Below are 123937 nucleotides of genomic sequence, written 5' to 3'. Positions count from 1 at the left end.
CCCGCAGCGGCTGCATGTTCAAACCCTCTTGGGGCCTGTGTTGGAAAGAAACCACTGACATGGGGGAAACTCCTCTCCCACCCATCTCTGAGAAAACAGCATGGAGATGAAAGGATAAAATTAATCTCAAGGTTGGTTAATTCCAGCCAGGTGTGATGGAAACAGGGTTTGGGAAGAGATGGGGAATTGGAGACAAAGAGGAAAACTGACCTGGAATGAAAAAGGGATCTTGATCCTGCTTTAGATCAAAGAGCAAAAGGCACGTCAGGAAGAGCTTCCCTGCCGGGCACATGGTTTGGTGGTGGGGCAGGCGGAGGAGCTGGCAATCCTCCCCTGTACAAATAGCCCCAGAGGGGTGCCAGGAGGAACTGGGCCACAACCTTTCACTGTGGATTGCAGCACCTTGGAAAGTGAAGGGCTCTGGCTACTGCTGCTCAAAGGCCAACCCAAACTCCCTGCATCATTTGGGTGAAGTTCCCTATGTTTTTAGACCGATGGAGTTACCACCCGGAGCTAAAGGATTTTCCCCAACTGGGTTTGGTGAGGCTTCCCTCGTGGCCTCGGGCACAGGCAGTGCTCGGCTCGCTGCCTCTCCCCAGCAAATAACCACCGGCTTGTTCAAACCCCGCTGGCCTCCAGGTGCAGTGGATAAAGGTGAGGGATTTCGTAGGAATGAGGAATCCCAGCCCCAGCCCATGCCTGCCTCCAGCTGAGCCCTTTACCAGGCAAGCCTGTGCCTGGGGAGAGCTGCCAGCCTCCCCTGGTAGCTGCTCTGCAGCTCAGAGCATCGCCAGACCGCTTTGTTACGTATTTGTCTGATATGTACCGATTCCCACTGATAAAAAGCTGTAATATGGCTCATGTGAGCTAACAGCTCTGTGCAGAAGAAATGACCTTGCTGGCAGACCTCTCCGCTGGATGTCCCACACCAGCAGTGTGGTACAGCAGGACTCATTGCCCTGTGTGGGCTGAGCAGCATCTTTATTTCACGGTGTCTTGAAATACCCGTACTCTTTTTAGTGGACCGGCATCCCCCAGTGCCACAAGTGAGCAGGAGGAGCCTGTCCATGAAGGCAGCAGAGGGGAATGGGCAGCTTCTGCAGCTGGCAATGCACAAATACATCCCCTGTGTCCTGCTCTCTCTGGCGCCTGTCCTGGTCTCCCACTTTGAGACTGGAGAGCAGGGGAGCGATTGTATTAAATCAGAGCTGGCCCTTTGCACGGGAGTATAACCCACCACTCCCGCTGGCTGGTGTGCGGACAGCCTGGGCAAGAGAAATAGCACCAGAATGGGCATCCTGCAGCCCACCGGCCCCAGGCACCCGGCCACAATCCCACTCCCTCCCTTGTGCGGCTGGGTTGCTTCTCACCTCAGTCCCATAATGTGACAGTTTATCTTGTGGGAAAGCGTGAAGCTGGCCTGAGTGTCAACAGCCACCATAGAAACCCAGTTTACACTCCTGAGCCTTGCCAGACAGCGCTGCAGAGCAAGCAGCAGATATGAGAGTAAATATTGGTTTTCAAATGGGACCTAATTCCCATCTGCTTCATCAGCAGAATGGATCATATGTGGCATGTCAGATTGTTTTTCACGTGGTTATCTTAATCATAAAGCTGTGCTTTCCATTCAAACAGCACAGAAAAAAGCTGGCTGTGACATATCACCAAGATCTGGTTTTTGCCTTCCTGTGTGACTCTTTCTTTTCTGGTAAGAGAAATGACATCACAGGTCAGAAAACTACGATGGTTATTTCTGAGAGAAAACAGTACACATTACAGTGATAGAAAACCTGTTAACGGATATTATTTTCACTGGGATTGCAGCTTGAGGTTAAAATTAAACCTCTTCTTTAAAAAACAAGTCAGTGATAGACAGATATGGGACAATCACCTATTACACCATGTCTGTAAAAACACCCTGAAAGATGTTCAGAAGTGGATGTGATGTCATCTTTTAAAAACTTAGTCATACTAGTTGCTGGAGTTTGAGTCTATCCAAACACTCAATGCAAGAGAACAGTATTGCGATAAGGTAGTGGGCTTTGCAGATGAAACACAGTCTTCTGCTGGAAGGAAAAAAAAAAGTTTTATCTACATTTCATGGTCCCTAGGTTGCTAACCATCCCTAAAGGGTCCGCTAAGTTTGGGGGGTTCACAGGGAAGAGCAAGAAAGAGGCAACTTGATATAATTGTAACCATGGAGCACGTGTCTCCCATGTCTCCTGCTCCATGCATGGCTTCTCATACCCACCACAACCAACATGATCAAACCAAAGTGCAGACCCCACTACAGCAGCTCCTTCTCCTAAAGGCTAACGCTTTAGGAGAACAGTTCTGCTCACGAGAGTGGTTAATATACCCAAGCATACCTTTTTAAGCCATTGAGAATGAACAAATATTTTCTTTTCTTTCGCAAAACCACAGGGAATCTTGCCAGGGTCATCGTTTCCTGAGGGTAAATGTTTAGCATGATAAGGGACGTACGGAGCTATCTTTACTGAGGGGCTAACAAAACCAGACTGAACTGGAGCAGAAGAACATACCAAATCCCTCCACAGTCCATTGCTCAGACTGGTAAAGCCTTGGCAAATCAAGGTGACAGCAGCAGGTACAGCGGTAAGTAGATAACCTGATCCCAGTAGCTGTCACAGCACTACCAGGAAAAGCAAATTCCAATCAGTTGTGGAAAAACCTATTCATCCATCAGGCTGGCGTCAGTAGCTTTTGTGAAGATAAAACAATTAATTTCATCAATGTCACTGTTATCAGGGCTGTGGTAGGTAAAATCAAACACTGAGGGTCAGTCCCTGTCCTTTACCTCCTCATCTGTAAAGAACTGTAAAAGTTGGACATGGGAGAACAGCGAGAAACAACCCATGTCCACTCTTGCCACAAGGCAGGTCGACTCGCTCCAACCATCTTGGGCCGACATTGGCCTCACAGGGCCTTAGACATGTCTTTGGAAATTTCACAGCTACCCCAGACAGTCTCTTCTCATGTCTCACTAGCCTGGCAGCCAGTAAGTTTTCTCTAATGTCTAAATTAAACCTTTCTCTGCTAATATGTAAGCCAGCCTCCTCACCCTACCTGCCATGAGATTACTACAAGGTCTCCCCCCTTGAGAGCAAGGCGAGTGAGCCGTGGAGACCAGGTTGATGTGCTCCTTTACGAACTGACAGAGGAAAATTGGTGCTTGAGAGCACCTGAATGAGAGCATTGTATCTAGCTTGGTGATTGCAATAAAAGCCAGGCAAGACACTCAACCCTGCTCTGCCACAGCCTGCCTTCATATTACTGTGGATATCATTTGCCTTGTAATGCTGGTGTTTCCTTCTCCATTAAAGTGAAACACTCCTCTCTTCTAAAATATTCTGAGATCCTGTGATGAAGGGGTTTGTAATGGGAACTGAGTGTTGGCTAGGTGTTAATAGAGCACTGATGATTTTTAAGTGAACTTGTATCTGCCTACCGAGGGAAAACAGGACCGACAACCGTACACAGTGGCCGGTCCTTTGCGTCCAAGAGAAAGCAACACCTGCAAACCCACTGCACGCTCCAGCTCTGGAGATGGTGTATCTCAATAACCAACCTCACGGCAGACTAAGTCTCCCTGGGTGAAATGAATGTGCTTGGACTTGTTCTTAGGTGAGCAAAAACATCGGATTAATACTGAGTCCCCCCTGGAACCACTTTCCAGAAAAGCTGGAACTGCGTTTCACCTAATTCCTGAGGATTTAAGAAGAGGGAAGGCACTACCTGCATCAGTGAAAGCTGGAGAAACCGAAATACAGAGGATTTCTTCACCTGAACAACCTCCGTTCACTTGAGTACATTGTGCTGCTTTTCTCCTCGCATCCTGAAGCCTGGCCCTGGGCTTGGTTATCCGGTTCCCACTAGCAAAAGCTCTGCACCTCCGCAGATGATGCAACGTCTCAGCAATTCTTGCACCATGGCGCGGTGGGAGCCGGCTCAGGGCCCTTCTCTGCAGAGGAGCTGACATCTGGTGGGACACGAAAGCCATTACAAGTCTTACTACATTCCAGTCTGGGTTGCATCAGACTTAGAATTTGAATAATGGGGGGGAAAAACGGTTGTGTAAGTAAGGACAGGGGATTTTAAGGTATTTTTGGCTGCTTTGCTTTTATGAGCAATATGACCTTTCCTGTCCAGAACTCACTTCTTACCCCAGGCTTTCTGAGGTTTCCTTTTCTGAGTTTTCCTTTTACTCACTTCTTTTCTACCTGGTTCACCCAATTATTTATACTTTTCTTTAGAAACGACAAAGTGGATTCAAAGATACCTGGGGTGCTGTGAATGGGGCTGAGCCCCAAGTTGTGCACCTGGACCCAATCTCTACAAAACCCTGACCCCAGGATGAGGTGAGCCAGGGACCTGGGCAATGACGTTGGCATTTAAGAGGAGTGCCTCTGCATCACCTTGGTACATAAATGAGTGGAAAAATATCTAAACACGCTCATAAATAAAATGGCAGCAGAGCAAAACAAGCCTGATGACAGGTAAGGAAAAAGTTTCAGCTGGTATCAGCCAGACTCCATCCCCAATATTGTGAACCCTACTGCCTTACACAGTGAAGATTAAGCATCTCTAAAGAAGCTTAGGTAGCCTAATTAATGCTTCACTAGCCTAATTAATGAAGATCTGGGACAGATATAAAGGCAGTCTAAGATTTCTGCTTTCTCATCGCCGTTCTGGGAACTGGCACACTGACTCGAGCAGATTGATGGGGGCCAATGTCACAGAAAGACGTGACAATAGCTGGACAGAGATTTTCTGTGCAGCTGCTGGAGCATTTTCATCAGGAGGAGCTTCAAGGCTGGGCTGGTAAATACTGCCATGGCTCAGTGACACCGTGGACACCCTACACACTTGAAATACCACCGTCAAAGCCGCTCTGATGAAATAGCGGAGGCAAAGACCAGTCCCTGCAGCAATCCGTGATGTCTGAAAAAGGACAAGCAAAAGAAGGCAGTGACACGTGCAGAAGAATTTGGCTGCTCTAAGAGGAAGTTTGCAGAGGCTGACTTGAATAGCACAAAAACATTAGTTCCTCCAAGAGTCTCGTCCTCCTGTGCTTACTCATATATGCGTGCATGCACATGTCATTGTATTAAGTTAGCAAAACCTTTATTTGAAAAGAATTTCTGGATTCTGGTGCTTATCAGCATGGTGGTAAATTGGAAAGACATGTTCAGTAAACAGTGGGAGCGGACCTTTCTCACGTGGCAGCTGTTCATGGTGAACAGCTGAAATAATTTAGCAGTCTTGCTGCTGGCTGGAAGAGAAGGTGCGTGCCCCATGAACAGGCTCCCTCGGCAGTACAAGGCAATCAGCGTCTGCTCGTCACCCTTGTAGGCAGTTTCAGCTGTTTTACACAAATCAGAAAGTATATAATTCTCCCAGTACACAGCCACCCTTAAAGTGCTGATCAGCCTTATCACTCAGCTGGATATTTTGCTACCCTGAGAAAGCTCCTCTATTCTATCTCCAAGACTAGAACCGGTGCTTGTGCGAAATGACCTTGTTTTTAGACCTAGAGCTACCTCCCACAAATGAGCCTGGCGTGACGCTGAAGAATGAAACATTACAGCAGGAAATACATATTAATGCTTCCTGCTCTGTATCTACCACACTTCTCATCCTGGCACTTTGACTGTGAGTAAATTCATTAAAAATGAAGCAAGCACAGCCAGGTTGGGCAAGCTTCACACGTGCAGAAATATGGTGTGGAGGGGCTCAGTTTGATGTTAAAACCAAACTTACTATTTTAGGTATTAGCTGTTCATTTTAGTGCTTAGATGGAAGCATCTGCATTTAAAGCCTGAGCTCAGAGAGGGGAGAGGCATGCACATTTGCTCTGCATCACTGGTGGAGACATTCTTACTTGCTGTAGATCAGTGGTGGATTCAGGTGAGAATTTATTTTACCGTGTCTGTGGTTTTTTTTACCTGCACATGTTTTCTGTATGTTAACTGGAGCGGCCATTTTCATTATTACTGGTACTGATGTTAATAATTAGTGCTGTAACATCCTTATCTAGAATATGTAAGATTGCTGCACCATTATTAATGATCAGAAATGTGACTTTCTAAACCACTGTCCTGCTCTGTCTTGCCTTTTAATTCTTTCTCTGCAGTTTTCTTTTCAAAAACACAGAAAACCCAATGAAGTCCTAGTGGAATGGCAAAAGTAAGGGCTTTCACAGATTTGCTGAGAGTTTGTGGCTTCAAGTGTGACAATTTGCTGATGGATTTAGATTGATGTCCCTTGGGATCTGTATCTGAATAAAGCCACACTTTGTACTTCCCTCCAGGGAAGTCTCTGCCTTCCTCTGCTTCCTCTGTTTTCAAGATATTACAGCACCCATTTCAAAATGGAAAATTCAGGAAGCCAATTGAATGGCCATGAGATATTATCAGCTTCTGGTTATAAATGAGCCTGAATGGAGCAAAGTACCGTCCCTGACTCACAGCAGCTGCCTGCTTGGTCCGAATCCAGTTTCAGGTGCCACATGCGTAAGCAGGGGCCGAGGGGCCTCTGCTGGCCTGTGAGCATGGCCAGGATAAGGCCCCAGGCTTTCTGATATGAGGGACTTTTTCCAAAATGAGCCTTGGCTATGCATGTGCCCTTCCTTGACCCTCAGCTGTATTTGCCTTTGGAGATGAATGACTTTGAAATGCTGTCACCAGAGCCTGGGGGTCATATTTTTTGTGGTTTTCTCCTCCTTATTTTATATGTGCAGAGGAGGAAAATTGTAGCCTGAGCCGGGAGGAGGCCAAGGGACCTGTTCTTTGACTCGTTACGTGAAGCTTTCCTGCATGAGTTATACACCACACAGCAGTTAAAGAAAATAATTTTTCCTGTGCATCCTGACGCGTCCCAGGGCACACACAGCACTCGGAGCCCTGAGTCTGCTGATCTTCTCCAACATGCTGGTGTTCCCAGGTGTTATGCAGGCGTGATTTTGTGTTTCCCTACAGCGTTCTCCTCTTGCTCTGCAGGGCCTACACCAAAATCCCACTGAGGTGGATCCCAGCATGGTTGAAGCGGTCCCCACTCAGCAGCCCCACGGTCCCTCTCTGTTTACAGGGCTTATCTTCATTCTCATCTTTCTATAAAGAGAGTGTCAGTATACTCTAACACACCAGATCTTCCTACAATTGCAATGCATTTTTGGTTGATTTAGTTACTGTGCTGTCAGCATGTCCTCCCGCTTAATCTGTATCATTAATTCCTTCCTTGCTACTGGCTTCAGAAAGCATTAACAAGGGAAAAATAAATCAAGTGTTAGAGCACAAAGAAGACTTGTGGGAAAAAGCTTTTGAGTCTTTTCTGAAGCTTTCATGCCTGTTATTCTTTACTTTGCTGATACAGCTGGATTTACCATCCTGTTGAATGAGCATATTCCAGACTCTAAAAAATAACAAAGTAAAACCACGTGCTCTTTGTATAGGTCAGAACTGGAGATGGGCTGCCAGATATAACAGCATAGGACAACTTCATAGCAGTAGAACGAAATGTGCAAACACAGGCAAAGTCGAGCTTATGCTGTGTTCCTCAAAACAAAGCGGAAACAAAACCTGAGACATAACAGAAATGAGAGTGTGAGGACATCTGTGCGTGGGAGCATGTGTGTGTGCGCCTGAACTCGGCCATATTTGGGAGCTCACATCTGTCTGCCAGCTGGGCGAAGATGTTTGTGTGAACGTGTAGGAGTACATCCATGCGTGCCGTGTGGGAATGTGGAGCGGCCTTTCCCGTTCAGGGTGATGGGAAGCCTGTGAAAAGAGCTTACCTTAGTCAGTTTTGGAGTCTTAAATTCATATTTGGGAGCATTGGTGGTCTCATGGCACAATCTTTAGTCTCACCTCTACAGTCAAGGTGTCCATCGGATTCCTTCAAGGAAGACGCATCTCTTAACAGTTACCATCAGTGCTACAGCAGGATTTTTACACCGTGGTGGAGCAGGGGTATATTTATCCCTGAGAAGTTCATGCCCTGTTTCATGATTATATTGTGCTTTGTATTTTCAAAGTGCAGTGCAAAGTTTTCTTTGTCCTTTCATCCTCTTTTTTTTCACATAAACCATGAGAAACTAGACTATATAGTTCAAGAGATCAGAGAGCTCACACCAAGAATGTTCTACCCCACACAGTTCCCCAGGTGGTGGCTAGCTCCAAATGACCCTGAACATCTGAAACTACACTCAGAAATATGGAAAATAAAGTTTTGAGAATGTAATTTGAGCTCACAGAGCTGAGGATCTCTGCACACTCAGTTATGGAAATAACCACAAATGATGCAGCATCAAAAAGGCTGATGCAAATGGAGACAGGTGGAGCAGGGTGCGCAGGAGGTGAAAGACTCCTTGCTCCCCCAGTAAACCGATGCCTGGTGAAGACTTCAAGAGCGCGTTTCACAAAGATGCACCCCTTTTCATTTCAAAGTCCCCTAAAAAGAGTTAGAAGATCTGGTCCCAGAGGAATCAGTGACTAAACTCCCGTAGACATCAGGAGGGGATGCATTTTCACATGCTGGTGTCTTTTTGAGGTTAAAGACCAAGAAGCAGAAGAGACTTCCTAGCCTGTGTGTAGCGCCAGGGAACTCAGCCGAGCTCCTGGATCTTACGTCGGATGAGAAATTGCCCCATTCACTTGACCTGGTCTCTCCATAGCTTTCTGTTCCCTTCCTGTGCATAAACATTGACACACTGCAGCTTTAGTTGTAACCACAATGTTTTCAGAACCACCAAACAAAACACTGGCCAGGGTGTACGTTGTCTGCAACCTCAAAATATTTTCCCAGCTCTTCCCTTCATGCTTCAGGGCTGTGTTTCCAAGATCTGAGGTTCAAGTGTAGGCGGATGTTCAAAGCATAGGATCCATCCTGCAATTTCCACAGCATGGACTGGATGCTTGGGTTAACTTGGTGGGCATTGAGCTGTACCTTCAGTGGATATCCTCGCTGGTTTTGGGGTAGGCGGTGGGTTGGACAGTGATGAAAACCACCCTGGTTCCAGGCAATGTGGGTTTTTGTGGGAATTCAGTGAAAAATATAATGATTGTACTCCTTCCCTGGGAGTGCAAAACAATCACAAAAGCAATTTTGAAGCACAGGGGGATGAAAGGAAACTCACAGCTCAAAGATGTATTTGAACTCATATTTACAGTGTACACTCTGTGTTCAAAGTTGGCATTTTCCCAGAAATTCTACCTGAGCTCAGCATCTGTGTGAAATACCATGTACAGAGCCAAATCGTTGTTATTCCTTCCCCACCAAGAGAAAAAAGACACTGCCTGGCATCGCCTCACAGTGCCCGCCATTTCCTTCAGCTCTCTGATGCCTCAGGTCTCTTGAGAACAGCCTGGATAAACCTCATTTCCAAAACTTTGCCTCTGAAAATGAAAACACTTGTGCAGCCCCCTAGTCCCCAAGGCTTTCAACCCGCAGTTCATTTTTATTTCTGCACAGGGCCTCATCCCAGGCCTGGCTAACGCCTTCAGACAACCCCTAGGCCCTTCGCTTCCCTGGGAGGGGCCATTTTGTGTGAGGGGAGGGGGCCATTTTGTGGGTTCAACGGCCTCCTCAGGGCTGGAATAAATGGGAACATGAAGTCAAAAAGGGGTCTGGACGCCGAGGGCGGGTGATAGACGCTGTGTGAAGCCGCGTTAAGGCCTCTCCCCGGCCCGGCGGGGCTCACAGGGCCGGGCCAGAGCAGCCCCTGCTCGCAGCACTCCCTCAGCCCGGGCCCCGAGCTGGGGAGCCGCCGGAGGGAGGGAGGGAGGGCGGGCGGCGGGCCGGTGCCGGCCGCGCCGAGTACGCCGGGCCTGCAGAGGGCCCCCGCGGCCGCGCCGCTCGGGCAGGAGGCGGGCCGCGGCCTGGAAGCGCCGGGCCCAAGCGGGCGCCGTTGCCCGCCCCGCGGTGCGCCCGGGGCGGCCAGGGCGGCGCGGAGAGCGCGGTGCTCCTCGCGCGGCCTAGCCCGGCCTTTCAGCCATGGGGAAGAAGGGGAAGCGGGAGAAGAAGGGGAAGGGGGCCGAGAAGACGGCCGCGAAGATGGAGAGGAAGGTGTCCCGCAGAGCCAAGAAGGAGGAGGTGAGGGGCGGGAGCGGGGGGCTCCGGTAGCCCCGGCCCGCGAGGCCGGGGCCTCCCCTGGGGCGTTGCGGCGCTCCCTCGGGCCCTCCGCGGGCGTTTTGTAAAACGGGGCCTGAAGGGAAAACCGGCGGTGGAGGTGGAGGCACGGGAGGTCGGAGGAGTGGGTTGGTGGCAGGGGTATTTCAAGTTGAAAGCAAAGGAGTGTATCCAAACGCAAGCGGCTCTAACTTGGTTAAGTGTCTTAGGGGCCCGCAGGTCTTCAGCCAGGTACAAGATGGGCCGGCGGAGTGGTTCTGAGGTCAGTGCACAGCTCGTTAAACTTTTAGGGTTAGTGTTAGTGCGGTCCTGGTGAAGAAGCAGTGCTCACACACATGCCTGCAGGTCAGCGTGTGGCTAAGCACTCGGAAAAGGAGAAAAGAGGATAAGGGGTGAAATTAAAACCGCTACCAGGAAGATTTTCACCATATTGCTGACAAGCTGGGTGCAGTGTGTGACAGAAGATGTAAAAGGAGGACAAGAAAATGCAGTTTAAGGGTCCTTCTTGCCTTCCATCTTCCCCATCCTTTTCCTCTGGTCTTAAATGAAAACGTTTGTTTCTCTCGCTCCTAGAGTGGGTGCTTGTATTTAAGCCTCAAAACAGCTACCTTTCCCTGGTCAAGACGTGGTGTTGCCAGCATAATGCAAAACTTAAGACATGGAAGGTGCCAGCGTACATGTGTACTGGCTGCAGGGAGAGCTGATGCCATGCTGCAGAGGCAAAAACCCCAGATTTTGGAAATCTCTGCTTTGATCACACCTTCAGAAAGGTTAACCAAAGGGAGGTGGTGAGCAGTGGGGGTTGTAGGAGAGACCGTGGATCAGAAACTCCCCCCACGCTGCTTCTGCCCTTGCAACTCGGTGTATCTGCAGTTTTGGAGGCAGATTTTATTTTTAATTGACAGAAGTTGAAATGGAGTTAAAATATGTGCAGGTTTCTCTCCAGCTAAAGTATAAGCTGGGAACAGAAAAGAGTTTCCAATTCCATTTAGGCATTTTTCCATTGCAGACAAAGAAGAGGACTAGCTGGATTGTAGCGTATCATTGCTCATCACTTAAATGATTTGCATTTACTTGCTGATTTGTGTGGTGTTTCTGCTGCAGGAATAGCAGGCGTGCACTAACTGCACTTTGTGTACCATCGTTTTAGGACTCTTCTGAGCAACTTGTTAGTGTTTTAGGGGAGACCAGTCTTTAGAGCATGTGTGGAAGTACTTGGCATCCATTTCTTGTAGTTGAATGAAGGGAACCGAAGCAGACAATTTTTTTTAAAAAAAAAGGGAAATTGTGAGAGGGTGAGTGCTGGTTTCATGTGGTGTGCAGGTGGCTCTGTGCATGTCAGGGAACTCATGTCTGGCTTTTTATTTTCAGGAGGATCTTGAAGCCCTGATAGCAGAATTCCAGAGTTTAGATGCTAAAAAGACCCAAGTAATTGAGTCATCCTGCCCACCCCCCTCGCCCAGGTAAGAGATTTGTATCAGGCTTTGGCTATCACAGCGGTTGATGGTGCTTTTAACAAAATGTATTTATGTAAAGTTATTTCCCGAGAGTGGAAGGCATAATATCTGGCATGGCTGACATCTGGAGTTATAAAATGTCTCGTATATTGAATCCCTGATTAAAAAAGGGACCAAAAGCTTTTTTTTAGACTTAAAAATCTGCTTTTTAACCATCCCATCAGCAAAAAGGAGGCAGAGCAGGGTTAGATTACAGGGCTTTGAGGAAAAATAAAAGTTAAGAGGAAGTTTTGGATTTGGACTAGAAAGCTGAAAGGGCTTAAGATGCAAAAGGGTGTGTCATGAGATACAAGACACTTTATCAAGTGTAGCTTGGGGTCCACATATTTCTAGGTTCTGTATTTCTGTTTCCTGTGGCTTGTTAAATAAACGCCTTTCTCTGTGATACCTGTTTTTCTCTCTGCGTAGTGAGACAGGTCAGTATGCTACTGTTAATCTCACAGGGGTGTTACAGTGGTCAGTTAGTTCCTCCTTGGGAGTGGTAGAGATCTGTCTCTGCATGGTGCAGAACACTTTGGTGGTATGTAGATGAGCAATGACCAGTGGTGACTGTAGAATAATGACGCAGATAAGTTGATATGAGACAACTGAGTTCTACCCATAGTTATGTGCCCCCATAAAACTAATTTTTGTTCTTGACACACCAGCATTAAAATTCAAGAGCTCACGTCAAAAGACGTGTTAAATGACACTGTAACGTGTGCTCCTAAAATAGGAGAAGATTTCAGACAGTGTCAAATTAATCTTGCTGGAAGTTTTTAAGAAGTTAATTTCTTTGAGAAGTTTTTAGCCCTGGGGTGAATATCACAGCCTAGTAATTTGGCAGATGATGGAGAGACCTTTGTGGCTAGAGGGCAGAGGTGCTAGCACTGGCTGAGTTAAAGGCTGCGAGCTTCTGAGTTTTACAAGACTCTTACACATCTACTGTTTTGGCCATCCCTCTTTCTTTCGCAGGCTGAACGGCTCCCTCTCTGCTCACCCTGAGAAAGACGAATTGATCCTTTTTGGAGGTGAATATTTCAATGGCCAAAAAGTAATGTATACTTCAATTTTTTCTTCTTTATTCTACCCTCTCCCTGCCTTTTACTGTAATTTGCATGAGTCTCATTTGAAGTGAAATTCAAGGCAGCAGTCATAAAATATGTATTTGTCCCTGAATGAGAGCAAAATAGCCTTTTAATTCTGCCGTGATACTGTCTCATGCCTGAACAGTTGGCAGGAAGGAGACATGCTAGAACCCATTAAGGATCAGAGTGATTGTCTCAGCATCAATATTTCAGGGCTTCATAATTTCTCCAGACTTAATTGTAGCCATATCTTCCCCTCATTTTTGATAACTATTGAAGAATTTCTATCTTCCACCTTTCAAAACAAGATACTTCTGCAGTTTTGCTGCTGGCAAGGCGTTGCCTCCCTTGGAGATGCGTACAGTAGCAAGTATTTGCAAGTGGGCACTCTTGTTACTGAATTTGTGCAAGTTGCAAGTGTTTATTGTGCTCCTGGAGACAAACTGGTCTTTATAACCCTAAGAGGTTGTACATACTGTAGCTTGAAAACTCAAGCCTGCCAATGATATTTGGCCGCCTTAGGATCACCCAATGTGATGTGCTAAACTAATTCTGCTTGCTTCACTACCTTAAGCTGTTCCTGTCTCTGGAGTGGAGCTGCAGTTTGGGCAATTTTAACCTGCACATCTGTGTTAAGCTCCAACTTCTTAAGTTCACATACCTTGAGCTATCACAGGTTTAAGCAAGTGTTTGGGAAAGAACAGCCCAGTCCAGTGGATCACTCTGAAAAAGTTGCTGACTCCCAGTCTAGTAGAGGAAGTTGTTGTCCTCCTTCTCTGCCTGATGAGGCAGGTGAGCTGTTGCTTTGCAAAGCTGGTGCTGTGCTCCTTCTCCTCCAAACTCACAGATAACCCTCAAGTGCCTGTGCTTGGACAGACTGACCCTGTCCAATGGAGAGCTGTGGTGATGTGCATTTTCTCTTCCTCTCTAACAGACATACCTGTATAACGAACTGTATGTTTACAACATCCGGAAGAACAGCTGGTCTAAAGTAGAGATCCCCAACCCACCACCAAGAAGATGTGCTCACCAGGTAAAGTACTGGGTGCCAGAGCAGCAGTTGGAATTGTTCTAATGCTGCGCTAAAGATGGATGTGAGTTGATTTTTTTGTTTTTCCCCTAAAGGTTTTAGGCTTCTCTTCATTCTCCTTGTAACGGGCTGCCAATGGTGTCACTTCACCTCTTCTGCTGAGGGGGCCTGTACAAGCCTGTGCAAGGTGCTTGTGCTGTCTGGTCACTGGGTGGCCTCTGGAAATGTTAAGTGTGGAATGAAGATTTGGGGTTGTATCTGTTGGGTTGGCAGGACTCATGGGGGATGCTCTTCTTTTGAAGATGAACTCTCTGCTGCATTATATAGGGACCAGCTCAACCATCCATAATTCCAGGATGGCACTGAATTTTCAAAATGCTGGTCTATAACTTTGAGTTTGTGAAGTGCTGTGAATGGCGGAGTTGCTGTGCATGACTATTTCCTTAATGCCCACAGGCCTACATCTGTGGGCATTACAGGTACTGCCACTCCAGCAATGTGAAAGACCCATTTCTGTAGGGTATCCCTGCTGGCATGTAGCAGCTGGGCTTTGCCAAGTGTCCCAACTGTACAACGTGATGGACCGCTAGCACTGACTGTGTGTGTCCTGCCTTTGGGTTGTGATTTTTTTTTTCCCCCTTGGCAGATGGGCTGTTTTTCTTTTGTCTGCAAAGGCCATAGACAAAGTTGTCTAAATTTTCTCTGGGATATCATGACACTCCCCTAGAATTAACCTCTGTGGTGCCTGTGTCATTAAGGTCACTGGCTGTTTGTGGAGGATTTGGGTTTGTTTACTTTATGTGAACACCTGCACATTAGAAACTGGACCAAAGACTTGTATTTTTTGCAGGTCTTTGGCCCTCGCCAGCTGTCTGATAGATTATCTTACCTGTCGCAGCAAGTGGCTGGGTGACTGGTACGTTTCAAAAGCTGCCGTACGTTTCAAAAGCTGCCATTTCAAAAGCTGTGAATGTTATTTTCCTACCCATGGCTAAAGCTCTTTAGAGCTTCCTGGTAAGATCCAATACCTTGGTTAGGTTCATATACCCTTGTTATGCTACCCCTAAATGCCAGTCGTGCTCTGAGGTGTGTGTCCTTTCTTGAATTGAAAGGTTCTGACTTGAATTTTGGGCTACCTTGTGGTGCTTAAAATACAACTTGATTTCAGAGGCCAAATTCCTCAAGGAGACCATAAATTCAAACACTTGTTTTCCTAAGTGAAAAGGAGGTTGCTTTGTGGGTGTGGAGTTGAGAGGTGCTTGTTTGGGTGTTGGTAGCCAGCAGATGGCTGTCTCGCAGCTGAATCTGAACTGAGCAGGCAGGCTGTGCATCGGGGAGCGCTGGATTACAACAAAAATAAAATGAGAAACCTATCTGAGGAGTCCTGTTCCCACAATAAGTTTTCTGTCTGGTTATTAATTATAGTTGTGCAGGAGACAGTTCAGCCTCATTAGTTGACTGGCTTGTTGTCTTCCTTGTGACTTTATTTTTAATGCATATTCTGCATTAGTTCAAAGGTAAACAGAAGCCTGTCCGTGGGTTTGTATGTGCGTGTTTTCAGTTTTATTTGTCATCTCTGGTCTTTGACACGCAATCCTCTGTTTGAGTTACACTGGCTTCATTACATCAGTTCAAGAGAGCTGAGGTGAGAATAGCTATGGATGGGTGTTGACAGTTGTTTAAGGAAAAGGCTTGGCTATATAATGAATTTTGAGCCAGCTCTTCAAAAGGTTGTGAACAAGTATGAGCAGGCTGTTGCATATACCTTCCTCTAAAGCTTTTAAGCACTAGATACCCATGAAAATCAGGTATGTGTCCCCTTTGTTTAGGTAACTTCATGTTCCCACAAATCCTGCTTGTAAACATACCCCATATTTTCTCATGTGTTTAATCGTTGCATGTTTAGGCTGGTTTATGTCGGGGCATGGTCATGTGTCTGATGCTAAAAATCTTTGCTGTTTGCTGGGAAAGACAGGCAGGTAATGAAGCCCTTCTGAAGAAAGAGATCATTATCCCTACGTTGATCTGTGATGGGTACCCTGAAAAAAACACATGTGGAAGAATGTGTTTATAGTGTAAAAAACCCAGGAGGTCCCAGTCAAGGAAGAAATTTGCACAGTCACATAGTTTCCTTTTTGGGATTCCTTCCTTCTTCCTTAGTCCTTGCGCAGATAATTTTAATGAAGTAGAGTCTTGCTCTTCTCTCTCTGCTTTTAACTGTCAGCTTGCATCGCAACAGTGTTTTGGTGCTGCTCTGTGCAAAAAAAAACAACCCCCCTTTGATACTCTCCTCTCTGCTACTTGCCCTAATCAAAGCAGTAACAGTCTCCTCTTGTCCAAATGCTGCACATTTCCTTCTGTGTTTGGGGTTTTTTTGGTTGTTGGGGTTGGTTTGTTTTGGTTTTTTTTTTCTTATTCAGAGGGAGCAGTAATGCTTTTCAGGTCTTGAGAAGCATCAGGTTTGGACTTGTGCTGCAGCTTGGCTTCTTTACTGTTTGTTGTTTTATAATCTACAAAAAATGCAAAGGGCAATTGTGCAGTGTTAATGGCCTTTTCCAAAATACTTTTTCCTGTATTACTTTGCCTGCCTGGTGCTGGGATGTTAGATGTGTCTTGGAGGCAGGAAGCGCCCCTGTTCCTCCCATGGCTCAGAGTTCATCAACCCCAGTATGTCTTCTGCAGGATGGTATTTATGTGACTAAAGGATGGGTGAAACGTTGCTGAGCCTTAGCTGTGGAGAGATTTCCTTTTGGTGAACAGAGAGATTTGAACAATTGTTGTTAAACTAAAACCCAAGATGCTTCCCAGGGAACTTTGAATTTGTAGAACTGTAACTCAAGATGCTAGGAGGTGGGAAGAGCCCAGCTCCATGGCCGACTTTCCTCTCCTATAGGGAAGGTGTGCTAAACAATAACTTGCATTTAAAATTCCCCTTCCTTCAGCCCCAGAGAGCTGCTGTTGCCAAGCAAGGCAGCAGCATCCGCTGCCACTTGTCTGCTCTCTGGTATTTGGAGGCAGCTGCACATTTGACTGATAAAGTTCTCCTATCTCTGGTTTCTGAACCCTTGTCTGATGCAGCTCTTCCTTCTTCTCCTGGCAGGCGGCAGTGGTGCCCACAGCCGGTGGGCAGCTGTGGGTATTTGGCGGGGAGTTTGCATCTCCCAACGGGGAACAGTTCTACCATTACAAGGATCTCTGGGTCCTGCATTTGGCTACCAAGACTTGGGAGCAGATCAAGTAAGTGTTGTGTTTTGAAGTCAATGGTGTTGACCTCATGAGGAACCGTGCCAGCATTAATCTGAGTTTGATTCCTGGTAGAGTGCTGTGATTTCTCCGCTGTCCACTCATCTCTCCCTTGAGTACAGAGATGCCCATTCTAGAAACAGTGGAGAGGACAGCTCCCAGAAAGATGTGGAAATGAGAGATGTGTTCCAGGTCTATTGAGGCCAAAGCTATTTTATTTAATATGTGATTTTTGGAGCAGGGGTGTGCTTGGGTGTTACTTAACTGAAGGAGAGTATCATGAACAGCACTCTGCCCTCCCAACCGTGGCGAGTGTAGATGTCCAACTTCAAAACAGTACTTGTTACTCCATCTGCCTGGGCTCCTCTGGGCTGGGCTGCACGAGACCGGTACAAGGATCTCGCCCAATTTTACCATTGCTTGAGAAGACTGTACAAGCTGTATCTATCCACAGAGCCAACTTCACTCCTGATAACTGGCATTTGCTCCCTCAAGATGCCTTGGGATAAACAAGCCAATAATTCAGGCCTGTCAAGGTAAATAGGTGCCAGAGGCCCTGGTAGTTTTTGACAGGAGTTAAGGTGTCTAAAGATCTTCTGTGAATCTGGCGTAAAGTCCTCTGCTAATGTTTCCTTAACCTTTGGCTTCTTGGTTTTGCTGCTCATGTTTATATTAGCAGGAGAGAAGAAGTCTGGTGGGTCATCCGGCGGACTGAGAGGCAGGAGATGTGGCTTTGGTTCTGACTTGGACATAGACTTTCTCTTGGACTTTGGGATTGTCTTGACTGTGGGATTAGTCAGAGCACAGCTTTGGGTGGGCTGGACCACAGCTGACCCTTGAGGTGGCACTGGGGAAAGCAGCAGCTTTTGAACACTTGCTCATCTGCTGTTTGACCTGTCAAGCTCCTGGTTATGAACTCCATTTTCTTCCTTCAGGTGGCAAGCCCTATATCTGCTAGGTTGATCACTTTTCACCCTTCTTACAGAGTGCGGGTGCCTGTTGCCTGTATCTGTCTCTTCTTGCACAGTAATTGAGAGGGTGATTTAGGACTGAGCTGTGCAGAGATGGATACCCTGGCTCTGCCTTGGCACATGCCTGAGGCCACACAGTGAGTCATTGTGCCTGTCTGCCTTTTTCCCCCTCCCTGCAAAGTGGGAGCATTGATATTGCCTGGCAAGGTGGAAATTTGGAGGTTTAATTTTGCTAATTGTGATGTAGCACTGAAGGGACTCTGGTGTGGAAGCTGCAGGGAGACATACAGAGCCAAAGTGCAAAAATCCCAAGGAGTCCAAAACAGGCTGGGTTAGGAGGATGCTGTGCAGCATAGGATCCCAGCAGCCGACTGCTCTGCGAGAATCTAGGGATCGTCCTTTTGCATAGCTCTGGGAGGCTGAGGAAAAGCTGTTCAATTTATAAGCGGCTGGTTCCTGTCCATCAGTGTGGTCCTTGGCTCCAGACCTGGCAGTGTTAATCTAATGACAGCTGTAATTTGTCATGTTACAGGAAGCCAGGTTCACTCTAGTGAGCCCTGCTTGTCTCTGAGAAGTGGGGGTGAGAGAAACCCTCCAAAATGAGGGAGGGCTCTTTAAGAGGTGCAAGGATTAAAAAGACCTGTCACTGTGCAGGCTGATCTGCCTATTGTTGTTGGGCAGAAGCTGACGTAATGACTGTGACTGTACCCCTCCCAGCTCCCCCAAAATAACTTCTGAATCCCTTGCTCAATCTCAGCCAAATAAAGGGGATGAACTCAAATGTGTTACGTCCCTACCGGTTTCATGTAAGCAGGTGGGGGGGAGGAAGTGATGCTCACCATAGAGTCCCTGCTGAGAGAAAGGGTTGACATTTCAACCAAACTCTTGGTTGAAAAAATCCTCACTGAAGAGCAGTGTTAATACCCAGCTGCAGGGAGAGCGAGGGCGGGAGATTGTTTTTTGTGAGCCGTCGGAGAATCCAGATGAGGCTTCGTTAGCTCCGCCACTGATGGCGCAAATTGTTCTCTCGTGGGTTTGCAGATGCGTTGCTGTAGAGCTGATTTAGGGTTTTTCACTCCCCAAACAAATGCTGCAGTACCTGACCTGCCTGGGAAGAGGAAATGAGGTGGTTATGAGGCTCTACTTGTCCCGCATCCCATGTGGGAGAGCAGCCTTGGGGATGCTGAGTGTAACTTACACTGCAAAAGCATGTGTTCCCTCCCTGGAGCTGAGCATGAAGTTTGCAGGTGCTGCGAGTTGCAGGATGCCCCCAGCAGTCCCAGGCCCCAAGTGGACTAAAACCATGGCGAGAGATTTTGTTGTGATGGATTGTTACAGTTAGTGAGGAGGGAGCCAGTTTGGCAAGGTGAGTTCCTAGTCCCACCTAAGGAGCAAGTTCTAGGTACCATGCTCTTCAAGCTGCCCAGAGCTACCCTCCATCTCCAGGTGTTAGTTGTCACATGTCACCTTGGCTGCTGTGCCACAGTGGGAGGATGCATTTGGAGACATTGATACTTTATTGTTTCTTAGTAGATAAAAGGATAGACATTTTCTAAGTGAGCATCATAAGTTACATGGGTGGAAGGGCCCTGGAGAGATGATCTTTTCTCTCTCCCTGCCCTATGCAGGATATACTCCATTTGAGCTTCCTGATGTGTTTGGGTGGACGTCTGTCTTTCAGCCTTGCTGGAATTTTGAAAACGCCTGTGCCCTGGTCCCAGTGTTCGAATAAAACAAAGTGCATCTCCTCCTCACCCTTGGGCAGAGCTCCAAGAGCTGCATTAATGAGGCATCTGGCGGAGGAGGCTGGGAGGGGATGTCTTTGTTTTAATGCTAACCTGACTGAGTGTGAAAATCAAGTTTCTGCGGCCTCTTTGCTTTTCCATATGGCATCTTGATTACAGTCTGCTTGGAAAGGGAGAGAGGAAAGGGCAGAGATGATTGTTGAGTTGTACGAGGGATTTTTTTCCTACTTCTTTTAAAACTATGATCGTAACACGTGCTGCATTTCACTTCCTTCAGCATTTTGCTTTTCTTCACAGGGAACCCCATTGCTGCTGTCATTTTTCCACATAGGTTTCTCATGTCTGTCTGAAGTCCAGCAAGTGCTTATTTTGGATTGTGACTGGTGACAGTGGGGGTCAGCTTGGGGACTAGTAGTATTGTGAGAGTGAACATGTTCGGGAAGACTCAATCGAGGGGGCAGATGGTGTAGGCTTTGTTGGGTCATGGTGAGGCACCAGCCCTGGTATAACAAGCCTTCACATAGCAGGCCAAACAATAATTCTATGTGTCCAATGTGGTAGCAGTGTAACCTGAATAAATGCCTGGTGATACACATTTAGGGTACAGACTCGTCTTGAGTAAACTCAGTTAGGTTTGGAAGACATCGTTTTAGTGCAAATAATAGAGTAACATAATTTTTCATTAAGAAATGTCTGGACAAGAGAGACAAAATTTCTGTTTCTGTTCCGCATGGGAAGAATCACATGTGCCCCGTTTCAGGTGGGTTTGAATGTATTGGTTTGTGTGGGTTGAAGAGCTAAGATGACCTTGCTGTGATCTGAACTTGCAGTTCTAGAAAATCTAGTTGTTCCAGCCCCACAGCTTAGATTTCAGACAATTATGTTGTCCTTCCTGGCCTACAGTTCATGCTGCAGACCATCTTGGTGCCATAAGAGGCTTGGTTGTGAAATGCTTTTGAAGATAAAACCTTGAATAACTCATCCCTGTCAATAACTCATCCCTGTGCTGTGTCTGCAAAGGCTGCTGGGGAAGTGGATCTCCATTATCTCCTAGCACAGAGTACAGTAGTGTCAGTCTGCTTGACAGAGTTAAAAGTGGCTATATTTAGCAATATTTAGCTATATTTACTTGCATTTTGCATGCACAAAGATGGTCGAAACACAACAAATCCCAGCAACTGACTTTAACTTATTGGAACCACCTTATCGTGTGTGTGATGCACAAGGTTGCCTCAGTGCATGAACTGTTTGTTGCTCTGCCTTAGAGCTAAGCAGTATTTTAACCTAATTGCCTCATTCCTTCCTAGAGAGAACATTCTTACTCAGCTCTGTGTGGCCCAGTGCACTCCCTCAAAGAGAGACAGGGAGCATCACGCTTTAGGGTTGTGCTTGGGAACTGGCACATCCCTCCTCTGTGTAGTTCTTTGTCTTGCTTTTGAGCCTGTATAGCTCCCTTCCCTTCAATACTGGAATGCTAATGATACTTCCCATAACAGTTTTGTGAGATGTGGTGCTATAAATATTTCAGGGTAGCGTTTCACAAGCGTATGTTTAACGCTGTTTACAGAGAGAACTGGAGCAGTCACTGCAGTGCAGGATGCCTTTCAGCATCGGTTTGTTTCTGAGTGATGGTTCTCCTTGCTTATGTGCTATCTCTCACTGGAAAGATCAGGTCCTGCAATGCAAGGTGGAAAGGTGCATTGGTGCTTAAAGAAAAGAAGGGTATATTTGTGTACCATTGAGTAGACGTCATATGGTATGGAATATCCTGTTGCTCAGTTGCGGTCAGCTGTCCCAGCTGTAATCCCCTCCTAACTTCTTGTACACCTGGCAGAGCATGGGAAGCTGAAAAGTCCTTGACTGGTGTAAGCACTGCTCAGCAACAACTAAAACATCAGTCTGTTATCCCGTTATTCTCATACTAAATCCAAAACACAGCACTATACCAGCTACTGGGAAGAAAATTAACTCTATCCCAGCCGAAACCAGGTCATCTGTGCATCATCATTTTTATTATTGTGGAAAGGTTGCAAGATTCATCTGAGCATCCTCTGGATGAAGGTATAAATGAAAAAGTAACTCACTTATGCAGTCTGTAGCCACTGTGACATGTAAGTCTTTAATTTTTGAATCTGGGGGCTGAATTCAGGTCTGTTACGTTACTATAAGTCCCAGAGTAACTCCACAAGCAAAAGCAAATTTCCTTATGGAGCAGTTCTGATCAGACTCATGCTGTACATGTGTAGAGCCAGTCCTTATCCAGACTTATCTTTTAATCTATTTTAAAAAAAAGTCTGGAGAATTTACAGCTCCCTCCCACATGTCTGCTTTCTGGTGTCAACCCCATGAAGTAGAGTATTAATCATAAAGTCTGTGACACCGTTTTCAAAGTGCTTGTTTTGGACCATGAGCAATGATACAGGTAAAAGGAGACAGTTTGCATTTGGGAAACAAGTCTTCGAGCTTGCAGCAAGTGCCTTCTGGAGTGGCAGCATGGTTATACGTTACTGCCAGTCCTGCTTGACTACTCCATTTGGTTTTTCCAGTGTTGTGTTTGGAGACCGGGGACAAAGGACCTTGGCTGTATGAATAGCTGTATGTAAAAATACTTTCTAAAAGCAGTTGTTGCAAGTTTAGGAGGGCATGTCCTTACATCAAAGGCTATAAACTTCCCTTTATAGCTGATTCGTGCAATGTGTAACACTAAGGCCAAGGAAGCTGAGATGATACAATACCGTGCAGGGTGAGGCCTCCTGGAACCGTGTTTCAGCATCTGTTCTTGTAGCTTGTATATCTAGTCTAAAGAAAGGGGAGAACAGCCTTGTGATTGAGAGCAAGTGGTGCTGGTGCCAGTGAGACTTCTCTGAGTTCGGATCAGGCCCCAGACTGGATGTTGTTGTTTGTGACTCTGAGTTAATTGTACGCTTGTGGGAACTTGTTTATTAAAACGCACACATCAATGAATAAACTTTTTGTTGTTCAGAATTGATTTTTGACTTGGAGGAAACCTGTCTGAGAAGCAAGGCAGAAGATATTCTCTGAGAACAGGATTTTATTGTTAATGTTGATTTCCAATTCCTACTTTCCTTTTAAAAAAAATTTTTAAAGGTGCCATCCTTTGGAATAATAATGTGGGAGCTTTGTTACAGAAGAGAAAATAATGATTTCAGATCTTGATGAAATTAATACTAGAGGTGCTATTCTGCAAGGTGATACTTAAAAATCCAGTAAATGCCTAGAAAACCCTACTCTCTGTTAGAATAAAAAGTCCAAGCAATCAATATTAATTCAGTCTTGCCCAAACGCTGCTGTTCTGCTTGGAGTTTTTCATTATGACTGGTGCGAGATTGTCATTTTTGACGGTGAATAAGGGCCCTCATTTTCTCTCTCCACAGAAGTCTATCACCGCTCTTCACAGCTACCTGCTGCCAGTTAAAGCGTAGCAGTAGGGTTGTGGCTTTAGGTTTTGCTGTTTTCAGCAGTGAGCAGGTTTCTTATTTATTTAGGCCCTGATTCTGCAACCACTTAACACGTGTTAATACTGCCTATTTGAGAAGTCTTGCTGAGTTCAGTGGCGCTAGCTGCGTGCACTTTGGGAGACTCCTCAGCGAGAGTGAAAATGTGCTAGATTAATCCATAGGGGCAGAGAACACACAAAGCAAAACCCTATTTTCTCTGCAGTTTGGCCTAAAGTTGCCTTTGTTTTGAGAGTTCTTGAAGTTGTTTTTGTTCTCTCTCATGATGCTCAGTCTGTGGGTGAATATGAAGGAAGGTGCATCTTCATTGCCTCTCAGGAACGTCGTTGCCAGCTGCCTGGCTTCGCGTGAAGCTTTTGGATGTGACAGATGGGGTGTTGTTGCTTGTTCCTGGAAATGGAAGTGGCACATTTAACTGAAAGGTCAGGAAGGCTTGAAAGAGCGGAACAGTGATGCGTAGCTGCTTTTTAATGTGTAAGATAATAATGATGGCTTGTTTTGCTGCAATGCCTTTATTCTTGAGGAAATCTAAGTCATTTACAAAGTCGTCTCACTAGTTTGATATTGTATCCTAACTGCAGGCAGATGAGTGGAGACAGTACAGGTACGCAATTTCCTAAGATGTTGAAGGAGAGTGGATGTCAGAGCCAGTCTCTGGCTCTTACCTGGTACTTGGAGAAAATGTCTCTGTCTGCAGTGCCTTTCTTGCAGTTGCGGGAGTTAACTGCTATTCATTAAACTCTCCTGAAAAATTAGCTCCTGAGTCATAGCAGAAAAGACTTCAAGACTTTGGGTGCTGTTAGAGACTAGATGGCTTATCACTAGGAATAAAATTGTTACTGCAAAATGCCTGTGTTGCAAATACTGAGTTACAGGAAGGGCACACATACTGTTCTGGAGGAATGCATGCGTATGTATTAAGGCAACAAAGTTGCCCGTATAACCATGGTTTCCCGTTCCAGGAGAAGAGAAGCTGAACTCAACCAGCCCAGCTGCCAATGATGTCAATAAAAATGGACTGATACACTAACAGGAAAGGGAACGTTGCTGATAGTGGAATTTCTTTGTGTTTCAGGGCATCAGGAGGTCCCTCTGGACGAAGTGGACATCGAATGGTTGCTTGCAAAAGACAGCTGATCATCTTTGGAGGTTTCCATGAGAGCGCAAGGTGGGTTACTGCAGGATGGCTGCTGATACTGAATCCTCTGTAAAAAAGACAACAGAATTTCACCGGTAACAGAAAGCTGGGCTTTAATGGAAGGATTATCCTCAGCACTCCTGTTACTGAACTAGACTTTTACTTTAGAAAGACAAGTGATCTTGATTTAAAGTCTTCAAGTGTTTGAGTAACCATTGTACCACTTAGCTAGTCACTGAAGTAGCTACTCATCCTTGTAGCTAAAGCTCAATCCATCACTTTTGGCCTCTGAATCTTGTCTTCCTAGAAACATCTCCTCCAGTAGGCTCTCACTACATGAGGTCACAGCTACATTGTCATGGGGACTGCGAAGAGAGCTGAGCTACATATTGTCTCAGAGACAGCAAGCAGCATAACCGTAGTCCCTGGTAGCACAGTGCAAGTTGCAAAGCCCACCCGAGGTTCTGCTGTGTCCTTGGGAGTTTAACGTGTGCAGAGCATTTTCCACTAGCAGCGTGTGAGCTGGCTAGTAGAAAGAGAACCGGGCATATGTATGTTTTTCCCACCCCTGTAGACAGACATAGCTCTAATCTGTTTTGATCTTTTGTGTTCTGGTTTAAGTTACCTTGGACCGTGTTAACTGGAAAGAGTTGATGAAACCTCTATTGTAGTAAGGAATGACATAGGTAAAAAAGAACCCAGAGAGGTCTTGCTTATTGTCAAATGCAAATTGTTGCACTGAAATAGTAACCTTCACCCAAACAAATCTTCTGTACATTGCTATGGCTACGGAAGGAGAAAAGCCATAAATGCAAGGAGTTGAATAAGGTGTGGCACCTCTTCAGAGGTTCCTGGTGTTGTTCCTGAAGTGTTGCTTTATCCTGTCCTAAATGGTGATGTCCTAAACCTGTGACATGCCAATTGGTTCTCCCTAGAGATTACATCTATTACAACGATGTGTATGCCTTCAACCTGGACTCCTTCACCTGGAGCAAGCTGACTCCATCGGGGATTGGGCCTGCACCAAGATCCGGGTGTCAAATGGCTACCACTCCTGAGGGCAGCATAATCATCTATGGAGGCTACTCCAAGCAGGTAGGAGACTTTGTGGTAAGCCAGTGCAGTATTTCCCAGATGCTAAACAGAATAGCTGATGGAAAAACTAAAGGGATAAAGTGAAAACTAAAATATGACAAACTCAAGTTGCCTAAATGGGGCCAATGCGATGGTCTGGACCTGTTTTGGCTGTGGAGTCCTGGGTTTTGACTGCTTGGAGAGGGGAGTGTGCTTAGAGCTTGGGAGAGCAAAATTGAGACCTCTGTACTGCTACTTCCCTCTGCTCAGTTTCACAAGCCTTGTCTCCAGTGCAAGATTTGGTGATCTTGTCACCACGTAACTGCCCCCTGCTCTGACTGACGATGTTTCCGCATGTCAGGCAGCTGCCAGACATCCAAAAACCACCGTTACCGTTACCGTTACACCGGTAACGAGGGTGCATCTTAGCCTGTGGTTATGCCAGCTTGGAGTGAATGTGCAGTTGTGTCCTTGGATTGTTCGTATGCAGGATGGTTCAGGCTGGTGTGAACCAGTACTACTACCAAAAGAGGCATCCTGTCTTCTAATTGTGCCTTTCTTCATGCAATTGTGTGGTGATCAAGGAGCTTATCTTGGCTAAAATGAATTTTGTATTTTCCCTGCTAATCCAATCCAATATAAAGAGGTGATACCACGGAGGTAGGAATAAATAACTGGGAGAAATGGCAATTTTGGCAGCAGTGGTGGTAACTGCCAACTTAAAGCATTCTCAGGTAGTACTTGTCCATATTCCGGCACTTGCAGGTTAAAAGCAGCAGTTGCCAGGACACTTGTATTTTCTTACATCAGTGAAGGGGTTAAGGGAGCAGCACTAGTTAGCAAATTCAATAAGCCAAAGAAGACTTTTGATGAGCACCAGGCTTCCTCTGCTCTGCTTCTTGCTTTGTTAATCATGGTAATTTATACTGGGTAGCCCTTTAGACTGTATGTCCTCATTGACCAAGTATCCCTGTCTCCATGCTGGGCAGGAGGAAGTAAATATTTCATTGAGCAAAAGGCTCCTGCAAAAGCTTTTAACGTGGCAAAAGCAGACAGAAGACCCGGATCCCGCTGCTACTGTCTCAGTGGAAAGGCATTGCTTCCAGCAGTGCATCGCTGGGGGAGGAGGACGCGTTGTTCTTCTGATGTGAATAAATGAACAAAGAAGAAAAGCAGGGAAAGGGGAGAGAAGATATTCTGTCTATATATTTAGAAGCATCTGTGCCTCCTCACGGCCTGCGCTTAGGGCTCTCTCTCATCAGATGTGCATTTGATTAAATAGCAGTAACAAGATAGAGGCATTTTCTACACGAAAGGGCTTTGTCCTCTTCCTTTCTCTGTCCTGTTTCCTCACTCTTGAGGGTGGGAAGGAAGCATGAGCCTGCATGCTATGCTAGATGTGGATCTCTCATGGCTACTGAAAGCAGCTGGGTTTCAAGTGCACACTGAGCCCTATGGAAATATAAAAGTTGACACATGTTTGCAATTGGTTCTGTTCCGCTTTACAAGGGTGGGCTCTGTCGCACTGCTCTGGTTGTTTCGAACTCATAAAAATGAAGTAGGAGGAATGGGGAAATGCAAAGCTGCCCTAAGCCTTTATGCAGGGCACTGAGCAGGGATAAGAGCTGGGTACAGTTCCTCTCCAGCTTGGAGAACAGCTTTTAGATTAAAACAACCACTCCTGTTAGGAATCTACATCCTTTGTAATATAGAGAGCTAAGTCTGCTTCTCTCTCATGTGCCATTCCTAACAGAGACTTTGCTCGTGTATTCTGTAGCGCAAGTAAACTTGCAGGCAGGAATGGTGCAGCTGAGCCAAAAACTGACCAAGGCACTGGACAGAATTTTCTCTGCAGCTTTCTTAAGATGCAAAGGCAACAAACCTTTAGCATGGTCCTGAAAATTTAATTCAGCAAGGTTTAGCCCGTCTAGGAGAAACACAACTTCATTAACGTGTGGCTATTTAATTCTCGTTGTATCTTTGCTTATAGCTAGTTGTGGAGCTGAGTCTCTCTGGGTTTACTTCAAAATGAAGAAAGTATGTTTGGCTTGTGTACTCCCCCCAGAGTCATTGGCTGGGGTACTCTTGGGAGAAATAAGAGGTAGACGGTGGAGGAAACAGTACTTAATTGGAGCTGGGCAGGCACAGGAGAAGACCTATTCCTTGTCTCCAATTAGAGAGGCAGATGCTACATTCAAGAGTGCTATGAAGACATTTTTGGGCATATGAAGACATTTTTGATATGAAACCAGGCAAGTGTCCAAGCAAAGCGCCATTCACCAAGTCCTGTAGAGACTTCTCTTCTAATAAGAGGCAGGACTAAGTTGCACGTGTGCTGTAAAAAAGGTGCTGGTTTGTGTGGAGGCCTCCTGAGGCCAGAGCTGGTACCAAGCATGTATATGGTGTGAACTGGTGTGGAGGGAAGAGGAGTGGAAATCGTAATAGCCATATCGGTGTGATATGGCTGTCGCATTGCTGGAGGAGAGTTGTGATGTGGCAAGGCTGCTTTCCTGTGACGGGCAGTTCTGATGCATTATATCCTGTGGTCCTCTTAGCCCTTGTAAATCTGCTTTGAAGTACTGTACCAAAATAGCTGTGCGGTGTGGTATAATGCACATTGCCTAGGGCAAAAAGAGATGTGAGCCCAGCAGATTCATGGTTATGGGTGGAATTGTAGGCATCTTTGTACCCAGCTGGCTGTTGGGGCTGTGTAAAGCCTGAGCAACGCTATCAGCAACACTATCAGACAGGGATGTTCCCCTGATCAAGTGATCGATCTGCCCACCCTCAGTCTGGTCAGCAGGCACCGTGAAGCTGGGAAGGCAGAAGCAGAGAGATTTGGTCCCTGCTTTGATTTGCTGGACTTGCATGTGGAACTGAGTGTGGAGGGTCAGTTTTCAGTAATGTCTGTCAGTCCAGGCCGTGCTGCTGAATTCCTTTGATGTGACCTGAATAAGAAAGTCTCTTTCATGGCTGGGGAAATAGAGGCAGAAAAGATCAAGTGACTTGTCTAAGGCACTCCAGTACTTGTGGACAGAGCCAGGCCAAGAACCTTGGTACCCAGACATGCCTTTACCTGTGCCAGCCACTAGATTTTGCTGTTCAAGTAGTGAACAACCTGGACGCAAATGGTGAAAAGGGAACTTTACAACCCTAAAGTGCGACTAACTTGAGATTGCACAAATTGCCAAGAGCGTGCCTGATATTTTAAAATGCACGATTCTTAGCACAATGGTGTCCCTGTGTTCATCTGTTTCATCTTCAGCCTAGAAATGATAAAGACAACTACTACGATCCCTTCCAGAAGGGGATCTTGTGGACGTTGTCAGCTCTGCCTAAAATGTACCTCTGAATCCCGCAAGGAGCTCAGACTTGCTCTCCTGCTGGTCTTAAAGATGTCCTCACCCGTTTCTCATGCTGGGGATGGGGCTTGCTGCAGCAAGCTGCATTTTTGGCTGTATAAAGCAATGAGACCTCTCTATTGCTAGGCAACGTGAGCGCACTGTGCCTGACTGGCACGGGGAATGCAGCCGGGAGGTGTCGGAGGCTAGCGCAGCTCTACCTTGCAGGTGCAAGCAGCCTACAAGCCATGGGAGGGCTGGCGTTACATGTGTGCAAGGCTTTTGGATGCCAAAGACGACTAGCGTGTGGGGTTTTTTTGCTTTTTGAGGCGGTTTTGTTTTTAGTGGCAAGCTTTGCAAAGCTGAATTGGATTCTGCTGGGAGACTGCTTGTGGCAGGGCTGAGGTGTTTGCCTGAATTGCAAGGTCTGGTGGGACTGGTTCCCTCTGTAGTTCTGTCTGCTAAGGGCTTCTGCTAATTGGGTGTATTTTGCCACCGTTGATCTCTTTTATCAGACATGTTTAGCATGTTATACACAGGGAATCCTGATTCCCCTTCTTCTCAAAGAACAGCTTTCTGTGCCTCAGTTTCCTTGCTCTTTGAAGGGGGATAAACAGGCATCTTGCTGTCTGTCAGTGGAGCTGGGGTTTTTTTAGCTAATGCCTGTAAAGCTCTTGTAACTTGCTAATGTACCTGTATGTGCAAACAATAGGCTGTGGATATCCAAGCCAGTTCTGTGCTTGAAAGCAAACACCCGGAACTTCAAGGCAAGAAGGACAGCGGGGGGAACGGGAGCCTCTTGTGACCAACGGAGCGATTTGCTCAGGGCAAGTGGGTGTCCTGGGTGCGAGGGGATTGATATCTCCAGTAGCAGTGTACTGCTTTGCTGGTGAAGTGTCTTGCTTTTGAGCCAGTGTGAGTTGGGGAAAACAGGCATCTCTGACAACAAATAACTAACTCCCACTCCACCTCACTGGGGTTTTCTCAGCCCAAGAAGCTTTGTCATGTTGCATACGCAGTGTGTTTACTACAGGGAGCCGTGTGGTTTTCAGGAGAAAAATAATGCAGTTATTCTACACAGCTTGTACGATAGTGAAGCCAACTGCTCTCTCAGTGTTTATTTCCCCTCCTTTTGTGCAGACAGTGCACATCTTACTGTGCTCCTGCACCCTTCAGCCTGTGTGTCCCTGTCTAGCATTTAAGGACAAACTGCAGCCTACCTGGGACTGGGGAGGAAATAACCACCGTTTCCGTTCTCGTTAGCAGACAGGCACTTCGCAGGTACTGGGATGCACTTCAGTGCTATGAGGTGTGAAGGCTGCTGCCTGCCTGCCTGCCTGCCTGTCTCTCTCCCTCCCTCTCCTCTGCCCACTTCTCCCCCGACAGCTCTTTGCTCAGGTGAGGCTTGGAAGGATGTTTGATTAAGGTGAGGGACAGACTAAAAAGGCTGCTGTATCTCAGCTGTCCGCAGCCTGCAGCTTGTTGGTGACTTCTGCTGCTCTAGACCTGTGTGACAGAGACAGCGAAGTGTGACATTGCCAGAGGACGGCACTTGCTCAGCACAGTGATTCACAGCCCTTTGAACTTGAGAGCTACTGGTATAGATGCCTCAATACATGCACTGACAGGCTATGAATTGGTGTACTCAGTACTTAACAGCGCCTTTCCTAGAAGGCGTCTCTTTCCCTTCCTGTGCTCTCTCTCAAGGGTCTGTTGAAAGTGGACAGCTCCCAACCCCTCCAACCATGTCTCCAACACCAGAGCTCCTCCAGCTATGCCTTAGAACCACTCACCAATGCAAAAACTTGTCTTGCTTGTTTTCCATGTGCTGGAGAACTGGCAGTGGCTGAAGGAGTGGTCATTGTATAACCTCTTATTCAGAACATAGGGCTGTCACTGATGCTTGTTCCTACAGGCTTCCTGTCCCTTGTGTGTCTGATGTTCTGTTGCTCAAGCACAGTAGGTGGAATAGTGCAGTTGTTGACTTCATTAAAGTGGTTGCACAGAAGAGGATCACTCCAGTGTAGACATCCTGTCTTGAAGAGTGTGTATCTTTCAGTTCGCTAATGGGCATGCTTAGGTGCATGTGGAGAGCAAGAAGACACGTGAGCCACAGCCCAAACCAGCAAATTTCCCAAGGCAGCCCTACAGGCAGACCCTGGTCCTTAAGTTAACTGAAGCTTCCTTTTTGCTGCAGTGTGAGCAGAGTTCTCCTGTTTCCTCCGGCACTTCATTATCGGCCTTCCCCGGGGCTTCTCAGCATCATCCAAGTTACAGCGTTGTGCAATGCCTCAAACACACTTTCCTCTCTTCTGCCTTTCTAAGAATTGAATACCATTCCTACGAATTGGATACCGGGCCACGCAGTAACAACGCAGCATACCCTGCAATAACAAAACCGGTCAAGTGCAAGGCCCAGGGTTGGGCACAGATGTGCAGCAAGAACAGGACAGCACTGTGCTGTTGTGCTCTGGGGTGCACCCAAGCCCTGCTGCTTCCTGAGGACTGGACCCAACCCTCCCAGCTTCTGCAGGGATCCACCGCCTGCGTCCTGGAAGCACTTACACAGTATAGCAATGCCCTTGTCCCCAGGAGGAAGGGAATTACAAGGAAATAGGAGCTCTGCATGAAGGACGGGTGGATAATGACATTATTAAAAGACCTCCTACAGTGGTATTGCTTAGTGCTGCTTTCAAATGCTGCATGTTGCTATGAGCACTGGAGTACAGGGGCTTACAGTGAAAGGAGCAAGGGAAAATCGCATTTAAAATGATGCATTTAATTGCCTCAACTGAGGCTTGATCCTGCCCTTGCTGGTGTCTTGCTGTTGCCTTTAGTAGGGGTGGAAGTGGGGCTTCTGTTCTGTTTCTGTTTAGGAGAAAAAAACTGTTGCTCAAGGCTCTGTTGGGCCCCAAATGCGAAAAATGACAGCTGCAGTCAGGCTGTGGTGCAGAGAGAGAGCTCTCACCTCTGCTTCTCTTGTAGTGGGATGGAGATGGGGGGGTGGCAGGGACTGAAAGTCTGCGTGCTAGTCACAGATCTGTTCTTAAACTTGGGCCTTGCAAATGATACAGCACAGATGCTCTGAGCTTCTGCTCAACGTTCAAGGGCAGAATCCCAGAGGGCCTTGCAAGCCCCGTGGAAAGTTGTCTTGTGCCACTTTGGTGGAGTGGGGTATCTGCTCTCTTTTACAGCTAGAGAAGCAGAGGCACAGACGTTAAATTAGTCCCTTGAGAGCACCTGATACTATCTGTGGCAGAGTAAAAGGCAGGACCTTGGATGTCCTGTTTCCTTGGTGCTACCCACCCTTACTTCCTTCCTTCCGCAAAACAATCGGTTTTAATCCCTTGTGACAATTTATTTCTCTTCTCTGGGTGCCAAAATTCCTTAAACTGCATCCTGTAGTCTTCATACGGTCATGAGTCCCGGTATCTGTGTTGCAACCTGGAGAGCCCTGCCTCGGTGTCACAGGCAGAAGTTGGTCGTGGCTCATCACAGGAAGAAGCCCAGGTTTGAACACTATGGTTGTGAGCTGCCTGATGCTCCAGAGCCACAGCATGACTACCTGTGTGGCTTCTCCTTGCCCAGTCACAGCGTTTGCATTTTCAGCATGGGTATGTAGAGATTCAGGCTGTGATTAGGCTTATCTGTGGAGTGGTGAGTTCAGAATGGCATCTACCACCATTCTGGCCTGTGTGACTTTCTAGGCCTTGGAAGAGTTGGACCTCCTATGTTTTGAGCCACTGAAACTGTTTCGCTGAGCGTCCCTGTCTTTCCCTTCTCTGCAGAGAATTAAGAAAGATGTTGACAAAGGCACCCTGCATACAGATATGTTCCTGCTGAAGACTGAAGGTGCAGGCAAGGAGGAAGGTAAGCTACTGCTGCAGCTAGGAGGGCTGTGCTGGAAGTGATGCTGCAGGACTGTGAATACAAATCCTCTCTCTTCCTTTGAATAACAGACCAAAAAACCCCAAGCCTAGAACAAAATTTCCCTTTTAATGAAAAGCACTATGCCCCAGTGTTTGCTTTGGGGCTAAACACAGCAGATGAGTTGATTTAAATATTTCTTCTTCCCAGGAGTAGCTAAGTGCATTTGTATACTGTGACTCTAGCTTAAAAAGAAAGGGGCTAGGGTGAAGGAAACAGCAGTTGCAGAGGGATATTGGAGGAATTATGTTCTCCTTTTTTGTTTATGTGTGCTAGAGAAGGAAGACAGGCCATCACACATGCAGGCAGAATTCCTCACTGCTGCGCTCTGCAAAGGGAAATGGGAAGTAGGCGCTTGTTGCTGCAGCAAACTGTAGGCCACGCAGTAGTTCTGTCCCCTTCTCCCACTTCATTTTACAGCCTTTTACAGAAAAGATGAGGCTGTGTCTGCTTTGCTGAGCAAAGCTTGCTGGTTAGCCAAAGGCTGTAAGGAGTCATGGTTCTCAGCTCCAGGTGACTTGATTTCAGAGCTAATGTAAATGGTAGCTCTGACACAGTGAAATGCTGGGGGGGGTTGGAGCTGGTTGAGAAACTTCTGTGAGGAACTGGCAGAGCTCTGGAGGAAGGTTGGGGTATACTTTTTGTCAGAGAATAATTTCTAGCTCACAACATCATCTATGTTGACACCTCCCAGTTGGTCCTGGAATAGTCTGAGATGGAGTGGAGGGTCTCCAGGCTCCTTGCATAACTATGTGAGAAGCTCTGGCCTGCACAGGCAGCTTCAGGAAAAACTACAAGAAAAGATATTTTAGGGATTTTTTGGTTTGTGTGTGGGAGGGAATTAAAACAACATTTTGAAATTCCTGTTCTCTGGGACATTTTGATCACTGCTCTTCTGTTTCGCAACAGAAAATCTTTGGGATTTCAGAATTCTCCACACTGCAAATTCCTGTTTTGACAAACTCTGTTTGGTAGTGCTGTCTCACTTACAGACCCTTAAGAGAAAAGACTGGGGTGTGATCTCATTAGATTACCTAGTGCAGGGATATTATCAAGAGTGGGTTTTGATTGGTTGGTTGTTCTATCTGTGAATGTCCCCAGAAATAGGAATTCCATCACTTTCCTTAGGAGAGAGTGTATTTTGTCCTTGGCTCAAGGAATGGGACGATCTTCTTTGAGCTGAATTTCTAAAATGTTAAAATTGTGATTGATTTCCGTAAACCTGACCATCTTAAAGTGGGATTTGCGGAGGAGGGTTGGTCACATATATTGTCTGGATTCCAGACCCTGCTTGCATTATGTCCTATTTATAGTTTATCTTGTTGAAATTGTGGTTCCTTTGGAAACACAGTGCCTAGCCAGTGCATGTGCTTCTCCCAGCCTGCCTTTTAGGGATTTGCTCTAAATCCAGAGTAGAAAGGACTGGAGCGAAAGCGGAGGGTTTAGAGCACAAGCCTTCTCCTACTGCTCAGCCCTTTTTTAAAGTGTGGTTGGGTCTCCTTACAGTGAACTGTACTTATTCTTGGGGTTAAGGCAGTGGTGCAAGTTGGCAGATAAGGTACTGTAGTAGAAGGGTCCTGTCAAGAGAACTGATGTAGGGTGGGCTCCATGGGATAACCGAGGTACATTTCCTTGGTACTCAAAGGCTATACATAATCAGTCCTTGTTTGAACTCCACCCTCCTGTAAAGGTGGGTACACCTTTCAGGAGGCTCCTCGCCCCAGAAAGCACACCCTGAAGATAGCTCTCCGCATTTGCTTTTATTGAAGACACAGTGGCTTTCTAAGGGTAGAAGGGATGTGCGGATTAGCTGCATGATTGAAGTGGAAATGCAAGTGGTTCTGGTTAACATTGTCATTGAAGGTGCACTGGGCAGTTCTGAGAATGTCCAGAATGGGTCGTTGAGTTATTTGCTGGAGTACTGAAGGGCCTTGGAAGATACGAAAACGATTGGGATTCTCCTTTGCTGATGCTCATATTTTCTTTTATCCATTACCAGACAAGTGGGCATGGAGTCGGCTCAACCCGTCCGGAGTGAAACCCACTCCCAGGTCTGGCTTCTCCATAGCAATTGGTCCCAATAATCGCTCCCTTCTGTTTGGAGGCGTGCATGATGAAGAAGAGGAAGAGAGCATTGAAGGGGACTTCTTCAATGATATTTATTTCTATGACATCGGGAAAAACCGCTGGTTTCCTGGACAGCTAAAGGTTTTGTTTTAAAAATAGCACAGATATATTCAGTTCATTCTCCTTGATCATCTGATATACGTCCTTTGGGCCTTTTTTGGCCTCATACAGCTTTCTCACAGTGTGGAGCAAGCTTCTATTTCTAATAACTCAGGGTGCTCCAGAAGCTGAGCCACCAGGTGTGGCTGCTGCTTTTATCTGTGACCCACTGATTGTGGAGAGGGGGAGAGTCTGTAGAAATGAAGCTGGGGATGTGCAACTCTAGCAGGTTTTTGCTACCAGACCAACTGAATTCTCTAACTTTATGCTGCCCCTCTCCTTCCCTGCCACATAGCTCCTTGTGCTCTCCATGCCCTGCTTCCACAGTGTGATGCAGACTGTCACCCCTCTGGGGACAGAGGAAGCCTGTGAGCCCTGACGGTGGGGCACAAAGCAAGAGTGGTTCAGGAGGCAATCCCCCTCCTCCAAGAGTCAGGCTGCATGTGCCCCGTTGTTGTGTAATGCAAAATGAAACAAAGCAGCCTGAAAACATAGTTATGGTGTTTTACTGGAGGCCGGCTCCAGGTCAGATGTGTAAGTCTGACATGAGATAGTTCAGTAAAAGCTACCGTGAAAAGATCTTGTGTTGCGTTGGGATCAAAAAACCTCCCTCTCTTTCCCAGTGTTGATGAGCTATGGGAAGAGGTGAAATATTAACCTTGGCTCATAAGAACTTCAGAAATGTGGCCCTCAGCTCAGATCTTTGATTTTGTTTGAACTACTCTTAAGGGGAAGTGAGGTGCAAATGACCTGGTTGAACTTCCTTCTTTCCACCTCCCTGTTTCTGGCTTTGTTCTCAAAAAGGAAAAGTCAATCACATAATAACAGGCAAACATGCACTCAGATGTTTGCTTCTGCCTTCCTAGCTGACTGTTTTCCAGCCCTTTCATACAGTACTTCGAAGACCTGGAGTGCTTCCTGGTAATGCACTGTAATTTAGCATCCAGCAATTGTTTTGATTTCACAAAACGGTGGGTTATTTTCTCTTGCTCCTGTCACAGACTAGTGGATTGTGTGTGTGTTTGCATACATCTGCAAGATGGATAGAGAGCAAAAGAGCTGTTTCCTGTCTCTTCAGTGCATGCTGCCATTAATAGAGGAAGCAACTCCACGCTATGGGTTCTCCAGGAGTTTCATTGCTCCTTGTTTTATGGCTGGTAGAAGTTCATGCTGAGTGGGAGGCTGCACCTATCACTTGGGACTTACAATTGTAGTGAAAAATAATTGAATCCTCCCCGCACCCTCCCAGCAGCATCCATAGTATTTGTATTAACTGCTGTACATGCTATTAGGTGCACACAATTCACATGCAGTCTCCTTCTGTTCCTTGTTCTTGTTAACAGGGACCAAAATCAGATAAGAGGAAGCGAAGACGTGGCAGACAAGCTGAGGCAGAGGGTGCTGGAGATGAGGAGATGGAGAAGCAGCCTCCACAAGGCCCGGTGGAGATAGTCAAAGAGGTGGTGGCAGAAGATGGGACTGTCATGACAATCAAGCAGGTAATCTCTGGACCTGCAGAAGAGAAGGAGAGATCTGAATCGGAGGAGGAGGAGGAAGATGGAGCCTCGGGCCAGCAAGTGGAGCCATGCCCACGTTCGAATGCCATGTTGGCAGTGAAGCATGGGGTTCTCTATGTGTATGGGGGAATGTTTGAGGTGGGCGATCGCCAGTTCACCCTCAGTGACCTCTACAGCATTGACCTACACAAGATGGAAGAATGGAAGGTGCTAGTGGAGATGGATCCAAGTAAGCTCTGATGGTGGGATCTCTCTCTCTGCCTTTAGTGTAGCAACACTAAACTAGGGAAAAAAACCCAACAACTGTGGAGCTTCCTAAGGGGATGGTGATGAGCCTTTGAGTAGTGTTTTTTCCTGGACAGGAAGAAGCTTGGGAGTATGTGATATGCAGTGTCTTATGGTCACTGCTTCTGCAGAAACCTGTCTTGTCCAGGGCTTTGTGGTCACTGTAGAGAGTGAGCTCTGGTCTGTCTACTTTGAAAACCAAGACATGTAAACAGAGCGTCTTTGTTCACTGGTGGCAAGTTCTGGCCTGGGAAGACCTGCTGTGCCATGCTTGGCCACTCGGCAGCGGACAGGGATGTATACTCTTGCCTGTCCTCACCTTCTCAGGGCAGCGAGGGTCTTGGGTACTGCAAAGCATGTGGGCATTAGCTAGGGTTATCTCTTTGTGCCTTAAATGTGTAGTATGTTTGCTGCATACTCTGAATACCCTGCTGGCCTGTTCCCAAGCTGGGAAGGCTAGCTCAGGGGATGTGGCAAGCATAGAAGTCAGTTCCCTGAATCCCTGGCTACATGGTCATTACATGAGTGTTCAGTAGTGTTGCAGAAAGCATTCCCTGAGAGATCTCAGTGAAGGTCCATCAAAATTTGATGGATTTTCTACTCATTATTGAAAGAAACTGTGGGTCTATTTTAGAGCAACATATCTCTTATGGTAGTGGCTGAGTGATTCAGCCCAGGTCATGTGCTAGGCACTGTAGAGAGACATTAAAAGAGGGTGCCCCTGCCCTGGAAGCTCACAGTCCGCATGTGCGTAATGGGCAAAGGGCAGAAAGGAAGGAGTCTTGCTCATGATCACAGAACTGTGAAGTGCTAGGGAGGAGAGCTGACTCTTGTCAGCACCGGCACTAACCAGCTTTTCTTCCACAGCTGTTCTGTGCTGTTCACTTGTTCCTGACTCTATTTGATCTCTTCCCACTGCTCCCCATCAGAGCCAGGCCCTGTACAGTGGGTGGATCTGCAAGGGCAATGAATACACCAGGGCTCTAAAGGAGCACATATGTCTGACCTTGCCCTGGCATCCTCCGTGACAGCTCTGGGTGTAGGAGTGGGAAACAGCTTGTTATTTATTTCTTCTATTTTCTGTCTCATCAAAGAAGCACAAGAATGGCTGGAGGAGTCAGAATCGGATGAAGAGGAGGATGATATGGAAGGTGCAGAGGGAGGGGAAGAGGAAGAGGAGAGCTCTGAAGAGGAGAGTGAAGATGAGGGAGGTAATGATTAAGATGAATGTTGTCTTCATACTAATATAAAGTGGGATTTAGTACAATACCTGCTGGTTCCACTGCCAGCCTGGAAGGCCTCACTGGCATCCAGGTGAGTTTTCCAGCAAAAGCAAAGTTTTCATAGTACACTGCTCTCAGGGTAGAGGGGAAATTTCATTGGTTACTGATAGGTTTTTAGGTTATTACATTTAAACACATTAGCTGAAGAGTAGTCTTGGCCGGGTTGACACATGAAAGAGCAGATTGCCTTAATTAGCTGTTCATGACCTCTCTTTCTGTCTTCCTCCCATTGTGTACTAGGAGAGGAGCAACACCCATCTGTTCAGCCTGATGAGGAGCATGCAGACTATCTGTCCAGGACAGAGCAGTACTGGATTAAACTAGCCCGCAGCAACATGGGCCCAGATGCCAAGGAGAAGAAGGTGGTGAAAGTGGCACATGCCATGGCAAAGGCTTTCTATGAAGATTCAGTCTAGATGTTGTTGAGGCTGTTGCATGAGTGAAGAAACATGCTGGGAGCAGTGGTTAGCCCCACTGAACGCAGCCTGATGTGCCAGGCAGTCAGCGTGTCCAGAAGGCATCCTGGCATCCCAGCTTTTGCCTACTTTGAGCGCCTCTGGGCTCACCAGTCTCAATATGCCTGCTTGATTAGTGCTCTGGATATGCTGTTATTCCCCTGGATGTTGTGGGGAGGGTCTTCAGGAACAGGATTGCTGTCCAAAGGCTTGTTCTGCTGAGGCTGGCATATACAATACTGTCATATTTTTGTTCAAAAGTTGTTTTGAGTCTGTCAAGACAAACTGCACACCACAATGGTTCACTGGTCCCAAATTCCCTACTCTGACTGGGGCCAGAATGTGTCTCCAAGGGTTTCTACAATAAACTTAATTTGGTTACATCATCTTGGTTTTCTCCATTACTCTCATCCTAGCTTTTCTAGTTCTTTTTCTCCTGCTGTGGAAAAGGATAGCTGTTCCTGGTGTGAAATACGCAGGTGGTGGTCGTGAGATGCACCAGCAGCCCTGAGATGTGGCTGCACTGCCTGGAGAAACCTGGGAATCCTTTTGTACCTTATCTGTGTAAGGTAACTGCCACTGTAACCCCTGATGCATACAACAGTAGAAGTCTCTTCCTCTTTAATGTTAGCTGTAGGAGGTTTTGCCTTTGCTTGTGGAATCTCCTAGTTCAGTTTCTCACATGTTGGCCGAGAAGGAAGTTGTCCTACAAGTGACCTCTTTATGACCAGTGAAATGTCCTACCTTGAGACGTGATGGTGTGTTGAGGACAGGAGGGAGTGGGCTGACACTCTCAAAGGATTCTTTTTTTACCCCTGCTTCCTGACTCAGCCCCTCTCCTCAAGGCATCGCTTTCTTTCCAGCAGAGCAGTGCTGTGGTCCATAGGGACAACAGATGGGATACAAGTGTGTCTGTTGCAGCAAACAAGTGATGACTTGAGTTGACACCAGAAGGCACTGGCTGTCCTTGTGCAGAGAAACCCAGGGTGCCATGGGTATTGTTTTGGCAGGGGCATCACCAGGGAACCAGCTCTCAGGAGAGCAGTGCTAGGTTCTGCAAGGCTAATTAGAATGTAATAAAGATTAAATAGAGCAGGCTGCCAATGTGATTTAATTGTCAAGATAAAAACATGTTTGATAGAGAGGTACCTTCCATGCAAAATAACAGGCGAGAGGTGAAAACAAACCATTTATTGATAACCGGGGAAAGAATCCGTAGTGCTTGCTTGGCTAACAGCATCAGTTGCCCTGTTGCCCTGTCACTGGGGTTAGTTTACAATACCTTGATCTCGTTGCCATTGTGCCTGTATGATGTCCATGGCTTTCTGTGCAAAGTGTGGGGCATTTGCCACCGAGTTGCATTTGCAGATTTTGTTTTAATTATTATTTTTTATTTATTTATTTTTGTTTGAAAAATAGTGGTTTTAAAATCGTAGCACCTGTGCACAGGACTCCATTCCAAAGGCCCAACCAGACAGGGGAAAACACACTTTTTGCCAGAAGTACTTTATCATTTTTTGCCTTTTCAAATACAGATATACACCCTGAAAGAATTTTTTCCCTGAGCTGAAGCTGGGTTGCAGCAGTGCCAAGGATGAATGATAGTTTTGTACAGTGCTGCTGCAGCCGCAGGAAAAGATTCTCCCTCCCCCTTCTCTGGTAGAGAGACTGTTGGATGAGGGAACTAGATGCATCAGATGAGCTGGAGCGTGTGCAACGATAATCTGAGGTTTTTCCTTTCATCTTTTCCTCAAGGGCTTGGGAACGTAGTCCTAGTTGTGCTCTGTGCCAAGCTAAGTGTGACTGGAGAAGGCATAGATTGGAAGAGACACGCTTCCGAGGAACCTGTGAATCAGGATGGGCCAACTGTCCCGCTCCTGCGAGCGGCACAGCAGCGCGTTCCTGCGGCCTCCGGCGGGGAGCACGCCGCCTGCCTCGCAGAGCTGAGGGACAGGAGGCTTTGGGGGTGGTTCGCAGGGATGATGTTGGCTTCCCAGGGCTGCTATTGCTCTGCTGTGAGGTTGGGCTGACCTGGGCGTGCAGCTTGGTTCAGTTCCTCCCAGAGCTAGGGTTTTGGATGAGCCAGCGTAGGCTGTGGCTGATCATATGGCTTGGTTCAGGAGGCTCTGGTGGCCATCCTCGGGTTGTATGATGAGAGGCTGCTGCCATGGCAAACTGTCCTGGCCTGAAAATTGAGGCTTAGTTGTCAGCTCTGACAAAACGAGACTGTAGCACTGTAATTGGAACAGCCTGCATGGGGTCTGAAACCAACACAGCGTCCATTCTTACTGGAGCATTTGCAGCCATTGGACTTGAGACAGAAATTAATTCTGGTGCATCTGCAGCCACTGCTCAGCAGAATGAACAAGACAAATGCAGCACTCCTTTGAGCCCTGCAGCCAGCGACAGCCGAGGATCTGTCTGTTCACCCCGGCCCATCTCTTGCTGGTGTAACTGTGGAGGCCTTGGAAGCTGTCACGTGTTGGTTGAGCAAATGGAACTTCTGAGAAAAGGTAAAACTTCTCACCTAAGCAGGAATGACTTAGTACTACATTATGTGCCTACAGAGGAGGTCAGAATGTGATGGGCTCTGCCATGATCTTAAGAAATGCGACTATGATACTTTGATATCAAACTGTCATGGTACCTTGCTCCTCTGACCATTGGCTGAAAGTCCCCTGAAGCCTGCTCAGGGTTGCTGGATCGGATATCTGGTCATTTTTCTTGTATTGGATCCAAAAGTACCTTAAAGAGGAGGGTAAGTATTTTGCAGGCAGACACACATGGGTGAAGTGGCTTGCCTACAATGATACCCAAGAGAAGGGCCAGGGCTAGAACTTGGTGGAAAACTAGGAACCAAGAAGCTCCAGCAGTGTCTGTCATAGGAGTAGTTATTCTTGTCTGATGCACAAAGAACAGCATGTACCTTTTTTAATGTATGAATGCCCAGATAAAATTCAATTATTCCTTTGGCATCCATCAGACCATTGCTTTTGCCCTTCTCATTGTAAAGGGAGGGACGTATAAACATTTACATAGGAGAAGGAGACCTCAGTTTATTATTATATCTGGAAACAAGCTGTTGGGGGTTTTTTCAGCTAAAAGACAAGGCTGCAAGTAACTTTTTGGTTTACTCACTCCTTGAGGAAAATGTATTCAGTAATCCCTTTTCTTTTGGGCCACACATTTACTGCAATTGCACCATAAGTAACACAGTGAAACTGGGTTTTTCTATTACGTTTACATGCACAGCTAGGAAGGGAAAAAGTGAATAAAGGAGAGTGCCAGCTGAAGTGCATTTTTCTTTAGGGGTTGCACAAAAAAGGCCACAGTAGAAGGTTAGTGGTTTCATGTCTAACTTAAGCTTAGCTTGTAACACTTGGGATTGTTTCTCCCCCACATCAGTGTGTGTGTTGTAGCGTGACGAGCGTGGAAGCGAATGAACCTTGCTGTGGAGTTTATCAGAAAGCAATCAGGGTAATTGGGCTGACCCAGAGATAAATGCTGTTTGTAGATGGAAAGCCCATTCCTAGCATCTCTGCTCATGGGGTTTTGCTAATAGTGAAGACTTAGTTCAAGCACGCTGAGTTGCTGGTCTCCTCACAGCATTGCCTACCTGTTGTGGTGGCTTATGGACATAAACCAGTCCTAAACTCTTCTCCTGGCAAATTGCTTGTTTGTCAGGCTTGTCGTGCTCTGCACACGCTGGGCTGATCTTGTCCTTCCTCATTCATCTTGAAGAGAATCTGGATTCATTCACCGTCTGTTTTGTATCGGCAAAACTTCTGCTTTCTTGCTCCAGCAATACCATGGGTGGGTCCAACCAGTACTAAACAGCCCTAAGCATTTTGTGTCTGTCAGCAAGACAGAAAGGCTAAAGACTCACACGTTCTTACGAATGCGGGTCTCTGAGGGATGGGGGAGTGGGAAGGGGAGCATATCAAATGCTTTCGCTTCTGCTGGGAAACAGCTGTTGGCCCAACAGCTGCAGCATCCCTCATCACTAACCCACGGTGACTTAACATTACAGACGAACAAGAAAAGAGCTTTGAAACGTGCTCCACGCTGAAGGGGTTGGGGAGCAATGCTCCTACTGCTTGCAGGAGTAATTCTCACAGCTCTGCCTTCCAACAAGACCAAACACCTGATACCAAAGTGCAGCTGCTGCTGCTCTTATGGAAGAGGTAAGGGGCTGGATGTTGGTGTTCTTATCATGTTAGACCAAGGGAGTCTGTAAGAGAGCCTGAGCCTTGCTAGACTATCAATGCTGTTAACAGTGTACCCAAATTGGGGATAAAAGGAAACAGGCAGATGGTAAGGATTGTGAGTCTACTAGATAGCAGTGTAGTGGGGCAAATAACACCTGTGGATGAATGTGAGTGTCTCTGAAGTTTATCTTCCATTGACACCTCCAGATGGGGAATGTGCAACCCACCACAGCATTTCTAAGCCATCCATCCGACAAGCACTTTTGGGCAACGCTCAGCAGCTCTCAACATCTAGAAAGTGACATTTCCTCTAACATTATGGAGCATGACCTCTGAGATGCCTCGGATGAAGGGACACAGTTCACGATGTATTTGAGTTACGTATTTAGGCCTTTGGGCACTGATTAGTAGCCATGGGGGTTCATTGCCCGTTGGAACTCCCTGGCTTGGCATGGTAATTAGGTGATTACACATACCCTGGAAAAACAGGTTGGTGGTAGCGCTGAAGCTAAGTGCCTGTGGGTTAATATTAGTTGAAAGGGACCAATAAAAGGAACTCACGGGCTTGAAAGGCCTCAGAGGGAAGCACAGTCCTGGTGGATCTGTTACTCAAAGGCATGTATCTCGTGCTTGAGGTACTCAGAGTTGTCTTCAGCAATGGTTCAAGCCTTGGGCTCAGCGCAGAGCTGGTCAGGGCGCCTTGCCGTGAATGAAGGTCAGTGATAGGCAATAACATGACCGATGCAGTTCATTTAGGGGCTGTGTGAGGAGTTGACCCATTTCCCTACACCAGGAAGACTTGCCACTATGTCAAGAGCCTGCAGGGCCCATCTTCCATGTGAACGATTTACCCACGTGCAGCAGAGCTGTGCAGCATGGCCAGGAGATCCAGTCCGGCCTCTGCTCTGTTCTGCTTTAGCACAAGTCCCTGGAGCCAACCTCACCGTATGATAGTTTTAAAAAATTCCTACTTTTCCATCCTCCCTTAACTTGCCAAAGCCTGTCAGGACAACTAGTTAGTCCTTGGGTTTCAATTAAGCCCTTCATCATCGAAATGACACTATTTCTCCTCTCGCCCCTCCCCTTCTGTTGCAGTCTGGATTTTTTTTTTTCTGGATTTTTTTTTGCCAGCAGTACTTCGTAACTCTGCACACGGTAAACAGATGCTGCAACAGCTTAGCATCTCTGAAAGATCAGGCCCTGGAGAGCCCCAACACGCTTGGAGAATCTAGGTCTCGGGTACAAGCAAACCAGACGCCGGATGGGCTGGTGAGAAGCTGACGTGGCACGAGCAGGCGGAGGATTTTTGTATTCCTTCCTTCTTGCCTTCCCCAAAGATGTGGTGTCAAACCAGCCCATCGCTGACCCAGGTGGGGTCTGGCCGGAGGACCTGGGTGTCCCCAGGGAGGGCCAGGTGCCCTTTTCCCAGTGGCTTTACTGTGATGGCAGGAGGTGGGCCGGTTCCTTGAGCCCCAGCCCTTCCGTGTGTTTCAGGTGCTGCGTGTTCCACTGTAGGAACAGAAAAATACCATTGCAGCCTAAAAAAAAAAAAGATATAAACCTTCAACTGTTCGCATGCATCTGTCAGTGTGGACATAAAACAGCAGGTATGGACCATTTACATAGATTTATATGCCCCGATGATAGACATTTTAATGTGCCTTAGGTAGATATGCATGAATCCAGGGCTCATAAGACAGGGAAATATACTGAATTACCTCTCTCTCTGGGCTACTTCTCAAGAATATTTCTGGCCTTGGGCAAATGTGAAAAGCCCCGAACTAAGACATATTGCTCAGCTCCCCATGATTAATAAAGGAATCATTATTTTTAAACACGTGGTTTGGGAGCTGATTAATATTAGCCTTTGGCTGTCTTTCATAGCGAACAGACCTCAGCTCGAGTGAGGTTTTATCCCGTGGAACAAGGAGATGAAAAATCCGAGTTGCATTTGTGTTTGTACATAACTGCTGGTACGTGGGCAAGTCGGTCACCAGTGTGAAAAAGCTAGTCATGAAATCACTAGTCCTTTTATTTGATTGATAACGAGAGGCATTTTTGTGCTGTTTTATATATATCTAAATACCATACTGTGTTTGCATGTAACTGTTCAACCTGCTCCCGGCGGGACCTTTGTGTCATGCACTTGAATGTACAAAAAAAAGTCCTCAAGAGTCTTTACAAAGAGTTGCAACCAGAATTACAAAACACATGGATGAGTTCCTAGGGCTGCAATCACGATGTGTCGTTATTTGGCTCATTTCAAGTATGCAGCCACCATTCAAGAGTAAAAAAGATGACTAAGGACCCAAAAGGAAAAACCAAAAAAAAAAAAAAAGGAAGAGGTACGAAGACGATGGACAGTCACTGTGGAAAATGAAATAGAAAAGTCACTGGGGTCTCGCTGCCTTCAGTTATCATTTACCCTGTCCACCCATAGCCCTCTGCCTGAAAAGGGAAAGGAAGAAAAAGAGGAAGAAAAACTACGACAGGAGGGAATAAGACCATGTAAGGAGAAGAACTGAATTTAACTGGCACATGCTCTAATCCTTAGTTTATTTCTGGTTAAAAATATAGCAATCCAGTGCAGTGTAATAAGAAATCTGCTGAAAAGGTAGCAGAGAAACAGCTAAAACAGAAGCAAAGCAAAGCTGAGTCCACAAGTCAGGGCTGTACCCAACAACTCTGTATGTGAAATGTCGAGGAAGATTTTTCCCTCCTTCCCCCCCGCCAAATATATCTGTGTATGGGTTTCATCCCACCCTCGGGTTGCTGCCACGCTCGCACCCCTTCTCCTGTTGAACGGAGCTGCAGTGGGTAGAACTGAGCGTGGAGTTTGGTCCCTGGATGTACCAAATCCCAAACAAGCCATTTGAACTGTACCTGGTGGTGGTGGATCACCGGCAAAGCCGATCTCCACGGCAGGGAAAGGCGGCGTGGGGAGGGGAAGAAACAGTAGTGTCGTGTTTGAAAAGCGAGGGGACGTCAGGCATTTCCAAGCAATTGAGCTAAGACCACGCTCCTGCGACTGGGACCATGACAGCTCAGAACAGGGATACGGCATCTTTAATGAGTATGCATATTATCAGTGGGGACGGGGGGGGAGAAAATCAAGGCAGGCATATTACAAAGATGGTATAAACAAACAAATTAAGTGACATAGAAAAAAAAAAAGAAAAGAATACATCCTTAGAGGCTGCCATTGCCAATGATGATTGGTTTTTTGTTTTTCTTTTTTTTTTCTTTTTTTTTTTTTTTACAGGGACATGTTGGAAGCTGGAATATACATCCTGCATTACAAAGTGCAAAATACTACATGCTCAGAGCCCAAGCATGATGTCTGAAACAGTCCACAGCAAGATGTAAGAGACAAACCCACCACCCTCTCCCTCCTCTCTGGGACATGCTCCAGTGCTCCTCCCCAGATGCCTTTGAAAAACAGTTTTATCTGCTTTTGCTTTATTTTGTTTTATTGTATCCTAAGTGGATCAGAATTGAGCCCTCTCTCCCCAGTCCCTCCCCACCAGTCTGCTCCCTGGCACCTCTGCGCACGCGTGTGTTTGGGATGGGATGCTCAGGTAACGCTGCTCCTCGCCTGCTGGCGAGCACGGCACGATGACCAGCAGCTACTCAATCCGTGTTGCTGAAGGTGCTTGCATGTCTTTGGGGGGAATCCGGGTACGCATTTTTACCCAGGAGAAATTGGCTGTGAATTAAAAGTAGCACTGGGTGGTTTTCCAGCCTTGCCATGGGGGGGGAGCAGCCTGGGGAAGAGGAGTGGAGGCAGGAGGGTGGTGGGGCTGCTGCTCACACCTTGTGTTCCCTATTCCCCCCCCCGCCCCAAGAAATTTAGCAAAACACCAATTGCTGCTTTGTTTTAAAAACGAATAACAAAATGGGGCCCGTTGCCCTTCTCCCATCTCTCACGCCTAGACAGGGTTCATGGCTTCCCCGTGCTCCTTCTCTCCTCCTTCTTACAGCAACGTTTCTCCATTTGCGAAGGGAGAAGGAAGAAAAGCCCGATTTTTGCTTTTCTCTCCCATTTACTTTATCATTAAAGCTGTTGTGGATTTCCCTGGGAAACTCAGCCTGGAGCATCCCAGGACCCGTACATACTTCAAACAAAATCTCCCCATGGTCCCCTCATCTAGTCTCCATTTTGGGGTTCATTACTGGTGTTACGAATATAGTTTTGGGGGTTGAGGGGAAGGGAAATGAGGTTTTATTTTGTTGGGATTCCTTCTCATCCTTTCCAGTGTTGGGGGGGCAGAGTGTTGATAGCATTTTGCCATGCCACACAGCATAGTGTTATACAAGCAAAGAATTTTGGCTAAAATCCAAAAAACATTACCCAGGAAAAAAGGCAAACTGTGAGTGAGACTCGATCGTTTGTTGTTCTTCTGTGAAAAGACTTGGAAATTGTCGTAGGACAGTTCGAGTTATGATTTTTTTCCCTTTTTGTTGTTGTTGTTTGGTTTTGTTTTTGTTTTTTTTTTTCCCCCATTCATACATGTAACTGTTATTTTTGCAAACAAGACAGTCTTGAATTAGATGAAAAAGTTAATAAACAAAATGGCGACTCCAATATTTAGTAAGATCACCATGACTACCAGGATGGGAGCTGAGCCCTGGAAGAGAAAGAGAAGGAGAGGAGTTAGAAGGCACATGGAAAGTCTGTCTAAGGTTTAGACAGACTAAGGTTTAGACGGACCTGCTGCGCTGGGTCCGGGTACCGCAGGGCAGGCAGGTCTGCAGACGAGCAGACCCCAGACGGCCGATTTACACCCTCCAGCAAATGATCCCAAAGTGCTTGGTAACCCTCGCTGAATTTTTGCAGGCTGCTGCCTTAGTGAGGAAGGTGCGAATAAAGATCTCCCCCTTAGAGGTGAGCAAACAGCAGAAGCAGGGACTAAAGCCAGATCTATTGCCTCTGTCCTCGTGACAATAAAGAGGTCACCCCTAGCTCTTTCATCGAAGCACAATGTCCTCCTCAGGCAGCCCTCCGATTCTGCAAAGGCGGACAAAATCCCTCTCCTGTTTCACCGACAGAAATGAGCTGGGCTCTGCCAGGAGCCCCCTTGCTCCCTCCCCACGCTGACCCATAGCCCAAGGCATTCTTGGGGCCCGCAGCATCCCTGGTAGCACTGTCCCTCTTACGCCTGAGTGACAGCAAAGCTGCTGGACTCCTGCTTTTCTGAGCCACTTCAACACTTGCTTTCCATCCATTTGCCTCCATAGACACGTATACCTGCAAGTCTTGGGGCAGACTCTGTTTACTGTCGTGCATTAGCACAAATGGCATGTAAGTCGCAACGTGAGCTCCGGACCCAGCGTCTGCCAAGCAAACACCTGGATGCACACCCACCGGACCCATCGATTAAGACAGCGGTCGCTTATGGACTCCCCCATGTCGTACACGTAGGAAATCCGGCCTTAAAAGAATAAATAAAATTGGTTGCTTACCCGAGGTGGTCAATGAAAAGGAAAAAAAAAAAAAAAAGATTATATTGGATCATATAGTTGATTGGGGATGGTTTGGAGGAGTCTTCAGAAGACATTTCCCAATAAACATGATTGCTTGTACAGGTATCCTGGTAATGGCAAAAGCATAGGCCAGCATACGGTGGTCTACGTTAAGGCAACGTTTTGGGAAAGCTCTAATAACCTTTCCTGAGGTTCATATGGACCAAATTAAGCTCCTGGGGACTATGTGGAAACCATTGCAGCAACTCGCATCGCAGCTGGCCTGTGTCAGACACCCACCGTAGGCCGGGTGGAAGTGCACCCCAGAAGCATCCGTTACTTTCCAGTGAGCATCAAGGCAGCTCAGACAACTTGTGCTGGACCTGACGAGGATGTGGCTGTTGGACCCTATTAGCATCCCAGGAATGATAAGAAGAGACCGCTCAGCGTCGGGACTGCAGACAGCCCTCCAACGCATCTTTCTGCAGAACACCGGTCAGAAAAACATCCATCCTGCCACCTCGTCCCTGCCATAAAACATTTGCTGTCCTAAAGTGTTAACGTGGCTGGCATCGGGGTGAGCAAGCGTGTCTGCAGGTAGGTGGTAGCTATTTCTCGGAGTAGCTGGTATCCTTGTCTATTCTTGCTGCAACGGAGCTGTGCCAGCTTTAATCGCCTGGAATGGTATAAATGCTTTTCTCTATGCCCCTGTCCTCGTAACAAAGCTCCTGTGGCCGTTGGGTTGGCACGGGGCAGGGGTGGGCACCCTTTCTAAGCAAGTCCTTGTACCACGCTGCAGAGCTGCTGGGCTAGGGGGAAAAAAAAAAAAGAAAAAAAGCTCCTTGCTGGCCAGAGATCCTTCCTCTTCTGAGCAGGCTGATTCAGTTCGCATTTGGGAGTGGGTGGGAGCGAGGATGCTGGAGCTTGCTGGAAAGGCATATTTGTAGCTTAGCAACAGGGTCAAAGGAAGCCAACCAAATGGAGGGATTGCGGAGAGCCTCTCCTGGCAGCCAGGTATCCACGCCTGACTGCTTCCAGCAAATCTCTCCGCTTGCACCACGCAAAGCCTTTCAGAGGCAGAAACCACCCCCCTGTTGCCATTCCTCCCCCCCGGCCCCGCCGCTGCCAAGCACTGCGATGCGGTGTGTTATTTACATTTGGGGGGGCTTAGCTTCATTTCAAAAGATTATTGGGTTTTACGATTTTTGAGCTGGTGTTAATATAATAACAGATTGCAAGTGATTATCGCTGTCATTGTTTCTGTTGGCAGGGCACCACAGAGACACAAAATGCATTTGGTTCCCTCCACCTCGCAGCCAGGAGAGGACTTAACGGCTCTCACTCGCGCTTGCATTAGCCTTGGCCCACTCGCCATTTGGTTTCCCCTGCCAAAGAAGCAGCAACCATTTCTACCCCTGCTCTGCTCAGACTACTAGATCGTTTCGATACCATGAAGGAGGCAAAGTTGTATACCGGCTGACGTGAGCCTGGGATAACCTGGAGGCTGCTTTCTCCTCCCCGACAAAAAGCATAGAGGGGGACTGGCCGCCTCTTAATTCCCTGGTGTTTGAGCTTCACCCTCACAAACACGGACACTTTGGGATGGACCCGTTGGACTGACGGAAATCACAACCCTTTGGTACTTGTGTTCAGAGGATGCTGATGGGACGGTGGCCAGGGAGGGAGCACACCCTTCACTTATACACCAGTACATCAAAGTTGTGCCCTCATCTAGAAAATGGGGGGAGTCAACAAACTAAGCAACATGCATCTACCTGCTTGCATCAGCAGCAGCCGGATTCCCATGCACGAATGTTTTGCTCGGCTCCCTGGTTCAATCTGCACCTATTTGCATCTTGCATCCTCTGTTCAATGCGAAGGCAGGAGAAAACGCTTGCTTTGCCACCGCATATGTGGGGTCTTCCACATTTGCCAGCAGAAGCATCCCAGAAATAGGATGACCTGGGAGGGGAGGGGTCTCTGCAAACTGAGCAGCTCAAATCCGACTGTCTGACAGCCTACAAATTCTGCTTCCTTTTTACAGTTCCCTCTTTTTAACACCCTCTTCCCCATGCTAACTCCAACGAGGGCTCTCCACGCAGCAATTGCAGGTATGGCTGCTCCCCCCCGGTGAGACGCCGGCGTATCTTGGCAGGGGCTGGAGTCCTGCCCGTGGCAGCTGGTGGATAAGCAGCTTTGCGACTCCGAAGCTTCTGTTTTAGCTCCAATTATGAATCCTGCTGCACTTCTAAATGCTTATGTCTGGCTTATTTCTAACTTGTAAGGTCTTTGTGCCTTAACCTCTGCTCAGAGGAAACGCTTGCCCTTCTCCCCTTTGATGGCAAGGATGTCCTGGGATATGTGTCATCTGTTCCAAAGAAGTGATTTCTGCTCAGAGCCCAGGCAGAAGATGAATCACTTCTGGGTTTGTGCTTTGGAAGAGACGTTTTGCTGAGCCCAGCCTGGCAATAGGTCAGTGAACTCCCTGTTACTGCCACTACAGCCAGCATTTTAGAACTAGCAGCTTTTACAACTCTTCACGCCGCTTGCTAGCCGTCTATCGTGAGCCACCCGCACTTAGAAAGAAGAGCAATAGCCCTTGATTTGCAACTTTGCATGTTGCTTTGGTAGTTCAGTGGCGCTTTATCTCATCTTCGGCCTTCTTGGGATTTAGAAAAGCCCAAAGAAATCCCCGAGGCCAGTGGTATCACAGGCTCTGGGGTGCTAGAAAGCCAGAGGTCGAGCTAATTTTCCAATCCTAGGGTTTGTGTGTCACACACAGCAAGCAGCCTGCAAAGCTTTTTTTTTTAAATTGTTTTTCTAGAAGCTACAACGCTCTCTTTAGCCCTGAAATAGTAGTGCTAAAGCAGGCCGTCAGGAACTGCAGAGATTTGTTTAAACTACCCTGCCCGTCATTCAGGAGACGGGGCTCCGTCGCGAAACGCCGTGCTGCCTCCCAGCACAGTGCCCGCGAGTCCAGAACCTGCTTCACTGGGAAGCAGACGCCGGTTGGCAGCGTCCTCTCACCCGATTTTAGCTGTCTAAATGTTAGACATCTAGCCTGCACTAACCATCTAGGCTGTCTGTAGACCAAGCGACGTGAGCTGAATTCCACCCAGAATGGTTATACCAGCCTGGCTCCCGGAAAGGAAAAATTAAATCAAGCTCTGGTGCACCTAAGCATCATCCAGCATACTGGGTGATGGCAAATTTCATCAGCAAATCGAGGCAGCTCTGGGGCTGGGGTTTTTTATTTTTATTTTTTATAATAAGATCCCTTGGCTCCTTCATACGAGGAGGAAAACACCTGCCAAGGATGGGCAACGTACGCCAGTATTAGCTAGGCGAAAGGCTGCTTCTGTATAAACAGGGATAGTCTCCAAGGGCTTTTAAGATTTCCTCCAAAGTTTAGAGAGCTGGAACACAGAGCCAAACCCATGGAAAGACTAAAATGTGAATAAACCCTTGTTATGGCACAGGGGTAATGACAGTCATCGTGGCTGTAGAAGTAGGGAGTGAAGGCTTCTTCCAGTCTATGGTTTTCGGCACGCTGCGGCTCTGACGGCGGCTGCAGCCGAGCACCACCACTTCTGCCCCTCCGTCTTGTTTGTTTTTATCCTTTAACTGCTGTGTAGCAACTCAAGAGTCTTACTGGGAATACAAGGGACAGCTGGTTTACAAATACAATTGTAGCATAATTAATTAAGCATTAACAATCCATTATTATCTGTTATCGCAGGGTACAAGCTCTGTCTCTCTGCCATGGAAACCATAGTGCAGGTTACCTAGGAATCCCTCTGGGATCTACTAAGTGTAATTACTAAGGACTTGGATCAGCAAAAAAAATATATATGCATTGTTTTCCAGCCTCAGCGCTGCGGAAAGTGCTGAAAACTTAGCAGCTCCGCGACATTTGTGCTGAATTGTCACGTAATTGCCAGGAACAGGCTGCTGTGAAACGGTTAAGGAGCATTTAGCAAAAGAAACATAAGGGATTCACTTTGCTTTCTCCAGCGTATTACAGCATCTCCTGTGACTTGAGGAAGGGAGCCCAGGAGATGCTGAACGTGCCCATGTAAGAGGAATGGGCACTTGGTACCAGTGTGCATCTGGGGGGGGGGGCATGGAAAAACCTGCTTCTGCAGAAAAAATGCAAGTGGCTAAAGTGAACACAGGGATTTATCCCAAGATGGTGTCTCTTAATGAACTGTTTTGTCACCTCTGGTTCAGTCCTCACGTTACAGGCGCCTGCGTAGCCGGGAGCAAGCTGTACGTTCGGAGCTGTATGTATTTTTTTATGATTTTTGTTTCTCACGCAGTCAAAAGCTGGTTTTTGACCCCAACTTATTCAAAGCTAGAAGAAGATGTGGAGTTGGGCTCAAAACCCTAAAATGAATCCAGGATGGCAAGAGCAAAGTCAGCGAGGTGATCTCTTCAGGCACATCAAAGGGCCCCTGAGACTAAAAAGGTTTTAAAAGGACGCTGTCAAGTTAAGCATCACATTCCTCTCTCAACATTATTGACCTCGTGTTGTTACAAGTAATGCCTGCGATGTCTGTACGTGAAAGAGATTAGAGGAAGAACAGTTGCCGATTATTATGCGTTTTAAAAAGAAACAACCCCCAGACCCTTTGCTTTGCGCATGCGACGGCTCTTCCCGTGCACGCTGCCGCCCCTGTGGGGATGCTCAGACCTGGCTCATCTCTAAAGGTGTGATGGCAAGCGAGCGTCTGCAGGACTGATCCTCCTCCTCATTCCCTTGTAATTATAGCTTATACTTGTGTGGATGTGTGTACGTGCCACAGCCATTTGGGACTGGGGTTTCAACTTGTTCCGTTGAGATGAGAGAAATAAGGAAAACCCAGACACGCCTGTGTTAGGAGACCTGGAGAAGGTTCCTGATGGGGAAAAGAAAAGAATGGCAAAAACCTGAAGTGGGAAGACTGAGAGGACCACAGGGATAAGCCACAGAGTTTAGTCCCGAGGAGAATAACCACAAAAAAGTCCCCAGGCCCCTTTCCCAGCAGACTGGTCCAAAGGCAGATAGATGGGAGCATCTCCGTGCATGGCATTGAGCCCGGTCTGGGATGCAGGTGAAGCTTCACCGTTCAAAGAGTGGGTGCCCGTTCGGGACAGAGCAAACAGCCAGCTGTTATTTTTATCTCATTTTACACCCTTTAGGGCTGAAGCTGCCTAACTTTTCTGAAGAAAACGCTCCACCCCGAGGTCAATCCCTTCCAGAATCACCCCACAGCCGCTGGCAAAGGGAGCATCCGTCGCCTGCATCGGCAGGGAGGTGCCATTTCTGGGGCAAGTTGCTGCGCTCCGTCCCCCCCACCTTGCTCCAGCGAAGCCTGGGCTGAGCCCCCTGCCTGGGTACCCTCCCTCGGCCCCGGCTCCGGCTGCACGGCGCGCTCCGGCAGAGCCCTACGCTGGCTGCAGATTGGCTGCCTCCTCCTCACTTTCCCCAGCGACAGCGAAACCTGCTCAGAATATCTTGATGGAAAATACGCCCCTGGCGCAGAAAGCGAGCGAGGAAGATGCTGCAGCCGCTGGAATCCCTCCTCGCCTCCCCGGGGGGTACCTGGAGGCAACAAGGGGGTCTCTCTGAGATCCCAAAGCCAGCAGATGCATTGCAAACTCCATTTGCTGCAACTGTTTCCCCTGGTTTGTTTGCAACGAGAAGCAGTACCGGTAGCAAACAGCCGAGACCACTGAGATTTTATCCGACAGCATGTGACAACGGAAGAAAATGTCAGGGGTGGCTGGGGTGGGTTTTTTTTTGGCTGCTGCCCTACCGTCAGGCTTTCTCGGTGAGCTGAGACGGGGGGATTTTAAAGGGCCAAGTCTCGAGCCTACTCACATCTCCAGGCTGCCTTTAGTGAGACCACAACGTGTCCCTAGAAGTCTCCATCTAAATACCCGTGATTGCTCCTGCTAAATGAGGACAGGCAGATGAATCAGGCTCCATTTGTGCCTGAACGCTGGCCCTTCTCGCAGGCATGCTGAGGACCTCTGTGCCTAAAACACTTCTTTTCCCTTTTAGAAGCCGCAGATGTTCCGCACCTGCAGAAAAGGTGATGTATTCTTTTTTTTTTCCCCAACCCTAAAAATGTGATGTGTTTTGTGCTGATGGATAAAAGGGTTGCTGGCATTTTAGAAAACCTCTTTCCCTTTCCAGTGTCTCAACAATTCTTTTTTTCCTTTCCCGTTTTAGATCTTCTCAAAGGCTCTAGGAACCTGTGAAGCAGTCAGGCACAGGCTTGAGCTTTGTGTCTCGTGGGCCTTTAAGGCCAGAAAGGATGGTGACGTTCATATAAGTCCCTTAATCCGACAACACCGACACTGGTCCTGGCACGTTGGTTTCCGTTTTCATCTGCCCGAACGATGACAATTGATATGAGTTTGTTCTGTGCGTGCAGGGGTCAGTGCACACAGAGACACAGAAAGATCAGGTGGCTTTAAATGTAATTTTAAAGAGTTTGTATGACTGTAGCACCGGGTTGATGACCCTGAAACCCCAAAGTCCCCTGATAGTGAACACCAAGCAGCGCTGAATTTCATCAATGTTATTGAGCGGTAGCCTCAAGAAATGACCTTTATAAGAGCAATTTTCAATTACTGATGTGCAGCCCCAATCAAGGGGGGGTCTGGGAGCCTCTTTTGAAGGGACTGGTGAAAAATGACTGAGAAGAACAAAGTTCCTATAGCAACCTTTATGTCCGACTCCTCTACAGAGGTCTGCATCCCCACCTGGGCACACGTTGCAAGAGGTTGGACACCAAGGGACCCCCCCAGCTGTTCCAGCCTCCTTCCTAAGACCGAAATCAAGAGGTGTGGGGAGAGAAGTGATAATTTTAAGGCTGTGTTTTTTGCAAGACCTGCATCCCCACCCCGTTCCTGCGAGCACTGCCAGAGGTGTGCTTGCTCGCGAAGCTGGAGCTGGCCCTCCAATGTGGAGCCAACTCACCGGGCTCACTGATGGTGTGTGTAGAGCTGGTTTATAGCAGGCTATTTTTAAAATGAGCTAACCTGTGAGGGTGACCTCAGTTCTGCACAGGGATGCTCCAGGTAGGGCAAAAATAGCCCTCCTCAGCTAAGAGCATCCTTCCTGTGCATTGGCAGGCACCTTTCTGAAACAGCCCAGCTGTCTGGGAGATGAGAAATGCCCTTTTCAGTGAGCAGCTTCACAGATGGCAGTGCTGTGGATCACAGGGAAGCAGGCTGTCATGCAAGCTGAAACGGCGTGGGCACACACGCGTGCACGCACACGCGTGCGCACAGCCGGCCCTTCCTGGGAGCTGCGGTTCGCCTGCACGCTGGAGGCGAGCTGCTGGGTGTCGGAAGGGGAGGGGTATGTCAGGCTAGCGTGAGAAATGGGGCTTTGGGGAAGTTGGGGAGCCTTGATTCTGCGTGAAAAGATCTGGAGCATGAGCAGGATGCAGTGGTTTTTTTGCAGGACTAAGCATGCGAGTGCCCTGTGTCACCGGGCGTCCACAGAGAGAGGTGGATGTGGGGACGGTGGGAGAAATCCTTCCCCCTTAGCTTTCCCCTCCTCCTCCTCAGGGACTCACTACGCTCGCTGAAGTTTGAAATGCTTTGAGATCCTTGATGGCAGGTGCAGGCAAGGTCATGGCGTTAGGCGGGAGGTTGGAACACAAATCACTGCACCTCCCATTCCCCTCCGACACCTCCTTCCCCTGCTCCTGTCCGATGACCCCCCTCCCTGCCAGGCCACATGGAACAAAACCCTGCTAGCACGGTGCGGTTCTTGCTAGAACAAATTGTTGCTGGCATTGTAGGTTATTTAAATCCACATATTATCTCTTCCTCTGTATTACATTAGCTTCCTCCCAAACCTTCGCCATCTGTTCCACCCTCGGTTATGAATGTGAGAAAACTGAACATGCTGCTTCACAGCTACAGCACTTAAAAAGTATGATGTGCATCCTAATGGCTTTTCTGTGCGCCTTTCCATGCAGGCTGTGCCCTTTCATTATTGCCTGGGATTCACTCGAAATAGCCATTAATGTTATGTTGCATTAGTAGCTATTTACCTCCAGCGTTGCAGCTCAAGCCCTCCTCCCTGGGCGGGAGGTTTATGTATGATGGCTCCGGCGCGCAGGCTGGGGTCTGCCTGCGAGGTGGGAGCCTCGGCAGCACGTCTAACTTGGGCTGGGCGGGGAGAGACACCAGGACTGCTTGTGCCAGCGATCTCCCCAAGGAACGCGTGGCTCTCGGCGAGGAGAAATGGTGGTTTCATTCCTCCTTCGGGACCCGTGTCTCTCCCGGCTCCCTGCCGCTGTGCGAGGTCACGTTGTCAAAGGTGCTGGACCATCTGCGAGTCCCACAGAATTCAACAGGGCTGATGTCCGTGCTATTACTGCTGCTGCTTTTCCCCTCTGAAAGCCTGTCCGGCTCCTAATGCTGCCTGTCATTTCTCTAGGGCTTCACAAGCACCTACACTAGCAGGCAAGGACAGCCCGGTCCGCTTGCTCGCTGGCGTGTGATCAGGGCTGGCTTCACTTGGAGCTCTCTTTTTTTTCTGGACTGGCAAGACGTGTCCTACGGTGCAGTCCACCGGCAAACACACTGTGTTCAGCTCTTCTTAAATGCTGTGTGGGTGCTTTCGAGCCTGTGCCGAAGCTTGCAAGATTAATAGGAAGCCAGAAAGCTACAGGGCTGTGTGTGGGGGTGATTTATCCACAGCCACAGCAGGGAAACTGTGGCAGATCTGTAGTTTAGTTCTTCCTGCATCCCGGCTGCTCACGGGCTGCAGATGTCACCGCTGCCTCCTCTCTCCTCTCTCCCACCCGTTCGTTCACCCTCATCCCCTGGCTGCAGGTGCCGACCCCTTTGCTTTGCTGGCAGAGCTGTCGGCAGGCGGCTGCAGGAGCAGAGATGCTGTAGGTATGGCAACAGCAATCATATATCACGGACCATGATGCCTCTAGCCCCAACTTTCAGCGTGACTGACAAATGTCATTTCAGTTTCCTGATCCCTGTCTCCCAAACAACCCAGCATCATCTGCTGCCCTGACAGGGTGACTTAGCTCCTTTCTTCCGCCAGAGCCTGAAATGTCACCACCTGAGAGCTACAGATTTTCCGTTCCTCCTGCGCAGGCCTGGCCTGGGCTGCGGGACATCCAGCGGCACGGGACCCCTCCGGCCATGCCCTGTGTTTGGCACTGACTCGACAAGGGGGAATTTGGAGCGGTGTTGGCTTCCCTACTGCTCCCATCAGAGCTTCCCTCCCCATCACCTCTCCTAGCAATGCCAAACCAACAGGGAGAACAAGTGAGGAAGCTGCTCTCAGTGGTAAGTCCAGGAATGATCAAAAGCCAGGGCTGGAAAGGACGTGAAAATCACACAGCTCAGCCTTCTCCCAAGGCAGGTTCAGCTCTATGCAAGCTGTATCTGAGCTGCAGATGTCCAACCAGGTCTTAGACCACCTCCTCCCTCCCAGCCACCACGGCCTCCCTAGGCAATTTATTCCAGCCCTCAACTCACCAGGAATGGCTAATGGCTAACAACTGCCCCTGATGCTTGAATTTAAGCCCATTAATTCTGTTTATCGAGAACAGATTATGCCCTTCCACTTTGCAGCAGCTGTTTTATGTGTTTGAAGATCACTGTCTCCTCTTCTCTAGCCCGAACACCTCCAGCTCTTCCCAGCGGCCAGTTGTTAATGCCCAACATCTCCTCGTCTCTCCCAAAATGCGGAGCCGAGGACTGGATGTCTGATGAGGGGTTTTCCTCCAAGTCCCCCAAGCCATGCTCCTGCCTAGAAAGCATACTTGTGCTCTTCACAGCAGAGTGATAGCGTGGACTGATGTTTGGCTGTAATCTGCTACGTCACCCTGATTTGCAGAGCTCTAACAGCCCGCTACCCTTGCTGAACTTGCCCGTTGCTTTCCCTGCCTACGTACCCCTCCTGAATTGCATCCTCTTGACTGCAGTTTGCCAAGACCCTTTTGCCAAGATCGGTACAGGAAAACCTGAGCAATGCTCAGCTCAGGAACGCAACCCCTTCGCAATGTCCCCTGCTCCGTGACCACGGTTCCCTCCTCCACCTGGGTCAGGTCTCCCGTACAACGTGGTGACAAGGCCACTGCTTCAACAGGCAGTGCCATCGCACAGCGGCAGAGCGACGGAGAGCCGCTGCAAGTCGACGCAATGCCCAGCTACCAGGATTTAAGCACTGATGTTGCAACAGGGTCCTGCCACGCTCTTGGGCCAGCGTGAAGCTCTGTTGCCATAACCTAACCACAAGGAAGCATCACCAACACCTTGCCTCCTCCTGCGGCTTTTCCACCAGGTGAATGCTCAAAATCCCAGCAATAATGTATTTATATTGCTGGCCCCGGGGCTGGGTTGCAAAACAAACTCAAACTTGCTGCTCACGTCCTCCAGTGAAAAACCTGCTGTTTCCACCAAGACAGTCTGCGGAGGAAACCCCACACCAACTTCCAGCACACGCTGTTACGCAGGATGGGAGAAGGGAGGAGGGGGGATTCACGGCACAAACCCATGGTAGTTCGGGGGTCAGCTCTGCCGGCAGAGCGACCTCCCTTTCCACTCCGCTGCAGTTCCACAACAGCTCTGCACCGGGTTTCTCGCCCAGATTTCAACACACAATTTTGCCTACTTACCGTACTGGATTTGAGCGCATCCCCATTGTCCTCTTCGGATTCTAGTGCAACAGGTAAGGATTTCTGTGGCGGGGAGAAGGTTAAGTCCCACCTTAGTAGCCGAGGTTCAGCTTTGTCCCCGAATCTCAGGTTTTCCAGTTTCTGCACCGTGGGCTCGGCAGAGGAAGCTGGCCTGAAATTCTCTTTGTTCTGGGACTTAGACCTCAGTCTCTGAACCCCGAAGCCCCGGTCTTCCCCGCGGTGGTCGTCAGCCATGCTCCTGCAGGGTCCCCCTTTGCTATAGTGTCTTTTTTGGGTGTGAATCTCTTGCATATAAGAATCCATCCTCATGAGGGGCTTCATCTCCATCTCGTAATTGCTCATCTTCTCCTCATCCAGCTCAAGCAGTTTGGAGCTCCCTGAGCTGTGGTTGTGGGACCTGTGGTGGGAAGTCCATGAAACCGTGGCTGGGGAATCTGTCCACCTCTCTCTTTGCTTGTGGTTGGAGGCCGAGTGTTTGTGTCCTCCGCTCCGACCTCTGTAGTCTTCAGGGACGGAGGCTGACCCCAGCTGACCGCTGCGCAGCGTCCCGCTTCTCACGCCGCGAGTCCCGCCGACCTTCTCTTCGCTCCAGCTGTTGGGGCGCAAGTAATCCCCGCCGCGTCCCTCCAGCAACATCTGGATCTCCCCACCCCTCTCTTCGTCCACCGAGACCTGCCTGGAGAAGTGAGCGCTCTTGTTCCTGCAGGAAGGACCCAGGGGCGGCGTGGAGGAGGGACTGGCAGGGAAGCTCTGCAGCGGGCTGTCGTCGGGAGTCAGGTCGGACGGGGTGGTCCCTTTGCGGTACAGCTCGGGGCTCTCTTGTTGGAGAGGTGTCCCAGTGGAGAGGACCTCAATGTCATCGCTCGAGTTCTGGCGCTTCGGTCTCTGGCATTCGAGCCCTTTTTGTGCAGTCGTTAAGAGAAAAGAGAGAGGGAGAGAGAAATGCAACAGGATTATTTCTATTCTGTGGGTGCCCACCAGGTTTTTCATAGGGCTCAGAGTGTTGGACGGTAGGAAAGCCAGGGGGCAAGATCAGGACAGCAGCAGCACAGCACAATAAACAGCTTCTGCTGCTCGATCAAGAGAAAATGCATCGTTGGTTTTACACCAAACCTGCTATCACCCCCAGCATCCGCAGAGCAGCGCGGTGGAAGTGGCTGCAGCCCGGCACGGGCGATGGTTTGGCATCAGCTGCCGGTGTTGTCAAGACAGGGGCATTCTGCACTGAGGTTGTGTTTCTCCACTGCTGTAAACCCAAGGGCTACCAACCCTTTTAGAAACCACCCGGCACCACCGTGGCTCCCATCTCCAGCTGACTCAAACGGGCTCAAGGGCGGCTGCTCCTTTAGCACCCTCAGTTCTTGCCCGCCCTCCTGCCGGCAGGCACCCTGCTTGCTCGGGGACATGTGTGGAGGACCATGTGTATGTATTATAGATAAAAGGACTTGCAATAGTTTTGCAGCCCCAGCAATGCGGGGAAGCCTCTTACGACGCAGAGCTGCCAGGAGCCCCGCGCGGGCAGAGGGACGGGCGCTCTGCCTCCAGCCCTGCTTTCCCTGGAGGGTCGCAGGGATGCAGCAGCTTGCAGCCCCGCTCGAAAGCACCCTGCGCTGCACCACGGGCCCATTCCTGCGCTGTGCACGCAGTCACTCTAACCCTGCTAAGGGGGTTATGTCCCTGTCCATTGTCCTTTTTTTTTTGGGGGATCCATCCGACCACCTTTTCCCATCGGCTCCAAACCCAGTTCGCAGAGACGAGAGGGGAGATGTGAGATGTGGCCGGTGGCAGCCCACGGCTCACCGCATGCCCTGTGCTCGTGTGTGCCGGCGCTGCTGGGATCACCCCGTGCCTGGCTTGCTGCCGGCAGCCTTCACACCCCTCCCTGGATGGGAAACACATCGGCTTTGCAGCTGCATGGTTTCGGAAGGGGAATCTCACCTCGAAGTTTTCAGAGGGAGATGGTCTCATCTGGGCAGATGTGCAAGCCTCCCGTTAAGAAAAAAACCCACAAGCCATCCATCGAACAGCCTTCCTGCCCCATACAGCCAAGGAGGGCATGGACATTTCCCCACTCGGCCCCCCTTGCTGGACGTTATGGAGAGCACACGGGCGGTCATGCCTCACACATTTAGGCAGGAGCAAGGTAGCACATTCAGGGCTACATGGGTACAATATAGACCATCATCTTATCTTTACCACGCTGAATGCACTTCGTGCCCTTTGAGCCCAGAGGACACCCCAGATGATGTCTCCCTGGGGACAGGGACTTGGGGACGGGGACTTCAAGAGAGGTTGAGTGTCTTCTGCTGGAGGTGACCAGCTGGCAAGAAACATGTCGCTTCTCCGGACATTTAGAAAAAACTGCAACTTATAAATCATTGATGAAACACCAAATTATTTCAAGGGGGTGCAAGCTAATAGTGGTTAATTCTCATTTTACCCTCTCAAGGCATAGTTGTTCCCAGCTAAAGCCATGCTAAATTACGTGACTAATTTGATAAATATATTAACTGCCTAATGCCCCTGAAATGCATCTAATTGCAATTGCTATGGCTAGACAAGAAATGAGTCCCAAAAAGGAAGAACTCAATTTCTTACCATCGTTTAAAAATAAATGCTCTGAAGCGCCTGCTCTAATCTCTCCACTTCTGCTGAGTAATTTTCTCTATCGCATCTTCTTGGGAAGCTGCTGCTGCCGGGACGTGCCTTCGCCCGCAGCCGTCCCCGTGTCCCACCGCGCCGTGGTCTGGGTACATGCGGGGGATGTCGGGAGCATGGGGACGGATGTCCCCATCGGAGCATTTGCAGGGGAGGCGAATGGTAACAAGGCTGCTTGGAAATTTCCTACAGAAGCAATTTCTCGATGGGAAATTGGTCTTCTAATGACTGTCAATTTTTTTGGTATTATTTGCCACAAAATTCTGTTCGTGTTTTGGGACAATACTCAGATAGTTCAGTCTTAGTTCGTTCCCTGTGTCCCTGTTTGTCTGTGGGAGACTGAACCTCTTGGGATTTATCTGGGGCCCCCGAGCAATCCTCGTACTGGTGGGAAATTGTGGTGAAAGAGGACGGAGGTGGAGTTCACCCCCTCTGTTTTCACACAGAAAAACTGTCTCTGGGGAAAAATACAGACTGACTTTGTGGCTGTTGTTGAGACATTCCTGTTCCAGGCACCTTCCCATTTCACAGATGGGAAACTGAGGCAGGGAAGAAATAAACAGCTTCATATGAGAAAGCTGTAAAGCCAGTTATCGAAACGGGCTCACCCAAGACTTGGGGTATCCCTGTTCATCTCAGGCTGGAGGTACAGGGACTTGAAAGCTTCCTACCAGCTCCGGTGACTCCAAAGCCGATCTCCAATGGCGCAACCAGCCACAGCCTCGCTACACCCGCTGCTCCTGCGCCTTAGCTCCAACCCCAATCTTCCCTGGCCCCCCGAGCCCCTGGATGGAGGCAAGAAAGCCCAATGATGCTCCAGCATCCTCACCCCAGAGACCCACACCAGGGACCATGTTATTAAGCACCCTCTCATCCTAAATCTTTCCCACCCGGACCTGCAACGAGCTGAGCTAATTCCTCCTCTCCATAGGTTAACCCCCTGAGTTTTGCAGCCCCTGGCTGGGGCTCACGGCCGAGCAGGGGCCAGGGATGCTGGGGCACGGCTGCCCCTCCAGCCCCGGAGCCCTGCAAGGATGCAGGCGTTTCCTTGCGGAGGAACTCGACAGATGCACGGTGCCGTCTTGCCGGCTTTCGACACCCGAGGATGTGCAACAATTATTCTGAGCTAAAATTAGTTGCGGAGCACGTGATGTTCCTGGAAGAACGGTTGTGAGAGCGCAAAGGAGGATGCAGAGCACCAAATCTGGATTTCCAGCAGGATTGAGGCAGCCGTGCCCAGCCACCGCATCTTCAAAGCCATCGCATCTTCAAAGCCCGAGGGGCTGCGGTGCCCCTGAGGACCCACATACGGACCCACATATGGGATTCAGGAATGGTGCCGAGCTCCTGCCTCTGCCACTGATGCGCTGCCATCACCTTGAGGGATTCACTTCACCAGCACCGTCCAGCCCATCGGCCGACCCCGCTGGCAGCCATGGCCAGGGGCGTTCGGCAGAGCCAGGAACCGGGGAGGCACAACTGCAGCGAGCACGATGGGGACGTGGAAGAGACGGAAAACCACAGCGAAGAGGGTGATGCAGGGTACTGAGCGCGGATGTATTTTGCTTTTTCTAGGTAAAGGCCTTGCGGCACTGCTGTGGCGTGTCTGGGGTTGCTGGAGCCGGAGCTGGTGCCTGCCGGTCTGGAGTCTGTGTCTGTTCAAATAGGGGCTGCGCTGCGGGGATGCTCTGGGCCAGGATGCCTGCGGGGCTGACACTGAGGTGGGCATGAAACCCCCCGTGATGCTGTGAAGGTGGGTGGCACACAGCACCCACAACACTGTGCAAGGTGGGCACACAGAGCACCCATGACACTGTGCAAGGTGGGCACATACAGCACCCATGATGCTGAGCAAGGGGGGCACATCCAGCACCCACGATCCTGTGCAAGGTGGGCACACAGAGCACCCATGACGCTGTGCAAGGTGGGCACATACAGCACCCATGATGCTGAGCAAGGGGGGCACATCCAGCACCCACGACGCTGTGCAAGGGGGGCACATCCAGCACCCACGACGCTGTGCAAGGGGGGCACATCCAGCACCCACGATCCTGTGCAAGGTGGGCACACAGAGCACCCATGACGCTGTGCAAGGTGGGCACATACAGCACCCATGATGCTGAGCAAGGGGGGCACACAGAGCACCCACGATCCTGTGCAAAGTGGGCACACAGAGCACCCATGATGCTGTGCAAGGGGGGCACATAGAGCACCCATGATGCTGAGCAAGGGGGGCACCCAGAGCACCCACGATCGTGTGCAAGGTGGGCACATCCAGCACCCATGATGCTGAGCAAGGGGGGTGGCATGCAGCGCCTGCAGCACTGTGCAAGGTGGGCACGTACAGCCCGTGCAACGCCGGGCAGCGTGGCAGCAGCCCGCCCCAGCCGTGCTGCAGCTGCTCCCAGCCCGCCGCCCCCCAGCCGTTTGCAGCCTGAGGTTACGGGGTCTGCGGGGTGGCACGGCTGCTCGCAGCTATTATCTGCCTGACTCGGTCCGCGGGCACTCCCAGGTTTCCCGACACGTCTTGGATGGCGTGTTTGTTTTTTAATGCGCTCTAAGTGGAGATTCCTTCCCCCCCCACTTCACTCACACACAACCCACCCAGACGTGAGCACCAGAAACACAAGCCCCAACACAAGTCAAGCACCATGTCCCCGTCTAGAAGCTAGTAAAAAATGTATTACCTAAAAATATCTTTCCAAGAGGTGATTTAAAACAGCAAAGTCTCTTGGCAAGAGGAAATGGAGATGAGGAGTATCTCAGGGCTGAAGAAGCCCCTGGGACCACGCAGCCCTGCGAAAAAGCTCAGATCTCCGATATACAAATTGGACCTCTGCAGGAGGAGAAATGCCGAGGGGTGTTTGAACAGGGCTGCGCCTTCTTCCAGCAAGCAGAGAGCTGCGTGGGTCTCAACTGCGAGGGGCTCTGCATGCTCTGCCCCCCAAAATGCTGTGTCTCGGATCGGGGGGTTGCCACGCACACCAGCCCAGCTCAGGCAGGTTCACGGCTGGAGCCAGACCTCAAACCCTGTCTGGCTCGTCGCTGCCAAGCCGTGGGATGCCCCCAGCCGCCCCCACAGCCTCCGCGCCGCGGTTAGGTGAGGACTCGTGTATGGGCTGGCTGGTCCAAAAGATGCGACGATCCCTTTTCCCTGGCCTCGGGTAATGTGCCTGACATGAGTCACCGGCACCAGCCCCTGGAGCAATTAAGCCGAATGAGTAATCTTCAGTTAGAGCGCTGGAAGGGGGAGAAAATAATGATAGACGCCTCCTAATGAGGGTTCGGTGCAGGAAAACTTTTGAATAAAACCATTCACATATATTAATTACTATGTTAATTACTGCTGTGGGGACTTGGAGCTTTCCACTCCCACTCACAGCAGCCCCTCTCGCTCCCGGACAGGCGCAGCCTTCGCAGGGCGAATCCTCCCTGTGCGCCCGCCAGTTGCAGACCCCTGCCCGACCATGGCTTCGCTTTGGCTTCCTCCTCCCTGAGCCTTTGCTGAGCCCAAGCCTCTTGTCAATGAGCAAAAATTTGGACAAACCAGGAAGAAATGTCGAAGACGATGGAGGGAAGGAAGAGCCACCAGGTAAACCTCAAATGCGCATTTCTCTGACACCTTTGCACGCACGTGCAACTGGTTTGCACGCCCAAGTGAAGGATTAGGTACCAACGCATGCTGCCCCAGCCCTGCAAGCCCAAGCGTTCAAAAGAAATCACGTACTAGGCTCTAAAAGCCACGGGGGTAAAATCAGTGACCACCTCTGGGATCATTTCTGTTCGCGTTTTGCTTTCGGAGCTCTTGCTGGGTTTTTTCTGTGCAACCATCAAGGACTGCGAATTAGAAAAATGGGGGTGTTTTGGTGTGAAAAGAGGAGATCTCTGTAATGACAGGACTGCACAGGGTGGAAGTGTTGAATATTGAAAGCCTTGTGGTAAATCCTCTGGAAACTGGTGTTACGGGGTGGTTTCCCACCCCAGGAGTCCCGGTGAGGACCCGGAGCTGCGGGCACAGACCGAGCCTCTGCGCAGGGCTCATTTTGGGGGGTTTTGGGTGTGAGCAGGGCAGAGAGCGGCACGGGGCAAAAGCCACGTCCGCAGGGCCGGCCGGCGCGGCAGCACGCACTGACCGTTTTCCCTGTGCTGGAAGGAAGGCGAAAACTCTTTGGCAGTGATCCTGGCGATCCGCGCTTCCTCCTGAGCTTTCTGCGCCGCCGTCACAGCCGCCTCCGCCTTGGCCCTGGAGTGAGAGGTCCTGCAAGGCAACCAGAGAGACAAGGACCGTGTTAGGCAGCTTCCCTCTGCAGACCAAGGCACGGAGAAACTTCCCAAAATTGTCCCCACGAAAACCCTTTGCCCCGACCCCCTTTGGCCATGATGGAGGAGTCACCACTGGGAGTGGGGGTCGTTGGGGAACGGGTGATGATACATCGATAACACGTTCATGAGCTGCTTCTCACTCTGCAAATCACCCCGGCAATTTGGAAATAGGGACGGGATGCTTTGTTCCCCTGGGGATGCATCACCCCAAAGCAGGCTGGTCCCCTCCATCACGCACCCCTCCGCAGGGGACCCCAGCCCGGCAGACGGCTGCAGCAACCTCTGCGTGCATCTCCCGGGAGCCTCTGGGGCTGAAGGCCTGAATTTAAAGCCGGTGGCTTTTTTTAACCAAAAACATTTGCTTTTGGATGAAAAAGTGAAGATTTCCACCCCCGCCACCACACGTTTTGTGTAAAACGCTGGATGTAAATACAAGCGCGGTTTGTCACCGAGAGCAGAGGCAGGAGTGGGGGCTTGCCATCGGTACTGCCTCTAACACCCCTTAACGCATCTTCATCAGGGCATTTTTTTTCACCCTGGATGAGCGACTGTCCCTTGCACGCACCCGTTGACCGGCGATTCCCCAGACACTCGTGTTTGATGGTATTTCATCCCATCGCTCAGGATTTACCCTCTCATACAGCCCCTCTGCAGCGTTCCCGCGAGCATCCTTCAGAGGCTGGTTTGCCCCTTCTCCTTAGCTGAGCTATCGAGGCCCTTCAAAAAAATGCCTGTTCTTACCCACCCCGGTGCAGGCAGCGTTATAAATAGCTCAGCTGATTTCTTTTCCCTCCAAAATCAGGCCCTCCATCTCCTTTAATCATTTTTTTTTCTGCCACTCTCTGAATTCCCTCTAATTTTTCGACATCTGCTCAGAAAGGAGTGCCATTTCTGACAGGCTTCTATAAATGGAAAATAGGGCTAGTAATGTGCCTGGCGTTGCATCGTGCAGCACAAGCCGGGGATATGAAACCGGGTGTGTGCCCGTCTGTGTGCTGTCACCTCTTTGAGCCCGGGCGAGACGTCTGGTCCCTGCTCCCAGAGCCGACCTGTCACTTGTTTTCAAGTGCTGACAAGTTGTCTCTGCTCTAATAAGTCCTTCATTTATACATTTATACTGCTTTGGCGTAGCCAAGGGAGCGGATAGGACCTGTTCTCCCGGAGCTAATGAAGGCGGTAGAGGGGCTGCAGGTCCCGCAGGTCCCCCGTGACCGATGCAACCAAAAATTGGTTTTAAATATTTTTTTACTCACCCTGGCTCCAGCGCTCACTCTGCTCCCCACTCATGCAGGGCTGGAGGAGTGGACAAGCATGTTACAGCCCCATCCCTGGGCAGATATCCCAGTTCAGCTCTCTTAGGAGGAGCAGGGATGCTCCGAGCAGGAGCTGCAGCAAAATGCTGGGAGAGGAGGCGCAAACTGCTCCTGTTTTTTGGCACAAACGTGGTCAGTGGGAAAGGCCGGGGCATCAGACCTGCCGATTAAATCACCCCAGTGCCAAGAACGGTCCCACCTGAGGCTTAAAATTAAGATGCTGACTCTTTGAGGCTGTTAAAACGGCTGGCATCTTCCACGGGAGCTTCTCAGCGGTCTGGACATCGGCTCCTGAAGATCCTCCATCCGTCTATCCCTCCGCCATCTCCTCGAACTGGAAACTGTTCAGGGAAGGGACTGTCCCTCCCATACTGCAGCACATTTATACAGCAGGCTGCCAGTCCCCGCTGGCCCGATACAAAGGATTAATAACGTCTGATAGTGTCTGGACCAAACTCAGCAGGCAGGATTACACGCTGCCTCCCTAAACTCCTCCCCGGAGATGCAACTGGAGGCAGTTATCAGTCACTTCTTGCCAGGGAAGGAGGCTGGAAGCGCCGAAAAGCAGCTCGTGCCACTTCCAAGGGTCCTGGGGACACACGAAGGTGTCTGCAGGGCGGGAGGTTATGCTGAAAGAGCATACTTGGAGCCACCATGCTCCCCTCTCCAGCATTCATCACCTCCCCTTTTTTCACCAAAATGGGTCAAAATCACCATCCCTGGGGGACGGATGGATTTCCATCTCTGGAAAACTTACTCCAGCAACTTCTGGACTAGTTCATCCCCATGGACTCCAGGATCAGCCCAGGAAGAGCAGCAACTCGGGGCTTTGGCCCAGAAAGAGTTAAAAATCAATCACATTAATTAAGCCATCTCCGATCTAAAATATACTCAATACCCACAAAGCGGATAGAACGTCGAGTGCTGCGCAGAGGCGCAGGCAGGCTTAATTGTTTGTAATGCTCTCTAAGATGCTTGGAGGAGAGGCGCCGTCGGAGTGAAAAGCAGAATTATGGTGATCTATACGTTGCATAATAAAATACATAAGTATTCCCAAATAAATGCAAGTAATCCAGTTAGCGTTCGCATGACTTTGTCACATACTAAATTTAACAGCTGTCTCCTTTATACATGCCTGCTGCTCGTAGCGTGCGCTAAACCTTAATTCCCCAGTTAATTGCTTGGGTTTATTTCCTTGTAAAGCGGGTCTTTCTCCACGACACATAGACGGGGCCCGATCTAATCACTCTTCTCCTCCTGCCGTAAGCGTTGCCATAAATCTTTCCCGGACAGAGACACCATCCGGGAAACCACAGTCAAAATAAGGCTGGATGCTTCCCTACGGATTCATCACAGCTGGCGGAGGAGGCTGGGATGCTCAGAGGTGGGAGGAATTAAACAGATCCTCTTGCCTTGCTCCTTCGTTACCTCCCGTGATGTCCTCCATCCCGTAACGAGCCCACCAGACAAAAAGCTGTTGCTTGCAAGAGCACGGTGCCCCTCTCGTCTTGGTTGAGCTGATTAAAAGTTGCACATCAGCTCGAAGGTGCTCGTCTGGGTTTCTTCTGCCATCGATGGACGAGCAGGGCAGAAGGAGCGACGCATCCTGGGGTGATGGAGGTGGCCGGAGCTCTCTGAACATCAGCAGACGCAAGCGCAGAGGGACTTCTGAGGATGGTTACAACTCTAAATCTCATTTTAGTGCACTTGGCCATCCAAGCTGAACTGGGGGAGGGTGTTTCGGCAAGGATGGGGCTGGGAAGAGCCAGAGGGGTGATGGTGGGGGTGGTTTATAGCTCTTGAGACCCAAGGGTCTGGTTTGGGCTGGGGCTGGGAGTCCATACTTGGACTGGCTTGGGACATTTTATTTATTAATTTTTTTGCCCAGCTGACTCACTCTTCTCGGAGGCTGACCGGGCAAGTGGTCAAACTGGCAAGAAGAGCTGGCAGGAGGTAGGGAAAAATCACAACCAAACAGATTTCTGTAAATCTTTGCAGATCTCTTGTGATTTGGCCAGGACTGACAGGAGAAGGGATAATACCTGCGAGTGGTTCATAATGCCAAGTTTATCAGCTCCAGCTAATCTGTAAGAAGCTGGAATAAACTGATTTGAAAGGAAGAACTTGGCTTTTTAGGAATGCCAACAGCAACTCTGGCCTGGCTTTGCATGCACGAGGAGCTTCTGCTGCAAATCTGATGCTCGGGGCTGGTTTAGCCAAAAAGGGGTGAACTCTCAGCAAAATCTGTGGCACCTGATGGTCTCGGGAAGAAACAAAGCAAAATTAAAACCAAGCAAGGCTTGAGTGGTGTTTAGGTTAATGGACTGCTTTGGCAGGAGGACAAGTGGGACACACTGCTTAAAAATTAGGCTGGAAATTAGAGCAAGTTTACAGACCACCAGCAACATTTCTGAATGGAGTCGGGTCTGTTCAGGAGTCGTAAGCATGATGCCTGTAATTGCAGGGATGGCACCCGGTGCCACAAGAAAGCTGTTTCATTTCTGAGTCCTTCACCTCCATCCAACTTTCTTTGAGTGCAGTGGTAGTGCAAAGAGCGAGCTGGAACCAGATGAGGGACACACCATCCTTGTTCCCTTTATTTCTTGCATTCCCGTATGAGAAACAGGCTCTTCTTTGATTAAAAATAGGTAACAGACTCTGAGCAAAAATATGCCGGGGGTCCAAGGAAGCTGTGTGCTGCACACAGGGAGAAATCCGCATTATTCGTGGTTTAAATGCAAAAAAGCATCATATGGGCAGGATTTCTGGAAAAGAAGGTCTGTTTTCCAAAATTCACACGGCAGCTCTTGCTGGGGGATTTCTGTTCTTTTGCAAGCAAACTTCTTGCTTCTCGGACGTCCCCGTGAACTCAAAGCTCGGCTGAGGGATCCCCTGCTCAATGGGATTTAGGCTTGACAGGGAAGTACAAAAATGCTGCTTTATTGCTCGTGTTTGTTGGGATCCTGCTGCAAGGATGGAGATCCCCAGCCCTCCTCCATCCCATTCCGAGAGCTGACGGAAACCTCTCCAGATAGTCCCAACTCCTTGACAGGAGCACACATGAGATGATTGCAACAAGCCCTAAACCCTTTGCTCAGTACCGAGCTGATTTCAACAGGACTATTAGGGTTTAATCTTTTCTACCTTGTTTGTATACCTACGAGTCAACCTTCTCGCAAGGGAGCTCAAAAAAATCAAGCTCCTGGTAACTACAAAGGGGTTCGCTGTCTTCTCCCCCCTTGTTTTGCATTTCCTTAGCTCAGATGGAGGGGCTGGAGCGATGGACAGACCGATCTAACCGTCCAGAGCTTAGAAATGCAGTAAGAAAGCTGAGATCCAAAGAAAATTATTAAAACGATTATTAAAGCCTTCTTCCGTGCAGCTTTTTTAACTCCTACCGTATAAACGGAGAAAACCCTGCGGTCCATGTTTTCATGGAATTCATGCAAACCCGCCACGGGCTGTCTTCACTGAAGGCTTCACTTCAGCAGGCGAGCGCTGCTGGCTCGTAGGCACTCACAAGCGGCGAGGATGGAGTTAACCAGCCGGTGAGCTCATCCTGGGACATAATGAACAGCCTCAGGTTTTCCTAAGGGGCCAGGCTGGCTCCATCCGATTCACTTTGTCTCTCAGGTCAATATGTAATCAGGCAGCTTTTTGGGTTTTTTTTTTAAATGCATCTTTATCTTCCTATAGGAGGAATGTTTTCTCCCTCCATTACAGAGGTTCATGTATTTTTCAAATGGCAAAATTCAATTAAAACATACACTAGCTGCAAGAAAATACTTCAGGAAAAATTCAGAGAGAGCATTTGCAGGACATTTAAGACTCGGTGCTTTGCTCTCCCTTCCTTTGCAGGACATTTAAGACTCGGTGCTTTGCTCTCCCGGCCCACCCCGGTGCACTTGAAAAGCAGCGGTGGCTGCAGCCGGGCTGGCTCAGGGGTGCACAGGGAAGCGTCGGGATGCTCTGTGTCCTGGGAAGGGATGGCTGGACCAGGGGAGGAAAAGGAGCTTTTCAGTCCAACCACCCCATGTGCAAAAACCAGGCTTGCATGAGCACAAGCCCCTCAACTGTGTTGACTCACCAGGGGTTATTTTACGCTCCCACCGGCACAGCGGAGAGCAGGATCCAGCCCTAATTGCATCAAGCCGAGACACACCAAGAAACACAAAGCAAAAGTCCCCAAGTGATCGATGCCGGTAACCAAACCCCAGAGCAGAAGGGAGAGGGGGAGCGCTGATGCAACCCTCTCCCAAGGCTACCCGACGGCTCCGCACCCCGCAGCGAAGGAGAGCCGCTTCCAGCTCCCGACCCTGCCCGCGTGGGATCGATGGCTGCAACCAGCGCCGGGAGGGATGGGGAGGTGGAAAGAGGCTCTGCCTGCTCGGGGCAGTATCTCAAACCCTGCCTGCAAGGAGGGGAGGCTTGGCCGGTCTTCATGCTCTCCTAGATGGGACAAATTGGGACTGAATTATTAATAGCCGCTGCAGACTGTCTGGCTTCTACCTCTGTGGGAGCATCTCTGATTTAGGGCAGAGCTGGGGAGAGCCGCAGCGCCCGTCCTGCCTCCCTTTGCCCCTGGCATGGGCTTCGGCGCGGCAGCCTTCGCTGGGCACAGCATCCCGCATCCAGCACCTCTCTGGCCCCAAAAGACCGGCGCAAGAACCTGCCTGCACGGGCCAGGGTAGGCGCGACCCAGGGCCAGGCTCTGTCTAGACGTTTCCTTCAGGGAGCGGGGAGATGGCAGCAATTAACAACCTGTTTGTTATTTTCCCTATCTGGCATTTATTGCCCCAATAAAACCCACTCTTAATTCCAGCTTGACTCTTTTCACAGCTCTCCTGGCTTGGTTGTTATTGCACTAGGCTTGCCTTGAGTGATTTGTGAAGGCAGTAATACAGTGCCGGTACTCAGGGGGTGGAATATTAGACACACCAATTAGCTATCTGTGCATAAATTCCCATTTACCTGCTTATCGCAAGCATATTTGCCTTGCCCGCTTCCTCCGTCTGCTTTTTCCTCCACCCCCCATTGCTGGAATTCTTAATCAAGAGAAAAAAAAGCAGCTAATGTGACCTCTGACATGACGTAATGCAGCCAAAAACGTCTGCTCTGGCTCTTTGCAGCCAGACAGAAAGCAGGTGCCGTGCATAGCAAAGAGAAAGCCTGGCTTCCCCGCACCCGCTGCCAGACTTCCTGGCTCTGGATGGAGATTTTGGGGTGGGAGGATGGACCACCCCTGCCCGAGCTCTGTGGACCGGCGGGGAGCAATGGGCGCCGGGAGGAGGAGAGGGAAATCTCCCATCAGCGAGACGGCAAGAAGGAAGGGTTGGGGATGGCTGGGATGGCACGGGGCAGAGGGGATGGTTACTGCAGGCTCTGAAAAAATTGCTCTGAAAGTCACATTTCAAGAGAAAAGTTTGGAATTAAAAAAAAATAAAAAAATAGTCAAACCCTTTAATCCTGAAAAGAAAAAAAATAAACCTCGATGCGTTTGTTTGTTATTGCCCAAGAAAGCAAAATACAGAGAAGCATGGAAAATGTTGTGGTCAAAAGCCCAAATCTGAGTTTCCCTGTGGTTTTACACTGGGAAATGTAATGATACAGCGGGAAACCGTTCCCAAGCCAGCTGGGACACCTCGCGGAGAGCAGGTGCCGGTGGCCCAGCTGGGGCACGGTATGCATGAGGTCTCTGAAATTCATGGAAACGGGGATGGAGCCAGTTCCCATTTAGCTCCTTGCCCCAGGCACCTGTGCCAGATTCTTCTCTACCTTTATATTTTTGGAGCTTACAAACAGAGAGTGAATTCACCAAGGCGTCATTTGCCATTTTGTGCTGAAATACCATTTTTTTAATTCGAGTAAGGGAAAAGAAAATCCCAGGCTATGTCTTTCTGTCCTGTACCTTGCCTTTAAGTAGGTAAAATTAGTTTGCTGGAGAACTGAATTCATAACATGTAATGATGCAAAGTCACGGTGACTTGGGGGACAGGGATGGGCCACAATCAAATGTCACGTCCCCAAAATCCGGGGAGAAACGTGGCCCAAACCACAGCCCACAGCAGGCAGCGAGTTGCATCGTGACCGTCTTGGCCGCTGCCATCCCTGCGCATCCCCCAGGACCCTGAGCTGGGTCCTCCCCAGCGGAGAAGGATGAGAGCAGCCGAAGGGCCGTAACGCTACGGTCCTCTCCAGCTCGCCTTATTGCCATCATCCCAAATCGGTCACGGCGCTGCTCAGATTTGTTTATTTTATCCCTGTTGTTGCTAAACAAAAAATGCCAGCCCTGGCACAAGAAAATCAAACTCCATCGACTTCAAAGGGCTGGGTCAGGTGGAGCTGGTACCCAAAGGTACCTCTGCCACCGTTAGCCAGGATGCTGCCAGCATCTCTCTCCGGCCAAGGGACGTGCAGAATAAGCACAGCCAGGCAGAGCCGTGCATTTCCCTCCCGGTGGGTTTCCTTCCTTTTAATTTTTTGCCCCCCGGCAAGGGCAAAGCTGATGGGTCTTGCGCACCGGAGACGATGCACGAGCTGCCCTGAGATGTTATTTACAGCTTGCAAGATAATTAACATCTGGAGAGGGAGGCTCATCTCCTGCCATCTGTCACTTGAAGCTACGGAGGATGCACGTGAGCGACGCAGCCAGGCGGTACCTGCCCGTCCCGGTGCTTCGGTGCCTGCCAGCCCAGACCCGCGCGCAGGAGCTGGGCTTTGCCTAGGAAGAAGGACAGCTTTGATGCCATCGTCCCCCATTGCTGCCCCAGCCTGACCGACCAAAGGAGACAGGTTTGGCCTTGCTCCAGACCTGGCACTTTGGCGGCTCAAACACGGCAGCGATGGGCAGCGGTGGGGCAGGGAGCTGCCCCTGGAGCTCGGGGCAGCCCCCTCTCCCAAACCAGACCCAGAGGCATCACCTCTGGGGATGGAGTTTCCCCTTTTCTTATAAACTGGGGAAGGCATGAGATAATTGCAGCAATGCTGGGAGCGTCGTTATATTCTGGAAAGCGATGGGTGGTGATGCAAAACTTGCAGGAACCCGCTCGGAGCAGGGTTGAGGAAGAGTTAGCTTCAGGGAAGGGAAAGGAGTGATCAGGGGGGATTCTGCCTGCTTTCCAGCCGTCATGGTTTGGATGCAGCAGGTTTCCATGATTTTACTGGATAATCGTCGTGTACATAATGGAAAAGGCGACTGCCCGTTTGGATAGTGCGAGAGGAAATGGGAAACACTGACGTCCCCCTCTTCGTTCCCTGCTCTCGCAGACTGCCAGCAGACAGTCCTCCACACACACGTCCCAAAGGCACAACCACGCCACAAATGCTCCTCTAGCCCTGGGCAAAAATAGTGCATTACAAACGATCCTGCCACATTCAGGCAGGAGGCAAAACAGGTTGGAAGAAATCACTAACAACCCTTGGAAACGAAAAAAGAAGAAGAAAAAGCCCAAGCAAAAGCAAGTGAAGGCACAAAATCTCCAAGGAACCTGGGCAGCGCTGGATCATCCGCACACTGCAGATCTATACTGCCTGTATTAAATGCAAAAACAGAACAGCAGAAAAGCCCTACATCAATGCCGCATTCGGGTGGAGATTTTTAAATGCACAACAGGCCAAGATATAGCTCCCTGAGCAGCCATAACTCAGCCTGCTTGGACATGTGGAGCGTTGAGTTTGGCTGTACATGCTGCTGACTGTAATGACTTCAGGCTGGATCCCGCATTCCGGTTGCATCGCCCTGTCTCCAGGCAAGGCTGGCTCCAAAGGCAGCCCCGCCAAAACCCTCGCGAGCCCGTCCCTGCGCGTAGGCGCTGCTCGTTACGCCAGGGAAATGCCAGGTTTTTGATGGGAGGCTTGACCATAGTGAGTCTGGATAGGTGGCTTGGTGTAACTTTACCCATCCTCCTGGGTTTATTGAGGAGAGGAGGGTAGAGACGTGGTTGGGACATGATCACCCAGTGTCCAGCCACAAATTTGGAGCAACCTTTGCGGGATGGATGAAAGCGGTTAGAAAAAGCCTGGCTCGGCGTGACCTGGAGGATACCAGGTGCCTCCTCCTGCCATGGCTTGCCCCAGGCTGCAGGTCAAAAGGTGGAGGATTTGGTGGACCATCAGCATCCCACCCTGGCCTCCATCACCAGAAGGCTCCCCAAAGCAGCCCATTCCTCCCCGTTTTTCACACTGTCCTCCTCGGTTGGCTGACGCCACGCACGGGATGAAGAGTGGGGTGGAAACCTCAGTGCCAAAGGTGCAAAATGCAGCAGAGAGAGAGAGAAACTCAAGCAGGCCATGGGCGAAGGGAGCCGAGGGAGCCTCTGGTCTGCCTCCAGGGAGGCCCTCAAATCCCTTTGAGGAGCCATCGGCACAGCCCGACCCTTTGGGAAGCATTAGGGGCTTTTCCCCTAGGGAAAAGTGCTCAGAATAAGAGACTTCCCTTAGGGAGAATTCCCTTGGGGAACAAGACAACTCCCTTGGGGAGTTCAAGCTCAAAACTCCAGGTGAGGGAGGTAATGACAAGCAAGCAAAGCAGATCTGTCCATTTAATTTCAGTTTCATTTTGATGCCTAAAAAAGAACGAGTCAAACCAAATCCTGAGGCAAAACACAACAGAACCGCAAGGAAAAGTCTTTTTTCCTTTCCTGACCCTTCGCCCTGTTTGGGTTTTGGCTGAAATGCTCTGGCAGTTTCACAAGTTTTGGTCTCCTCAAGCAAAACAGACATTTGGCAAACGAACTTTCCAGGCAATTTTTTTTCTGCTGCTGAAGCCACAAAAGCCCAAAAGAGACAGCACAACGTTGAGCTCATGGTCCTCCTTTCCCCTGGTGATGGGCTCGTGGACAGGGATGATCCATGACATACCTCTGGCCACGCACCATTTTAACCAGCCAACACCCAACCGTAAACCCCCCCACCAATTCAGAGCAAACTACAAAAAAAACTTCATCCACAGTCAACGACAAACTCGTTTAACTCAACTTAACATTTTAGTTCCAGCACAGTCTGGACTCAGGCCAAGACATGGAGCTGAAATGGCCTCAGGAGTGCTGACGGATGCTCTCCAGCTGTCAGAGGAGAGGTGGTTGATATCCAGCCTTGTCCTCCGGGACTTCTCTGCCGTCTCCAGCCCTGCGGGGTAGGAGAGAGGACTCTTTTCTGGGTAATGTGACAGGGGTCTAAGGGATGGGTTAAAATGGTCCGGTCATCTGAGTGATGGAAAAATGCATTTCTAGCACCAGGGCCCCAAGAGATGCTTGGAAAGCAAATACGTCCGTGTCTTGCTCCACACAGCTGGGAGGAGGCCGATTCCCCACCCGGAGCGAGATGCTGGAGGTGGGCACCGCTCCGTGCACCTCTTGCCACATTCGGCCTTGCCAGGATGGGCCTAGTGATAACGGGGAAGCTCCTCTCCGCTGTAAGGGGCAACTGGCCCCAAAGCAGCTGGTTGGAGAGAGCCACGGGCAGGACACGGCAGCATCATCTCCATCCGCCACTGCCATGTCCACCTCCCACGTCTGCACACCAGGAACCCTCAGGAATGACGAGAAAATGCCAACCCAGAGCAAAAATGCTCCCCAAGGAAAGCATGCCACAGACAGCATCCCCTTAACCCCATTGCTTAACGCCATCCTGGAAGGTGCCGAGTGGGAACGAGGACTTTGCTTGGCCGTGCCCCAAACCCAGGGTACCACCGTCCCCCGGTGCAGACGAGCCCTGCGCAGTTTGGCTGGACGCAGACCGGCACAGAGATCTCAGCTGGAAACGGTACCCACCGAATCAGCCCTACTAAAAGCAACATCAGATGCTAAAATGCCGCAGAAATATGTTCAGTGCCAGGCTGCTGTCACCGGTCTCTGCAGCTCCGGTCCCCATGGGGAGGGATGGAGGGAACAGGAATGTTTGGTGAAATTTCTCATCGTTTTTGAGCGCTGCCCGGGGCTGACCCAGCCCCATGGCACACGTCGCCCGGTCCCCCACATCCTCCGCAGCCCTGGTGGGTGCAGGCAGGAGGCGGAGGGGCTGGGGGTGCCTCCGGGGCTGCGCTCAGCCCTGGGCAGGCAGGCAGGGGTGGGCAGACCCCTCTGCGGTGCGAGTGCCGGCCGCAGCCCTGCCAACTGTGGGGGGGGAAAAAAAAAATATATCATCCCGGTTGCCACAGCAACGAGCAGCTCCTGCCTGCCTCAAACTTCAGAGCCCACCCAGAAGGAGCCGCTTTCCTCCTCCCCGCTGCCTGCACGGGTTTCTCCTCCCTGTCGCCTGGGGGTTTTTGAGCACCCAGGAGCCCAAAAGCCAGCCTGCGCCCCCGAATATCCCACGTCTCATGAGGCTTCTCAAGATGGGGAGCTGTGCGTGAGCTGCAGGGTCTGCAGTGGGGTTTGCCCGCTCAGCCCCGCTGCCTGCCTGCACCCGGCTTTGACCCTCAGCTGGTGGGTGCTGCTCGTCCCAGCGCACCCCACGCGTCCTGCGGGATCCCCTGGACGGGATGCTGCCGCTGGGGACCCGCTGGGGTGGAGGGTGCCCTTTCTGGTCCCCAAATGCCAGCGTGCCCTGAGGCCGGCAGACGGCCCCGGGTTTGCAGGTCTGCGCTGCCTCCAAGGCAAAGCCCATGAAAATTTCCACTTAAGCAGCCAGCAGCACAACAGGGGAAGGGACTCAGAGCCTGCCTCTGCCAGGAGACAATCTGGGCTTTTAATTATTTATGCTTCACCTCCATGCTATGGTGATGAGAGACAGATCAGGCAGAGAGACGCAGCCAGATAATGGAGAGAAGGCTGCAGCCCGTTTCCCCAGAGAGGCCATTTACATGATGCAGGTGAGTCCCTTGCCTGAGTCCTGCCCCACACCTCTCCCCTTGGAAAAGCACCTCATCCCTGGCTCTCATCTCTGCCACCGCTTTCCCGGAGGCTTCGTCCCCAGGACCGAAGGGTTGGGGAAGAGCTGCCACCTGCCACGGCTGTTTGAAGCTCCTCAGAGATCTCATCACACTGGATGGGGACCAGCCATGGCCCCCTGCCAGCGGGGTGCCTGTGGGACATCCACCGTGACCGCTGTGTCCAGCTTTGAGCCCACGAACCTATTTCTTCTCCGTAAGGGAGTCCAACCCTGAGCAACCGCTGCTCAGGGTTCAGAGCGGTGTCACCGAGGCTCACGAGGACGATTCGTGGTGGGGTGTCCACTGACCCAGCCTTGCTTGGTGTGACCATCTCCAGCAGGTTTTGCTTTGAGGATGGATACCAGACGTGCTTTAACTGAGCAGAATGAATTCAGCAAAGCTACACGGCCTGGGCCCGTGCTCCCTTCTGCCTTCGAGGTCCATGAACAGGAGCCGGCGCTGCCGGCACGGAGCCCAGCCGGTTCCCATTGGGGTGCAGCGAGCCTGTCTCTTGCGGGCTGCTCCTGATGCTGAATGGGATAAACCAACAGTCCCCAAATAATGTGCCGTGTCCCTGGAGGGTGATGCAAAGGGATGGGATGGGGCAGATTCGGGCCGCGGTTGCAGCGAGGCTTTGCTGTCCCAGTTGGCAGCGAGCAGGCAGCCCAGGGCTGCTGCTTGCTATTGAAAAGGGGCAGCGGAGGTGGGATAAAAGTGAAAAGAAGGTCTCGCCGGACGGTGGGATGAGCACCGGGCACGGCCACGTCACCACCGTGATGGGATTTTAGGGTGCTCAGCACCCTGAAGAATTGGGACCTTTCTTAGTCACAACTTTAAAGGGATGATCGGTCGGATCCATGGGTTAAATCCCCCTGGGATTTTCAGGGGGGAAATTCGCTTAGCAGGGTCTATGGTCAAATCCTTTAATTTCCTGGATTAGGAAGCCAAGACGGCTTGTCATTTGTCCTGCGTGGAGAAGGCGAAAGAAAGCTCGAAAGCACCGAGGGACCGGGAGCCCCCAGCCCGGCCGCTGCGCTCCCCCCACGGCAGAGCCGGTCCTCTCAGCATCCCCATCTCTGGCTTTGGGAGGAAGTGATGCTCATGAACACGAGCAAGGAAAATACTCAATATTTTTTCCCAGCTCTGCATTTTCATCTCGGTTGCACTCCTGATATTGCTTTTGCCTCTCTCTAGGGAGGAAGGGGCTTCGGGGGGTAGAGGAGCAGGGGGGTGTTAGGGCTGTTGCTGCAGGGAAGCGGGTGGGTGGGTGGCTGGGGTGGGAGCAGTGCAGCTGGCAGGAACGCATGCAAGGAAACCCAAAACGGGAGCTGGGAGAGGAAAAAAGCACGCAGGCCTCTCTCGCGAGATAGGGAGGCAGCGTAGCTGTGGCGTAGGGACCCCAAACCTTCCTCCCAGCTCTCCTCTGCTATCAAAGCTTGGGTGTGCTGCATCGCCAGGGTGCAGCGCGGGAGCAGGGAGACACGGCGCAGCAGCTCCCACCGACACGGCTGGGGGGTTAGGGTGGTGGGACATGGCAGCAAGGGGCTGGGATGCCACAGGCAGCATCCCCCATCTAGCCCTTGGGCCTGGCTGCGGGTTTGTGTGTACCCCCACCAGTCTCCTTGCACCCCGCGGAGGGCGAGGATGAGGATGGAGGAGAGCGACGGGGCTGCGAGCCAGCCCGCCTGCCAGGCAGCTGCGCAGGCTGGGGGAGGATCTCTCCCTTCCCTCCTGAAGATCGCTGAGAAAAGCAACGCTGCAGATTCTGCTCGATGAATAGGAAAAGCAGCAGAAAGGAAAATCAGGGGCTGGCTTTTTTTTGTTGTTGTTGGCTTTTTCTTTTTTTTTTTTCCCTTCCGATGAAGGGCTGCTCCACCCGCAAGCTAGCGGGCGACAGCACCCCACTCCCTCCCCTGCTGGCATCAGCATGGAGAAGAAGAGTCTTCACCATCCTCTTCTTCAGCTCATTCCCTCTTCCCCGCGCTGTGCAGGCAGTCAGGGCAGACAGGAGGTTCTCGTGTTAGTGGGGGGATCCAGCACGGCTCGGGGGGCTGAAATCATCCAGCACCATCTCCGGAGAAGGGCTGATTCTGCAGTGGGGCCAGCCCCAGCAGGGCAGCAGCGCCGGCCACTCAGCCCATGCACTAAGCTGGTAAAAGGCTTGGATTAGAAACCAGGCAGATGATCCGGGCTGCGACACGCTGCTGCACGATGCCGGAGAGGAGGAGGAGGAGGAGGACAAGGCAGCCTCCCCTTCGGCCCCCCGCCTGCTGCCCAGCTCTCCGGGGCAGCCCCTTCCCGTGGAAGCGGCAGCTGCCAGGAGTGAATCACCCTCCCCATCCTTCCTGCCTCGCTGTCAGCCGGTGCCATCCCTGCCCGTTTCCATCTGGTCCCGCTGCAAAAGCGACTGCGGAGCAGGCACCGGCACATTGCGCTCCGGCACCGGCACGGCTCTCCCATCCTGGTTCTGCCGCCGGGCGTTTCGCTTCCTCCTGCATCCAAGACCCTTCTCCTGCTTCACTCTACGGCAAAACCATCCCCTCCAGCCGCGCTTTGCTGCAGGCCTGCCGCGACACAAACCGTGTCTGCCAGGACCACACGGATTTCGGAGATCTTCCCCAACGAGTGTGGGGAGGAGGGCAGAGCCGGCTGGGATCACGGTGAATCCAATGGGCTGTGAATCTCCACTCTGCCCGTGTTACTTCATCACAACCTCGCAATGTTGGAAATGATTAAACGAAAGCGTGTCGCACGCCTGGGCCATGGAGCTGGGGTGTTTTAGCTCATATTTGGTTCAGCGGACAGGGAAGGTGGTGGGAGCTGCCGAGTCAGGAGCGGCAGTCGTGAAGGATGGGAGAGCAACAAAGGGAGAGGGACTAGCGAAACCCATGCCGAGCTGCTCTCCTAGAAGCTAAAAAAGAACCCTGCTGAGGTTTTTCCAGTTGGATTACTTTGTAAAGCATCATTCCTACGAACGGCACTTAATTTTCCAGCCTGTTCTTGTCCGTGCACGGATGTGCCCCTCCACCTCTGCACCGCGGTGCAGGCAGCGGGGTGGCAGTCGGGGACACGCAGAGCTGGCCCTGCGCGAGCGTGCCAGCTAGTCCTGACTTTTGACACGGCCACCAAAGGGCTTAACGCTGTAAGTCCTGTCTGAGCAGGCAGTTGTTAAATTGGCATTGCAAGAGGACTTAAACAGTCACAGTGCAGACAGCAGGTCCCGCAAGAGCCAGCCGTGGGTAAGGACACGATGCTCTGGGATGCCATCCGGGGATCTGCCGTTCCTCGAGTGTCCTGGACTAGAGGTGGAAACTGTGCTTGCCGTGAGTCAGAGGTACCCGTGTCATCCCAGCCGACAGCGACACACGAACGGGAGGAAGAACAGCTGATCCGAATCTCTGCCGCCGTGGCATCGCCTGACCCCTGTCAACACGCGGGGGCTCGTGCCCGGGCAGCAGGAGGGGAGGGAGGTGGCAGAGGGAAGGAGCTGGCAGGAGGGGAAGTCGGCGTGCGCTGCCGCAGCCCTGCTCAGCTCTCTGTCAATGGTAAAGCCCGTTGGAGGCTGCCAGCCCTGGGCTTTGCTCCTCTCTGCATTGCACAGGGGCTGTTTGGGAGGGAAGGAGGGCAGGAAGGAAAAAGAAAATGCTGCCATGAAGAGAATTACCTCCTGCCCCAGCTGATTTCAGCCTTCGAGTCACTTCTGTCCACCCCCTCGGTGCTTTTCTCCCTGTTGCTCTGTCCTCTGCACTCCTCAAGAAAAGGATGGAGGGACTGGCAAGGGATGGAGGGTTCCCGCTCTCCCTGACCAAGACCCTGGGGTACCAGGGTACCAGGTGACGCCGTCAGTGACCCCATCGGTCCCAAACTAATGGGTAGAAGTGAATTCTGCCCAGCCCCAAGCTCCCGCTGGCAAACACCGTGCCACAGGGAGCTGCAGATGCTGAACTCTTGCATGGCCTCAGCAGGGAAAGGAGCAGCGCTTCTTCGAGGGGCCATAAGTAGAGAAACCCCCCCCTCCCCGGATCCAGGGGTGCCCAAAGAGGGGCTGGACAAGGTGGTGGGAGGCCCTGACACGCTTGGTCCCATCCCTGAAGCATTTCCTCAGCCCCATCCCCGCAGCCGGTTCGGCTGTGACCCGTTTTGGCTTCAGTCCGCTGCTGGCTCGTCCCTGCCATCCCGACCCGAGGAAGGGGACACGTAACCCTTTTGGGGCCACAGCATTCCCCTTAACCCATATCCCTCCTCCTCCCCCTTCTCCATCCGCAGCAAAAGCCCCTCCGGCAGCACGAGGCGGGGATTAGGGCGAGACTAATGCGGGAGCCCCGCAGCCACCTCCCCCAGGCATCAGAAAAGCCAGCAGAAACCTTAAATCAAATGCAGCTAAGTACAATTGCAAAGCTGCAGGCACAGGCCTGAGAGAGCATTAAGCAGCATTATTATGGCTTGGTGTACTGCCGGTAGTGACATTACCGCAACTTAAAATGTTTGGGATCAGAACTGCAGAATCTATTCTTTTCTGTGGGTTTTGCCTGGGCTGCATTTCCATTTTTCTGAAGAAAATACCTGTTTGGCTCAAACAACCTTCTGCACTTTGCTGTTCAGCTCTCCGGGGCTTCTCTTGCCTTCCTGCTCCCCCTTGTACGTCAAACACGGATGGATGCTTTGCCCTCACTGCAGCATCCTGAAGGAGCATCCATGCCGAGTCCAAACATTTTCCTTTACCCATCCTCGCTGCCAGGTTATCTTTATTCGCTTCCTTTTTCTTTTTTTTCCTCCAGTTTCCCTTTCTGAAGTTGAATGACACTGTGCTAATTTGTAGCCCAACTCCTCCTGAGACTACTGAGCTTAATTATATTTTTCTCATTGCTGGTGAATGGCTCGGCTATAATTATGCCTGGAAGTGCATTAGTTAGGACTAACCTGGGAACAGCATCCCCTCCGGGGTGCTGGGGCATCGGCGGCTCCGAGGAGCTGTTATTTAAGGTGCTGAACAACGGGGCCCCATGAACCTTGTGCTGGAGAGGAGCTGAGTGCTTGCCAAATGCCACCCATCTCTGGGACCCATATCCCTAGCACTGGTAACGGCCCTTCCTCTCGTCAGTAGCCCAGGCGCTAATTACAAAACCTTGAACTGTGGTAGCAGAAGGAAATCCTGGAGAGAGTTAGGGCCTGGCTGCCTTGCATTAAAACTGCCATCATCTGTCGCGGAGAGCTGGAGTCGGTCCTGAGCTCCCGCGATGCTCCACGTGCACCTACCCTCCACGTCCCGCGGCCGTGCCGAAAGCTAAGGGGCGAGGATGAGCTTTCTGGCCCACCTCTCTTGCCTGGATATTATATTTTAGTTGACCATGGCACACCAGTGCCTACGGACAATTTGCCTTTAGGTATCGACGTTATCACTAATGAGATGGGAGCCGGTGTCTCCAGTGCACCCTTCATCCTCCCGGGGAGCAGCAGAAAGAGTGATGGCTCTTGGCTGATAGGAGAGGGGAATGAAGCAGCCCACAGCACAAAGAGGATGCCCTGCACCTTCATTTTAAAGAGGCTGAAAAAGGGCTCTCTCCCCGGCTACCTCTGAAAACCGATAATTGATATCAACAGCAGTTTTTCAGACCGGATTCGTAGCCCTTCTTGCCCATTGACTTTACACGAACTATTTCAGCGCATGGGAGATATAAGAGGAAAGAAAGCGTTATTTAATTTTAATTGCACCGAAGAAAATTTACGAGAATCATCTACTGAACCTAAAAACTATTCCTTAAATGAGCTTACTTTTCTGTGTCACAGATAACATTGTACGCTGTTCAGACTAAAACAACTTTAAGAATCCAATTTACTTGTCTTCAGTACACTATGTTTTTAGCCTACTTTCCTCAGGAAATGGGGCTTACTTATGTGATTGTGCTGTTTATATATCTATATGCCATCACTCCCACACTAATAACTTTTGAACGTGTTGGCCAATTCCAACCAAATCTGACAGAGCGGTAGAGTTTTCAAAAATACTGAATTCTTACAAATTTAATGAAATACGTGGGTGGGCACATATTTTCCCCAACCAAGGGAAAGGCTGCAGAGTGAACTCAGCCATATTATTAGACAGAAGAGAATACACACACACACATATACACAGACATACACCAGTACTGTTATCAGACCCCCAGGTGCTGGTAAGCCAGAGCTCACGTTAGTATTTGATGGGGAATATTGCACCCCTGAGCCCCAAAGCCACCGAAACGAGCATCAGGATTCCTCTGCCAATGCACCCACTGCCTATTTTGTGCTTTTCTTTCCGTTTGGACGATGCATTTTGGTGTGGCCACTGCAGGGGAGGGTTTATTCATTTAGAAGCTTTAAAATTAATCGGATTAATTATATGAAAGCCTTTCTAGCTGGTTCTAGGTTTGTAAAACCTTGCTTTCTTCTGGTTCTGCATGCTGGGACGCAGCCGAGGAGAGACTGTCCGTGCAAAAACCCTCGCAAAGGGGAAGAGCTCGAGCTGAAGGATCGCAGGTTTCAGACAAAGCAGCTCTCCCCGCTTGCATTTCGAGGTCCTTGGGCCTCTCCCGTGTGCAGCCAAATTGCAAACCCAAGACACCCTCCGAGACTTGGGGCTGAGCCTGTACACCCGCCTAATCCCACCTGCCCCATGTCTCCAGCAAAGCCTAAATCCTGCGATCCTGCCCGGCCGTAGCCGAATAGTTTGGCTCTTCGTTGATAGGTTTTGGGGCCTCAGCATAAGCCATTAACACAGGCAGCAAAAACTCCCGGGACGGATGTCATTCGCGGTTGGTAACCCGGCGCTAATGCACAGCGAGCGTCACGTTGGAGTCTGTCCCCGGCTCGCGCAGCGAGAGATGGGCTGCGCAGCAGATCAATAAAGGGCTTTTCAACACCCCAGCAGCCCTCGTGCACCGGAGGCGATGGCTGTGCCATAAAAAGAGCAAAGCCCTGGGTTCCCGGTGCTTGCTTCCTTCCCCATGTGTCTAGTCAAGACCAGACTAGTTAAGCCCGAGCGCAAACGGTGGAGGGAGCCCGGCTGCGGGATGGAGATGTCAGGTTGTTCATGGAGCATTTTCTGGTGGGGCCAGGTTCAGCCTCTGACAGAGTATCCTCGAAGCCGTGCACTCCCATTCATTTATTTCTTTGCATTTTCACTGATGATTAAACGGGTCCTCTGGGTGGTCCCCAAATCCCACAGCTTTTCTCCTCCCCCATGCACACGCATGGTCAAGAGCGGCATCCTCCCTCCCAGCACTGTTGCTGCTCTCCAGCAGAGCTCAGGACTGCGTTAATCCATCCGGTACAGGGGAGGAAGGTATTCATGCCCTGGCATTGCTATCTAATTTGATTTTTTTTCCTTCTCTCTCATAATTAGAAGGTGGAACATTATATACCAAGAGCTCAGTAAAATATTTCCAACATGGGGGGTCATATCTCTTCCAGCTCCCGCTCTCACGGATTTCGAGGACCATTATCACCTGGGGACAGGGGATGCTCAGGTTCTCAGACCCGGCATCCCACAGCAGACTAGAGCTCCACATTTCCAGGATTCAGGCCTTTGTATCGGGGCATTCACATCCCTAGATCACAGGGAAAGATCTGGTCTTTCTGCTGTTCTGCAGTCTGTTTCCTACCTGGCAATCTAGGGGGATTTTTTTTTTTTTTTTCAAAGCTTTGACAACAGTTTGGTACAACATCAGCTCGAAAACATCATCAAGCCCAAATATGCTCCCAAAGCAGGCCTGGAAGTCTCATTCACATTGCAGATAAGTCATCGGCAGACATGCTGATAAAGATTTCAAGTGTGACTCTGCATACAAATGATCCAGACCCAACAATTAATCCAGCACAGGCAACTGAGGAGGTACCTGGGCTTTTCCCCTAACCCCGGCCCTTCTTCCCCAGCCTGGCTGCTATAGGTAGCACTTGCTCAGAAACCAGAAAGGATGCCCATGCTCTATTAACCCAACCCTAAGAAGTGATACAAAGAGCCCCGCGTTGGGCAGATGAGACATTCCTCCTCGGCTCACCTCTTGTCTGGGACCTTGCTGCAAGTCACAAAGCTCCAGGCCCATTTTGGGAGCCAGCTAGAAGGCGCTTGAGCTGGCCCTGCTTTGAGCTGGCCCTGCTTTGAGCTGGGAGCTGGACCCCATTTCAACCTAAATTAGACATTATCTCTTTCCCCCCCTTCTCCTGCCGGTTTTCAGCTGGATCAGGTCCCTGCTCTGAATCACTGAGCAGTTCCATGATGGCTACAGCAGCCCGGGGAGTGGGGACTTCTTGAGGCTTGTAGGGATTATTTGGGCACCCAGATCTGCTGCTTTCTAGCAGAGCCTCAGGCAAGGCAAACCCTCCCCAAGCATCAGCTGCAGCCAGTGATTTGACTGCTTTTCCACTCAAAACCTCTTTTGGGAACAGAAATAGCTGGGAATCCTCCCAGCACAGGCCAACCCTGGGATGGTTCCTCTTGGCTCAGACAGAGGATACGGGCAAACAGCATCTCAGGAGCTCTTCTGCTAAGGGCATCATCCTGCTTATTAAAGAGGCTAGGGAGAAAGGGGGTGACTAACCCAGTACCTCCTAAGTGACAGCTATCAGCCTGTGAGCCCCACACCTTGACCCACAAGTGCAGTCCCACCACGGTGCCACCACCCCCTGCACAGGCTGCAGCGAACGCACCGCTCTGGGTGACCCTGCATGGCCTCGACAGCTGATTCGGGAAGGTCACACATCCACAGCTCACTCGGAGTTAGCAGAGGGACAATTCGGCTTGGATCCACCCTATTTTGAACATCACCCACGAGGCTCGGGCAAGCCCAGCGGCTTCGCTTTCCAGGATGCTGCCCGCTTCCCCTCTGCGGTCCAGATTGCACCGACCGCTGCCTGCGCCAGCAGATGCCCACCGCAACCCCTGCCTGCCTCCAGCAGCTTCCCTAAAATACCCCCCCCGAGCACCTACTACCGCAAAAAGTCTCACCCCACTTCTCCCATCAAACCGCAGCCGTCGGGGCGGGACCCCTGCCGAGACACCGCATCGGGACAGGGACCACCTTACCTGGACGCCGCGATCTCTGCTTTCTGCTTGGCGATGGTGGCCGCCCGCTCAGCCGCCTCGACGGCCCGATCCACCTTCTCGCGGATCTTGCTGGCCCGCAGCGGGATGAGATTCTTCCTCTTGCCGCTGACCAGGACGTTCTGCTTGTACTTGCCCTCCTCCTTGGTGCCGTCGGGGAAGGTCATGCAGCCATAGCCGTGGCGCTTGTTGTTGGCCCATTCTCCCTCGTACTTCAGTCCGTCCGAGCGTTGGCTCACCCCAAAGCCCGAACGCTTGTCATTCTTCCACTCGCCGACGTAGATCTCGGTGGTGGTGGCGTCGATGTCATCTTCGATGACGGAGAGCTCGGCTTCGCCCTCGCCCAGGCTGATGGTGGAGTTGATGTCGCTGGCAGTGGAGCTGACCGTGCTCATCCCGGCTTCGCTCCGGAAGGAGCTCTGCTTGCTCCGCTGGCTGGCCAAGGAGCTCTTGGACTCGGACTTACGGAGCTTGAGCCCGCTCAGCAGCGACCGCCGGAAGATGCCCTTCTTCTTGCTCTTGAGGATCTCAGCATCGCTGTGGGCCATCAGGACGAAGCCACCACGGGAGACGGCAGGGCTGCCGGCCACCGCCGGCGAGGAGTCGGGGTGCAGTGCCGTGCCGTTGGTGTGCTCGCTGCGCAGGGAGTTGATGGATGTCCTCAGGGGTGACCTGATAACCGCAGCCATGCCGTAGGGAACGCTCTGCCGGACACCGTAACCCTGGCGCATCCCTCCGACCCACTGGCCCTGGTATGTCCCTGGGAAGAGGAGACAAAAGCAAAGAGGGGTTTCATGGCATGGCATCCTACGGACCACTAACGGCACCAAACCCCTCTGCGAGCCCTTCATCAGCGGGAGCAGCAAAGTGCAGCCCTGGATCCCAGTCTCATCTCCATGTCAAAGATTGTAATGTCACGTTGTGGGAGGAAAAAATAACATCTTGGTTGGATCGCAGGCATGCACTCCAGCTGCAGCGTGGAAACACTAGAAACCAAGGCATCACGGAGTGATGCTTCGAGGAACTGCCCCTTAGATCAACCCCTAATTTGAAAGGGAAGGGAGCGGGGAGACGGGGTAGGGGAATCGCTATCCAGGAGCAGACTCCGATCCCGTCCACGCTGCCAGCAGTGATCAAAGCAGATGGTATATTACCATGTATTTATTTATATACATAGTGCCTTTCATCCGGCGTGTAGCGGAAGGGAGTGGCTCTATAGAAATAAAGGCCTCACGGGGAGAGATCCATTTGGTTATTCCCCTCGGAAACATGCCCCTGTTTGAACTCCTACATTTGCATGGGCACTTACTGGAGTTGCTTAACTGGTCGTTAGTGGGATGGAACGCACAGGGGACCTCACCGCGGCACTGGGAATGGAGGCACAAGAAACCCATCCAGCTCAGGAAGCACAATGGGAGCGTAACGCCTGCCCTGTGTACTGAAAGGCATGGCCATAATCTGCCCGGGGTTTATAAGCCCTTCCCCTCCTGGAGCTCGGCGATTGGCACGCTTTCTGATTTTATCCCAGCCGGTTGAACTGTGGGGCTTGTTTTTATTCTTAGGTCGGATTAATCTTTTCTGGACTAGCTCAAGATGCAGTGATTCACCGCCCGCCTAAGCTCTCGCGGGGCGGATTGCTGAACCCGAGGACGGCTCCTCGCCTGGCACTGGTGCTGCTGGGGTGCTGGGGCCGGTCCCAGCCCGGGGCTGCCCTGCTGCCTCCCATCCCCGGCTGGCGATGCAAAGAGCAGGGCCTGCACTGGGATGGGCGCAGGCAGCACCTTGCAGCATCGGGGCTTCCCTTCACTCCAGCCCCGCTCCCGCACGCCAAGGGACTCTTAAAATAGACTTGCTGAAATAGTGAACCCTGTGGGAATCAAACCGAAACGGCCCCGATGAAAACAGCCCGGATGATTACCGCCAGCTCAGTCTGATAGAGGCTTTCCATCCCCTCTCCGCACAAGATGCTCTTTGCCCTTAGCAATCAGGCTGTGATTCGTAGACATGAGCAACCCAACAGGTCCACCTGAGCTGGCTCTTTTGGCCACAAAAATATTGTTCCCTGAGACCTATCCGCCTTGCTGCAGCGTTTTCCCTCTCAACATTTTCCAACAGCCCAGCGGAAAAGATTATTAAAATGGGCTGTGCTGGCCATCCCCATCCCCATCCTAGATAAACCCTACTCTGGCTGCAAGGAGCGATCCCAACCCTACAGCTATGCACCCTTTTGCTGCGTTTCGTTCCTCATCCCGATCCTACCCCCAGGACTCCCTTAGGGGTTTCCCACCGCCCGGTCCCCAGCGCTCAGCGGTAGCTGTGGAGATGGGTACGTGCTGGAGCAGCTCACGCTGAGCACAGGATCTGCTTATCGAGAGCGTGAAACCAGCACCCAAGCACATTTTGGGGTGCATTTTGGGGTGCATCAGCTGCCTTATCTAATAGCCACCAGTGCTTTGCACAACCCCCCCTGGGGCTCGCGCATCCTTCCTGGTGCTCCAATGCAAGTAACCCCCCGAGGTGCTACATTACCCGAGTGACAGCCTTGTGCACCCCCAAAAAATGCCTGCTCCACGCTGGGGGACCCCACGAAGACTACCTCAGAGAAGGAACATGGAGAGGCAGGGCCAGGTGGGCAGGATTTACCGAGGGTTTATAGGATTAGCACTGGGGAGGGAGGCAGAGCGCTGGAATTACAGCAGGCACCGGCAGGGCAGGGCGAGGAGGTGGTGGCAGTGCTGGTGGGGAGAAGGATGGGGGACAACCGGCAAGATGGCTGGCAAACAGCTCGGTGGAGACATCGGACATGTCCTCTGGTTGGATTTGAGCAGTGAGCCTGGCTTGCCCCACTGCAGCCCACTTTGGTGTCCTCAAGAACAGGCAAGAACCGATACCGTGCACCCACGGCTCTCCCTGTACCCAGTGGCACCTTGGAATGGTGCCTTTGGCAGCAGAGAGCCCACCAAGCCGTCTGTCCATCCCCTGCAGACCTGGCACTGTCTCTCTCCCCTTTCTGGCTCCCTCCCAGAGCACCTCTGCAGAACACCCTGCTGGGGGTGATGGGCAGGAGCTGGGTGAGAGAGATTTCCCCCAGTGCCCCGAGCACCCCTGCAAACAGAGGCCCCCAAGATGGCTTGGGATGTCCTCGCCCCGTGCTCAGCCTCCTGTTTCCTCTAGAGATGGATTCAAGGGGTTTCAGGGAAAATGCCAGTGTGGGCAAGGGGACAGGGAGAAAAGGTCCCGCACAAGATCCGTCAGAGCCTGCCCTGCCCAAGTCCCGGAATCCTTCTCCCTTGGCTGAATCACTTGACTCGGTCCCTGGCCCCAGGCAGGTCCCTTGCCCTCCCCATCTCCTAGCAAATCTGCAGCTGAAATAAAAAAACAGATTAAACCGAAGCACCGTAAAGCAAGCACGGCCCTTTGCTGAAAACCAGAGGCAGCGGCAAAGAGCAGAACAAAGCCCTCGGAGCAGGCGTGACAGCGCGTCTCAGCTGGAGCAGAGGCGGCAAATTGGTCACAGCAGGTTACAACTGCAGCGAGCTCCTGTGCGTATCTCCAGCAAGGCAGAGGTGCCCAGGCAGCCGTCATCTTTGTACGGCCTTAAAACCTACTCCTAGAATTGCACAGCTGCCAGGAGTAATCGCTGCATCTCCCTGGCAAGGCTGATTTTTCTAAGCAGAGGATGCAAGGACTTGAGGAGCCATCCCAAACGGCTGGCCCATCCTGCTTCTCCCCTCCCAGCATCATGGAGCAGCTCCCAGCAGAGAGCAAAACCCAAACCCCAAACCCCAAGTCTGCTTTCATGGGTGTCATTGCCCTCCTGATTGCTTCCCTGCTGGAGGCAGCAGCATGGATTACCTCTGGGGATTGCCTAGGAGAGCACAGTCACCTCCCCTATGGCCACCAAGACATCTGGCCACCTTCATGGCCACCAGCAGATCAAAGAGCTTCCTTCCAGGGAGCTGAGTTCATCCGTCCTTCCTCACCCAAACTGCACTCCTTCCTTCATCTGACTTCATTACGTTTTAAACCCCTAAATATCCCAGGATTTGGCCACGAATACTGGAAGGTCTCAGAGCCATCTGATCTGCATTGCTAAGCACTGTCACCTCCTCCCCTTGCACTGCTCAGCTTAACCTCTGCCCCTAACATTTGCAGATATATGCGCAAAGCTTAATCTCACAAGGAGCCGGGAGACTCTTTCTCCCTGCAGAGGAAACAGGATTTTATGATTTTTCCACTTTACGTGCCAGGATGGACTGGCTCTAGCTGTTTCAGAGCTAGGGAGCTGAAAAGGGAGCATGCAACGGGAAGCCCGTGCAGTGGGGACCGTAGGATGGGGCTGGGTGTAACAGGATGAACGCGTCTGATGCAAAAGGTCCCCAGACTGATCTGCTGAGGTGCTGAACGGAGGTCCTCAAGGACTTCAGCACAAATGTAGAGTGCTGAGCACCTCCCAGGGTCGGGGCAGGAGAGCAGACACCCTCTTTAACTGTGCACAAGAGGGGAACATGCCTCTGTTGGGATGGGAAGCAGGGAGCAAGCCGACACTACTGCAATCCTGGCCACAAGCTGATTGCATTGCCCAAGCCGGGGCCCTGTGGCAAAGAGGCAAAGCCACCGTGATGGAGGAGAATTGCTGGGGAGAAAAATGTGCCAGCCTCTTCCCCCCAGCCATGCAGGTCACTCTTACGATGCCTCCAAGATGCCACAAATATCCATCCCCCTTCTGTGTGGCCCTTTTGCACTGGGCAAAAAGGACAAACAGCAGCCAAAAAAGTCTTGGACACAGAAAGAAAATCCTCCTGAGCTAGGTAATTTGTGACTTACTATGGTAATACAACCAAAGCAGCAACTGTTTCTGGGTTGTCGCTCTTTCCTTACTATCAATATTTGCAAAATGCTTCCCGAAGCATTAATTGCGTGAGATTAATGGAGTTATTGCATCAGGGAAAATGCAGCATCCATTACGTAGTCAGGGCAGCATCGTGCAGGCAGCTGCGGGCAGCCGAGCTGTGCGGCCAGGGCTAGGGCTGGGTGGAAGTCGTAGACAAGAGCAGATGCATGATAGGAGAGAACTGGACAGCCAAGCCAAGAAACCTCAGCCACCACCGTGATCCTGCTGAAAAGAGGGCCTGGTTCTGCCCTGGGAACGGGAATTTTGCCATTCATCGTAATGGCAGCAAAATCAGAGCCCGAGGGAATAAGCAGGTTGTGCTCTCGCGCACCGCAGTTTTACCCCAGGGGAAGATTTCTTGACTCCTGGTGTAACCACTCCATCAGGATTTGGCCAAGATAAAGGAGATGCCAAGAAGGGTGGGGATGTGGCCATGCATATGCACACGTATGGAGCAGAGATAAGGAGAGGGCATAACCTGAGGCTGGGAGAAAATAACTGAGGTCATCCTGAAAAATGGATCGGCGAGAATATTCCGCTCTCGGAAACAGCAGACGGAGCGTGAGAGAGGAAACGGGCTCGCAAGAAAGACGAGGAAAGTCAGGATGGGATGGAAACATGGAGAGAAGAAAATGGCCATTTTCACTTGAGTTCTTAAGCCTGTGGTGGGGGTTTTTTTGGCTGGCTCCCCTTGGAGCAAGGCTGGGTCGTTTCCAAACAGCTTTTAAAACTCCTGCAGGAATTTCCATTGCCTTGAGGACCATGCGGAGCCCCATCCTTGGCTGGAGCCAGCCAGGCTGAAAGCAGAAAGTGGGAAGTCGCTGGCCTCCAAAGCATCATTCCTGATGCTTCAGCAGAAGATCATACGTTTTGAGAAATGATAAGTACCAAAAAGTAATCTAATTTGTTGCAGTTATTCAGCACTTTCTCAGCATTTGGCTCAGGAGGCTGAAATTCATTCTGGGAAGAGAGCAGAGAGTCTGCAGGGCTGCTCCTGTTGTCCCCGTAATGCCAAAATCCCTGAAATCAGGGTTCGCCCTGGTTTGTACCTTGCAGAAACAGGGAGGTGAGCGGGACCCTGTGCAAAGCCTCATCATCTCCACATTCCCTGCTGGAAACAGGGATAATACAGCGGCACTCCAGCAGTGGGTATTGGGAATACCAATATTTGCAAAGCGCTCTGGGAGGATGGGAGGCATTACAGACACCAGGAAGAATGACAGGTTTCCGTTCGTTTCCTTGGCTTTGCTAGTTTTTGGGGTTTTTTTCCTGGGGAGCAGGGAAGGAGGAGACCCATCTCCATCTCCATCTCATCTCCCCAGGGTACAGCCGCTGCAGCAGGGCTCACATGGGTGCTCGTGGGCCCAGGACCGCGGAGGGAGCTGCTTGCTCTTGCAGACCAGGTCTTCACCATGGCTGGGAAGGGGCAACCAGCTCATGGCTTGTTCTTCCCACATGCAGCACACCAGCCTGAAACCTCCAGCAAGAAGAAGAGTCACTTCATTGATGCCAATTGTCTCCGTACCAGGTGCCTTTCGCACATAAGAGCAAAATGGTGAGGGAAAGGAGACCTGAAACATCTAGAAAATGGCCTTTCTGGCCCAGATGGAGGTGGCCTACAGCGTTGCACTCAGCAGGTGATGGTGAGAAATACCATGGGGTGGAAAGTGCCCGGCTTTGCCACTTGCTGCCCCGAGCCGAGGGGCCGGCTGACACCCGCAGTCCTCTCCTGCTTACGGAGAGATGGCGAAGACCAACAACGATGCCTGGGGGAGTCCGGCTTTCAGACAAATAAGCAGCACCTTAGGGCACGCCGGAGCAATAGGTGGATTTTGAACAATACAGGGAGAAGCCCCAAGGGATGCAGATGAGCTGCTCACAGCCCAGCAACGTACGTGGGGCTTCCCTTGGCTGAGGGTGGGATCAATCACTTGGATATAGACCTGATCCGTCTTCACCGTGGCATTGGAAGGAGAAAGAAGTCAGGATTTTTGGGGTTGGAATGCCTGCATTTTCTTTCCTCCCTCCCCCCGTACCCAAGGATCTGGCATTTTGCAGGCTGCTGAGCCCTCTGGCTCCGGTCCAGGAACACCATTAAGTACAATTTTTATGGACTGAAGGCTGCCCGCAGGCTTTTCCCGCACCGAGACGGCCGGTTCGGTGTCCTGCAGGACGAAGCCCTTGGCAAGCACACGGGGTAAAGCACACAGGGAGGTTTGCACAGACCTGCCCTGCCTTGCTCCGCTTCAGTTTCTCGCACGGAGAAATCCAAGCAGTTATTTAGGATGCTGTAAAGCATTTTGAGGCCCGTGGACACATACATATTATTATCACAACATGACCTCGGAAAAAGTCAAATGCTTAGAAAAATAGTTGGAAAAAAAAGAGTTAAAAAAACCAAATAACCTACTGCCATGGGTCAATGCAAGGTATTTCCAGGTTAGCTAAAATGATCAGCGACACGGGCACAGCTACCCAGGCTTTCACAGAACATGGGAGCAGCGGGCTTCAAAGGGCAGGTTTCTCTGTAGCCTCTGTCCCATCCTTGAGGCACAGCCAGATCCGCCTGGTATGGTGACTGTGTTCAGCAACAGCAGTGATCCAAACCTCCCAGCTCGCTTTCGCCGCTCGGTGAAACTTGGGAACGAGGTCTGAGTTGTCCAAAGTGCCCATCCACTGTTCCGAACCAAGCTGAAGTAATTAGGCCTTGCAAATTGCTAATTTATCTTGTGAAGGATCCTTCCTGGTATGCTCACCCCCCTCCCCTTATCTCTGAACTCTGCAGCATATTAATTAAAGTCATCCGATGGCAATAATTAGGATGGTCTCTTGAATTACGACAGAAGGAACAAATTTTACAGATATCACTTTCCAGCTATTCGCTATCAGAAAGGCCCAGGGAGGATTCATGCAAAAATCATGTTTAGCATCTCAGAAACATCTATCCCAAAGAGAAGACGTGCGAGAGAAAAGAGAGGACTGGAGGATGCTAATTCAGCCTCAGTCCTGATGGTGATGATGGGGACATCCTTGTTGGCCACCCCAGCTGATGTCCAGTAGTCAGGGGACCTCACTGGTAAAAATGAGCCCCCCCAAACATGCTGCCTGCATGTATGGGTCCTTCCGAGCATGCACATGGGTGCACGTTTGCTGCCAAGCCATCCCAAGAGCCGTCCTTCCTGCACTATCACTCCTGGCAGCAGGACAAGGCGTTGCATTCCCTGCCCCGTCCCCAGCTGCCGGTCGGAGAGCAGCAATCGTCCCCCAGATGCTCACCTAAATTCCACACTGGCATGATATGGAGGTCTAGGACTTGCCACCTGCATTGCCCACCAGGAAAGGTGGGAATCAGTGATGGTGCATGTGTGCAACGCCGCACGGATACGGCATCAGTGGCAAATAACCTCCCCTCAGCCCTGCCAAGGCTCTCCATGCCTCTGGCCATCACCAAGCCATGCTAAAAACACAGTCAGATGCTTCTGCTGTGGCTGCTAATTTGCCAAAAATATGCTCTGGTAACTGCTTACACAGGGGAAGAAATAAAGTATGGATTTTTGAACATGTAAATATAACCTGCAGGCACGAACACGTGATGGATGTTAGTCATATTGCTTAATGCAAGGATACGTACATACGTGATGGGCACAGTGAGGTCTAGGCATCCATGGAGGAGAGAAGGGGAAGAGGGAAAGGGGAAGGGAGAAGAGCAGAGCAAAGAGAAGAGAGGAGAGGGCAGAGCTTTCATGGGCTGCTTTCCTACTGCCGGGGTGCTGGGCAGCATTAAGTCTGTTGCTGGGGCTCAACAAATAATAAATCATTACAAGTCTGCAGCTCATATCAGCATGGTTAGCTTGCACTTTTCAAAGCTAAATGGCAGGGACCCTCCATCTAAGGAAACGAACCAGTGGAGTTGCTGGGTTTGGGTGATGTACCGTAGGGGATCACTTTGCAACCAGGTAGAGATGGGTGCAGGGCTCTGCCAGCGCCTTGCTGGGCACCTCTGCCGGAGCAAGAGCCAGGGGCTGGAGAGGGGAGACGGATTTATACAGCCTCACGCCACAGCCAGGGAGTCTGCCTCCTGCTCTGTGGCTGCAAATAACAACGTAAAGTAACTCTGGCTGAAATACCACAGAACAGGGATTGCTCAGCCATTCTCCATAGGGCAAATCATCTGAAAGGCAGGTTCACATGTGGCGAGAATGCTCATCTGGGGGACGTGAGCCCCATCCAAAACATGGGGAGTCCTTTATATTCTCATTGCCACGATGCCTGCCCCAAAGATACTTTGCAACCAGGAGATCAGCAGAATGAAGCTACTTCCCTCCCTGGCAAACATTAATGTGCATCACGGTATTGCACTTACAGGTGGGAAACTGAGGCACAGGGCGCGATGGAAGACGAGCTCCTCCAACGAAATGAGGTGTGTGCCTCCTTCTCCTGCGGGCACGAACTGGCTTTGCACAGCCTACAGCAAAACTACAGCAGGGCAGGGAACGGGGCAAAGCCCCGAAGCTGATGTCCTACCTCTGAAGATAACCCCAGCTGCAGGGATTCAGCCGTTTTCCACAGGGACTGGCCAGTGATGGATATGTGCCCGGATAATGTTAAGGAGAAGCCACTCCAGAAAAATGACATACGGAAATTCAGCTCGGATAACATCCGCGAGAGGAGCATCCCCCCAGACCCACGACTACGTTCGGGCTCACCCGACAATGGCTTCCGAAGCATTTCGGCTGTTTGCTTCGAGGGGGAAAAACTCAATTTGCTCTCCACCGTGTGCAGGAAAACGTTCATTAGTAATTGCCTTTTCCAGCCAGCATTTGCACAAATGCTTCAAACCATTATAATGGCAATCAAATCTCAGCATCGCTAATTCTGATGGGGCTCATAATGCGTCTCAGGCCGGTCGCGATTCTTCTTAAAGCGCCAGGTCCTGGAATCAGGGGAAATACAGCTTTTCAAAAGGGAAGAACCAAAGAAAGAAATTTCTAGTCTTCCTGGGAGTGGGAAGCGCCGGGTCTGCCGGAGCCAGGGAAAGTCAAGGGAGCATCATCCCCTGGCTGAAATGGGGCCCGTAATGTTACCCAGGGCAGCTGAATCCCTGTGGATTCGGCCACTGACTGGGGCCAAAACTGGGATGAGGCCTTAGCACGAGGGATGCGAAACACATTAACATCTCGCTCAGCACCTTTATTACGGCTAATGTGCTCCTCTCACAAAGCAGAGTGAAATCGGGCTAATGCTTAGTCCGTTAATCCTCCAGCGCTCTAATCCTCATCGCAAACTCTGTGATCTCACCCTATTTCTCAGCAGAGCTCGTAGGAATAAGGGCTAATTCTCCAGGGCTCACAAACGGCGCAGCGTGCCGGCGCCGGGTTTCGGGGGGCTCCATGCGAGGTGTGGGAGATGCTCACCCACGTGGGATGAGGCCGAGCTCCCCGTGGATTGGGGATACGAAGCTGCACCAGGAGCGGGGATGGAGGACGGGACAAGGCGAGGGCAGGGTTTATTTATTTCCTGTGAAATAAATGATCAATCCCTTATTCAGTCTAGGGAAACACCTTGCAGACCCAGTGATGCTCTGAGCAGGAAAACATATCTTTATAGTGATCATCTTGGTGCGAATATCTGCAAACTTAGGGACCTTGCTCTGGCTGTTCACTCATTCATGAAAATTCATGATGCTCTGCTGTATGTTAAGAGTAAGTGGAACCTCTTCAGGGAATAATTTGGGGAAAGGAGTGGCTGTTCTAAGGGAATGCTCATGCATCGATTGCAATTTTTAAGGATTTTTGATTCAAAGGCCAGGATCTGTCTTTGAAAAGCCAATATCAAACCCCAAAATATAAACACTTGCCATTCAAGTGGTTTTTTTCTCCAAGCTCCCCCTTTTTGTTAACAAAGACTTTAATTGTAAGTTAAACAGCTGATTGCAGGGGCAAGCAGGCATCAAGACTCTCCTGTAACTATTGCAAACTCCTGCAAAAAAAAATCCTTTCTTGGTCAGGACTTCAGTCAATGCCAAAGCCAGACTCCAAACAGGCAAAAACTGCAAAATCTCACAAGACAGATGCTAAACCACAGTGTTGCTCCCTATAAGAGCATCACCAACCCCATCCTGCCTGGCTTCTGTATCTTCAAGTCATGCCTACATTAATACAGATCATTCATCTACATCAGCGTTACTTGATTCAAAGCATTCAAAATTAATCAGGTTCATTTTAAAATCAAGGCATTTTTAAACAGAAGGCGTTTTTAGCTCTCGTCTACTGGTTTCCAAGCCTGTAAGAATGACTTTTCTGCAATAGTCTGGGTGGAAACCTTGCTTCAAAAATGAATCTGGAAATCTTGCAAAATCACATGATTCCACAAGCTGGAGCTTCAAGGAAAAAAAAATGTTCAGCTACAGGAGCAGATGTCACCCAACCACGAGGAGCCCCATGGGATATCAAACCACATGCAAATATCCTGAGATTTGCATTAAAAGCCATGAGAAACCCACCCCAGCACTCCCAGTGCAAGGATATTAAAATTGGGCTTCAGGACTTAAGGCACCTTCTATTATGGGTCAGGGAGAGGCGTGTAAGGGGGTCGGATTGCCCCAAGGTCGGGGTCCTACCCCATCCCCTGGAGCATCACACGCCGGATAAAATACTCGAGAAGATGGAGTGAGGGTCTAAGCCTGTCTGGCAATTCCTATCTCATGTACTTTTCCCCGGGGTCAAAATCCTTCTTCCTCTGTCCTGAGCTGTACCTGAAACTAAGCAGCATGTTCCAGTGAGATAAGTAATTACCATGAGTTAATATCATTTATTTTTAATGACGCTGGTCAGAATCTTCATTTAATATTTTGATTCATTTTTCTATGCTCAGCGGGTCCTGATGTTTCAGTTTTTGCTCTCCTGTAACCACTGTCGCACTGCAAGCATCTCCTGTACCAAATCTAGATAGCGAGATGCTTCAGAAACAAAGTTCGTAGCTTTTTTTTAATCATCAGGTTCTTAGGGGGTTGTGAGGACCAGCTACGGCTGTGTCTGGCTTCTGCAGGAACCGGGAGGATCAGGGATCAGGGCACATTTGTATTTGTTTGTTTCCACCCACTATTTAAAGTGCATCAACAATTCCTTCCCGGCAGCAAAATAAGACGAGACCCGATACTTTTAAGGTAATTCTGACATCTGCGCTATGAATAGATCGCATGACAATTTGCCCTCGCTAGTTGGTTCCCTGCAGCTGTAGAGGAACCTGTGAAAAACCCTGGTACGGAGAGAGGCACGAGGCAGCTCTCGGTGATGCCGCTGCCCTTAGCGGCACCGGCCGGCGGTGGTTCATCCAAACCCACTGCTCGGCTCGGGCGAGGGGGCTGCGGCCCCTTCCCGGACAGGCAGATCCCCCCACAGCATCCCCGGTCCATCCCCCCAGACCGACCCTTTACACTGGCAAGGGGCCTGCTTTTGCAAAATATTTCATGTTTTTCATCTCCTCAACCACTTCGAAGCCATTTGGTCGGTAGCTCCTGGTGCACCTGCTAAGAGAGCGGCTGGAGGTGTCACCGGTGCCACTGCAGAGGTGGGAAAAGTGGGACACGGAGCCGCTGTGGGTCCTGCCCGGGCAGGACAGGCTGCGAGAGAGCCCACGCCAGCAGATCCCACCGCACCGCTTCCCTCTCCCCATCGCTTGCAAAGCACAAAAATCTCCCAGCCCAGGCCAAGAAAACCCACTTGCCTACTCACATGGTGCTAACAATGAAAACACTAATTATATTTCACTCACCTATCAAAGGGATGATTCATTTAGGTGAGTGGGCACGGAGGATTACACAAGATGAACACCGCGATGCGACCGCCCGTCCGTTTTGGGGTAGCCCTCCTGAGAAACAAAGCTGCGTGGAGCACGTGGGCACCCGGGATGGGGCGAGAGGGTGGCAGCAGGAGGGACCCGGCACGGTCCCGATGCACCGTGGACACCTCCAATCCCGGGAACCGCTGAGAGCCGTTCCCCAAGGGCTGGCTGGGCAGCGGGGACCTGAGAGAGGGGCTGGTCCCCTCCCCGAGCCCCGGTCCGGTCCCGGATCCCAGCTGGGGAGAGGTGGAGGGAGGAGAAAAACAGCTTTGGCAGGGACGGAAAGGGCAAAAGCAGATTTGGGGCCTCCTTCACCCACCCCATCTTATCCACCCCCACAACCACGGTTTCGGCAGCAAAACCCAGACCCGATGCACAGCCCTAGGATTCCCATGGCAAGCCTGCAGTTACAACTCAAACTGTCCCCAGGGTAAAATCACTGAGTATTTCCAAAGCGTCCGTGCAGTTACAGAAAGGCAGGAACCAGCTGAGATGTCTCCCCATCTCCAGCCCTGCTCGGCAGAGGGTCTTCAATGGGAGGAGGTCTCCAACCCTCTGCTCCAGAGAGGTTCCACCAGCTCCAGCAAGGGCGATGGCAGCGGCTCCGGCTCCATCGGTGCTGATGCAGGTGGATGCAGCCCCTTTCACCTGAAGCAAGGGAGCAATCCTGCTCCCGCTCTGGAGCCGGGCTGAATCAGGCCCAGCAAAGGAGTGGTGCAACTCCAGCACCCGACTGAAGCGATCCTCAGCAGCCTGCTTTATGTAATATCAGGGTGCTTCTGGATGGGGGCAGGAGGTGGCAGGGATTTTTGGCAGAAAGATAAGGACATGTCAGCAGTATCATGGTTTGGGGGGACCCGAGCGCGTGCACAAGTGCAGGGGAAAGACAGGTCGGTGCACGCGTGTGCCACAGGTGCAGGGCTGTGGGTCGGGTGTGCAGCGGTGCCAGGGAGATTCGGCAAAGTGTGGGCTCCTAGGGGAAGAGCGAGGCTGGATTTGCTTATCTGGGCTCTGTGCAATAGGTTTGCATTGATGGACACGTATCCACACGGCTCAGGGAACACGGTTTGCATTCATCCGGCGCGTGCATGGGTCAGAGAGCGCTGGTGCCGGGCTGGGGGCAGACCACGTGCGTGTGGGTATGCGAGCGGAGGGGCAAAGCGGCGTCTCGGCGTGGGGAGGAGAGGCGTGTGTGCATGGCGATGAGTGTGTCCGCGTGGGAGGTGCGAGATCTGCAAGCTGCATGTGGGGGAAGCGTGCAATGCGTGTGCGCGTGGCAGGCGTGAGCACCCAGCGTGGGGGGGGAACAGTACCCGGGGCGGTGAGCAGAGCCAGGACCGGGGCGGGGGGGTGGCAGCGTGGCTCAGGCCACCGCATGCCATACCCTACGTCCAAGCCCAACGCATCAACACGTGTGCATCAGTCATGCAAAATATCGCTCCCCGAGATAGCGCTGGCAACGGTTGGTGGAGTGTCAAGATTTGCCTTACCCACTGTTGTGCAAGGAAATGGTAAAATTGGAGCGAAACCCATGAATTCTGGGGCATCTCGCTTCCTGAGCCTCGCTGCGCATTTAGGGACCCATTCCCTAGCCCTGGTTGATGTGCTAAAAAAAAAATATGCAAGGGATGAATATTTATCTGTGGGTGGCAAGTGACAGATGCTGGGGCGAGGATTCTAGGATACTTCAGTTTGATGAAGGTAATAACTTGAATAGATTAATGAGAAACATCCTTCCCAACAGTTGCCTCCCCTGTGCAATAGCTACGCAGCCACCCTTCCAGCAGAGCTGCTGCACACACCAGCTTCTTGTATCCAAACGCACAAAGTTCATTAAGGGTCGGTGTCCAAAAGGCTGGAGATGCCCAACTTTGGTGTTTTCCACCCAGAATGGAGCCAGGCAACTGGGAAAGGGCCGTGGCCTCTGGGTACTTGCAACCGAGTTGGTGAAAGTGCAGTTTCAGCTGGGTTCAGTCACTCCATGGTGACTGCCCGACTGAAATGGGGGAAAAGCTGGGGTGGCGGAGCCCGGTCGGGGCGTGCGTGGCCCGTCCCTGCTCCCGGCGGCAGGATGGGCTTGGCCACAGGTACCATCGCTCTGCATCTCCCCAGCACGGCCGCCCCCTCCTCCTAGGATGGTTTGCAGAGTCCCTGGGGTGGAGCATTGTGCTACAGACCCTGCCCTTGCCTCCTCCTCATCCTCTTACCTCCTCCTAAAATGATAAACTTGCAATATAGCTTTTTGGTCCCCAAACACCGAGAAGCCGGGCTGGCCTGACAAGATGGAAGAAAAAGCTCTTTGCTTCTGGTAGGTTCTCAGAAACGGTGAAACTGCTGGTAAGCCACCCGAATTTGGAGATGCTCCCCAGGTTTCCCAAAGAGCCGCTGCGCTGCAGTTGACGGGGAGCGTGCCGGGGTGGGGGCACGTGCGTGCCCGGGGACAGGGCCAGCCCTGCAACACCCAGCCCTGGGAGACTTGTAGTTTGTCAAGACTTCTGTCCGCCTTCCTGCAAACCTCCCCAGCAGAGGCTGGGTGCCAGGAGGGGAGCAAGGAGATGGCACTTGCGTTGGGAGCACGCAGAAACCCCTCCCCATCCCCTCTTGACCGTGTTGAAAGTGGGAGACCGCGATTATTCTCTGACCAAGCTTTATTCTCAACTGAAGGACTGCTGGGGTTTATCGATGGCTTGCAAACACACACTCGGCAGATTCCAGCTCAGACCCCAGCATTATTCCAGGCAGCTGAAACAAAAGGTTGCAGCTATATTTTCCTTTAGGAGAAAGCCACCAGCACAAAATTATCATTAAAAATCAAGAGATCTCTCCACCTCTCCCTTCCAGAGCATAAAAGAGCAACTGCAGGTAACGTTTAATCTTGCCTCCCTGTATAATCACAAGCAAACTGGGTTTTCTAGAGAAAGGTCTTGCAGCACCTTTCAGGAAGGCTGCGATGGAGCTCATCAACGCTGCAATTTCCTTAACGTAGCAGTCCTGGAAAACGATAACAACCTTCAAAAACAAAACCCAAACCAACAAAAAGACCCTGCTTTAGATGGACACGTTTGCCAGGAAAACAACGGGGCAGCGCTGCCCAATGCCCCCGGCTGCTGGCAGGTAGGCCTGCCTCGTATTATGGTGGCAATTTAGATGGAAGTAGCCACAAAACACGAGAGAGGATGATACAGCCACTTACAGCACAGCACCAGCTGTTTCTCCTAGTTCGGCCTTAAAGCTTGTTAGTCCAGCAATTTTTTTTGATCGCTCCAATTGGGTTTTCTTGTTTTTTATTTAATCCTAGTTTCCCCTCAACATCTCGTTAAGCCGTGTTGACGGCAGAGAATAGCTTTGGTGATCCCTCTGAGCCCCTACGCTAAGCATTAAGCCGTAAACTAGGAATGTAAGACTCTTGTCTGAATTAAAGTCTTTTGCCTGGTATTATTAAGCGTGGGGCTGCGTTTGGAGGGGCTGCAGGGCGTGCAAAGACCCCAGCCCCTCGCTGGAAGCATTTGCAGCACCCAGGCTGCACCCATCTGCCCTGGATACCCCACACGCTCACCTCCCCTCTGCCTCGGGTTGCTTCGATACAAATCCTACAGGTTCCGGCGGTGCAGAACTGCAAATCCCACGTGCAACTTGGATCATCTCCCGACGGCTTGGCCCACCCTGTCCTCCAACCCCTCCTGGGTGAGAGCTGGGCGTCCCCCCACCAGCGCAGCCGGCTCCCCTCCCCAAAAAGCCTGGTCAAGGAGGGGGGGAGAGGAGGACCAGGCACCCAGAGACCAGCTGAACATATGGGGCTACCTGTGGCAAAGAGCTGGGCCGATGCCGTGCTGGGCTGGTTCCTTATCTCCTGCGGGGTATGAGCATCCCTCGCTCCAAGCGAGCAGGTTGCAAACTCACACAGACTCCAGCCTAAAACCAGGGTCCCTGTACGAAGGCTTGTACCCCCACGCCACCGCCCGCCCCGGCCGGGAAGGTATCAATGCAGCACCTACCTCCATCCGAGTAGGTCTCTGTCCCGTAGCCATCCTGTAATCCATTGCTCCAGGTGCCTTCGTACTTGGCCCCATTTCCAGTGCATTCTCGGACCCCGTACCGTCCCTTAAATCCATGGGTCCACTCTCCTTTGTACACCCACTTCCCCTTGCTCTCCATGCCAATGCCATGGCGCTTGCCCTGCGCCCAGGTGCCCTGGTAAGTGTTGCCGCTGGGCCAAGTGTAGACCCCCAGCACCTCAAAGCCGTGACTCCAGGAGCCCGAATATTCACCTTGACCCTTCGGGCCGGTACAGATTCCGTGGCCATGAGCCTTTCCGTCCTCCCAGCCTCCACAGTACGACCCTCCATCGTCAAAATTAAACCTTCCCCCACTGGACATGCATGTAATTCGGTTTGCAAATCCCCCAAAAGGTGAAAAAAAAAAAAGAAAAAAGAAAAAAAAAAAAAGAAATGCAGAAAATAAAATGCGAACGATGACTGGGGGAAAAATATAAAAAAATCAAATCAAATCAAACTCAATCGAAATCATGCACCAGATCCAGGGAGCTGCTTAAGCCAGTTTCTTGTGATTATTCATTCTCTGGGAGTATGTTCAGGATCAGTTCTCTCTTCCCCTGCTGTGGAAACAGTATCATTAAAAAAAAAAAAAAAATAGCAGCAAGAACAGCAGCAGCTATTGGGTTTTGGTGCAAACGACTCCACCTAAAAACCATCCAAGGCAGGGAACGGGGGTGGGGGGGAAAAAAAAAAAAAAAAGAAAGAAAAAAAAAAAGAGGCCAAATGCCAAGAGCAGGAAAAGGAAAAATAACCCCGAGTCTCCGCTCCGCAGCCCAGCGCTCCCCGGAGGGCGGACGCCTCACAGCCCCCGCTCCGCGCTCCGCCGGGGGCTGCCCGGCCGCCCAGCCTGGCTCCGGCGCAGGGCCGGGGGGAGCGGCGGGCGCGGCGGCATGGCGGGGCCGGGCGCGGCGGCGGCGGCTCAGCAGCAATGCGGTGCCTCTGCCGCCCTCCCGCTCGGCTCCCCCAGCCGCTCCCGCTCCGGCCCTGGCGACGCGCACGCACCCCGCGCCCTAAAAGCCCGCCATCGCCTCCGTCGTCCCCCCCGCTCCCCGCCCTCCGCCCCCAGCAAACCTCACTCCCGGGGGTACCCGCTCGCCTCGCCCAGCGGATCCCGCATCTCGGCCGGAGGATGCTCGGAGCGAGGTTGGATGCCGGGGTGAGGGGCTGGGGGTCGGGGGAGGGGGGGCAGAGGGCCTCCGCTCGCCCCCCGCTCCCCACGGCCTCCCCCCTCCTTCCCGGCTCCCTACGGGGATAAATCCTGCTTATTAATGAGCAGGGATCCTGGGCTTTCTGCTCTGCCTCATCTCCCAGCTGCTGGCTCAGGGTGGATTTAAAGAGACAGGCACTGCGTCGCCTTCGCCGCCCGCCCCAGCAAGGCCGCAGCCCCCCGCAGCCCCCCACCACCTCGTCGCGCCTCCGGGATGCTCCGGGGTTTTTATTTATCCCTTCGTCTCTCCCCCGCCCCGCTCCCGCTGCTTCTTCGATGCGACGAGGGGCGGCCGTCCCCTGCCAGAGCCGGGGGTCCCCAGTTTGCAGGTGGGTGGGTGGGGGGACGAGGGGAAAGGGCCAAACACCTCGTTCAGCGCCGCCAACGCCAAGTCTCCGGGCAGACTTTGCTCGGCGCTGGGTCCAGCACACTGCAACTGCAACACAAATTATTTATTCATGAAAAGGCCGTGCTGCCGCTCGGGGTTTATGGCAGCGGTCCGGGCTGTATCCCCTCCCAGCTGGGCTGCTGCACACCTCGGTCCCTTCCCTTCATCTCAATCACAGAGCATCTCATCAGGATCCTGCCCATCCATCGGGAAGGTGCAAAACAGCAGGAGGCCCTCGCCAGTCCTGTCCACAGATTTTTTTTTTATTTTTTTCCCCCTGGAATCACTGAAGATAGGAAATCCTCCTCAGGCAGTGGCGACAGCTCGCTTCGTGCCTCTGGAGCACACGGGGTCCTTGGTCCGGCGACGCACCCCCTTGTTTCTAAGCGTGCCAAATATTTGCAGCATCGAGGTGTCTGTGCGGGTCCGTGTGCATGCGCCTATATATATTTGTATTAATACACGAGTGTATTAATACACAAGCATTAAAGGGGGAGCTCTGTTTAACAAAAATTAAAAAGATGCTCACAAGTGCCTATAAAGCAAAATCTGTGCACTGCACGTAAACACGGCTCCTCCGGAAAATCTCCGGTAGGACTGCCGGCCACACCGGCTCGCGTTTGCATCCCGCCATCGCCGCCAGCGTTACTGGAGTGCTAGTTTTGAGCCAAGACTATCGACTCGGATTCGAGACTCAGCTCGGCCCGGACTCCAAGGCAAAAAATGAGCTGTATAAACCCTGGCAATGGAAACCCGCAGGATTTAGGCACGTGCATCCCCACTGGAAGGGACGGTTACGCTCAGTACCTGCCTCGGTTGCCCACCTAGTAGGAAGTTTCAGGCTGCGTCTTCCCACTCAGGCTTTTTTTCGATATCGATGCATTTTCTTGTCCATTGAAACACATCACCACCCTCGTCTGGAAGAAAACCTTCCTCTCGCTCAGAGCTGGAGGGAAGAGATGCAACCAGAGTGGGTGGAAATTTTCCCACTGAAGCATTTTTTTCAGTTGAAAATGTTTTTTCGAACTACACCGAGTCCTTCGTGAATGTGAGAACATTATACATTGGGTTCTTTTGTTGTGGCTTTTTTTTTTTTTCCTAAAAATCCCATGCTTCAGGTACTGCATTTTTTGGCAACGGAAAACTCCCATTTTTTTCATGGAGAGAGACTTTGGGTGGAAACCCCAAACTTTCCAAGAAAAACACAACTGAAGTTGCTTAAATCCATATAAAAATTTTGGCAGAGAAAAAAAAAAAAGACATTCCAGTCCCCTTCTGTTGTTTTCTCAATAGTTTTACATGGTTATAGTAGTTTTACATGTTAATTGGCATGGTAATTAATGGCCGGCTATTCCTTCTGTGGAGTTAAATGGGGTATAGAGACCAGAGGCTAATGCCTGTGCATGCACCAAGGTGCGATACACCTCTGACCGACGTGGGATGCTGCTCCTAATAAAATAGGTATTTAAAATAACAGCATGTTTAATGGTACCTGGTGAAAAAGAAACCACTAGTAAGAATCTGCTGAGGAAGCAGAGAGAAGAATGAGATCTTCTAGTGACAAGTGGTAGCGCAGGGCTATCAGGATGGTGCGTGGTTTTAAAATGAGTATTATTTTAGGAACAGCGCCTTTGTGTCTGACGAGGGGGGAAGTTTCTACACTAAAAACGCAGCCACGTGTTACATCTTCTGTTCATCACCTGATTTAGGTTTTGTGGTGTGCCCGTAGCCTGTCTTGCTGCCCTGCGGCTGGAGTGGAGGGTTTGGTCAGAAAGGGCCATCTTGGTTATTAAAGGGTTTAAGATGATGGGCTTCAGGAGGCTCCAAAAATTGCCAAAAGCCACGTTGGCAGCCAAATAAAGAAGATTGTGGGAATACCAGATGAAGGGGCTGGACGGACGATTACAGATGCCAGGGCGATGGTGGCGTGGTGGCCGACCACGACACAGCCATGCTGCTGTCCCTGAGCCTATCCCCAAATAAATATTTTTTTTCCCAGACTTTACCCAAAGTTCAGGATTCAGTTTAAAATAAAACCTCACACCCCAATCATCTGCAGTCCTTACTGCCTTGGGGAGTCCTTTCCAGACCAGTTCGTATTTCCTCGGTGCTGTTGATGTGCGGGAGGCTGAGGGAGAGGAAATTCCAGATTAGATTTCACACCAGCCCCGAATACCAGCGGGCTTTTGCCTCTGGAAGATGCTTTTGCTGCCGGCGAGCGCCGGGTTGACCTCCGCAGACGCTGCCATGCCGGGGCCGGAGCCAGGCTGCCCGTAAACCGCAGCGGGATTTCTCCAGTACGTTTGGCTAACTGGAGACATTTCCCTGAAGGGTACAGATGGCATTAGATAGGACTGACAAGTTTTTTTTTTAAAAAACCTGGTGCAGGCGTGGATGAGGGGAGTGAGACGACGCTTGGGATAAAAGAATAATGATATAATAATATTCAATAAAAAATACAATAAAAAGCAAATCAGTTTATGATAAGTAACTGAGCAGGGATGGGGGAAGACAAAATAGCATTGGGCAGTGGGAGCAATGCAAAATACAGAGAATAAAATTAGCACCTGCCTATTCCTGGTGTGCTTTGCAGACAAAAACGCTGGTGGAAAGGCACAGGTCTCCGGTGGATCCCATCCCGCCCCGGTGTGCAGAAACCCGCCTGGCCCTGCAAAGAGCGGGGCATAGCCCAACGGAGCAGCTCAGGGAGGGATGGGGATGCAGGCAGGCAACGGGTTTTGATGTACAACGTGGTTCAGAAAGACAAGTGCAGGGCATCGGGGAGACCCAGCCTTTGCAGAAAACCTGCTGGGAAGTTTGGCCACACTTAAGAAAGAAAAAACCTGTCACAGAGCAAAGGGAGAGAGAGGATTAGCTGGAGGAATCCATGCTGCTACTGCATCCTCAGCGTGAGAATGGTGGGATGTATCTCTAAAAGTCCAGCTGCCCAGAAAAACATCTCCAGCATCCCAGGAAGGCGGGCAGCTTGTTCTGGGAATTTGATCGTGCGAAGCACAACAGAGGATGGGGAGAGGAGGAGGAGGGACAGCGTGCTGGCCTCCCCGAGCCCAGCCGCGAGGTGCGATTCGAAGGCTTCTCAACTCAGTGGGCCACCATCCATGGGGGAGGATGTTTTTTTGGCACTAGCAGCAGGGCTTCGCAGGACTTCACAGATTGCAGGCAGCTCCTGGGGATGCCCAAATGATGCTGAAGGGGAAGCACATCAAAGTGATCTTAAAAAAATTGCCCCTGTTTCACAGAGAAAGAAAGGAAAAAGGCAGCTAAATGTGGAATTAAATATCAGGTTGTTTAAGGGGTGTAGGGAGGTTTGTGTTTTCTCTGGGTGAGGCCATCCGTGATGGAGCTGTCGAGCTCAGCTGACCTCCATCTCAAAGGAAAAAGCTCCTGGGGGGTACTCTGGCCAGCCAAACCAGGGGTACGTTAGCATGGTAACGTAACGGAAGAGGAATGAGGGCACCGGTCCACGCTCGCTCCAAAAAAAAAATACAATTGGGAAATCACAGGATGCAGAGAATTAACTGCAGCAGCAAAAACCACCGGCACAAGGTGGAATTGCCGAGTACACACCACAACCCCGCTCCTAACGCTGCAGGGTGGCGGGGAGATTTCTCTGGCCAGAGTATTGCAGCCCCGCGTTATAACCACCTTCTCCATTGGATTTCTACGCGTGCTTGGAGGTCTTGATCTGCCAGTCCTGATCCGCATCCCACGGGGACTGGTTTGGGAGCAGATATCTCCTCCTGAGCACCGGCGGTCCCAGGCTGGTTCCAAGTCATTAGCAACATGGAAATAAATGATCCAGAGTGTTTCTGGATCAATATCCCGGGAAATAAAGCACGAGGCAAGAAGGGTCTGCAGCAGACCGCCACGCTGCAGCAGGGACTCGACGCCATCTGCTTCTTTAAGCAGCCACATCCATAATATCTAATAAAAATCTTGTGATCACTGGGGAATTCAGACCAAGTGGTGGATGCTGGAGGTCCGGAGCTGCCAGTTTTAAAACATCCTTAGAATTTCAGGGGAAAAAAAAGATAATTTCCTAATGCAAAAAATATTGCCTCCAACATGAGGGAATTCCACATTCAACCTCACACTGGCAGGTGAAGAAGAATTTCTTACTGTACTAGGCACAAGCCATCATGGCTTGATTACATTTGTTATGTGCAAACGAAGTAAAGCTCAAAGCAGTAATATATATATATATATATACTTGACACTTTAAAAGGTCCTGTTTCACAAGGCAGAAAATAATTACAAGTCAGATCAATTTGGAGAAAGAATTTAAATGAAAAATGTGTTGAAAAGGGAGCGGCCTTTAAGAATTTTTTACCCAAAAAGCAGCAACGCAGATAGAAACCTTTGTTAAAAAAAACAACATGGCTTGGAAAGGAAGTGAAAGAGCCGCCAAGACTAACACATAAAATATAAACACACAAAAAGAAGAAAAGGGAAACTGGTAGTAATTAATAGGCCTCAGAAGCTGCGGAAATTAAAGACAGAAGGATATTTTCCAAGCTTTTCAAGAAAAGGAGCCTTGCATTAGCAGTGAGCCGATACTACACAGAAAGGGGAGATTTATCAATAACATAGAAAAGGCAGAAATGCTCAGTGCAGGTTTCTTCCTGGGATCTGGTGGAAAAAAAGACACCGTGCTAATGAAATACTTTCCAAGAGTACATAGGACGTACACTGAACAGCAAGCTGGTGGAGCTCGGTATCTTTAAACCAGCAGACCTGAATAACTTGCAAGAGTTGTAAAGGAGGTGGCCAAGGAGCTGTCTGGATAGTTAACGGTGATTTTCAATAGGTCTTGGAACAGTCATTGAAAGTATTAGAGGACTGGGAAAACGCCAGTGCCGTGCCCACGCTTGAAGGGGTGAACAGGACGCTGCCGATTTTAAGGCTTGAAGTCTGGGAGGGATCTTGGACAATTAATGGAACCACTAACACTGAACTTGATAGACAGAGAATGAAAAGAGGGTGATGTAATGAATGGCAAACAGGAGTTTGAGGGAGACAGGCAGCGGTGAGCTCACTGTCTTTCGCCGATGAGGTTACAAGGGTGTTAGGTAGAGATAATCATACCGATGCAATATCCTTGGCTTTCCGCAGAGCCCTTGGCTCGGGCCCATGCGACGGATTGATCGGGAAACAATACAAAACCAAGAGGGCCTGCATTAAATAGATTAAAACTGCATAACTGAGAGGGCTTAAAGTACAGTTGTAAACAGCAAGCGAGCGGCGAGCAAGCGTGAGTCCAGAGGCATGGCAGGTGAGCAGCTTTGGGCTGCAGCAAGCCTGGATAAGGTGAGGACTGAGGTGGTCTGAATATCCTGCCTGTGGCACCAGCATATGCAGAGGAGCTAAAGGCTGGGAATCAGAGCAACCTGGCAGGAAGAAAGAGGAGGGTTTTATTCCCTATATCCAGCCCAGAGCCCTGCACAGCGGGACTCTCCAGAAAACACCTCTCTGGCAGCAGGGGTAGGAGTCAGTGGCTCAAAACCCCCAGGCTGCTGTGGGGTCCTGCAGCAGCCGGCGGGCTGGGAAGCCCTCTGGGATGGGATCAGACTCGATACAGGTGTTTTTAAACAAACAGAGCACCTCCCACCCTGGCTCATAACTTTTTTGAGGATTGCTCGTCTTGCGTGTCTCTCCTGGGCTTGAACGGGTGGGACGGCCACCACCTTGCTACCACCACCAAGCACCACAGCCAGAGTATTCCCGAGATCTAATGACGTTAGACTGAAATACGCAGCTTTGGAAACTGGAATGATTTTCATTTTTGCTTCCCACTCATTTCCTCCCCCAGTTAATTGAATTCCAGGGGTATACAATCACCTCATGTTGTCCCCAAGTTTTCTCTTATCTACTTGGTCTCTAGCTAAATTACGCCCAAAACCAATTAAAGAACAGAATGATATTGCAGCAAGCAGGACTACTGCTCATCTTCCGGTAGATTGTAGCTTATGAAAGTGATTGAAATGGTTGGAAATTACATTACTTGAAGGAGGTCAGCCTTCGAGTTGTAAGTAGCATTTTTCTTTTTTAATAGGAGGCTGCTTCAATGCTAATAATCTCTCACAGGTCAACAAAAGTCAAGACCTGGGTTAACCAGAAAGAGAAACTCCTGCGTGTCCTTGGGTTTAATACCGGTTTGCAAAGAGCTTAGGAGAAAACGATGAAATGTTTTGCATTCTGCAGTAACATTCATTGTCTCAGAGGGGAAATGGGTTTGCAGAGAGAGGAAGGACAGGGATGGCTAATGGGCATGTTACAGGCATGTGTACAATAAATTACCTTGATTGTCTTCTCTGTGCTGGGCATGGGCTAAGTGCATTTACTGGTCACCGAATGTATCGCATTAACCTGCTGCATACAGTATGTGTCTGTTTATCCTGCCAATTACTGCAAATCTAATCAGCTTTAGCTGGGTAAAAATAGAGCCAGTTTCCATGTGGAAATCAAGAGGCACAAAAACAGCAGCAAAGAAGCTGATCCTGATCAACTGAGCACATGGGAGGGAAGATTGGCAATGCTGGGAGCATGAAATATGTTACGATGCTTTCTTCCTTGTGGCCAGATGGATCTTTTCCCCCAGGCCCGTATTCTCCCCAGCACGCATCAGGCAGCCCGAAGGAAGGAGCTGGGGAGCGTGGGAACCGCAGGCAGGCAGAGACCTCCTCCGAGCACTGATGTTTCGTGCGCTTTCGGGAGCGAAGGAATAGGGCTGCAATCAGCTGGAAGGGACAAACGAGTCGAGATGGATGCAGAGGAGGCAGAGGTGTGCACGAGGTATTTTGCAGTAAGGGCAAAGACAGATGAGCAGGTAATACGGGTCACTTGGCATTCAGGCTGGGGGAAAAACCACGTTGCTGGAGGTTTAGATAAAATGGTAGATGGATGATGACCAGATTTGAGTTCCTATGTGCTGTGGAACATACCCAGCAAGCGTATTCGGTAAAATCAACCTGCTATCCTGTGTAAAGGCCCGCGAAGCAAATATCATACAAGGAGAAAAGGAGCAGTACGTGGCTCTGCAGGTGGTGGCATCTCATCCTCCTTCCCTCCCGCCATCCCTCTGTGATGTTTGCTGAAGGACAGAGGTAGCTTTTGCCCACTGTGATCTCGGAAGCCGAAAAATAAAGCCAGGGGAAAACAATGTCATTTCCCCCCAAGATGTCTCATTTGCCCTTTTGTTTTACTGGATCACCCTACAATAAATGTGCGTCGAGCTGTTTGTTCATGGTAACACCCAGATCCTTCTCACGGTCACCACTCTGCAAGACACAGCCTGCCATGCAGAGTGGCTCTGCTTTGCCCTTCTCATCCCAGGTGACAAACCTCTGCAATTGGCAAGACAATAACATAATTTATTTGAAGGGACTTGGCTTCCCCAGCCACCCCCATCTCCCCATATTTTCCACCCTGCTAGTCTGCCCGCTGCTCTCGCGGAGGTCTGGCATATCCCTTGGCACGGCAGAAAACCCAAGGTGACTCATTTTCCATAGCTGAAAGATGCTTGTAAATAAAACCGAGGTAGCCAGTCTTAACCAAACAAAACACGGCCTTCATTTCAAGCCTCTGAATTTTATGTCTGAGACCAAGGAGCGGGAACGCTGCCGATAATTAAGGGACATCTGTCACCCGCGTGTTCCCGCTGGTTTTGTCAGGAAATGCGGCTGACATAATGTGAAGAGAAGAAACCTGCTTTGGAAAACGACTTGGCATGCTGGCTTCCATCTTCATCACTGCCATGTGCAAAGGCTGCTCCTGCCCGCTGATGGTGGAAAGGGCCAGGAGAGCTAAAGCGGGGCTCGTCAGCCTGCCCACCCGGGACGAGTTACGTCCCAAAGCTTTGCCAAACCTCGTGGGAAAAGCCATGTCTGCTCCCTCTGTCCCACCTCAGTCTTGAGACAGGCTTCAACCTGCATGAGATTTTAAAAAAATAAACAACTCAGAGGGTTTTTATTTTGTTTTGGGGACATTCGGGTGTTTTCTGGAAAGAGCTTGGTTTTTTCCAGCTTTTCTTAACAGCCACAGAAAGTCACCTTTTTTAAATTCAGAAAGCTCTCATAAGAACTCCAGGACTGCTAGAGCTGAGGGTCGCAAGTATTGGCCAAAACGGCTTTCTCTTTTTTTTCTCAAGCTCCCAATGGACTGAATATAAATATCTGATTTTGCCAATGGGGAAACTGAGGCAGGGACCAACGACACGTTTTGGCAAAGGTCACACAGAAAGGCAGCACCGCTGCTATCACACAGCCACGGTCAGAAAGAAACACTCGCTCCTCTGGTCTGCCCCTTTGGAAAAGGTGCCGCTTCTGAACCCCGGGATTAGGATTTGCTCCTGATGGAAGAAACAAGGCTCCTTCCCCATTTTCAAGCGGACGGAAGATTATCGGTGCTCTGCAGCTCATCGTGCATCGGCGCAGCCGCTCCTGTTGCTAGCACAGACCATAGGATTTTTAGGCAGGGTTTTCCTCTCCGCAGGATCGCCTGCCACTCGCCAGCCTCAGCAAAGCCAAACATTAAGCTTAAAACCACGGACACCCAGGAATCAACCAAGTCATGAAGTAGTTTGGCACCTGATTAGAAAGAAGGGATTATGTTTTCAGGTTAATGGAGATGCTGGTGTATGAATTTCTATGTGAATAATGAATGTTTGGAAATGCTTTGAGCATTGCAGATGGTAAGGACAGTGTATTTTCCTGTGTTCAGAAAGCCAGTGGCAGTAGTTCCCAGAATTGTTTGGACTGTAGCAATAGAGATTTATAATTCATAACAAAGAAATGTCTTTCATCGAAGCGAGAAGACACAGGGATGTAAAAAAGTTGACGTTAGTCATATTCTTTTCTTATGAAATACTGTCACGCAAGAGTGTTCAAGGATCTTTTTCTTCTGAGCAGATAAACAGCTATGGAAGGATTTATTCCATATTTGATGTAGTTTTTCAAACAAGGTTTCTTTCTTACGGCCTGTTTTGCAGGAGATTTAAGCAGATGCACTCTGCAGTCTGGAATAGCATATCTAGACTGTCTAAACATATGAAACTCCTTTGCTTCCCAAAAGCCGGAGTAGAAAGCTATCCTACACATTTCATGCATTGTGTTTAAAAAAAAAAGCAAAACACAAAACAAACATCCACAAAACTCAAAGCCAGATTCATGGGTTTTCAAGATCTGCTTAAGGAATCAGCAAGCAGGATTCAGGAGTAATTAACAACAGACTGTATTACATGGTACCTATTAACATGGGATAATCCAGCAGGAAAAGAAAGGGCGAGGGATAAAGGAACGTCACCCTAGAACAGCGAGACATTTAGAAATCAAGCCACGAGAATCCTAAACTGCCAGATTAATTCAGCTGCCGCTGCCAAGCGACACCCCGGGCACAAAACACGGGAGGCAGCAGGGATGAAGAAGAAAAGGATATTTGAATTTTCACTGTGATGAAACGCGCACCTTGGTCCTGCCAAAACAGAGGATCCCAGGAGCACAGGGTGCTGATAAATCCCAGCTGGGAACTCTTCTGAAGTGAGGGAAAATTGGGATTTGGACTGAAACTCCACTGCTGATCCCAGGCACAATGGGATGAACGGAGCTCCCCGAAAGGAGCGGAGCTGGAGGCTACCTTCCCGGCCCTCCCTCTTGTTCACTTCTTACCCAGTTTCATTTTCAGCCACGAATAAAATCTTCCTTGGGCTTGCACCTCCTAGAAATGCCCTTCTTCTCACAACCACGCCAAGCTCCTCCTTTACCCTCTGCACATATTTACCAGTATTACTTGACCCTTCCCTCCAAACTTCCTTCGTGACTAAACTCACCAGGATTTTCAAGAGCCTGTCAAGTTTGGATGGTTAATTCTGGAGAAGGTCTCAGACTGAAAGTCAGTGCCAAATGAGTACCTGCTTCGATTTCTCACTTATCTCGAATGCCCCAGGGCCTGCCATCTTCATTAGGAAACTGAAGTACATACAAAGGTCTGAATTTTTAAAGTAAGGGGCCCAAGTCAAACTCTGGAGTGACAAGCCTCCAAGTTATTTGTTGCAAGTGAAAATTTGGAAGAAACTGGCTTTCAAGCCACATGCAGGCACCCAACTGATTACCAGAGCTGCTGAGCACTCAGTTTTGGTCTTCAGCTCTGAATGTATTGATCCCAGGTGCTTACACATAGCTCTGGAGTGCTGCAGAGCATCCTTTGCTCCTACTGACATGCTGGCGGCACCCACCGCATACAGGATCCGTCGCTAAATCTGTGTACAAACCTCCAAAACTGCAACAGCCTGCTGTCGCTGCATGGCAAAGGGGCATGTCCCAAAAAGGGGAAATCACATCCTGGGAAAAACCAGAACCATCTGAAATGAAATCCTGGCCCAGCTGAAGTCAATGAAGGTTTCACCATGAGTTTGAACAGGGCTGGGATCTCGCTCCATCTGCAACGGGCGTCTGTTCCGGTGTCCCAAAAAGACCTCTTTAAACAAGAGCAGGCTGCCCATGGTTTTCATCAGTCTCAAGTATTTCCTATGTTTATTTTCTTGGCCAAGCCCCAGATTTGCCAATTGCTGTACTGTACACTCTGCTGGCCTGCGCTCCCTCCAATGTAGTCAGATGTCGTGAGTATTTTCCCTTCCTATCCTAAACTGCTGAGCTGTGCCGCTCTGAGCCATGAGTCCCACCCCATGCTCCTCCCCAAATACCTCTGGTTTATATTTACTCCACAAAATGCTTTGGGATCGTTTTGGGAAGAAAGACGCTCCAGCAATGTAAGAGGACACCATCTTTCAGTGGCTCTTTCCATGAGACTGTGACTGCAGCCTGGCAATTTGCTATTCCCGTCCCATGAAATCAGAGTGCTTCAGAGGTATGAGAGGGACTGGAGACTTGGGTGCGGGGTTTCTTCTCGCCTCTTGGCCACGGCAGCAAGGGAGCAGCCGGAGACGAGCTGCCCGTGGAGGTCCACCCGAGCTCCACATGGACCGCAGGTGAACCACAGTTTCCATCCTTGCAACACCAAGGAAACCACCGCAACCAAAAGGATGGCCTCAGCAAACACCAGCACTCGGCCAAGCATGGTTTTATTGCAAAACTGCTGTCTCAGACAAGTCACTTGCTCTTTTACCACCCCTGCTTTTTCATCTGTCAGCCAGAAATAATTGCAGCACATGATGCTAACTTTCGGGTCCAGAAGGACCAGCTTCCTCCCAGAGCAGGGGAAAAAAACAGGCTGTGTGCTGGCTGCTGACACAGCCCTCACCCACCCGGTCAAGACACTGCTGCTCCTGCTTTATGCTGAAATCCCAGGCAGGAAAGCACAGATCAGTCTTGCTGGTGGGCCTCAGGGTCGGCCCTTCATCCCATCTGCTCTGAATCACCCACTGTGGCTGGGACAGGAGCAGACGGCTCCAAACCCTGAGCCACGTTGGCTGAAGTCCACAGGAAAAGCTGTCAGCGTGTGACGCAGAGCCAAGCAGCGCTGGGCTTTGGGATCTAGACACACTAGCCTTCCCTTCCCATCCCTGCTATTACCTATCGCTTTCCAGCCACCGATCCCAAAAAGCTTCATATCCCCTAGTTAACTTGCCCCCCAAAAAGCCACATGCTCCCCAAGAGCACTGTGCTGGACTGGCAGATGGGGAGAGCGAGGCACGGGGACAGATCTGCCCCGCATTGCACCGTGACTCACTGCAGAGGCAGGTCAAGGACAAAGATCTCTCCTAGTCCAAGGCTTCGTCTTGCTTTTTCCACGTGTTAGCAGCAGTGTGCTCCCCTGCAGCTGCACCAGGCATAAAGACAGGAACCAGTGTCCCGTGTGTGGCCATCCCAGCTCTTTCCATCATTATCCCTGGGGGCAGGAAGAAAAGCCAAGGGTCTTCATGCTGCTGGGAGTGACTGACTGATCTGAATAGCTTCACTAACATTTTTTTCACAAAACTAGAGAGCTTGGAATTGTTTTTCTAAAGTCCAAAACTAAAAAAGAAGTCTTTAAGCCTACCCTGCCATGGCCACTCCCAAAGTCCACATTTCTTTTCAAAAGCCTAAATTAGGAGGACAGGGTTGCTTTCCCTTTTCAAAAACTTGTCTTATTTTTTTAATTTCATGCTGTTAAGACTGATCTCCTAATTTCTTTGGATTGTCATTTTTTGAACCCGGTAGGTGGTTGTTGCTAATAATTTAGCAACACCTGTGTTGAGAAGTGGAGACCAAGTCCCGTCAGTTGTTTCGGTGGTCAAACACGCTGCATTTTGAGAGCTGGAGAGCTGCATGCACCCCTCCAACCAAGGAAGGGTTAAAATACTGCTGGGTGTCTGCTGCGTACGGCACAGACCTGAAGCTATTCTGCCCCTCTGAAGTGGCATCTCTGGGATGGAGAAGCAGATCCATTTGATAATTGGGCAGTTCGTGTTCTACCTGAGGTTGGGTGATTTGTGGCAGACTCAGACTACAAGATGGGAGCCCCATCCTTTACTGTCTGTCCTCACCACTGGACCCAGAGCACAAGTGACAGCCATACAAACTATTTTTTCCCACTAGAGCTACCACCTGCTCTTTCACTTTTTGTGGTTAATACTTGGTTTGTTTTTATGAGGATTTCCTCTTCACATTCAAACAGTGCCCAGAATCCCTTGGCAGTGTCAAGATCCCATGCTCTCCACGTTTACTCCTTCGAAACACACCTCTGTCCCGTAAAACACCCACCGTGCAGATGAGATCCAGGAGAGACCCCTGATATTTCACAGCTGAAGGGCTGGGAAGTGCTGCAGGAAGGTTTTCCTTTTCTGAGAAGGGACTGACGATGCAGGGGCCACCCCTGACAAGTGTCAGTCACCCCTTTTTCTTACAAGCATCCAAAAGGATGCCACAACCCCACATATATATGTTTTGGGCCTAACAACCCTAGTTTCCAGGCTGAGCAAAGCCAGCTCTTTGCACGCCCGTCCTGTTGTCACTACCTCCTATATAGGGACAACCTAAAGTGGGGAACGCTGGACTTCACCCGAGTCTCATCAGCACATGAAGCCCACTAAAGACCTCTCCCATCCCCAGTTGCTGCTCCTGTTCACCCACAGCAGTGTGAGGAGGGCTTCGTCTCACTGAGTTTGCTGCGGGCTATCACCTGCCGATGTGCTTTTGATTTACAGCTGCCACATAACTCTTCCCCGTCCGCATTTCAGCATGGCAGTCAAGTTCCTTTAGTTGGCCTGGTTGGACAGTACAAGGATTGGGTGCTCAAAATGGGCACGGATTTGCCTGGTCCCAAAATGTACAGGACAAAGTCACGTTTTCCATGATTTCTGGGGTCTGCAGCAACAGTAGGTTCCTGGCACCCTCTAATGGAAAAGATAAGTCACTGAATTACCATTCCCTCGGTCTGTGAGTCTTGGCTCCTGCATTTCTATTTTTAATCTAATATCACAGTAATAACTTCTAGCCAGGCACGATACAACCCGTGCCAGCACCGACCCGGAGAATGTGCTGAACAAATGTCAAGGCTGCTCTGGGGAAGGAGAGGCTGCCTGGTGATCGCTCCCCAAGCCCTGGCAGCCAGCGCGCACGGGGATTGCTGCTTTACTTATGGAAATGCAGGGCAATAGCTAATCAGCGCTGACATTTGTGCCTTGTTCGTGAATTTAAGACACATGCTAGTGCGCTAGTCATGTTACATTGCCTGTCCTTCCCTTTCCCCCTCCTCTCCCTTGGCCACATCGATAGGGCGGCATTTTCCAGGATATTTTTCCAAGCTCGGCAGCCTGGAAGCATCTCAAATCTCTGCCCAGGTTAGGCTGGGCTCCAGAGCTGGTTTGTAAACAGAATTACTGCTTGAATTATAAGGTTTTTTTAAAGCTTAGTTCTTGCTAGAAAGTGACACCCATAGCCAGAGAAGTTCTGCACGCAGCCCTTTGGCAGAGCTCTCAAAAGATTTGTCCCTGGGTGGTGGGGGACACCTGACATTTAGAGGCACGGAAAAAGCCTGGGTGGTGGCAAGCACGGCGTTCCTGCGATGATCCGGCAGCCTCGTGCAGCCCACGGCCAGGCGGAGCGGGCGTCACGTTGCCGGCTTTTGGCATCTCATGCAGGAGCTTGCTTCGGTCTGACGATCCCTAGATGGACCAAGGGGAAGGACTGGCTTTTCCTCGGGTGGCTCAGGGAGATCCCTGCCCCAGGTAAAGCATGGCATTCCTACCAAGTGCGAGTCTGCCCATTGCTGACTTGCCAATGGAGGATGCAGAGTATAAGTAGGACCCAGACCGTCAGTCGAGCTCTTGTCCTTTACACACTATACCCAGAGATAAATAAAATCATTTAAATAACTGTTTAATACAGTAAAATCTAATTTCCAATAAACACCAATCCATGCGAGTCTCAAAGCTCTGGATTTATTGCAGCGTGCAGGAGGTTTGCAAACTTAGCAGCAGGTAAGGTGGTATTTCCCTTGGCAAAAGGCTCCCAAAAACAATGAAAGCGAAAGAAAAAAGCAAACTGCCCCGAGCCTGGGAAATATGCCATTGCTGACACCAAGAGTTTAACACCCCCATAGCTACCTGCACATCTTTTGTCTCACAACGGAGAGCAAAAACCAGGCTGCAAAGTGCCAGATCATAAAAAACCATAGAGGACCAGTATCCCCTGAGGGCTAGCTGAGACTGTTGGATGTATTTTACTGGTAAGTTTAAGGCACAGTCGAACACAGACCTCTGGAAGTGAAAGCTAGTACTCAAATTCAGCAGGTCTCCTCTAAAATCCCTTTAAAATCCTTTTACTTTTAGAATCCCAGTTTCCACAGCAACAAGACACACAGCTCTCTGCGGAGTTTAGGGCTATAAATAAACCCTAGATCTATAGTTGTGATATTAGCTATGAGGGCTTTCAAAAATTGCATGTGGTAATGAAGTGAAAGGATCAGTGCTGAAAGGAAACAAATTTAATGAGGAAAAGATGGTTCCTAACTCGGTTTAGAGCGTAGCTTTGAACAAAGGAAAACCGACAAAACACACTGCCTGGTAAGATCCTGCCTTTTCTAAGGGTCGCATTGATTTCAATCGAATTGTTGGAAACGGTGCCTTGCAATCTTCGTTTTACGTATGTTTAAACTCTGTGTTTAGTTGGTTGTCTTAAAAAAGAAGGAGAAATGGCCACTAGCCATTGTTTTCACAGCCTTGCTGTTTCTGGGGAAGCAATTAAGCAGCTAACACTGGGCCAGATTTTAATAGCCTTATGCATATTGAACCTTGCCTGCCATACCAGTGACTCCACTGGCTCTGCTTTAGAAAGCGTCCCTATTTAGAAAAGGACTTCTATGTGTGCTAACTTTAAACACATATTTTAATCCTAATTGCTGAACCGGGACCGTTGGCTGCTGCAGGACTGCCTACAGGGGAAGATGCTATTCCATGAGACGCAGAGGGCAGGAATTTGGTCTGCTGGATCTAAAGAAGTGCTGTCCTTACCCCTTGACATCAGCGTATAAACAAAGACGCAATCCCATAAGGAAAGATAAATATTAGCTGTGTTAGAGGAAATTAAATAACTATCACATGGCATAAAAACAAGCTTGTCAGGGGAGAGAGAAGTGGTGGTTTTGAGCTTGCAGAACAGATTTGTATACAGTAGTGAGGAGGAGGAGATGAGGAAGGAGAAGAAAGGAAACACAAATCGAAGAGTTATTTGGAGTTTCCTCTATTACAGACAGAAGGTCCGTGTTATTCAAACAGATGTACCGCATGTCACCAGTTTTCTGGTGTTTGTTATTTTAAGGATGGTCTTAGGAAGAAAATAAATTCCACTCTAAGGCTCCTTTATATCCATTTTAGGCAGTCTGTGGAGAGAAGCCCAAAGAGTGGGGCTGTGGAGATTCCTCCAGGCTGAGCTGGTGGGACAGCCTCTGCTCTCTCCCCAGCAGGCAATTTTCCTGAATTGCTGGGAAGGAAACCCACCAGCAGCTCCACCTTGGTTGGGTCAGGTTGGGGCAGAAACCCACCATCAGCACCATGGAGCTGCATTGCTGCTGCTCGCTGAGGGATCAAAAGGACTGGGAGAAAAAAGACGTCTGTTACGACATGGATAGACTTGGGCAAAATCCAGGCAAAACTTGTGTGTGTCTACACGTAAATGGGAAGCTGCTACCTGGGCAGCAATTCTCTACACGGTCCCCAGTGAAGACACCTCTGCCTTGGGCTGGGGGCTCTGCAGCGAGACTGGGGTAATTCATTTAAATGTGATCCCTCCAAGTTCCATCTGGGATCTGAACGTCCGTCTGGGTTCTCCCTGGCCTCAGCAGCAGCAGGAAAGATTATGTGGATGATGGTCTGCAGTTGTGCCTCTCCAAATTAATTGGCTTTGCAACTCAGAATAAAAAAGGAAGCAGGATGACATTGCAGTCTCCCATGAGCAACACCAGAATCAGGTTTTGCTTCTCCTGAAGGTATTGGCTTGTCCATGGTAAGAAAAGGAAGACATAAAGCATGTTATTCTGGTCACTAACACAAGTGGTCTGACGGAGAGAGCGATGAAGACAATATTGCGTGTTATAAATCTGAAAGCAGGACAAAGCAGTCTGCTATTAAGGCAAGTCTTACATGAGGCGGCTCTGACAAAGGCACATACACCAGTCTGAGCTGATGTATTTTTCTAACATCGCTACATTCGGAGCAAAACTGTGCTGTAGGAACTTTTTGGTGGGAAAGAAACACCATAAACATTATCCTTACACAGAAAAAACAAAATGAAACGCCCAGCTGCAAGTTCTGGGTGCAAACATTTAATTCCTGCACCTTCTGCCCTAGTGACATTTCTGGATTGATTCATGTTTTCCAAAGGGCTTTCAAGCTTCTGTGCTCCTCGGTACCACCTCGTCTGGATAAAAGCAAAGCAAAAGAAGACATATGAAAAACCTTCCCCTTCAGGGAACACATCGGGCATAAGACACACACTCTGGGACTGACGGTATGTTTCTGTTCCTGCGACTTACTGATCATCACGCAGGACATGTTAGAAGTAGCCCTTTTAATAGAAGACACAAAAAGTTGGAATCAATAAGCAATAGTAAAAGAAAAAAAAAAGGCATTGCAGAGGAAGCAGGCACCAGGCCCATTCTCTAAGGGCTCTGTCCTGCTCCCACTGAAATCAAAAGGAGTTTTGGAGTTGGCTGCAGTGGGAACAGGAACAGTCCTTAAGGCACTAATTAGTACAGCTGGCTGAATAATGCATAATGAACAGTTCATTCAGCTAATTTCATCTCTTTTTCTATTCATGAATTGCCCGCGAACCAATCCCAATTTTCTCATTTTGGTCGTCATTCAGAAGTTATTTGTGGGTTTCTTCAGGAAATCATCCCCAGCGTACAATTCCAGCGCACATCGCAACATGTAAATATTAGATGTTTGCACAGAAGTGTTTGAAGTGTTGGGCTAGCAGGTAGGGCAGATGACATTATCTCTCTTGCCCGAGCTGATATTTCTGTAACCAAGTGTACCATGAATTTCAAATGTTGCAAAGAAACACTGAACTTTACATTCATATTCGGTAAATACTTGTGCACATTCCTTTTCTTCCTCGTGCTTTCTCGTTGAGCATTTTAAACAGACCTAGCTGGTTATTGGAATACTGACCAAAGGCAGAGAGAGGAGGGATATGATGTGAAAACAGCCCAAGGAATGTCACTGGAATAGTCAAGTAAATACTTCCAGACTTTCCTTTCCAGCTGTAAAGTGATTTGGCTGTAGCCAAGAGTAAATTAACATCGTGTAATGGATGAGAGTTGGAATCAGCCTGTGGATAGGAGAGGACGACTCCACTCTGGGTTGCTGCACATCCCTCCCGGGCTGCCGGCGCAGCACCCTGCGCATGGGGCGAACGTTGGCTCCGGCAACCCGGACCCCGACATGGCAAGCAGCTCTGCTAGCTCAAGTAAAAGGAAACTGAAAACGATTGCAACACACCCTTGTTTTGTAAAGAGTCACTCAAGATGTGACTCTCCTGGGGTGAGATTAAAGTAAGGAAGAATTCAGAGCAGGAATCAAAAGGAAATAGCTGCCCTGTGACTGGGATGGTGGGGACAAGGAGGCTGTCCCAGGCAGCAGTAACTTCAGCAAAGGCTGAGATGTCCCCGTCCTTCCAGCCATGCGAAGCAGGAGAGGGAGGGACAGGCCAAAGCACGGGCAGTGACAGACAGGGAAAACCAAGGGTGTTTCTTTTGCGGCAGTTTCTGAGACGGATGCAGAGTATGGGAAGGGAGCTGTGGGAAGCGTTTTTGGCAGGCAGGGACTGTGGATTTTCACGCTGAGGCAAGCCCCACGGGGAACCGCGCAAAGCCAGAAGGTCTGCCTGGCTTCTGGGGCCAAGAAGGGACGTGCCAGGGCTATCCCGCAGGGGAAGGGACACAGGCAACAGGGGGCGAGAGAAGTTCAGGGCTGACTCGCACTTTGAATTTTGAAAGAGGACAGATGAGACAGGGTGGTGATCGAGGGGGGACCTTTACTCGGGGAGAGGCAAGTCTATCCCTTATGCCT

The 123937-nt window shown here is 50.3% G+C and overlaps 2 protein-coding genes and 1 long non-coding RNA gene across 17 annotated transcripts; 2 read left to right on the top strand and 1 right to left on the bottom strand.

Annotated features, from left to right (window-relative positions):
* Positions 1-4815: 4815 nt before the first annotated feature.
* On the top strand, positions 4816-7322 carry LOC140656747 (uncharacterized). Its single transcript, XR_012044148.1, has 3 exons — positions 4816-5673; positions 5790-5928; positions 7020-7322. It is a non-coding gene; the product is annotated as an uncharacterized lncRNA (long non-coding RNA).
* A 2532-nt stretch (positions 7323-9854) lies between these two features.
* On the top strand, positions 9855-38822 carry KLHDC4 (kelch domain containing 4). 5 transcript variants are annotated; one of them, XM_072872607.1, is made up of 13 exons: positions 9855-10110; positions 11518-11609; positions 12618-12673; positions 13407-13522; positions 13665-13763; positions 16861-16997; positions 24271-24363; positions 25269-25428; positions 32537-32618; positions 34675-34883; positions 36245-36647; positions 37798-37914; positions 38227-38822. In XM_072872607.1, exons 1-13 carry the CDS (start codon positions 10012-10014, stop codon positions 38400-38402), a joined length of 1839 nt encoding a protein of 612 aa, XP_072728708.1. In that variant the 5' UTR covers positions 9855-10011; the 3' UTR covers positions 38403-38822. The 5 variants fall into 5 exon arrangements, with proteins under 5 accessions (XP_072728708.1, XP_072728707.1, XP_072728710.1 ...); XM_072872606.1 differs by having other exon boundaries at positions 13398-13522; XM_072872608.1 differs by lacking the exon at positions 13407-13522 and having other exon boundaries at positions 9856-10110; positions 12618-12696.
* Positions 38823-43800: 4978 nt separating this feature from the next.
* JPH3 (junctophilin 3) lies at positions 43801-105126 on the bottom strand. Of its 11 annotated transcripts, none has more exons than XR_012044150.1 (6): positions 103757-105122; positions 87008-87785; positions 65577-65701; positions 58765-59684; positions 45533-47277; positions 43801-44187 (listed from the first exon to the last, which is right to left on the bottom strand). XR_012044150.1 is itself a non-coding variant. In XM_072872898.1 (6 exons), the coding sequence occupies exons 2-6, from the start codon at positions 104136-104138 to the stop codon at positions 47197-47199; spliced, it is 2286 nt and encodes a 761-aa protein (XP_072728999.1). In that variant the 5' UTR covers positions 104139-104376; positions 104888-105122; the 3' UTR covers positions 45187-47196. The 11 variants fall into 11 exon arrangements, 9 of the variants coding, with proteins under 9 accessions (XP_072728999.1, XP_072729000.1, XP_072728998.1 ...); XR_012044151.1 differs by lacking the exon at positions 43801-44187 and having other exon boundaries at positions 45187-45713; positions 47001-47277; XM_072872898.1 differs by lacking the exon at positions 43801-44187 and having other exon boundaries at positions 45187-47277; positions 103757-104376; positions 104888-105122.
* Positions 105127-123937: the final 18811 nt, after the last annotated feature.

Source organism: Ciconia boyciana, chromosome 9 (assembly GCF_034638445.1).
Source record: "Ciconia boyciana chromosome 9, ASM3463844v1, whole genome shotgun sequence".
Taxonomy (NCBI): Eukaryota; Metazoa; Chordata; class Aves; order Ciconiiformes; family Ciconiidae; genus Ciconia; species Ciconia boyciana.
The sequence above is the reverse complement of the archived record's forward strand: the minus strand, read 5'-3'. Positions and strand labels throughout refer to the sequence as shown.

Coding starts and splice junctions, on each gene's coding strand:
- KLHDC4 (XM_072872606.1), top strand. CDS start 10,012: ATGGGGAAGAAGGGGAAGCGGGAGAAGAAGGGGAAGGGGGCCGAGAAG. Junction 12,674..13,397: donor CGAATTGATCCTTTTTGGAG/GTGAATATTTCA, acceptor ACATACCTTGAG/CTATCACAGGTTTAAGCAAG. Junction 36,648..37,797: donor GCTAGTGGAGATGGATCCAA/GTAAGCTCTGAT, acceptor GTCTCATCAAAG/AAGCACAAGAATGGCTGGAG.
- JPH3 (XM_072872897.1), bottom strand. CDS start 104,138: ATGTCCAGTGGGGGAAGGTTTAATTTTGACGATGGAGGGTCGTACTGT. Junction 65,702..87,007: donor GCAGAGATCGCGGCGTCCAG/GTAAGGTGGTCC, acceptor GTTGCCTTGCAG/GACCTCTCACTCCAGGGCCA. Junction 47,278..58,764: donor ATGCGCTCAAATCCAGTACG/GTAAGTAGGCAA, acceptor TTTCTCTTCCAG/GGCTCAGCTCCCATCCTGGT.